This window comes from Centruroides vittatus, unplaced genomic scaffold (assembly GCF_030686945.1).
Source record: "Centruroides vittatus isolate TY-2023 unplaced genomic scaffold, ASM3068694v2 contig_742, whole genome shotgun sequence".
In the NCBI taxonomy this organism is placed as follows: domain Eukaryota; kingdom Metazoa; phylum Arthropoda; class Arachnida; order Scorpiones; family Buthidae; genus Centruroides; species Centruroides vittatus.
Window position 1 is genome coordinate 651302 of NW_027122478.1, and position 121896 is coordinate 773197.

The 121896-nt window shown below is 29.2% G+C and overlaps 4 protein-coding genes across 11 annotated transcripts; 3 read left to right on the plus strand and 1 right to left on the minus strand.

Moving 5' to 3' along the window:
* Nucleotides 1-18690: 18690 nt before the first annotated feature.
* LOC136981055 (visual pigment-like receptor peropsin) lies at nt 18691-27343 on the plus strand. Of its 3 annotated transcripts, XM_067277332.1 has the most exons (7): nt 18691-18867; nt 18988-19080; nt 19449-19611; nt 19691-19818; nt 19889-19985; nt 20051-20282; nt 26957-27343. In XM_067277332.1, the coding sequence occupies exons 1-7, from the start codon at nt 18852-18854 to the stop codon at nt 27317-27319; spliced, it is 1092 nt and encodes a 363-aa protein (XP_067133433.1). In that variant the 5' UTR covers nt 18691-18851; the 3' UTR covers nt 27320-27343. The 3 variants fall into 3 exon arrangements, with proteins under 3 accessions (XP_067133433.1, XP_067133432.1, XP_067133434.1); XM_067277331.1 differs by lacking the exon at nt 18691-18867 and having other exon boundaries at nt 18875-19080; XM_067277333.1 differs by lacking the exons at nt 18691-18867; nt 26957-27343 and adding an exon at nt 24087-24759 and having other exon boundaries at nt 18875-19080.
* A 1732-nt stretch (nt 27344-29075) lies between these two features.
* Nucleotides 29076-84985, plus strand: LOC136981058 (uncharacterized). The gene is made up of 10 exons (XM_067277336.1): nt 29076-29302; nt 35594-35639; nt 47206-47225; nt 60617-60650; nt 61564-61733; nt 71842-71909; nt 71987-72103; nt 73796-73934; nt 79004-79090; nt 84598-84985. The coding sequence occupies exons 1-9, from the start codon at nt 29262-29264 to the stop codon at nt 79080-79082; spliced, it is 714 nt and encodes a 237-aa protein (XP_067133437.1). The 5' UTR covers nt 29076-29261; the 3' UTR covers nt 79083-79090; nt 84598-84985.
* Nucleotides 84577-88615, minus strand: LOC136981057 (SPARC-like). 2 transcript variants are annotated; one of them, XM_067277334.1, is made up of 8 exons: nt 88459-88615; nt 86906-87009; nt 86628-86796; nt 86434-86549; nt 86202-86340; nt 85921-86131; nt 85691-85839; nt 84577-85621 (listed from the first exon to the last, which is right to left on the minus strand). In XM_067277334.1, the coding sequence occupies exons 2-8, from the start codon at nt 86966-86968 to the stop codon at nt 85575-85577; spliced, it is 894 nt and encodes a 297-aa protein (XP_067133435.1). In that variant the 5' UTR covers nt 86969-87009; nt 88459-88615; the 3' UTR covers nt 84577-85574. The 2 variants fall into 2 exon arrangements, with proteins under 2 accessions (XP_067133435.1, XP_067133436.1); XM_067277335.1 differs by lacking the exon at nt 88459-88615 and having other exon boundaries at nt 86906-87042.
* Nucleotides 88616-88979: 364 nt separating this feature from the next.
* LOC136981046 (vinexin-like) lies at nt 88980-121075 on the plus strand. 5 transcript variants are annotated; one of them, XM_067277314.1, is made up of 27 exons: nt 88980-89380; nt 91693-91844; nt 92048-92100; nt 94007-94087; nt 96643-96711; nt 99052-99096; nt 99171-99280; nt 99359-99512; nt 103872-104059; nt 104132-104207; nt 105626-105679; nt 106514-106595; nt 107609-107726; nt 109547-109593; nt 111461-111624; nt 111951-112031; nt 113783-113868; nt 113946-114001; nt 115338-115448; nt 115523-115637; nt 115727-115837; nt 115909-116029; nt 116108-116144; nt 116219-116300; nt 116402-116493; nt 118201-118368; nt 120977-121075. In XM_067277314.1, coding segments are annotated over exons 1-27 (2553 nt in total). In that variant the 5' UTR covers nt 88980-89281; the 3' UTR covers nt 120978-121075. The 5 variants fall into 5 exon arrangements, with proteins under 5 accessions (XP_067133415.1, XP_067133416.1, XP_067133417.1 ...); XM_067277315.1 differs by lacking the exon at nt 88980-89380 and adding an exon at nt 90854-90880; XM_067277316.1 differs by lacking the exons at nt 88980-89380; nt 91693-91844 and having other exon boundaries at nt 91929-92100; nt 99158-99280.
* The last annotated feature ends 821 nt before the right edge of the window (nt 121076-121896 follow it).

A 121896-nucleotide genomic window follows, 5' to 3' on the forward strand; every position in this document is an offset into this window, starting at 1 on the left:
AAAAGTGTCCTTCGAGTTGGTATTGGTAGCGCGTTGAGAATGTTAATTTAGAAGAGGTTCTTGTACTGATTGATAAATGTTCTCGAGCTGCAGGTGGCTATAATTGATTATCGAGCAATTTCCTAACTTTATCTATAAGTCTCTTTTTGCACTCTTCCCAAGAGAGTATCTAGAGATGTATTTTTTCTAATCTGATATTTAACCCTTAAAATATTTATTTTTTTAAAAAAGAAAATACATAAAGTTGACATTAAATTTTGAAATCTACCGTTAAGGTAGTAAAATAGTATTTAAAAATGGAAAATAGTTTTTGAGTGCTTAAAAAAGAAAAAAAGAACGAACGAATTTCGACTGAAGTACAGAATAGATCGAAGTATTTAAAAATGTGTAAAATTAGAATTTTTTTTCTTTTCTTTCGTCGGTACAAAATTGCATTTTCTAGTGTTGGCCAATGAAACAATTGATTGTACTGTACATCATGAATTAGGCATTGTGAAGAATCCCGTTTTAATTTCCTAGTGACGATACATGAAAGATGCATGAGTATCAATCACGAATTAAACCGTGTTTTAAGCGCTGTTTAAGAGTTGCTACCAACTTGCTTTAAACCTTAAGAGGAATTCAAACGAATTTTTGCAACGACCATTTACATTCCACAACCGTAATTATCATATAAGTAAAAAAATACGGAAAAAAATTCCAATTTCCTAAAATGCATTTATTTTTTTTCATTCGAGTTTAATTATTTAATTGTTACACTTTTTTTTACTATTATCGTCATTATCATTATTATTATTTTTAAATCAAAGATCCGAATCAAATTTTTCCATCTTCTGGAGTTTGCTTATTTCTTATCGATAAGGAGCGGTTCATCTAAATTAATAACTTTAGCTTGGGATACAAGTGTTAGAAGATAGGCACATAGCCCGAAGATATCGGGGTTACAATTATCTTCTGGGAAGATGTTACAGCTATATACCTAAGGGTGGCCTCTCCAAGTTGGGAAAGATTACCAAAATTACAACCACGTGTGGCTTTTTAAAGAGCCAATATGGATCCGATATCAAGACTGTAAATATTTTTACTCGATAATAAAATATATAATATATATATATATATAAATTAATTAAGAGAGTGTAATATAATTCCTTGTTAACTTTAACTACGTATGGCTTATTGGGTTGATACAAAGAGAGGATTTAGGCATGTCCACTTGGGGTGAGGTTCTTATATCAATGTCAGCGCGAGTCGATAATGGCCATTGTGATCGAAACACCGAGTAATTGTTTGTCACATAAAACAAATCCAGTCAATTTGCTTTTATCTATTAAGCTCTATTATGAGTATATTTAGTGGGACAGTCGTTTAAGACCAGACCAAAGATATTTTGATTTTGTCGCAGGTATGCAGTCAGGGTGGTCGTTTGATGTATATATGGACCCTCCTTACCCCTATTTAAAGGTCAAATTCGTGTGTTGTATATACATGAGGTCAACTTTAAGAGTGAAATTTAAGAGGTCGTAGTTCGGCGCTTTGGCCACTCTCAGCACGATATCCATACACCGCTGGGAATTAATGGGTTAGATATTTGATTACCGAATGGATATTCTTGTTCCCTTTTTTCTTTTTTCGAGGTGACAAGACAACTTTACTTTTATTTTATGTCGCTATGTAAAATTATGGGTTATACACATTGATAAATGCTCCTCTTAAAAATCCATTGCCTCCGAAAGTTATTGTTACATTCGGAAATTTATGATTATATCATACAAGATAATTGCCTATTGAAAAAACGATAAAAAATTACCGTAATGTATGCTTTAATTATTTGTTAAGTACAATATCTAAATCCTAAATCTGTTACTTTAAAAATTTTTCTTCTGATCCTTTTAGCTAGTATATATATATTATCTCAGACTGGCGGCTTCTTAAGAAGATGAGTTGTTGAACATGTTTCTGTGGCTTGTCTACAGAGTCGGGAGGTGGTCTGCACCAAAAAAAACTCTAGAGAAAGCAGGGAGGGGGAGGGGATGTAAAAAACTGCCCGACCGACGGGAGAAGAGATAGAGAAGGCGATGGAATGCAGACATCTAGGTGAATGACCATAGCTGTGCCTCCGCCCTTAACTATAGCTACCTACCGTTGACCTTGGCTTGAACTATAATGTCCGTTCCCATGGTGCACTGCACTCCAATAGCTAATTGTGGCGCCAAACAAGGTGTCGGGAGGTGTCTACCTGGTGTACCCTCCCGTAGCTTATTGTTACGTAAGATAAATTCTCCATCACGTGATGCTAATAACATAAATATATACGACTCTACTGTTATAATAATAAGTTGCGATACGGAACGTTTTTCTTTCCCAGTTTGATTTTTATCTGATGTCAAAGATATCCATACTGTTGGCAACATAAGACAAATACAATCACTCAACTCGCTCCATTGGGAAATGGAGATGGAAGAAAGAAATTCAGAGTCGTTTTCTCTCCTTCTCACTGCTTCAACTTGCACCAAGCGAAAAGATGATTTCCAGTTGCTATGGTTACGGAACAATACTCTGTATTTGTATTATTCTGATGTTTTATCAACGAAACCTGCTCCAATTTGAGATTTCTTGCTTATTTCCTTTTAATATCAACCAGAGTCATTATTAACAAAGAAGATCGCAATCGGTTTATGAGGAACGGCAAATAGACGATGGTGAACCCGTTACGTGTTTAATTAATTGAAATTTTATTTATTATTGTTAATATAACATAAAGGTCCCTTTTGGGAGCTCGAAACGAATAAAATTGTTTATAAATTCTTTAAATAAATATCGTAAACAGAATTACTAGCCTGTTGCTCTCTCAACCCACAATATGAGAAGCTCAGATTGCACCACCTACAAATCATAGCAATTAATTGGTTTAAATGTCTTCTAGCATCCCACACCATAGTAGATAAGGCAAGAAAACCTAGACGGCGTTTGATTTTTGCAGTGGGAGACAGAAATCATTATACGCCGCATATCCCATTGTAGCAGTGGAGCAAAAAGGATATTTCTCCCAAATCATATCGTTTATCATTGACTGTGACACTTCATAGTTTCCCTGTCCCATCTTCCTTATGACATGCAAGTGACAGTGTGTGAGTGTGTGTGCGCGCGCGGGGGAGGGGGTAGATGGCTAACGCCGTTACTATAGCAACGCCACGGCGAAATCTGCAAATCGGTTACTCGCACGCGACTTACATCTATTAATAACCTCCAGGCAGAAACCGATTGAGCGAGTGCTAACCGTTTAGCTCCATCTACCGCCTAGAAATTCAACTAAGCGAAACCATTCGCCCAAAACTGCTCTGCCCACGTATCCAGACGTATTAATAAAAACCCACATAATCGTACTAGAAACGAATCCTTCGTTGACCTTAACTTTAACGATAGAAGATTCGCCATCGGTTATTTCTCTATTACCTGCACTTAATGAATTCGTTGATAAAAGTATTTACGGTACACTGTAGAATATCGATTTATCTCTTTCTATAAACAGTAGCCAAATAAATAATTTTCTCGTAGAAGACGTAAGTAACATTTTCTCTTCATCATCATCTTCTTCTTCTCGTTCCTCCTCCTCCTCCTCCTACTCCTGACTGATTACGTCGTGACATAAGCGAGCCAGATCGGACTACAGACCACACCCCCTGCCAACAATGGTGTCAAACTCGGATAGAGGGCAATGAACTCTGCCGAGGCGTCATACCTGAATCTGTAGAATGAACTATTTAATAGCGACCAACTTGTAATTGAGACAATTTCCAGTCGTCTCCGTTAAGAAATTATTTTTGAGAAAGATTAAATTTAACCCAGTTCATAAATTTCCTAATATTTTTCCATGTCAAATTCTTTTATTATTGTAATATACCATAGAGCCGAGTGATATTTTTCTGAGTGCGTTTTGATTGAAAATCGATCTCTTGTATTAGCATATTAGCATTTAAAGTTTTAAATCTCTATCTCGAGAAATATTTATGGAATTTTTTAAAATATATATTATAAACTTTATTATATTTCGGTTCAAGTGACGTATTACATAATAATTTAATTAATTTATAAAATATATATATATGTACTAGAATTTGAAGTTTTTTAGGTCTCTTAATGTGAATTTAGATAAGCTGATTTATCTCGAAGTCTTACGATTAGAGCAGTTTTTTTTTTTTCTTTAGAGTTTTCAGATAAATCTGGCGAAAGAAAAATGACATTCAACTTAAGTAGTAGAAATGTCTCGATTTGCTTTTTGGGCTCCTCTCTTGAAGAGGTTCCTTTAGGATACCACCTGAAGATCCAAACGGGAAAAAAAGGTTAGGTTAAAGGTCATTGTCGAGACGCGCGTAATTCGATCTGTCGGCGAGGAAGTGACCTCTAGAAACAAGCAATGCAACAAGGAGGACTTTGTTCCTTGGCCCCTCTCTCGGCCTGTCCATGACGTCATTAAATGATTTGTTTCCTGTGGGAGAACGCCTTCTTTTAGCAACTCCCATCTTAAATTCTTAAAATAGATAAAGATGTCCTACTGTATCTTAATAGTTAACAGATTTTTATCATCTTTCTACACGTTTTACAAAGATTTTTACTAATTTATTTTCTTGTCACACTTAGAAATGAAGTTTTTACTAAGACGGGAGGGAGGGGGAAAAATCTAATTAATTTAAAACATCTAAGAAAAGAATTAACTAAGTTTAATTGATAAAACTATTATTTTAATTAAATGCAATTCTTAATTCCCCATAGCTATTTTTAATTATCTTAAATTATTGTTTTTTAATTTACGTAATTTTATTCTGTTTTATTTTTTCGACTCGTTAATAAAATTAGCGGAATATTGTGACTCCATTCGATTTTATAATTGTTTATAAGCGTCATTTGATTAAAATAAACTTTGTTAAGGTCATTTAGAATATCTTCTTCTAAACATTTAAATAAAATTAAATCATAAACAATAAACGAATTACGATTTATATATTACACTTAGGTCATTACGGATGCGGTTTAAGAGTATTTATTATTAATGTAAAATTAATTAGTTAACTCAAGAAATATATTTGTAATCATCTCTGCCTCTCGTTAAATTTATTAATTTTAATACATACAGTATATACATTTTAATGTACGCGTATAAATAAATAAACTAGAGAATTACAGCGGAAATTACTTTTATAAATTGGAATATGAACTACAAAAATATAAATCGACAAGTGATGTGATCTTTCATCTTTTATTCAATAATTCTGACACTTCATCTCCTCTCGCAATGTACCAATTTGACATGTATTAGCATTTACAACATCGCTGATTTACAAACTCTGATTGTGACAGTTTCGACCTTATTTCCTTTAAAAACACAAGTTACAAATAACCTAAAATGAAAAAGAAACATTTGAAAGAAAGTAAAGGAAAAAAGAAAAAAAAAGACTGAATAAAGAGAATATTTTCATTAATTTATTCTCGTTATGAGCTAATTTTTAAATTATTCAACAAAACAAAGAGAAGAAAATTAAATGGTTCTAAATAGATAAATAATGATCCTAATGATAATCTAGTATGTAATAATAGAAAGTCATGTTTTATATTAGCATTTTAAATCACTTTTTATTAAGCTAAAACTTAAAAATAGCATATTCATTATCTTTTCACAATGAGTAATAATGAGCAAAACTTTAAACTATTTATCTTCGTTATAAATCAATATAAATGAATATTTTATGAAATTATTATAAAAAGTAACTTATTTTTTTTGCAAGTTTATTTATTTTTTCGGACGTTTTGGACAGTTATTAAATATACCTGTGTATATTTAATGACTGTGTATATGTACTGTACAGCACTGCATATTTAAAATTAAGCTACATGTTTCTTTATTGTTTTCAGCTATTGTATGTTAAATAAGTTTTGTATAAATTACATCGATAGAGTTAAAACTTATTATTTAAACGAAGGAATTATCAAAATATTAAAATATTGTATTCGGCTTCTATATTTATAAATAGGCCCTTCGAGAGGGAAGCTGGGGATTTTTCCCTGGGCCCAGAGAAAACTTAAGGGCCCGTAGTGGTTTCTATATCTATAAAATAAATTTTATTTTTAGTAACAGAAAATAAAATCTTTAAGAATGGTTTTTATTAATAAAAAGGGCCCGGGCTCCTTTGCCTCATACAAGATCTCCACACCCCTGTTTTTTAATTGATTAAACTTATTAATTACACTTATCGAAACGTTTTTAATCAAACAATTATATCTTTTTATTTTTAGAAATATTTTTAATATAATTTACATTATTATTTTCATAAATAGATCAATAAATAAAAGTAAAAGACGAGAAAATTCTGGAGAAAACGACATTTAATGCTTCTATTTTAATAATAATAATAATAGGTAATTTATTATTGAACAATATGGCCTCGAAATAGAAAGAAAATTTATATTAAACAATACTATTTTTATAATAATAGCAAGGTTATTATTATATGAATAGTATTTCAAATTTAAGAATATTTACCATTATTACAAAATTTCAAAAATACTAAAAATCTTTATAGGCCTATATATAATTACAGATTATATATTTACAATTATTTTTATGTAATAATAAATAAATTAAATGTTAATTTATTCAAAGAAACTAATATTTACATAAAAAGTTTTCTAAATCCAAGTCGAATTGGGACTTATCTTCTACATTGTGCAATATAGTATACTTGTAAGCAGAGCCTGTAAAGCTCAGTATGGGGCCTGGAGTAGAGTGGGGCCCCTTTTGCCTTTTTCTTTGAGCAAACGGAATTCTTAGAATGTTTCTTTATTAAAAATTTCTTAAAAATTTCATTTTTTTTCAGTAAAAATAATATTAATTTATACGTGTAAGAATCAGTAAGTTTTCTCCAGGCTAGAAAAAATTTCCAGTTTCCTCTTCTCATGTAAACTATTATAAACACTTATCCTATATGCTAATTGACCCTTAACACCAGGCCTGTACACAGGATTTTTAAAAGGATGAGGTTAAAAAACACATTATTTTTTACAACATAGTTTATTAATGTTTACAATATAGGTATTGTATATAGAGTAACATAATATAGCAGATTAAGGAGGAACTGAACGGGTGCAAAATAAATATGTAAACCTAAGTTATATACAATATACAGTTTTATTTTAATTTTTAAACCCCCAACCTCCTTTGTGCCTTTATTAACACTGAGATTTTATTAATTTTAAACATGTTACATTTATTAATTAAATAACAGTGTTTGGAATTTTTAAAAATTTTAGTTTCAGAGTTTCAAAGAACTTGATTCTATCAATATTGAACAATACTTTTAAGATTACAATAAAACTCCATTATCCGAATTGCCCTTCGACTTTCTTAACAATAAATATGTACTGTACTGTACAGTACTGTACTGTATGTATAGGCTATGTATTGTATATATACAAAAAAAGGATTTTTTTAAAAATATAAATATATAAAATAAAACTATATTCATTTGTATTGTGCAGTACAGTACGTCCAGATTTAATATTTTGTTTGCACATAATTAAGTACACACGTACAATACTGTACAGTACACAACGGGGGGTTTATTTGGATAGAAATGAAGGACTATTTTAAGCAAAATGGGATTATCTTAATTAATTCGGATAATTAGAGTTTCACCGTATTATAAAAAGTACAAGAAAATCCCTAACTACACTAAATATTCTACTCCTGCATTGTTTCTAGTTTAACAAAGAAATTCGCACCCAGTACTAGAATAATTTTAAAAGACATTTTTTAAAGGAAGGGGAGGGGGAGAAGAAACAGAAAATATCTTAGATCGATTTCGTATAATTCAAAAATTATTCAATTGAATTCTTTCCGTTTTTCAAAAAACCAAATAGTTTATAAACAGCGAGTAATAGAATAAAAATTACCGGTACGGTTTTAAATAAATTTGTTGTATAGTCGAAGGTATTCAAAATTGATTCCAGTGCGGTGAAATACTTTGTAAAATAATTGATAAGAAAATGAAAGTGCGGAACTTATTCTCTTTGATAAAATTTTAGAAACATCTGTCGTAAATCAATGTTTTCTTTCTGTCCGGAAGAAGCACTTACATCAGGAAGAAAACCATCATAAACTAGAGAAGGAATAAGAGGAGTTCGATAGACTGCGCATCTTGCAGACTGTCTACATCTGTTATGGGATGAAGCTGCGCCTATGAAGCTTGAAAAATGATGCCACTGCAAAGATGGGCTTGAAATATAGTCCGATACGATGCTGCGTGGTTATCTAAATATATATGAATCCGCCATATTTACACACCATCGACCATGTTTGATTCTTACTCGTCTAATACGCTCCAATGGATAAATGCCATTATTTAATTTCTATTTACTTAAATACCTACATTTTACACGCTCCGATGATTTTAAACGTTAATTAAACCACGATAAATCTACAGGATTTTACATTTATTATACAGTATTATACAATTAATTGTTATAATATTGCATCTTTAAATTAAAATATATTTTGTTTTTTTTTCTTTAAAAAAAGTTTTAATAAATGGAATAAATAATTTAAATACAATAAAAATACAATTAAAATTTATAATTAAAAATTTCGTGGCGCCATCTGTCGTATTAAATTTTATAAAATTTAAATTATTTTTAATAAAAATTTATCTAATAAAAAGAATTTTAATAATTAAAATCATTCTATATATATACATATAATTTTTATTTTATTTATATTATTTAAAATTTAGAAGAAAATGGGTTGTATTCAGCATCTGTCGGTCGAATGGTTGTCATTCTTTTCTGGAAATTCTTTGAACAGCAACGTAGACAATAATCCATTACTGGTATTAAATTATTAATATAAGCTGCACCCGACGTATTTTCTTTGCTTGGTATTACACAAAGTAAAGATTAATGTGCTGGTGTAACGCTAATATTATTATCCATTTGTCCGATCTTTGAAATATGTTTTTGTTTTCTTTTGTTTGATTTTTATTTGCAATATTTTCTCATGTGTTCTTGTCAGAAGTTAATAAACCTGGATTTTTTCTTGACGTTTGATATATTATTCTAAAAAGAAATACATATCTCTCTCTCTCTCTATCTGCCTCTCTCTCCCTCCATATCTCTCTTCTTATATATTGTGTGTATGTATGTATGTATACTGTATATACTTTTTGTAGTTGATTTTTACTTTATATTGAGTTACAAATTATATATATATATAAATATAATGAAACAAATTTTCGAATAAAAATTCTAACAATTCCTCGAATTACAGAAATACAAACATCTGCTTTTCTCTGCTTTATTTATATTTTATTCCTTGGAAGAAAATAGCTTAAATTATTAAATTATTCAGTGTTGTAACAGAAAGAAAAGAAAATCTATTCGGCATATAAATAATTTGATTGAAGCAAACTTCATTAACTTCAAATTTCTACTTTTTTTAAACGTGTTTTAAACATAAATATAAACAAAGAAACAAAACAAAACAAAAAAGAAAACATTCTCTCATCCCAATTTTATAAATATTTTATAAACAGAACCGGTTACGTTAATTATACTTTTATGATATTTAAAAAATGATCTTATATTATATTAAATTTAAAATAAAATAATAAATTAGACTGGAGCGGATAATTTATAAAATGATTTAATTTCTAATGACACGAACGTTACTAAATTCATTTAAATTATCTTCAACTTTGCTTTTACTTTACGGAATTTCTATTTTATTTTATTATTATTTTTTTAAAGTTAAAATTAATTGGTGGAGATATACTTTCATTTATATATATATATATATATATATATATATATTCTTTGCGTAAAAGGAAATGATTAGAGTAGAATATCTGGTTTGGAGATCGATTGGGATCATTTCCAAGATGCCATCACCCTTAATACTATTGAGAGATATCATCTCTCTCACGCAACTCGCTTCCATCTGCTTCCATGATTAGATGGGATGATGAGAAAGCCCTACACATCCATTTAGTCTCTTTATTATACAATATTTGTTCGATAAAATTGTCTTTTTCCAACGAAGATCGGTTCTCTCTGATTTTTTTCCTCCTCTGTTTCTTCTTCACCACTCCAAGCTTTGTTCTAGTTTTTTTTTTTACACACAAAAAGTCATCATCTTTAACCATTGGTGACGGGGATTCGAACCCGATTTAAATAATTCGATTAATTATAAATTAAAACAGAAGATGGTGGCTGGCGCTTAAATTAATTTCTCCAACTTTTAATTAAAATTTTAAATTAAATTTTATATACCTTTTTCTTATTTTCTTTTATAAAGTTAAGATTAAATGTTCGTATCTTATAACTTTATTCAGAATTAATTTAGGCAAAAATATTTAATTTCTTTTTATAATATTAATTAATTAACTTATTTAATAATTCTTTATAATTAGCACCTAATTAAATTAAACATATTTTAAACAGGGGACTTGTTTTTTTTTTTTTTTTTAATTTTCTAGGCGAATGTACTGTACTGTACGTGTCTATACTTAACTGTTTACAATCAATTAATTACAACGAAGGTTTTTATATATACATAAAAGCAGTAAATAAATCAAAATTTTATTTTTAAGTAATAATGGAAAAAGATAAGAGCAATCTATTGTGAAGGAAGCCATCATGTAAGATTCATATCTTGGGATACGTGATTTGTGATGTTCTAACACAAACACTATCCTTAATCTGTGAATTTGATACCGTACCTTTAAGATTTATCTCACGTTTTTAATGCTAAAAACTGTAATATCTAACAAAATTATTTTTAAAAAAATTGTTCAAAAATTTAAAATTTAATTTTCTTTGAGTATTTTTCGAGAATGTATTATATATTTTCGAGAGTATTCTTCCGAGAATTTTTCTTTGAATAGACTATTTATTATACACTGTTTGTGAAATATTTTAAAGGAATTTTTCCCCCCTCTCCGTACAAATTTTCACAAAGAAATTTTCAGAAAATTTTTACAAATATATATATATATATATTTTACTTTCTATTTTATGATTCTGAATGGTCACTTTTTAAGTGTTTTTGTTTAGAAAAAAACTCTTAAAATGACTCCAAAATTAATTTATTTAATTTTATTAATATTACATTATTTTATAAGAAAATTTAGGAAAAATAACATACGTATATTTTGTTAGTTTCGTGAGAATGCGAGACACCTTTCTGAGCTTTAATTTAAATCTATTTAGAGAGTGTTTTTCGGATAACTTTTTCTACAATATATTAAATATTCTAGAGAATATTTTGAATGAAATCTTCCTATTGTTTTTCCATACAAAAATTAAAAAAGAAAATATCATGAGATGATATTTTAGTTTTTTACAGCAGCCATTTCTTAAAATAATATTTTTGTGAATTTACTTCTTTTCCTACATTTCTCGGAAAATGTTTTATAGAAACTTTTCTTATATTTTATATTATTTTTGCGAGTTTTTGGTAGAATATTTTATTCTAAAAACTTTCAGGAAAATAAATTGTATCACATCTTTCCTCGAATATAGCTTATATATATATATATATATTTAACGAAAATAACAGCATCAATATATATATATTTAACTTGTTATAAACGATTAAACAATCGCCGAATAATATTTTTATCCTTTGAATGTATTTATAGATAAGGTAGAAAGAAGCAAAGAAGGCTAATGTCACTTCTCCATAACTTCTTCATCTTGATCAATAGACTTTTGCTTGCAGGCATATTCAACTTCCTTCATTCTCTTTGAGAGGTACATTCCTCGCTTTGACATTTCGAACTGCTGAGAACTGATAAAAATAATTTTTCTACACAAAATAAAATGCAACTTATTCCATTTCGGAAGAAATAGCACTTTCTTTTTCTTTCCTTCTTCACAGTTTTATTTTATTTTTTATTTTTTAATATCGAAAGACAAAATTCAATAATATCTTTCCTAGCTTTTTACACATTTATTAAAAAAATAGTTTTATTTTTCTCCTTTTATCTAAATTACAAATACAAAAATGTTCTCTAAATTACAATTTTTTTCTTCTCTTCCTTTTTAATTGAATTTGAATTTTAAGCTTGTTTAATCAGTTAATTAAATTCATTAAAAATATATAATTAACGAACATTATACTTTTTTATGGTATTTAAATATAATAAAAATATTTAGTGTATATATATATATATATGAGTTTACCCTTTAAATTGGATTATTTAAGGTGGAAAAATATCAAATATTCGTGTTTTAGGTTAGAAATATGCGTGAACACATGTATATAGCCTTATATTATCTATTTTTAACCTTTTTTGTATCATATTAAGCTATAAATACTCTTATTTTAGTTATAAAATAGCTTATATCCCACCGAACCAACCGAGAATAATTGAACCTCGTTTACGGTTCTACATACATGTTTTTATGCCAATATATATATATATATATATATATATATATATATATATTACACTATAAATAAAAAAATTAGCTTAAGAATATTTACCATAAATTAATTTACGTGATAAATTTAATATTTAGATTAAAATTCATATTCAATATCTCTTACTAAAAATGATTGTTGACTAATGTCTAACATATTTGGTTGCCCTATGCACTTTTAATGGTGATATTTCTTATATAAAATGTTATACAAACCCTTCTACTTCCTTTAATCTATCTAAAAATATGTATATTATAGTATTAAGTTACTAATAATCTGATAAAAAAACGAAAATTGAACATCCTTTAGGATAATTTGTACGTTATTCAGCGGCTTTATCGTGTAAAAAACACACACCGTTCGTCTACTTTAAGCTTGACTTTAAGTGCCTGTAATTGATACTGAAAATATCATTTTCTATTAATTATAACGTTTAAAATCTACGGAACTAACCAAAGATTATTAATTTGAAATTTAGCTTGAGATGCAATGTGCATCGATTCAGTAACGAAGGTTCGGAGCCTTCAAAGGTGAAACCGAGGAGGTAAAAGACGGCAAAGGTGGCAAAAGTTGTGGTATGGGACGAATATTAGCTGCATTGTTAGGAGGAAGATTGGTAGAGGGTGGAATTCGTGAATTAATGTTAACGATTGCATCCGTGTCGACGGGTGGCATATTGTTTCGCGGAACGGTAGAGAATGCAGGATAATGTACGTTGAAAGCGGGATTACTCTTCATCTGGCTGATAAGTTGTTCTTGTTTTCTCTTAATGATGAAACTCCATATCACTCCTGCGTAAAAACATAGAGATCCGGTGACTTCTAAGACATTCATTCTACCACCATGGAACAATGTTGAAAGTATTATTAAAAAGAAACCAATAGAGAGGAGCCAATCAGAATTGTCGAAAGTAAAATGCCAGCTGCCGGGTTTAAAGTTGTCATTGGCAAACCAAGATCCATACGACCCTGATGAGTCCATACCTGATTTAAAAAGAAGAAAGAATTTTGTTACGCATGCATATTTTTGTGATAAAAATCTTCGTGATAGAGTTATTTTTATGTTTTCGTGCTTCTTTCATACTAAAGAAAAGCATTTCCTGCTGGTAAAAAAAGAAAAAAAAATCTGATTTCGGTTTGAATAAGCCAATTTTTTACTGTCATAAAGGTTACTTAAATTTGGCATTCGTAAATCTTCTTAATCCCTTTAGACAAGCTATTACTCTATGTTAATCTCTTTCTCCTTCTCAAAAGATCAAGATTCTTTAGCTTTATCAACCTACCTCTTTTATTTTTTCCGAGTTTTAAAACATTCTTTTTTTTTTTAATGCTACAACAAGTAACAAAATCTATCTAAGTGCCCTTTCGGTGTACCAAAAGACAGGCAAAAAAATAAATAAAAAAAATGTAGTTTAACTCTAAATACCATTGATTTTAGTTCATATTCAAATTTTATCGATTTTAGTTTTCTTTATTGAAAAGGGAAAAGAGGGGGAAAACACATATACCACTTACATATAAATCGATTCATACTAAAATTTTAAGCTTGAAAAAATGTAAATTCAATTTAAAATAATAATAATAATAATAACTTTAAAAAATTCAAAATATAGTTTGGCAAAAAAATGTTAATAATAATCACGGTACACGATTCTTAATGGCCTAATCAATGGTATTAACGGGCAGTGATTTTAATTAAATTCGGGCTAACGGAAGTAATATACATTTAATTTTGATAATTAGTTAAATACGAACCGCATTTCGATAACCGAATGATTATTTATTTTAAGTTTTAACCTTTATTTAACTATATTTTTACATACGAAATTTGCTACGAGTTTTTTAAACGATATATATATATATTTTTAAAATAATAATAAAGAAAATTCTGTTTGAAAACGCTTAAATGTGTATTTTTAATGCGACTTACCATTTAATTTAATTACCGGTTATCATCGGAACTAAACAATTACGAATCTTCCTCAAGGTCCACAGGGTATTCCTGAAAATGACATCATAGAATCCCGTAACAAAAATCGATATCGATGTTTACTAAAGGAAAAATCGATTATCGACAGCGACTTATTTGTGCGTACTATACGATCTCTGTTATATAAATCAGGATTAAAATTTCAATAGATTTACCCTAATTAATATTAAAATTTTCATTAATTTTCTTAAGTAAAATTTAAATTTTTATTTTTATTTTTTTTCCTTCGTGTTCAAGAGAGTAACTTCGATCGGAATAAATAAACAAATAAATGTAAAAAAAAGGGGGTGCGTAAGTTTTATTTGCATTCGATCATTGTTCGCCAATGGAACGAATCAGTTGAAAGCAATCTTCTTTCCTAAACTCCCGGTGAATGTTTTCTTTCAACACTGCCAAATTATGTCCTCTAGGGAACAACAAAAAGACAAAACTTCACCTCCAAGTTGATCAGTTGAAAGTATTCCGGACTTAAGTGGTAATTCAATTTGGTTCGGATAAACACATTTTTTTTTCTTTCCTTTCTTGCCAAAATAAGACTACGTGGTGCCATCTGTTGGATTCTACTCGTTTAACCACTCCTCCTAACGAATCATTGTTATACTTGAAAAATGTATAATGTTATGAAGCGTGAGGAGCCTTATATATACTATTTAAAAATTCATCTGGGCGAAAACAATAAGGAAATTGATGACCTAACTCGAGCGTGACGTCGAGTGACTAAAGAATCGATTGTGACCAGCGAGTCACCTTCCTAATCTGGATCGATCACGAAGCCATCTATAAATCCTCCACGAACCATGTATGATATGCCATATTCTATAAACATATCCACGCATTTATCTGTGAAGAAAGTTTAATTTTTTTTTTCTTTTTTCCTTTCTTTCTCTCTTTCCTGTGACCTCTTTTTAATATATTTTTATAAGAGAAATACGCGTAACGAGCTTGTTTGTTTGTGTAACCATCTTTTGATCGTAACTTCTTAATTTAATTAATTTTTCACGCTCTTTTTAATAAGTACAGTAGGTAGCGAGAACCTAATAAAATCATTCTCGGCGCAATAGAAAGTAAAAGAAACACAATTACGCCACAAAAGATGAACTGCCTCCAACGTCTTTCTGCTACTCCCACTTAAAAGTAATCACTTCTACGCTTGTGTTGACCACGTGATCTGTGTGTTTCCTTTTCTTCTCCGCTTGCTGTCGTTCTTCGGGTGAGGTGAACAGTCTGACAATGAGAGTGGAAAACGGTGTCACTGACCTATTCATTGCCGGGTTTCGAGCACGGTAACCATGGAAACGTGATTCGTCCCACCTCTTGGGAGGGGTAGGATGGACAGGGAGGGAACGACAGCGTGGAAAAGCAAGAAGAAGAAGAAAAAATAAAAATAATAATAATAGTAAAAAAGACCATATTAACGAAACATTTCGTTCTGCTGTTTATTTTTAAATAAAGTTCTACTTAAATTATGGTGCAGTCCCATGTGTATAATTTGATAAATACTTAATAATTAATGTGTCGAGAATATTGAATGTCGTGAAAGAGTATTTATTTTCTCTATCGGAACTTTTTAGTTAACAATTGAGCACTGAGTAGTTTCGATTGTGTGAAAAATTTCTTCATTATTATTTACACAAAGAATTGATTCAATTATAGCTTTTCAATAATAATAATTTCTTCGTTTGTTTCTCTAAAAATACGTTTTCCAAGAACAATTTACTTATCTCAATTTCTCTCAAATATCTTATTATTATACTTAAAAATGTTCTAAATTTCTTCACTTTTCTTTCTCTTTTCTTTCACATTTCGGCTGAAAACATGTTAATTTTTTAATTCCATTAATGAAAAGAAATGTAAGATTAATTTAAAAAATGACGTTTTAAATTTATTTATTAACGCTTGTCTACATGCCGGGAAACATTTTTGGAGTTTAAACGTCTGTTCGAGGGTCGGGAAGATCGCTTTTCTATAAATCACGTGTCACGAAATCTGTTCTGTAGGAAAACGAAGCTTCCGTGTTGATTGTATACGAGGAGCGGAAAAACTGCTACGAATTTCGCGAAATGTAAACACTCAGTGAGAAAAATATATAGAATTATGGTTATTTTGTATGTCGTTGATACTTTGCTACTGTAACAAGCGTTGATACTTTATCAAAGAACAAAATGGATTATATCTCCAACTGCTTATTTCAAACAAAAAGCGAAATGAATCATCCTGATGTATACTAGCTTGTTTCAAAGCATTTTAAACATTATTCTACAAAAGAATAAGGATTATTCAAATATATTTGAGTAAAGAAAAACGTGTAATCACGAATTTAAAAGCCGTAGGAAATCAATTTTAATACTATTTTTAAAAAAAATAAAATCTCGATATCGGTAGAAAATACGGCATAACTTGAGAAAAAATGTAGACATAATACATTTTAAAATATATATATTTTAAAGAAAATCAATTTTAACGTCTAGCGAGAGTAGAAATTTAAATATTTTGGTGTGAAAAACAGCAATAGGCGAGCTCTAGAAAATCATTTTAGGGCGCTCTGTTAGAACATCGAACGATACAGTTAGGATAAATAAATTAGCGTCGATAAGTTGGAGTAGAAGATGGAGTCGGTTGATTAGAGAAAGAATTACTTCAAGTAGATGGTTAGGATTGATTTAGAAGTCCTTGGCTTCTTCACATAAGTTTATTTTTTCTAATCTGACTGAAGGTTTAACAAGTGTCTAGTATATTACCCTATTTTGTTATATTTATTCCATAAATACCGTTTAGAATTTAGTTCTGCGCGTATATTTAAGTGTAGAAACAAAATTTAAATTTAAAAAAAAATTAGAATTAGAGAAATTTTTAATTATAATCCACCGTTTTAGCTTATAGTTTATTCTTCCTCCATAAAAGAATTCAATTAAATTTTCATGCCAGATTTTATATATTCTACACCTATATCTATGTAATTAATGATTTAGAACGAGTGTCGAGTAGTACTTTTATATTATAGCTTCCTGATTTCGTGCCACCACGAAACTATGAACATAAATGCTTACAAAAGCTTAGATTCGCAGTACATTATGATTATCTGTACAGCCAATAAAATTCCCAAGTAACGGATATTTAATACGTATTAAACTATTTAATTTTCGCTCCAGTTGCAATGTAAACTATAAATGATGGCTTTTTTTTGAGTCGCTAGCGAAACTTATTTACCGTCTTAATGCCGTATTATAAGGATATTGTTATAGGAGTTCACCACCATGTAATTCTTTACGTTAATAAATATTAGTTTAATGAGAATAAAAGCCAACATTTCATAATTTTTTTTTAAAAACAATCACGTAATTGTTTATATGTATCATTTATAATTTTTTTTTTTAAATTGGTTATTGCGCAGTTTTAAGCCTCCGAAATCCATTAAATCCGTAAAGTCCATTAAGAATCATGTTTAACCATCTGCAAATAATCATTTTAAATTGAATAAATAAATACATATAAATATATATATAACTCATTTAGATATTAAAAAATAACATAAAAATATTATTTTAAATTAATATATATTTTTTTAAATATTAAGATAACAAAAGAGGATTCTGCCCTCTAGTGCTGGAAGAAAAAATTACATTATTCCTTTAAAAGATCGGGTTACCGATATTAAATATTAATTTATTTAAATATTAAAACTGTATATTTACGAATTATCTATTTTTAACAATAATAAAGAATAATTGCGTGTTATTAAATGCTAAACATTAAACAAAAATTTGTAACGACTTTGTGATGCCAATAGTTCGGGACATGTCTGACATCTGGCGGAATAAAAGGAAAACAATAAATTGAATTATTATTACAAATTCCTTCTCTATTTTTATAAAATAAAATATCTATTAATATTTTAAAAACACGTTAATAAAAATTATAATTTAAGCAGAATGATTAAATTTACATCTTATCGTTTTTTTTTTCGATTTTTAGTAACCAGAGGAGACAATTAAAGGATCGTATAGCTTGATTTTTTATGTTACAGATCCCGTTACCATCGATTTCAAAAAAAAAAATGTATAATCAATGATAATAATATAAAAATGTGCAGTTTAAATAAAAACGAAACGACTAAATTCATTTAAAATTTCGAAAATTTTAAATCAATTAAGTAGTGTATAAAGCGCCGGCATCGATTTTCTTTCAATAACGACGTCCTTTTGCAGACTTATTTAATGGCTAGGGGCAAAAGCAACCTAAGCTTGCGTGACGTTATCGCGACTGTGTAAAGCGACCCTATTGAAAGAATGAATATTATCTTTGGGGAAGTAAATCCCGTGACCAGAGAACAGTTACTCGATCCGACAATATTTTTCTCCTCGGGCTCTCCCGACTTTACAACAGATTACAGTGAATGAAATTTCAAACTGGTATACGATTGGTCTATTCTTATGTATTCATTGGTCGACAACTATCCCTGTCCGTTTTATAGCGTGCTAACAGTCTCTTTCTATTTAGAATTAACATGAATGACATTGACGTCATTTCAGATTATCCCAACGAGGATCAAAAAGATGTGATGGAATCGAACCCTTTCTTGCCCTGCACTCATTATATTATTGGAGTTTATTTACTCGTAATAGGTAAGAATAAGCTTTAGATTAAAAATATCAGCAATTTTGTAACATTTATATTTATTAAAGATTTCTTTAAGTGGAAGAATTAACGAAGAAAATTTTAAACTAGAAAAAAAAAATGTTATTAGTGTTTTATAATATACAAATGGTTCTGCTTCCTTCTTACTTTAAAGCATGTGAACCGATTTAAATTTGTCAAGAGGCTAATGAGTTCCCATAGCTGATCTGTCCTGTTTTGTTTCTCTCTTTTTTTTTCTAACTTAATTAGTTTTAATACGGAAGTTTGATTAATTCATTTCTTTAATCTCTCACTTGTTCATGTGTCTATTCACACGTATAATTTATTTATATTTCGATTTTATTTTACGTATTAGGAATTCTTGGAACATTTGGAAATGGGATTATAATAGCTACATTTTTTCGTTTTCGAATTCTTTTATCACCAACCACAACATTACTGATTAACTTAGCCATTGCAGATCTTGGAATATGTCTGTTTGGTTTTCCTTTTTCCTCCTCGTCCAGTTTTGCAAACAAGTAGGTTCATCTTACTTAATAACTGTCATTCATGAATTGCTTTTTTTATATATATATTTAAATTTATTTTATGGTATAGATGGTTATACGGTGATGGCGGATGCCAATGGTATGCGTTTATGGGCTTTTTATTCGGTTCTGCTCATATAGCCACTTTAGTTGCGCTTGGTTTGGATCGTTACTTCGTTCTACGTAACTTGAATACCAGTAAGTCAGTTTTGGAAGTTTTATTCCATAAATATATTTTAAAAAGTCTAATTTTTTTTGTTTTTTTTAGGAAGAAGATTAATTTTCCGTCGCTACTACTTAATGATAATTGTAATTTGGATTTATGCTTTATTCTGGTCGGTTATGCCTCTATTAGGTTGGGGAAGGTAATGATAATTTTATTGTAAAAATAAAATAATTTTTCTCGAATATAAACTGTGGATCGTTTCAGATATAATTTGGAACCGAGTTTAACCACCTGCACCATCGATTGGAGGCACAACGATACAAGTTATAAGTCTTTTTTATCGACCTACTTTATTTTTGGATACGTAATACCTTGTATTATCATCGCAACATCGTACTTTATCGCCACAAAACGTATTAAAAGCGATAAGATAACGATTACGGACATCAGTATACCAGTACGTGATAGATGGGATAATGAAAGGCATATGACACTGGTAACAATTTTCTGAAAATTTTTAATTTTACATAATTTAATAAAAATAATTTAATTCGTAATTCAAAATAATTGTTTATTTGAGCGAGAAAAAACTACAAAACTTTTAAGTACTTTTTTTGGAACAATATGAATAATGTTTTAACTGAAAATATTTTAAAAAATTATCATAAATGTTTTTAAAGTATTAATAAAATTTTAATATACAATAATTTACAAAAAATTCAATAATTTGACGGAAAATGATTGATTGTTCTAGACATAAATATGAATTATATGTAATTAGTCACAATGTAGGATTTTTTTTTCATGAAACTGCTCTTCGCGTTGATTGTTATTCCTGGAGAAAACAATAACAACACTAGCATAAAGTTCCTGACATCGATGTTTCATAATCATGTAGTTGTATTAAGTAGACTCAAGAAGGAAAAAAGAGTACATTCTCTGAATTTCTTAATCTATTTAATCTAAAAAATCACTTTAATTCGAGTATCAAGTAACTTTGTTCGAGTGAACAGATAAATTCTTATTAGATTTGCGTTATTTCATTATTGAGATTACAAATCTGACTACAACGGTTTTCACACAAAATAATCATGAAATGAGAAGAGAATTTTTATAAATCATATCTTACAAATTCTTGGAAAATTCTTGTATAAGCCTATTAGATATAAATATGATAAATCTTATTATACTGTTTTTTATTTCTTTGTTTGCCTTCTTTAAAATTTTTCTGAATTTACTTTTGATTACAAAAAATAATTCATATAATTCTTAAATAATGGAATTTAAATGGTAAAGTTTTGACTACTAATAATTAAAAATATTCGGTTTTCAGCAAACTATAAATAGGAATGAGCGATATAACGATGCATTATATGAATATATAGCTTATATATACAAAATACTGCATTATACACACACAAACACATTCATCGACTAAAAAGTTATTTACCAAAAAAGGCGCGTTGGAATCAAATAAAACTTTGTTAGTTGCGAATGTAATGACAGTGGTAGTAAGTGATTACAATTTCACAGCAAAGGGGCAATTTCCTACAGAACAATTTAAATAAACTTTCATACGTTATACGATCTCTTCTTGCCTGATTACATGAGGCGATACGATCGGGAATGTGGCACATAGGCACAGATTTGCTATCCTGAGATAGATTTGCTCACACACGTTTCAAGATCTTTCAAACTCGTAGATAGCTGAAGATGGCATCTCTTCTGGTTTCATAAATTATCAATGGGTAACAAATCTGGACACTGGTCAGCTAGGAAGTGTGGCAACGGGACAGATACATTTCTAAGAAACCAAGCTGTGTGCAGCAAAGCATTATCTTGTTAGAAAGTAGATGTTTGAATCCTCCCTCCATCAAAAGCACACACGAGAGCACAGGATTTCCTGAAAATATCGTTTTGCCATCAATATTTCTCTCACCAGACCAGAGGTCGTACGAGATGGTTCTCCAGACCAGTATGCCAGCAGTGGAGCAGTTTGCCGGTCAACTGTAAGGTGAGATTAGAGCTCACCGCGGTTCTCCACACTATAACATGGTAATTGTCTGTTTCCAAACAGAATAATGATTCCTCGCTAAGGACAATACGCTGGCCAGTCTGTAGCCATCCATGCTTCTCTGTCAAGGCTCAGTGCAAACAAAGCCTACGATTTTGAAGTGCTAATAACAGAACCATAGAGGTCGCCCATGCTTGCAAATTTGTCTCTGCTAATCTCCTGCAAAACGGAAGAGACAGGATTCTGACAGGACAAAGGTATCGTTGTAACTGCTCGTTGCAGTCACGTTGTCCTGATTATCTGTCTGGGTGTCCAGACCTTGCCTGCTGTATATGTTTCCTGACGTATTCACTACCCCAACACTTTCTCACAGCCAGATTAGAATGATCTAAATGGTAGCCAATTCTGCGAAACGGCCATCCTGCTTCCCTTAGTCCAATGATGCAACCTTTCAAACATCCGCATCTATACTTAATCATGCGCTTGCCTGACGTTCGAAAATATCCAAAAAATATATACTGGTACACTGAGTCTGCAAACCTTTTTTGCAAGATATTAAAATGTATTAACTGGCATTCAATCGGACCAAAATTGTAATCATTCACATACTTTTCTGAGAAATAGATGTATGCTGAGTTGCAGTAATTCATTCACTCTACATGTAATAGTCATTAATATTGCATAATTGCTTTTAAAAACAAGATAAAATTCATAAATCGATTATATAGATCCATTAAATCCCAACACATTAAAATCACGAGTTTCTATTGAATTGACGCATCAGCATATGGCAACAACAACAGGCGGGCCTAACTCTTAATGATACTGGCCAGCGTGGACAAAGAATAGACAATGGACTTATCTAGTTTATTATAAGGGTAAGGATTTCAAGCCTTACTCTCAGAGCCTCCCAGAGGAGAGCTGGAGATTTTTCTCTGGGTGCTGAGAAAACTTAGGGAACCGAAACTTTTCTACCCCTATAAATTAATGTTATTTTTACTAACAAACAAAAGAAAATCTTTAAGATTGCTATTTATCAATAAGCACTCTACTCAAATTACTGCTATTAGCACTTCAACAACATAAAATCGTAGGGTTTGTTTGCAAGTGAGCCTTGACAGAGAAGCATGGATGACTACAGTATTTCACTTGTTCAAAAAAAAAGGGGGCCCGCTCTATCCCGAGTTCCGTAGCAAGCTTTTGACGGCCCTTAATAAAGTATCAATATACAAGACTAGACTGAATTCGAACCCATCCCTCACGGCAATAAGCGTACAATTAGATGTTAAATTAAGAGAAAAATTATAAAAATTTGCGAAATTTAATTAATGAATGTAGTTGAGTCAAATTTTTTTGTTGTAATCTATAAAATTGTTTTCGATATAATAATTTCTATACTATAAAATGTTAGAATTATAGAATAACATTCTTTCTTTCTTTATTTATTATTAAATATTTTTACTGTTGAATAAAGTGTTATATTTAAATAATAACATTTTTAAGTTAAAATTTTAAAATAATATTACTCATATAATTGGTTACTAAATAGGCCTACGTTTAAAACTAATTTTTTACTTAAATTTTTTATGTAATTAAAACGATTTTTATAAAAAATTTCGATTTTAATTAATATTTATTTTTCGATTGTAAAACATTTACAAGTTTCTATAAACATATACAGTAATATTAATTTTAATTTTAAAAATTTGAATTAATTAGAAATTTCTCCAATAGATGGCAGAATCTTATTCCGAAAATAAATTTAGTGAACGAAATAAATTTTAAAAAAATTAATTTTATTAAACAAATATACTGTATATTTATATTTAAATTATTAAATATTTATCATATGCATATATATTGTATTAATAATAATAATAATAATAATACTGTATATGCATATATTTATATTTATATGGCATTATATCTTTTATTACTGTAAGAAAATAAAAAAGTGTCGCCATTTTAAATTATTTTCTAATAAATATATTTAATTAGAAAATGTATTAAAATGAATATAAATATACAATTGATAAATTATATTAAATTTAAAGTTTGTTCGATTGGTTGAGATGATGGTACGTTTTTACGTAAATTTGACGTCATTCTGTAGAAGTCCTCATTATAAAACTGAAAAGACGACGTCAAATTGACGTAAGAATATGCATCGTGTCAACCGAACGAACAGATTCAATAACTGTCAAGTCTTTTAACTTTTAATAAATAGAAATTTAAACCATTTTAAGAACTGAATTAATTCGAAAATAATTTTAATTTTAATTTCAGACCATCGTATTTATAATTATCGGATTTTTATTGGCTTGGACTCCGTACGCGGTTTTGTGTATGTGGACTGTTTTTGCGGATCGTTCGACTGTTCCTTCATTTTTGACATTGCTTCCACCACTTTTTGCTAAGGCTTCTACCGTTTTTAATCCGTTCATATACTTTTTTACTAATCCTCACATACGAATTGGAATGAAAGCTACTCTTCAATGCTGCAAAAATGTTCCGGACGAAACGTTCGAACTTTCAAATTCGCCGGAGTGTATTCGAGTCACTCAGGAAGAATAACATTATATTGATTGATCGACGTGAAATTATCATTAAAAAAATTCGAAATTAAATAACAGAAAATCGGAGAATAAGTTTTAAAAAGAAGAAAGTCATAAAAAAACGCAATTTAAGAAATTTATTATATATTTTTTTAACTATGTATTTTTAAATTTTATTTTATTTAGAAAATATTTTATAACTTTAGTATTAAAGAGCTTTTTTTTAATTCGATATTTGTTATAATATTTTATATTTTGCTATTTTATTTCCTCAATATATGTTATATGTAACACGATGCTCGTTGAAGAATGTAAAGGACAAAGATAAATACTGTATTACTTTTACGTAATTAAAATTGTAACTAAATATTAAGTAATAAAAATATTTTTTCATTTTTCTAAAATTTTACACATATTTAATCTAAGAAATTACATATCACAACGATAATAAAATATTGTGTAATCATATAACAAGGAAAAAATTAAAAAGAGAAATAGGCCTATAAAAATTACGTTTTAAATATGGTAGGCCCTCGATTTAACGCACTAATTGGGGGAAAGGCATGCCCACTCTTGTCAAAAAGACTGTTAAATCGAATGTAGTTTAAAAACAGATTTTAATCACGAATCTAAAAATGCGCGTTAACAGTAACCAGACTATTTACTTACAAATTAGTGAAGGGAAAGGATTGTCAAATATGTGACAAGGTCACTTTGCATTGCCAAAAAAGGAGATCTTGACCTTTTTTAAAACGTTAAGAGTCCCAACCGACAGTGGCGGATTACCCAATAAGCGCACTAGGGTCTCGTCATCTCGAGGGGCCTCAAACATTAGGCTATATAGTAAAAAGATAAAATGCCTGTAAAAATTTATTGAACGTTTAAACCACTTTTAAAAATTTGTTATTATTTAAAGAGTTTTATTGTCTTTTTAATATAAAAAATACTTCTACATGAAGAGCCTTGTAACAGAATTGCACCTAGGGCCTCAAAGGAACATAATACGTTACTGCCAATCGAGGAAGGCGCATTGCCGGCGCCAAGGTATATGAAACGATCTGTACAACGTACAGGATGTATAAATGTTACTATGTATAAGTATGAATAAAGTATTAATATAATGTATATCGAGTAATTTATAGTCATTGACTTATCGACCTATCCTTTTAGCCTGTTCTATTGGCGAATTAAAAAAAAATTATGTGTATTAGGCTAAATCCGAAATCTTGGTAAATCGGGGTCCGTTAAGACGAATGCCTACTGTATTTACGTTCTATGCAATTGTTCAAATCTTCCTATTAATTGAGATTTAGAATAGTAAAAACTAATTATTAAAATAAAATTTATAAATTAAATTATTTATTGATTGACATGCAATTGAAAGAAAATATTAAAATATAAATAATATTAATGTATTTTATCGAAGATAAAGCAAGTCTAGACTGTAGAGTCTAGACGTATTTATTAGTCTAGTAACAAAAACGTAGTAGTATAGAGTAGACACGATTGGAGCATGCGTTCTATCGATTCTGAACGTGTTACTCTTAACAACATGTTCGCTTTACTCGATCGAGAGAAAGCGATGGAATGGGATAAAGCGAAAGTAATCAAACTTATAGAAGAATTCAGAACTAGACCCGTATTATGGGATGTCACTTTGAAAGAGTATAAAGATAAGAACTTAAAAGTGAACGCATTAGAGAATTTGAGTGTATTGTTTCAATGCCCCATAGAAGAGATTGAAAGGAAACTTTTTAATCTCAGAACTCAATTTAATAGAGAACATACCAAGGTTAACAAGAGCAGAAAAATAGGAAATGCCATGGAAGTGTATAAACCTAAATGGTTTGGTTACGACATGTTGAAATTCCTGATAATGATGAAAGAGATACGTAAAAATCGTTACGGTCCTGTAGTTGTAAGTATTAAAAATCTGCTATTAAGTAACGATAAACGGATAAAGAAAATTTATAACAGTCAATAACGCGTCTTTTTTTTTAAGTTTTTATTTTATATCTTGTAGAAAATATTTAACATAATAGAATGAAATAGAATGTTAGAAACTTTTCTATTTATAATGTAGTACGAATATGTTTGTTATAACATGCAACGCTTTTAAGAGATAGGAAAATCTTATTTGTTTAAGTAACCTTTGTACTGTACGTTATAGATGTTAAACGACAGATGCATTTAGTTTAAATTGTGTTACTTAAAAGAGAAATTAGATCGGAAAGGAAAAGGTGTTTGTATACATTATCGCCCGCATTTCCGCTTTATAACCGAGTTTTATATCTCTAACACGCAATGTTATTGATGGAACGACAACTGTTTCCATACGTGACACTTCGCTTGAGTAAGCGCGACGTAACGTGATAAGCTTGAAGGTTATTGGTATTGGTGATATAAAGTTTATTTCATAAATATGCTTTTATCGTTTCTGTATACATTTTGTAATATTTAACTAACAACACAAAGAATAACGAATTCCGTATCCTTTCAATTAAATTAGACACGATTAAAACAACATAGCAATAAATAATTACTGTATAAATATATTAGTTTACAGTTTGGATTTTAATCTTGCTATTTTTAATTCTTTAGGTTTCAGAGAAAGTCGAGCATTTGAGAATTGAAAATGTGGAAGAGCATCCTTCTATTTCTTTCGTGCAACTTAAACAGGAAACTGAAGAGGAAACGGATAAGATAGAGGAGAGAGAAGAGTTGATAATACCACTCCAGAAAAGCAAAAAGAGGAAAGTAACAGAAAATTCAGAGAATAACGAAACCAATCAATTTTTCAAAAAAATTACAGATAAATCCATTGGCTATCAAGACGAACATACGATTTACGGACAATCAATTGCTAGCAGAATTAGAAATTTGGGAAATAAATATTGTCAAGCATTGGCTAGGAATAAAATCGACAATGCTATTTTCGAAATCGAAATGCTAATGTTTAAATAAAGATTTTTTTTTATAAACTAAAAATTTTCATATCTCTATTATAATTTTAAAAGTACATTCACTGAACAAAATCGAAACACATAAAATCTATAATTTTTTTATATATATATAAGAACATTTACCAAACTAAAAATTGTATAAACTTTAACAAAAAGTCTGATAAGACTTGCTGACGTTAGCAATTCAGCTGAGACTTTTTGTTTTATAAATAATTCTATTCAATTTGAACCATCCATGTATGAAGAAGTTATTTATTCTTTATAAAACTGTAAAAGAATACAAAGTTTATTGTAAAAAATTATAATTTAAAATATAAAAAAAATAAATATTTTAAATACATTTTTAGACACAACACACATTATTGTACAGGCACTGAATAAGTTCTTAGTTTTTTCTTAACTTACTTTTATTTTTTTTTAATTTTTATTAACCTTTATCGATATATTTTTTTCTTTATTTCATAGAAAATCGTTAAAATTTTAGAAAGTAATTTTTCTCAGCAATATTTGACACAAATACTTTAAAAATAGAAGACGGCGATTATTATTATTTATTTAAAATAAAACGACAGATGATACTATTATATACAGTCTTTATATAATAAATATAGAAAATATTTGAAAGAAAATACGTGCATTTTAATGATTATAAAAAAAAAACAAATTCGAAAATTTGATAAAATTATTCAAGCTTTAAAAATAAAATATAAATGGATAAACATAAAAAAATTCAGAATGTATAATTTTAAATGTATTTGAAAATTCTAAAGATTATTTATGACGTGAAATCTCAGGAGAAATTTGCTTGGTTGTAAATATTTAAAATACTTTTTAAAATATTTTAAAAAAATATTCAAAATCAATTATAAATAATCTAATATTTTTTTCTTTTATAAGAAAAGAACATCTTGTTGATATTTTTTCTATAAATTAATTTATTAATTTCTGGATAATTTGGCTATTCAGAAATTATCTATAAATTAGTAAATTAATTTATAGATAATTTAGTACAGGATGTAATTTAATCACGTATATATTAGAGACAAAAATATTTAACTGTTTAACGTAATTCAATTGGAAAATATATATATATATATATATAATGTGATTCGTACAGTGCGTATTTTATCTTAATATAATGATATTTTGAATAAAATCGATAGAAATATTTTAAAAATTTGTTTAAAATATTTGCTATTAAGTTTTTTGTGCGGAATATTTAAAAATATGTTGTAATAGGTTTATATGTAAGAGAATTATATTCATATCAAACTTGATAAATATTAAACATTTCAAATTCAACAGTAAATAAGTTCATATCAATATTAAAGCAAATTCCAGCGATCGCTAATGTAATGCTTCGTAGCAAGTCACTAGAGAATGAGCGAAAGCCGGCATTAAGTTAAGACGAAGATAAAATGTTTATACTTTAATATAATGCATAATTTCACATGAATAATTAGTTAGCCAGACATCTCTTTTGATAAATAAGTATGCCGACAAAAATTTAATACACGGACATTAAAAGCCGTCTCTATTACATCATAAAATATTTTTCGGTTAGTGTAAAAATATATTATCGTTTATAAACGTTTTCAAAATTCTAATATTATAATTAATACTTTTTACGTAATATAAGTAAAAAGTAAGACGTTTAAAATAATAAAAATTAAATATTTCGAATTTCGAATATGTAAGTTTTTTTTATTTCGAATTTAATTTATTAAAGCATAAAACTGCGCGAATATGACGTTAGGTGTCGTTGCACAGAATGACGTATGTAGTGGGAGGCTGTTTCCGTCGAGTGATGTAGTGTGTACGTCGTGTATCGTGATGCAGATTATCAGAAGCGATTTAGTTATTTGAATAATTTTTTTAGTGCATCTTTGGAATCTTTAAGTATCGCACGAGTGTAAAATTACTTTCCATGACGTGTTTGGAGTATGGGTGTGTGTTTCAGTTGTTGCCTGGGTGACGACCACAGGTATTTTTCCCATCTTTTATCATTATCCATAGTTTCTTATTGTTTATAAATTTTCAATTTCTAACAATTAATAATTGACAGATCGGTGTATAAACAATACAAACAGACCTACCATTCACTACTGAACAGTGCAACATTTAAAAACAATGTAATGATCCAGTTAAATTTTATGAAGCAGTAAACATGTGTCAAGTATATATTAAATATACATTTGATATTCAATTCATTTTTTCTTCCAGATCTACAGTTGATATTTAAGAAACAGATTTATTAAACATTTAAAAAACAATAATTAAATTCACATTTGATAATTAGTTAACTACATGTAAGTAAAACTCAACAATTATTTAAAAATTGATAAATTTACACGCATTTAATACTTTCCGGTGGCAGATTACCCAACAGGCGTGTGCCTCGGGCCTCGTCGTCACAAGGGGCCTTAAAAACTACATGGCGAAAAGATAATATGTCCCTAAGACTTCAGTAAACATTTAAAACATATATTATATTAAGAAAAACTTGTTACTATTTAAGGATTTTATTTGTTAATGAAATTGTGCCCGGGGCCTTAAAGGAATGTAATCCACAACTGCCTACCGGAGTAAAAAACGTGCGCACAGAATGCACAATGTAGGGCGTAGGGGCTTCATAATTGAATTGCGCCCGGGGCCTCGAGTGCTAAAATTCACCACCGATACTTTCATAAAAAATAGAAACTTAATCGTGACATACAGAACTTTACGTGTAAAGATTGACCCAAGTAGTTCAATATAATATAGATTTATTTATAGTTTTAGAAATCTATAATGGTAATAAGAATATTTTTTGTGATGAGTTTTTATAGATTTTCTTAATTTTTGCCATTATTTGAATTTATTGTTACAAAAATAAATGGGAAAATTTATTTTATTCTTATTTTAATTCTTTGGCAAACTGTAAACAAATTTAAGGTCATTAGAGTGTTGTATATTGTTTAAAATATGTCAAAGGCAGTGCCCTTTTTAAAGATTGATGATTGTTTACATATTAAATTATATTGAATATTTCATTAATGTAAATGGAAAATATTTTTAGTACTTTTACATGCGAAGCATATTTTAAATAAATAAATGTGTGTTATATCATTTGCTTTTGAAAGATGTAAGTAATCGTGTGTTGGAAAATTTAAGGTATTTTTATTATTAGAAATATAATAAATAATTTAGAATAAGCTACATAAAAATTCATTTTTTGATTGTCATATGTGATGTTTCATTTTGAGGGTTTAAAACATAAATCAATGAAATAAAATATTTTTAATTTCTACTGTATTTTGTCTAATAATAGCTATCATTCACCATTCCTAAGAAATTTAATGAGGAGATAATTTTTTGTTGTAATTTAATCAAGAATTTTTAATCTTTCTGTTAAATATAATTCATTTTTAAAATGTATCCAATCATTTTTATTTTAAGCTTTTTATAAATTCCAAAAACAAAAAACTAAAATTTTATAAATAACAACAACTCTGATTAGATAATTTAACACAGTAATTAATACAGAATTGTTTCAAAGTTCTAACATGTTGGCAAAGTCTGGAATAAAGTAATTTCGTGTAACTCATTACTTTGAATAAAGTCTATAATTGTTATTTTGTTTCATTGTATAAAGTACAGTTTAGATATAACTAGTAGAAGAAAATTACATACAAATCAATCTCTAAAATCTAAGATTATGCCTAAAATTTCTAATTTTCTTTGTTAGTTTCTATACAAAGTTTAATGAAATGTAAATATAAAAATAGATTTCTCTGCTTTTGAAAGTTAATGAAATAATTTTTTGTTTTTACATTTTTTTAAAATAATATTAAGTGATATGTGATTTAGTATTTTATATTTTTCATTAAGTTTTTTGGATTCTTTGTTAAAATTGAAATTTTTGGAAAATATAAATTTAACAAGCTAAAAATTTCTGCTTTATAGAAAATATATGACTATTGTAACATTTTTAAATGAGAAATGATTTTGTAATAAAAGAATTTTAATATATTTCTTTATATGAACTTTTTATTTGTGATTTTTTTTATGATGATGAGATGAAATATTTATAGAAAATGAAAAAATGAATATCAGAAAACCCTATTTTTTTAATATTATAATGTTTTTGTTATTGTTGTATAAATTTTTAAGAAAAAAATTTTTTAAAGAAATTGATACTTAATAAAAATTACATTTTAAATAAGTACTGTATTTTCCGGCGTATAAGACGACTTTTTAACCCAGAAAAATCTTCTCAAAAGTCGGGGGTTGTCTTATAGGGCGAGTATATCCCAAACTCTATATTTTAACTAAGAGTTGGGGGTCGTCTTATACGTTGGAAAGTACGGTAAAAAAATTTATCATATTGCAAAATATCCCACAATGTGATTTTATAGATAAAAGAATGAAAATCAGTTTTCTTCTTGTCAGATATATTGTATATTATACATTTTATATATATACGAAATTATTTTGAGACTATTCTTCCTCACATAAGTGCTGAAATATTGTCATAATGAATTTTATAAATAGAATGCCTTAGTTGCATATTTTCAGATCTTTAAACACACCTTTTAAAAATTATTAAAATACAAACCTACATTTTAATAATTTTTTAATAGTTAATATCTTTGAAGCAATAAATTTTTTGTCATAAACATTTATATGATGGTAATGTAATTTAATATTAAATTAAACTTGAAAAGTGTCACGTTTTCCCGATATTATATATAAAGTTAATTTTAGTATTTTTATTCCATTAAAAAAATTTTTACACCGCGATCACATTGGTTTTTATAAATTAATATATCATTTCATTTTCAAAGAAAAAGATAACAAATTCAAGCAGTTTTGTATTTAAAATTAAAATGTAAATTAAGGAAAGTATAAATTATATGTCAAATTAAAATTTTAAAAGAATTTAACTAGAATTTGAAACATTTTAATAATTTTTACTTTTGGATTCTGTACTCGAGTATTATAGAAGCTGTTTTTTGTTAAAAAAGATTTGTAAATTCATAAGTTAAAGAAAATTGAATTGTAAAACTTTTAAGTTTTTTCCAGTTTTATATGTATTTATATTCAACTTCAAAATGACTTTTTTGTATTTGTAAATTTTTAAGAACGATTCTTGATAATGATTTTTTAAAATACTTTCAAATTTTTTAAATATTTTTTTTATAATGTATAAATTGATATTGAATTTAAGTAATACATTATATATAGATTATTATTAATTATTAATGCAAATGAGATTTTAATTTAGAATATTTTAAATTTTATTTACTTCATTTCGGTAATTTTATTTATTTATTTATTTATTCAAAATAATAACCTAAGCTTGAAATTGAAAAATATTATTGAATATTAAAAATTAAAAATTTTTGTTAAATTAACATTTAAATAAAAATAATTGTTTTCTTAATATATTACAAATGTGTTATCCATTGGCATTTCATTATATATACAGTAGACATATGCAAACTTTAAATATGTTCTGTAATTTTGTTAATTAATTGTTATATTATATACTACTATAAATGTTCATATTATTTTGGGTTATAGAAAATCTCTAGAATGAGGATAATTTACTAAAAACCTTTTGTAAGAAATTAACCAGTTTAAATGTGAAGATTACAGAACAATTCAATCAAATAACAATTACAGTTTTTTCATATTTTCTTGTTATTTCTTAATATAAATGCTAGTTTTTATTCCAATGAAACCGTTTGTTTATTTCACTTTGCTTTCTATAGACACAATGTAGTGACACTTTTCAAACACTGGGCAGATTATTCATCTTTTATTTAGTTGGGCCAACTAAATAAAAGATGAATAATCTGCCCAGTGTTTGAAAAGTGTCACTACATTGTGTCTATAGAAAGCATAGATGTTAGTTTTTGGAATTGTCAGAAATAGATTGTAAACATTCAAAAAACCAATGTAACATCAAATAACACAATAAATGTCTTCTACTATTAACACTGTAGTGAGTAACACAAAGTCACAGACAAAAACCTTTTTACAGTGTTGTATACAAAAACGTTAATTGGTTCTCTGTCGTATACAACACTGTAAAAGGTTTTTGTCTGTGACTTTGTAACATCAAATTGACCATTTTGTAAATCAAAAGCTTTTCTTATTGCTCATTTAATCATACATTGATCTTTCCAATGACAGAAAGAAACTTATTTAGTCTGATCTGTATAAAACTTTTTTCAGTCAAAATTGATAGATCTGGTATAAATTATTGGAGGATCGTTGACATTTAATATCTTAAGAATATCATTTGTAAACTTTGATTTTGTAATTTTATTCTCATCGTTTCTGCATAAATAATACTGATAATCAGTCAATATCTTCTTGATATTTAAATGTTATCCATGTACGTTTCTAGAAAATTCAATGAATAGCCAAAAACATTCAAAATATTATGAAAATTTATGTCTAGATTGAAATTTTTAGAAAGTTTGTTAAAATAATTTAGTATAATTTAGCAGTAAAAAACAGTTTATATAAAATATAGTTCTGTTACTATTTTTGTAGATGTTTTCATAGATTTTTTTTCTTGTAGCATTGAAACCATGCATTCTTTGTTCAGAAGAAAATAGCAAACAACATTCCTGTTGAATTATATTACTCAATAAATCTTATTCCTTTGTGTGCAGACAGGTATATTTATTTAGAAATACTAACTTAGTACAGCCAAATGTATTTATCATTCAATTATCAGTGCTTTTGCTGCAGCAGCCTTGATCATTCTACAGTTTTATAGTATGATTAAGCTGCAACAAAGCATTAAAGGAAAATGATTTTGATGAATTAATTAATTCCCAAAAAAATTACATAAAAAGATGAGGCACCCATAATAATCAGAATAAATTAGATTTAACTTCTTAGTCATTGTAAACTTATTTAGATCAGTAGATAAATTGCTATGGAAAGTTATGATGCTTAGTATTGTTGTGATTTAACAAATATTTATTAATTTCAGAATAAAAAAGAAAGGTTTATTGCATTAGTTAACTTATGAATAAATGTAGTGTTACCACCCGTCCAGTTTTCACCTGGACAGTCCGGGAATTGACTCACTGTCCGGGTGAACTATTAATTTTGTCCGGGAATTTCGTAGAAATTGTGAAATTACGATGAAACAAATTTCTTGCAAATATTGTGATAAATTTACATCATTTGACCAACAAAAGACCTCACACTCACTGAAACTCATCTGCCATTTCGCTATGTTACTCTGTTTATGCTAACGTGTGACGCGCAACCTGACTCTCAACCTTTTTTTTTTTTTCTTCTTTTTTTTTGCTTGTATGTTACTCCTACGCAAGTCTCTAGTCTCTAACTGTAACTGATTTAGAACCAGCATGCACGTTATTCTTCACATTGTAAAATGACATTGCGTGTGCGTCAGGCTGGTCAGGTTTGTTCTGTTTGAACAAACCTGACCTGCTATCCGGGTCAGCGATTTTGTAAAGGTGGCAACACTAAATAAATGTCAGAATGAATTCTAGTCAAATTTTGATTAAAATTGTTTTTTTTCAATAAGAATTGATGTATGAAAATTATTGTACCAGTACTTAAGGCTAGGGATAAATGCAGTACTTCAAGTTAGGAAACTTTGAATGATTTAAGTTGATTAAGAAAACTCTCAAACATGAATCCAACTCAAATTCCTTTTTTTAAAAAATTTTGAAGATTCCTATTCTAAAAAAAGGCAATTTAGATTGGTTTAATTAATTTTTTTGCAAAAAAATTATTATAATGATCTTAAATGCCATAATTTCTAGTATTTAACTTGCAGCAGTGTTTAGCCTTCACAAAATTGCTAGAATAAAAATAAAAATGCTGCATAACTCACACTCACTTTCAAATAGACTTTTAAACTCATAATCTGAAAGAACTTATGATAACTTGTTAATAATACTAAGAGAAAAACAAAAAAACTTATTAACAAAATTTAGTGGCATAATTAGAAATTTTATTAAAATTATATAATAAAAAAATTTTTTATTTTATGTGGTAATTAGATAAATGTTAGATAACTTTTTTATATATTCTGTTACTATAGTGTTTTTTAATTAATGTAAAATTAAATTTAGGGAAATGTGAAAATAACATTATTTTTGAAAACTTTTATCAAAAGTAGAAATAATTACAAATAATGCGTTGATAATATTTAATATTTATTGTAATTTTGAAATTTAAATTTTTCTCATTTTTTAATTTGTATACATGTCTTTTTCTCGTTTTTTTTTTTTTTCAGGAAGTACAAGAGAACCAGGGTTTTTAGCACTGAAAGTCTTATTGAGGTAATCAATATTTTTCAGTTAACGAATAAATATATCGTTAATATAGACAAAGTGAAAAATTTTGATAGCTGTTTATTGATTGCTTAAATTTTTTACTAATTTTGTTGAATTGTTGTTGAAAGTTCAGTAGATTTCATATTATAAATTATATAAAGCTACATTGGTATTATTCACTTGCATAAAATGTTTGAGAACAGACTTTTACAGAATAGCAAAATAATGAGAATTTTCTCAGAAAAATTTGAAATCTAAAAAAGTGAAATATTTTGGATATTAAATAACATTTATATGGTTGATTATTAACTACATTTTCTCTATTTTTGAAATTGTTGATTATTATTACTTTGAAATTCACATTATTTGAAGTAGTGTTTTCTTTTCATTAATCATTGATTATTTTTAATACAATTTTTTGATATGTAGTTATTTAATATAAAGTATATATAATATATAATGCTAATATTATTTATAGAGAATTGTTAGCAATTACAGAAAATAGTATAATGCAAATAGAATTCTATTTGCATTATTTTACTATAATACTATTTTCTGTAATTTACAGTGACCCCGAGTCTTTGGATTTTGAAGGTTGAGCTTAGGTTTAATTATGATTCTTCCAGGACTGTGAATTGTATTAAATTATTTAAAAATTATTCATAATATAAATTATATAATGTTTCACTAAAACCTTTATATGAAACTTATTTTAAAAATGCATATTAATATTATTTAAATGAAATGTTCATACTTATTTAGTTAAACTGTGAAATCCCATGAGGTACAGTATAGTACATGCATAATGACAGCAGGTATCTTTAACAATGCATATTGACAGTAGCTAGCTTTAAATATGTAGTAAAACTTCTGTTAAATCAGGTCTCTGGAGCTATTTATCAAACTTCATTTTGACACGAATTGTCAAGAATTTTATGACTTTGTCAATAGATTTGAGCAACTACAAGTTGAACCTTAAGTGTGCAATAACTAATAACAAATATTCCTGGAAGATGTCTGAATATTCCTTAGTAATATTAATAAAAATATATTTTATGATTGTACATTTTTCTCATTAATCACAAAACAATTATTTTGACAACAGTTAGCTGTATGATACAAATAACATTTTTAGTTCCAATTTGTCTTGGAAACAGATTAGATTTTAAATGTGTATTTTTAATTAGTAGTTTTATTAAATATTTTTGAAACATTAATTCTAATTTTATATTAACTTGATAAAATACTACTAATACAGAATTGATACAATTATTTTCTTTTTACAATTTTTTAATAATTTATTTAAATCAATATGAAAATCTTTGACTAGAGTTCAATTGCTGAAAAACGAAAAGATACAACATTTTAATATATTTATTCTTGAGTATATGGTTTACATTATAAGACATTTTAAACACCATAATATTACAGTTGACTCTTGTAAGTCAAATTTCATGAACTTGAAAAAATAAAATTTGACTTAACTAAAATCTGACTTAATATTCCTGTTTTGTTCAATATATAGCCCAAAAATGCAATGTCTATAAGTAAATAGTTTTGATAGCATGTTTTCATAACTGGAAATTTAGAGTTTCAATTAATTTATTTTGTTTTATTTTCAAGGGGCCACATTAAAAGAAACTTGAAATAAAAATAAACATTAAGGCAAAGCACAACAAACATACCAAAACTATAAATTCTTTACTTAAACAAGTGTTTTCTTCCATATACAATAGATATTGTCAGTTTAAGAGAATGCAGAAATAGAACAGTAGATTGAAAACTAGAACAGAATACTTTAAATTAGAATTTAAATGTGATAGGGTTTGTTCATGACTATTGTGCTTCTAGTTTTAGCTGGTATCTCTGCATCTGACTTTAAAATAAACATTTGTGGGAAACGCCGGGAGGTAGGACGGAGTCGTACCTCCTTGTTGTTGGCGTTCAGGTCGGCAAGACCCACCCCACTGTCAAGGATGGCTAAATTTGTATGATATCCCGACTTGTCGGGATCGGTAATTGATTGTCAGGTCGAGTGGAGGAAGTGTGGGGTCGTCGATAAGAAAAAGGCAATATCCATAGTAGCAGGACAACACAGATAAGATTTATTAGAACATAGAATCGATTACATCGAAGCGACGCATTCCGTCCCTAATTGCGGGAGAGAGAGAGCTCACAATTGTTAGGGGATTCATACCTCTCGGTTATCGATTACGATCGAGAATATTCTTCGGCTCGGCTGACGGTTCTTCGGGCGTCTTTCCTGGCAGTGCGGCAGGTGGGTGGCAAGATCGGCTTGTAGGCGGAGGCTCCGGCTTCTTGGAATGGCCTTCGTACAAGACTCTGGTAAACGGGTCATTCCCCTTCCTCGGACCTCAGCCCTCTTCTTAGATATCTTCCCCCTTTATATACTCTGGGTCCCTTCCGTAACGATCACCAATCGCGATGGAGGGTGGTGACTTGAGTTCCATGACTCAGGTGGGATCCGGAGAAGGAGGGAAGCGGGTTTGACGGCGGAAGACTGTACATCCTTCGAAGCTTGATCGTTATCGCGGATCTCGATCGTTATCTCCCGAGGGGATTTGAAATAATGAAAAATTAAAATCGGACCAGCTCAATTCGGTCCTCACAATTTAATTTATATATACTTGAAGAAATATATGGAGTTACTTGACATAGTAGCACCTCTGAATCAGTGACACCAAAAATACAGAAAATTTAAGGGCATTTCACACCTAAAGTAACAACTTTATTTTTAAATGCAAATTAGACAATAAAATATTTATAACATTTTTGTTTTTTTAAAAAAATTTTCAAAGGTCCTTCTGGTAGTACATCGTGCATAAAACAAAATTTTTTGAGATAATTAAGCATTGTTCAGCAAGAAGCAATGAATTGCTAATGATACTTTCACACAAAAAATTTCTTTCACTAATAGTATGAATATTTAATGTTTTTATTTCTCTAGGTTTCATCAAAGTAATGGCAATTTATATAACTTGAAGTTTTGTTAATTCAAAAATTTCTTAACTGTGTATGATTATTTTTAATTAATCAATGCTGCCATGGTAAGACGCACGCAAAATTGAAAAGTTCCAAAAACATTCTAAAGTTTTATATGCACAACAGTTATTCGAATCTTGACTGTATAACCTGAAGACCAAGTAAGCGGTCGAAAACGTTTGTTTCAATTAAATATATTACTGGATAATCAAAGGTTGCTGTGAGTTGATTATATTAAGTTACCAGTACAAGAGGGATTAATCTTTATGCAAGGTATTTTTAATTAATGAGAAAAATTAAAAATTATTTTGCTATTATTATATGTATTATAATGTTACATTATATCATTATAGTGTATAATACATTATATTATTATAGTGTATAAAATTAGAAGCAATTGCAAAATATTTTAATTTTTGTTTGGGTCATATGATATAGTAAGGTGGCAACTCTAATAGCAAAATGATGTGAAATGCCAGAATTTGATCACTAAAAGCAGTTAGGAGTGAACTTCTAATGATTTTACATAGCTGTGGATGACAGTTATGGATAATTCCATCAAAATGTTCTGAAATAAATTTTTGTAACTTTAAGCTATGAATAAATGATTGTGACTTTTTGAACAACTTATAAAAATGAAATTGTCTTTTTTTTTGTTTTGGCAAAGTTTTGTTTAAAAAAATTTAAATTGAAAAAGACAATACAGTGAAACCTATTTATCTAGACATTGGCAGGACTGAGTCAGTTATGTTGACATAATCATTCTTTGATCAAATCATTTTCAACACCTTACATTAGAACATCTGATATAATTTTTTTATGTTTCGGTTATTCTTTAATTATATTGGAGAAGGTTTACAAAAATTTATTTTGAAAAGAAGAAAACACTAGATATAATCAAAACATAATTTTAGATACATTTTAAGTTATTAAGGTTGGTTAAAATAGAAATAAAAAATGACAGAAAGCATCTTTTAAACTGAACTATTGTGTGGAAATAATATAGAATATTCAATGTATACAGAATGTCCTTTGACAAATGAAAAAATTCTTTGTATTTTTATTTTAATTTTTTAAATTGTTCCTTTCAGTTGCATCTCCAACAAAGTCAATATGGTCAAGATTTAAGTTCATCTCCACTTGTCAATAAGATGTATTTTCTAATAATGTCAATGTTTAAAGCTTTCTTTACAGTAGGAGGTGTAATAAGTTCTTTGTTTTCTTCATCACTGATTGAGTGGATGTTGATTACAATACCTAAGATTTTTTTTGTTGGTGCAAAGTACAGAACAAGATATTTCATTTTTAACAACAGCTTCTTTCTTGAACTCTTTCTGTTGCAATAACCGAGTAGAAATCAGGATCATTATTAGGATTATTATGATTTATTTAAGCATTTGCATGGCATCTAAGAGGTTCAAGTTGTAATGCTTGGAAGCTTCAAGAAAATGTAACTTTTCCTCATGAGCATTTTGTGATAATAAAATTTGAGATTATGAATAATTCTTTGATACATAGAATGAATTAAATAGATCAAATTGGAGAAGAAAAATCAGTTTGACTGCTTCCATGCCTTGGACATATCAACAATTGCACTGTCATTCATAATTAAGGCTTTCTTATGACTCAGAATTTGATGAACAGACTGGTGCAGCCAGTGGTGATATTCAGTGGGTTCGCACAGGTTCTGCTGAACCCGTTGTTAAAATTTTCAGTTTCCTGAACCTGAACAGTGACCACCTCTCCAGGTTTGACTCAATATATTTACAACTGATATCTCTGTCAGAAGAGATAACATTCTTTATATAATCTACAGTACAGCTCACTCTCATGGATCTGAACCAAATATTGTTCATTTTCCATTAAATGTTCCTACTAAAAATAAATAATTCATGAATTAATTTTTTAAAATGTGTGGAATTTGTTCTGTAGTCCTTGTTTGCTTTCTTTATGTACAACTCCCCTAATCCAGATGATTTGATACAACAATTAATTTGGATTAGCAAGATCAGTGGCGTGCCGTGACATTTGATGATAGGGAAGCTGTGTTTCCGTAAGATGCCGACTTCCAGGGGCAATCAGTTAATTGCACGTCAGTGATGGCCTAGGGCAGGGATGGCAAACCTTTTTGAGTCCGCTTGCCATATTGTAAGCATACTTAGCTTTAAAGATGTTAATGTGTGCCAACGTCTTAGACTTCGAATAATGGTATTTAAAGAAATTAAACGAATACACTTTAATTCGAATAAATGTAAAAAATCTGATTGAAAAAAGATGATCAGGTGATAAACAGAAAGGATGATTGAAAAACACAGAAATCATATGATACATTATGTGCCAGATGATTTCTCTTACGTGCCACAGGTTTGCCATCCCTGGCCTAGAGTCCATTCGTACGTGCGTGGTGGTGGAAGAGACGTATCTGACAAAAACCGACAAAAAAGAAACATAAAATAAACATATACTATGTACAAAATAGTTTGCTTAAGGACAATCAGCCATTCGGACATCCTGGGCGTCGATGTGGTTTTTCGATGGTCGATCGAAGGTGGCCCCGGGACAGTGGCGTTGACAAGTCTGTAGGGCACGGGGAGACTTCATCTGTTGGCGTCGGGGACACGGTCTAAGTCCGAAGTGGCACAGGTTACAGGTTGGCACAATAGATGAGAAATTGTTGTTTTGCGCGTCGACACACTGCGTTTTGGTTATTTGGAACGTTAACCGAGTGCCAGGTGTCCTCGATTGGTCAGAGATTATATCAATCTCTGTTCCTTCTTTCGTCTATTTTGATTGGTCGTTCTTCCTCAATCACGCTTCCCGAGTGGTTGGTCCCTGGTTACTAAACGTAACGAGACTCTTACCTGGAGTGGGAGAAAAGTCAAAATCGAAGACGAATTCGATCTTCCACCGATCATAGGACGACTTCCTTCCGCGGTTTATGGTTTCTGCCTGGCAGTTTGATATAAACCATTGGTTCTCAAACTTTTTCGATCCACCACCCCCTTTGTTCCATAAAGTTATACTCAACACCCCCTAACCCATCGGATACCCCCAACTTTTGCCTTTGGTTACCGTTCAGTACCCTATCTCCAGCACCCCCTAGATTTACTCACCGCCCACAGGGGGGCGGTATCACCCACTTTGAGAACCCCTGATATAAACAATGGGTGTCCGACTACAAATGACTTTTACCTGTTTTTAAACTAATAAATTTTTCTCTAAATTAACTGTTTTTTCGCGTCTTTCATGTCGGGTCAGTCCTGTCCGGTACACGACGTTTCCATAAAACTTTTAAACAAATACTGGAAATGACAAAAATAAACAATTTATGTATTTTAATTCTAAAATACAAATAATACATACATAATACAAATTGATACGATACAAACAATGATAGAAAAACTTGTTTTTTTAATTTTTTATAAACTAATTCCATTTGGCGATTTTTTTTTTGCAAAGTCGTTAATTACTTTATCATAAAAGTCGCTGGTCGACGCCATCAACGTATTTAAAAGCTCTTTTTCTATCGAAAGTAACGCTAGCGACGACAATTTTTCCTTCCACCGAGTGTTCCTGGCCAATGTATGAATTTGCTTCGTGGTCAAAAAACTGCGCTCAACAGACCCGCTGGTAGATGGTACTATAAAAATTAATGATATTAAATCATATAATTCTTTTAGTACGTCTTTGTTCGGATCGACATTAATTATAATATGTTTTATGTCTAAGAGTTACTTGTCAATATAGTCCGGACACGAATATAAATATTGTGATTTGCTACATAATTTAGATAAATCAAAAAATTTCCCATAAAATTTACTTAATTTAAAGAATTAAAACACGCTTGGAAGAATTGTTTTTCATAATATTAAAATTATTAACATCTAAAAGTGATAAAAAATTCTAAAGATTTTCTGTCAATATAATTGCAGTATAATTAAAAGAAAATTATAATCAAATATAACTTTGCAAGAAAACGTACATAAAAATAACATTAAATACTCTTTACTTTTTAAATCTTAAACAATTCACTTAGTCAGATAGCTTCCTACCCAGTGGCTAAGAAATAGAATCGTTGGAAGCATTACACGTGTGTAGCTTCCACCAGCTAAACCGGGTAAGATTGGTGCTCTGTAAAGCGCATGCGCCAATGCCCTCTGGCTGCTTTACACCATTGAGTTATTCTCGCCGCGGAAGCTGTCTCGTAAGCGCTTCCATTCTGCCACTGATATTCGAATATACAATAGCAATCTTATCGTTTTTTTCACATGTAGTATAGAAATTTGTAATAAGATACATAATGCGGTTATAATAAAATATTAATTTTAATTAATTCAAAGTACTATACGTTAAAATATAAAAATTTATATTTTAGAAAATACAAGGGAAGGTCATTGGAAGGTGGAAGCGGCGCTTCCACAGCTTCCAACGACGGCACGCCACTGAGCAAGAGTGTTATACAACAGATCAATTTTGTGAAAAGAGAATGTCTGGAATAGAAAATAAATATTATTATGTTTTATCCAAAAACTGTAAAATTATTTTAACTAACAATGTATATTTCTTGAATTTATCAAAATGTTTTTGTAGATGAATGTTTTGCTGGATTTTTGATTCTTACATTACATTGGGCCCTATCTTTTGGCTGTCTTGGGTGACTCAATTCTAGTGTTTTGCATTGCTTCAATTCTCTTCATGTTTTTATTTAAATTTATAATAATTCTTTAGATAAAGAATATATTGTGGCTCAATTAAGCCCAGTTGTTTATTTTTCTTTTCTTTATTTTTTTTCTATCATCTTCCTGTGGTAAAACTATACTTCCAGCCTTTGTTCCCCTAACACTCTGTAATCAGTTAACCTGTATGGTCTGTTCTGTTATAGAACAAAAGGGGTGACACCTTATTAGTCAAGGGGTTACTGGCAGAGAAAGGAGGGAGATCTGAACAAAGGTAATACATTCTTTTTCAAGAAGAGACGAGAGCAGGATGGACGATACGCAAGGATGAGTACAGGAAGAAGACGATTACTAAGGAACAGATCTGAGGTTTCATTTATTTATCTCTGGTCACCCCTTTGAACCTTTCATTTCCTATAATTCCTATATAATTATATGATTCTTTTTATCTTCCACTTAACTTTTGGGCCTGATATTAGTGTAATTTAGTTAAATTAAACATAAGTTAGAGTAAGCTCCTTTATTTGTTGGCAAATTGGGAACCCGTCAGTTGTATTGTTATGACCGGTCCCAGAGAAAATGTATATCATAGTTAGTAAGTGCGAATGATTGTATGTCCAGAATTTGGATTAATTTTGAGATCATTAAATTTAATCAACGCCGAGTGATTCTCTGGATTCAGTTATTTAATACTTGGTGACAATATGTTGATTAAATAGCTATAGAACTGTAAAACAGAAAATGTAGTTTAAAAGAACACTAATCAAATTAATTATAATAAACATTGTTAGAAACAGGCAGATGGTACTTAAATTAATTGAATGAATATTAGACATTAAGAATTGAACTTTAATGCCTTGCAGAGCCTATAATACCTCATTTTTTGAGATTGTTTTATTCTGTTTTTCTGTAAGAAGTTGAATAAAGCAAACATTTTTTTCTTGTTATTGAATTACCAATGTAGTGAGGCCAATGTAACTTTAATATTATATATTAATTAGTACAGTTAAAATTAAAACCTTGATTTAGTACACTTCAGATTTAACAAATAAAATTTCCAGTCCCTATATTATATTTGAAAATTAACACCCTGTTAATTTTAAAATGCTTTTTTAAATGTAATTAAAGTAACAGATTATTTTTTTTTTTTCAAATCCAAGAGTCACTGCTCTTAACTTCATGTCACAATGGGAGTATCTTGATATATTATCATTTAAAGATGAATAAATAGGAACATATTTTGTGTTTATATCTAATTTAAATTTTGTTTTCTTTTTAAGAACATTATTTATTTGTTTAGTTAAAAACAATTAAATTTTATTTTCCAAAAAATGTTTGTTTATTTTGATTAGATCATATATTTGTTTATTACAATGGTGAGTGCATAAACAATAATACATATAGAAACTTTGTATTACTGCATATGCAGTGAGAAATTAAGCTTCTCATACATATTTAATTTTAATTACACAAAGATATTAACATAAATAAAATCAGATAAACTAACTAATTTGTCAATTTTTTAACAAATGCATTCAGAAAATCTACTTTATTATATAATTGACTTTTGGCTTTAACAGACATTTCCTTGCCCAAATTAGTCCATTAAATTGAGGTTTTACTGTATTAGATACTAGATAGTCTTAATTTTTATATCCTAGCTATGTGCATTTCTAATAATAATTATGAAATTTTAATTTTATGGAAAATTTTATTATATATTATATTAGTCTTAGGAAAGTAATTTGAATTTAATATACAGGCTTATTTAAGCTATTAATTACTTCTGTTAAGACCCTAAGGTTAGACCGAGGTCTACTGGTCTACAAAAAAAAGAGAAAGAAGTCGGCTTACGAAAAAAACGTGTTTATTTGTAATTAACACCAACTGGTGAACAAAAAAAAAACTTATATACAAATTCCCTTCCAACCTCACGTGTCTAGATACAATTAGCATGCGTACCGACAATTTTCCCGCGTGGAGAAAAAAATAATTGTTCAAGATGATACCTTGGACTGTCCTACGTCTGTACTGGTTCACTTTAGTTCATTAATCTTTCATACGGTTCCGATGGAGTTCGATTGTTGAAACACTCCTCCTTTGTTCTCCGGGGCTCCCCGATCCTCACTCATGTGCTCATCACTGGTCCCACTCAAACGGACGACGTTCGGCCTCCAAAGATCCGGAAAAAAAAAGGTGCCCTTACACGCCTGGACCCTCTATATATACCGTTCGCTGCTGCCGTCTCCCACGTGATCCTTCGGCAACCAATCCAAGGGCCCCTTTTGCACGCGTCCCCCAAAGGTGGAACGAAAAGGGAACACGTGTCGTCTAAGAATGACGAAACAAAGAAAAAGAAAACCCGTTACAAAAAAAACGCGATAAAAATAATACCCGATACAACAATAACGCGATAATAACCCGATACAGTAATAACGCGATAATAACCCGATACAGAAACGCGATGTTATGTCTAATGATATACAATATATAAAAATACAAAAAAAACGAACAAATAGTGGCGGAGCACTACACTTCTTAGCTATTAATTAAGCTATTAATTAATAGCTTAAATAAGCCTGTGTATATAGAGGTGTATATATATATATACACACACAGCCTGTGTATATAGAGGTATGTGTATATAAGGTAGCCTCAAAAAGTTTGCAGAAAAGTTGTTTATTTTCTTAGTGAATGGAACTACACACATTTAGATGACATTACCCTCAAAGTATTGGCTGAAAGTATTGGCCTTCTGCAGTAACACATTTCATACAGCGGTTGTACAATGATTGGAACATGTTCTGGAACTCCTCATTTGCAACCGTATGCATAGCACTTTTTGCAGTGGCAATCACCTCGTTGGAACTGTTGAATTTTCTGCCTTTCATGAGTGTTTTTATCTTAGGAAAGAGGTGAAAATCACAGGGGGCAAAGTCTGGTGATTAGGGAGGATGAGGGAGGCATTTAACAGTGTGTTTACACATGTACTGTTGCACATGGATTAACCAATGAGCTGGCACATTGTCATGAAGCAAAAACCAATTTCCCGAAGCCCACAGATTGGGTTGTTTTTGTCTAATTGCCTCATGCCATTGCTGTAGGATATCCCAGTACTGTTCCTTATTGACTGTTGTTGCCTCTAGAATGAACTTGTAATGCACGATTCTGCGGCTGTCAAAAAACACTTCCAACATCACTTTTCCCTTCGATTGATCCAACTTGAACTGCTTCTGCCTAGGAGACACTGACACATTTCCAATCTGATGACGGGCATTTTGTCTAGGGGTCATACAGGAAATACCATGTTTCATCACAAGTGATTATCCTGTCTCACAAAAGGCAGAAAATTCAACAGTTCCAATGAGGTGATTGCTGCTATGAAAAGTGCTGTGTGCATGGTCGCAAATGAGGGGTTCCAGAACATGTTGCAATCATTGTAAAAATGCTGTATGAAATGTGTTACTGCAGAAGGCTAATACTTTGAGGGTAATGTCATCTAAATGTGTGTAATTCCATTCACTAAGAAAATAAATGACTTTCCCATAAACTTTTTGAAGCTACCTTGTATACATATATACTGTTATGTTATATATATTGTAATATATATACATGCTGTATATATAACCATATAATGATACTAAACTGTATTATTAAAATTTTATTATATAAATGTTAATTTTGTTTTTTATTTAATGAATCATCCAACACCTAATGCTGAGAACTGTTTATTTAACAGACGTTAACATTTTCAACCCAATATGATGGGCCATCTTATTGGGTTGAAAATGTTAACATCTGTTAAATAAACAGTTCTCAGCATTAAGTGTTGGATGATTCATTAAGTATTTGAAAGAGCTGAATTTGATATTTGGTTTGTTTTTTATTTTCAGACAGAGACTCAACCAAAAAGGTAAGTTTACAAACACTTAACTTTTTTAATTTAAAAGTTTTTTTATCAAATTTTGTTTTATTAATATAGTTTAAATCTTTTATGAAATTTTATATGTAAATAATACGTAATCTGTTGAAAAAGTTCCAGAACATTTCAAATAGCATGCCAATGCGATCTAGCAACAATGTATGGTCGGGCATGTTGGTAGCAGTGATCTTCCTTCATAACCTGTTGGTCATCATTTTATTCTGCTGCAATTAGTTTTAGTACTATGGATTTTTGTTTATTTGCATGTAGAGGGTGTCTGCTGATTGCAAGATGATGGACATGCAAGAGCAGCGGATCAACATCAAATTTTGTTGCAAACTTGAGAAAATGTTTATGGAGATCTATGAAATCTTGAAGCAGGTTTATGGCAATAATTGTCTTAGTTGTACTGTACATGGTGTTAGGAGTGGTTCAGGAAATTTAAGGATGGTTGACAGTTTACAGATGATGATCCATGGGAGGGGCAACCATCGATATTATCTGACAATGCTCACAATGCACAAATTTTTGAAGTTGTGTTCTAATTGTCACTTGACAGTTTGGGAAAATTTCTATTGATTCCTATTTGTTGTGGCATGATCTTGATAGGATCATGCCATAACATTCTCAAGGAAAAATTGCAGATGAATTGTATTAGTGCAAAGTTTGTGTCACAACTGATGAGACACTTGAGTTGCCATCTGTCAGATCTTTTGGATCATCCCATTGAGGATGAAACCTTCATGAAAAGAATCATTATCAGCAATGAAACTTGCATATATGGACACAATGTAAAATGAAAAGACAGTTGTTATAGCGAGTTGGGAAAATGTTGCCATGGCCAAAGAAAGTGTGATAGGTCAGGTTAAAGGTGAAAGTCATGCTAACATTTTTTGTTGTATGAAGTCATTGTGCATCTTGCATTCTTACCAGATGGACAAGTGGTGAATCAGAGCTAGTATCTGGAAGTGCTAAGGCATCTAAGAGAAAGAAAAGGCCTGAACTCTGGAAAAAGCATACGGATTTTGCATCATGACAATGTGCCAATGCATTCATCTCTGTTGATTTATGACTTCTTGGCTAAAACAGGAACACCTGTGCTTCCCCACTCATCTACTCAACTGACCTTAGTTCTGCAGACTTTTTCCTATTCCTTATGCTGAAATCAACTTTGAAAGGATGTTGATTTCAGATGCTTGAAGACATCAAGAAAATGAGCCCCTATGAATGAACTTTGAAAAATGCTTACCAGATGTGCTTCCAGAAATGGAAGCACCACTGGAAGCAGTGTATTGATAAAGGAGGAGAGTACTTTGAAGGAGACAATGACAACTAGGTTGTAGATATGTCCAAAAAATAAAGAAAATTAAGTTCTGAAACTTTTTGAACAGACCATCTATATCATATACAGCACATACACTTATATACTGCGTTTTCTCATAATTTATACTGGTACTTCACCTATCAAAATATTTTTAAAAAATTATTTTTTCATATTGAATGTTTATAGATGATAGAATTTAATTCATGTTTTATTTTTTCATGAATAAATTTTTCACATATTGTTCTTTAAATTAACAAAATTATTTGGCTAAACCAGTCCTGAACAACCTGCTCCTGCAAAGTCCTAATTCTATTTACTTGGTTTTTGTTCTTGTTCCATTATGTACCCTTAACTAAGCTGATATTTGTAACAAAGAACATTTAAATTATATCAGTGAAAAGAATAAACTGTATATTACTAGTCAGCATATTATTAGCATATATTATATTATTTCAGTACCTAGTTTACTGGAGGTTATGAAGTGTGTTGATACTCAGCAGGCTAAAAGCCTGCAACTCTAAGATAAACTGCATGTAGCCTGCTGGAAGTCTATGAAGTTAACTTGCAGGACTGCATTGAGAAAAGGTTGCTTATTACTGTGCTAAACAATGATTTAAACACAATAATTTAATTTAAAGCATAGAATTAATATTTATTTAAGTTATTATAATAATAAATAAATAATAATAATTATTATTATAATTATATTAAATAACAGTCTTCTAATCAAAAATACTGGAGTGAGAAATGAACTGTCACAAACAAAACCTTTTTTACTTTTTTAGTTCAATACTGGTAAAAAAGGTTTGTGACAATTTATAATTATATTACAAGTTGTTATAATGTTGTAATTAATTAACTTATAAATAAGTTATATTATCTAATTAATTTAATTAATTTTATAGATATGTTTAGAAATTTACTGTTTATCTCCAGTTGTATATTCTACATAATATTGAAATATTATGTTCATTTTTACAGAAACTAAATTTTTATAAAAGTATTACTGATTAACTTATTAAATAATTTGCATTATATATATATATATATTATCAAATTATATTATTTAATTCCCAACTTAATAACAGTTTATCATTTTGAAATTTTAAAACTTTTATTGATTTTAATATGTTTGTTATATAAAAATTTCTTTTGGATTTTCCTTGAAAATGCTATTTGTCAGATGCTGTGCATTTAAAATTTGTTTTAGAACACTATGATGATATTTATAAAGAATTCAATTATAATAGATCTCTTTTTTTTCATCCACATGTGGTACAAAACAGTTTATTATTATTACTTTTTAAATTTTACCATTTTACCTGTTGTTTACTATGTGTGGCTCAAACTAAAAATAGATATATTTCCATTATTTGTAACAAAAATTATTTAAGCAAAGCATGCAATACCGTAACATTGTAAATACCATTTTTCTCTAAATACATTTTATTGATGAATTGAATTCCAAATGCGATGTTTTCTGCTGCAAAAAAATTTTGTGGTGATATTGGCACTAAGTGGCTATATTTTGAAGTTGAATTTATGTGAAGCCATAATGTTTAAAATGCAAAAGTGCAAGTCACGTGACTTTTGGCACTTAAAACATTACAGCTTATATTTACATCATTTTGATATTTCAGAGAATTTGTAACTTAGTGAGTTTTTTACTATTTTATTGTAAAATTGAAATGAATACATTCACTAGAAAGTGTTTTTTTTACCTCTCCTGGAAAGTTTGTGTTTTGGCATTTACAATAATATGGCATTGCACGCTTCAAGTATATTTGTATGCAAAATTTTTTAAGCTATGTTTTAAGCTATAATATTTTAATAATGTTAGGTGATTTGGTCCTCATCTTTCAGCTAACCATTATGACAGAAAAATTAGATTTGGTTGTTGATTATGTTATCATTTATGTATTGTTTTATTTTTAATTAATATACAAACTTACGCGATAGGTGGGACTGAGCGATAACCGCATAAGTCGAATTCGCATAAGTCGGGCTATAATTTCGCATATAAATACATTCAAATTAATTTTAATTGGGGCTAGAGACTAAAGAAAACAATAATTTAGAAAAAAATGTTTAATAAAATCTTAGATAATACATACAGTATGTATAACAAATTATATTATTAAAATGTAAACCGAAGTTATTTTGATGTAGAAGGCTTCGTAAAATCTAACAAATTCGTCTGACAGCTCAAAGATTTTTTTCTCCTGCAAAATTTCCTCGTAGCATGCTAATAATTTTTTTATTTCTCGTTTTGTAGAAGAAATGCGCTCTTCGTTGGAGTCTATATTTTCTAAAATTTGTAACCCCTTTTCAATTGAACTGAGACCTTCTGTCAAGTTTTCACAGCTTCGAGAATTTTTTCTTTATCTTTATAATTGTTCTGACCGTCGATTCCGGTAGATCAAACTTCTTTGCCAATTCACAAATTTTCATTTTTGTATCGAAGTCTTTAATAATGTTAACTTTACATTCCAAAGATAAAGTTTTTCTTTTCTTGTTTGATGCAGAAGAATCAGTTCTACTTTGTTTGGAAGACATAGTAGAGTCTCTCAAGTGTCCATAGATATAACAAACACAGAAATAAATAACACAAAATAAATTGTAGCTATGCGTTGATTCCGCGTGACATGTCCGAACATGTAAGCTGAACAATTGTGTGTGGAGTGAGTAATCAAGAGTTGCGTGGTGCTCAAACAAAAGACGAATTGACGAGATTTGAAAATCGCGTAAGTTGGGGTAGCGTAAGTCGAGGTATTACTGTGTGTATATATATTTTTTAAATGGGTACCTAGTTAGTACAATTGTTTTTCTATACTAAAAAATAATGATAAATTTTATTTTTTTTAAAAATCAATATAAATGCATCTGTTACACTTCAAGTATACTTTTGTACATAATTTGTATCATCAAAAAAAGTGCTTGTGCTTCAGATATGCTAAACAATAATAGATGTATGTTATTTATGGCTATATACCAAAGACAAACTCCTAATATAAAAATGCAGCCAAGTTAAGCAACAATGAATTTTACTGTGGTGGTGATCCACTAGTGGAGCATGGGGGCTGATATGAAAGAAACAAATTGCCATCTGTGATACACAACATTGCAAACATGTTAATACAATGAAAGATCTTTAATTTAATAGTCTCAATATATTTTCCATAAATGTTCTCTACATACTAGTAATAGTGATAAATATTCATATACCATTTTCTGTAAGTAGTAGTAAATATTTGCCATTCTGTAAGATTCATAGGTTAATTACAAATCTACTAGAAGTATATCCAAGTACAATTATACTGATGTATAAAATTTTTTTGAAAGAACTGTTCTATAATAAAAATATATTGAAAATATATACATATATATATTTTTTCAATAGTAATGCAAATTAACTTACATCCACTTTTGGTATAAAATTAAAGAAGGAAGTTTATTAAAACTAAAATTAAGTAATTTAGGTGTAATTAAATAACATTTATGTAAAAAACTTAAGACCATTTATTTTAGAGAATGTTAAGTATCAATTATTTAGTTCATTCAGCATACATCAGTGAACAATTAGTCTTATAGCATAGAAACAGTTACAACATATTATAATATTAAAATGTGGTGTCACATGATCTTAATCACAGTCAGATATTTAAACAAAAGTTAGTTTTTAGAATTTTTGATTTTTGGATTGAAAGGGACTGTAACGTAACAGCATGAGTGAGAAAATGGTCACATATCTTGATGAGTGCATTTGGGATGAAGGATGACTCATTATTTTTAGAAAGACCATTTATTGAGAAAGAGACATTTTTACAGAATCTGATCATTTGAATAGTACAATTATGCACAAAAGTTCTTGGATACTTTTCCTGATCCTAGTGAAGTTCAAAAGGAGAGAGTACCAGTCATTTTTCTGAAGGAGAGAAAGCTTGAGGTATCAGAAGCAACAAATACTGAAGTATGGGGAGGGACTTGAAGACAGGCTGCCAAAAAATATACACATGTCTCTGATGAAGTTTGATGGCAAATGGAGAATACAGTGGACTGGACAGGAAAACTGAACAAAAGGGTTGTTTGCTTCCTGTAATTATGCAAAATGTTTTTGGGTTATAGGTTTTTATACATTGGGTCTTTTAAATACTTTTCAAATAGTTTCAAATACTTCTTTCATGACACTATTAGTTCAACTGTTTCTAGGTGGAATTAGAGACTGTAGTGAGTAGGTTACCGGTGAGGAATTTTAAGGGCCGTACAAGAATTGACACGGGAGTACTAGGAAGGAATTTACTAAAGTTTACAAATATATACAAAAGAAAACTTATAAAATTCAAAAACGCTAGTATATTAATTACAAATAACAAAAAAAAACACTTATTCTAACCGGATATATACAATCTGTAACACTGGTGAGTACATGCTGGACTGGCTTAAATACGTTGAATATCACTTGTATTGAACGAAAACCTTACAACAGATCGGCTTAATATACACACTAATATATTGGCCTCCTTATTGTAGTTCTTACAGTCCCCTTGGTTACGTTATCAGTTGGCTCGCTTTGTGGATGCACACGGATTATCTTTCTACTTCAGTCTAGCCACTATCCGTCTTTCCCCGCTTACCTTCTATGTCCCAGGAAGCAAACAAAAGTCCACCTACACGTTAGACCCACCCTTTTATACTCCTTCGCCATCCGGGGCTTTTGGTCAGTCACGTGAGGTTGCCACAAACGGGGGTACGCGACAACGGAAAATTTTTACAAAAATGACGTGACAATATATTTTACAAAAAAAATATAACGCGACAATGTACGGCTCCCAAGCCGGATCGGTCCCGATACGCGGAAAAAAAAAAAATAAAAAAATAAAAAAAAAGTACATAAAAAAAATAGTGGCAGAGCACTACATACCTCCCCTTATAAAATTAATACCCAGAATGTAATTTCTGGTAATCAACTCTCCTTCCACGTAAGTTGTAATGGTTCTTAACAGGGGTCACGTCACCTCCTCCCTCCTCTATGGGGCCTCTGGAAACCTCCTTTCTTACGTGCCTATCGATCATGCGCATGTCCCAACCATCATCTTCCTCTTCCGGGTCACCTTCAATTAACTTTCTAGCCCTTGGCTTCTTCCTCTTTTTCCTTCTAGGTTCCTCCCAACCATAGCAAGGTTTTAACCTGTCAACGTGAACAGTGTCACTGTCCTTCCTATTGCATCCTTCGATCCTGTAAGTGGTAGGATTCAACCTTTTAATTATGCGAAAGGGGCCCATATAATTTGGAGCAAATTTATTTTTCTTCACTCCCTTATGTCGCAACCACACCTTATCCCTTTCCTTAAAATTGTCTAATTTTCTTCCTTTATTTACATAATCACGATTTTTCCTTTGCCTGATCCTAGCTTGGTTTTCCGCCGACTCTCTAATTGCCTTCAATTTGGTGAGGATGAATGACTTCCGCTCGTCAATATTCCCCTGATGCGGAGTGTCATTACTACTAGGTGTACGTGGGTCAGTTCCAAACAGGAGAAAGGCAGGTGAGTCATTTACTGCGGAGTGGTACGAGTTGTTGTAAGAGAAACAAGCCACAGGTATTAAGTCATCCCACTCAACATTACTATCGTAGTAGGCTTTCGAGATAGTCTCTATTATAGACTTGTTAGCGCGTTCGCAAACACCATTTGCACATGGACGATACGCTGTCATTATGTTTCTATGTATTCCCAGCCACCTGCAACAGTCGGCAAACAGAGAGGATACAAAGTTGGTTCCCCGGTCCGATAACATGACCTCCGGCACCCCGTATCTACAAACGATCTCATCGAACACCACATTACTGACAGACCATGCGGTTTGATCCTTTAATGGGTGAGCCTCAATGAAACGGGTGCAAATATCAACAACCATGAGGATGAACTGATTACCTCTCTTAGAAGGGTTAATGGGGCCAATTATATCTACAGCTATTTTTTGGAACGGCACCTTAGACTCCTCATTAACCTGAATAGGAGCCTTCCCCCTATGAATGTTGTACCTCTGGCAAACCCCACAATTCTTTACCACCTCCTCAACTACACGCCTTACATCCCGTACAAAATACGTTCTCTCTACTCCTCTTAAAGTTTTAGCCACCCCCCAGTGCCCAGACAAAGCATCCTCATGAATCGCTTGCACTAATTCTCTTGCTATGGACTCCCCTACACACAACCTATTAATCTGGTCATTATGGGCCTTCCAGTAGAAGGTTTTGTATAAGTAACCGCTGACTATTGTGTACCCACTAAAGTTTCCCATAGATTCCCTCCCTGAATCAGGTCTCTTTTTATGGGTCCGAAAACAGTGTCCTTATCCTGCGAGTCTACTAAGTCCTCCCTACTAGGTATCCCCTTTTTGGAAGACCCAATTTTAAAGTGATTAACCCCCACCTCACTTCTAGAAATGTAATCAGCCACCTTGTTATCGGTTCCCTTAATGTGTTTCACCTCGACATCATAATCGGCCAGCTCCATGACCCACCTAGTCAGGCGCCGGCTGCCATTCTGTATATTACTCATAAAGATTAAGGGCTTGTGGTCGGAAAATATCACGGTCTTCTTACCTAGGATAAGGTGTTTAAAATGCCTTAATGCGAGCAGGATGGCTAGACATTCCTTCTCAATCGTGGAATAATTCCGCTCGGCACCTTGAAACTTTTTGCTAAAAAAAACCGATTGGGACTAGACCATCATCTTCCTCTTGCTCCAACACAGCAGCTGCAGCCTGGTCAGAAGCATCAGCGTGCAGATAAAAATCTTTACAAAAGTCAGGGTGCGCTAATACTGGTGGCTTCGATATGGCCGATTTTAACTTCATAAAACTTGTTTGGCAATGGTTATTCCAATGGAATCTCCTTCCCTTTTTTGTCAGTTCAGTAAGGGGAGACGCTATCTCAGAAAATTCGGGAATGAAATTTCTAAAAAACCCCACCATCCCCAAAAAGCTCCTAACTTCCTTAACATTCCGAGGAGACTTGATACCCTCTATTGCACAAATGTTACTAGGGTCGGGAGTTATTCCTCTACTATTAATGATATGGCCTAAGTACTTCAGTTCGGGGGCTAGGATTTGGCACTTACTAGGGTTTAGTTTCAGCCCTTCATCTCCCAAAATTTTTATGACCTGCTCCAAAAGATGCAGATGCTCGTCCAGGGTTTTCGAAAACAAGACAATATCGTCTTGAAAGACGTAGCAGCTATTACCTATGTAACGAGCTAGAATTTTAGTCATGATGTACTGAAAGAACCGCCCACTGTTCTTACCCCCTTGGGGCATCCTACGCAATTGGAACTTTCCCCAAGGAGTAGTAAAGGCGAAAATATGCCTTACCGACGGGTCTAAAGGGACTTGAAAATACCCAGCCTTTAAATCCAAAACTGAAAAAAACCTATTCCCTTCAAGCTGGGCCAAAATGTCATCGATATGCGCCATAGGAAAGCTCTGGGACTCGGTGATTTCATTAATTTTCCTTAAGTCTAAAGTTAGCCGAATCTCCCCTGATTCTTTCGGGACAACGTGTAAAGGAGAGTTCCAAGCCGACGAACTCTCCTCACATATTCCCGCTTCAATGAGCTCACCCAACTTCTTCTTTAAAGCCGGTAGGTAGCTATACGGTATGCGGTATTGTTTTGTGTTAAGAGGCTGGTCCGACGTCAGTCTTACACAATGTATGTAATTCCTCATCCCAAAGATGTCTAAGATAGACTTCGCTATAACTTCCGAATGTCTATCAAGGATGGTGAATACCTTTTCTCTAATTTCTTTGTTTAAGTGGTCAACTTTCCAAATGGTGTCCGTAGTTGTGATACTCTCATTAATGCTAATGTTAAAATCTTTGTTTCTCCCCCCTTTTTTAAATTCGACGATAGGTTTCACTAAGGTCAGAACATGGGGGTTTTGACTGATGATGTCCATCCCTATTATTAGGTCATACGAGCCACTGATGTTTGCGGGAATTTTTACACTAGGAACCTCAATTTGTTCCTTCTGAGGGTCCAACTTTACACTAACAGATTCTTTACTACGTATAATAGCACCCGACATGCCACTTATCAGTGATTCACGCTCCACGATGCAATTTTGTTGGTTCGATTTGATCCACTCCACCAATTCCCTTTTTAACACAGTCCTCTCTGCCCCTGTATCAATCAGACCTTCTAATTTTCGCCCCATAATTTCCACAATAATAATTGGCAACCCCCGCCTTGTAAGGTTAAGACTTCCGGTCAGTGTTAGCATAACATAACGGTCGCTGGCCTGACCCTTCTCACGACCGTTACCTAGTTTAAATTTCTCTTATCACAATATCTTGCCAAATGACCCTCAGCCCCACACGAATAGCACTTTCTTCTCTCCATCCTACTCCCCTTCTCCCTTCTACACTCATTAACTATTTCACACATGGATTTCACTGACTCACTCAATTTCTTAATTTGGAGTTCCAGTTCATCCATCCTCGGGTCTTTCCTAGGTTGGTAACCCTCCTGATCGACATTTATAAAAACTTCACTAACCTGGGCCTTTCTCCCACAGGCTGCTTCTATTTCCTCTTCCTTCTCGGATAATTCAATAGCTTCGTCCAACGTTTTCGGGCAATTTTGCATCACCGATCTCCTAATCTCAGGCACTAACCCCCTTACGAATGACTCCTTCACGGAATTGTCTTTCAGCATTCTCAAATTCGGATTCCGAGTTACTGCCTTTGAGAACAACGATTTTACTCGGATCCCATATTCACAGACACGCTCCCCATGTTTCTGAGCTACCTTTAGTATGAGGTTAAAGAAGTCTTGCTCGCACTCCTTCCGGCTAAAACACTTCACCAGAGCTTCTTTTAGATCCGCATAACTATCAACCCCTTGTTCTCTGAGGTAAAAAAAAACAGACAATGGCTCACCTTTAAGTCTCGCCTGTACTACAGTCACTCTCACCGATTCTTCCCAGTTAGCCAGGTTCGATACGTTTTCCACGGTCTTGAAAAATCTGCTTACATCTAATACGTCACCAGGGGTATTCGAGAAACATGGGATCATCCCCATGAATCCCGTTACAATTGGCACACTTGTGGTTTCTACCCCTCCATTTTGTATGGAGCCACTTATCACTTGCTCCTCCATTATAAAAGGATAACACTTAACTAAACCAACAACTGTAACCACTTCCTTCAGAGTTAACACAAACCAAAACTATATTCTTAGACCCTTTACACAAATATTCCTCCCCCTGGATTGGAAAACCCAATCCTGTCGCGGACGCCAATGTAGTGAGTAGGTTACCGGTGAGGAACGGTCTCACAATGGGTGAGGAATTTTAAGGGGTGTACAAGAATTGACACGTGAGTACTAGGAAGGAATTTACTAAAGTTTACAAATATATACAAAAGAAAACTTATAAAATTCAAAAACGCTAGTATATTAATTACAAATAACAAAAAAAAAACGCTTATTCTAACCGGATATATACAATCTGTAACACTGGTGAGTACATGCTGGACTGGCTTAAATACGTTGAATATCACTTGTATTGAACGAAAACCTTACAACAGATCGGCTTAATATACACACTAATATATTGGCCTCCTTATTGTAGTTCTTACAGTCCCCTTGGTTACGTTATCAGTTGGCTCGCTTTGTGGATGCACACGGATTATCTTTCTACTTCAGTCTAGCCACTATCCGTCTTTCCCCGCTTACCTTCTATGTCCCAGGAAGCAAACAAAAGTCCACCTACACGTTAGACCCACCCTTTTATACTCCTTCGCCATCCGGGGCTTTTGGTCAGTCACGTGAGGTTGCCACAAACGGGGGTACGCGACAACGGAAAATTTTTACAAAAATGACGTGACAATATATTTTACAAAAAAAATATAACGCGACAATGTACGGCTCTCAAGCCGGATCGGTCCCGATACGCGGAAAAAAAAAAAATAAAAAAATAAAAAAAAAGTACATAAAAAAAATAGTGGCAGAGCACTACAAGACCTTCTCAGACTGTGGGAAAAGGCTGATGTTGACAATTAATTCAATGCTAAATTTGATCTGAATTGGAGTACAGTAGAGAGTCGTTAATCTGAACCCCTGTTATCCGAATCACCAGTTATCCGAACGATTTTCAGTCAGACTGTGTCATGCTGAATCGAACGTTTTTGATACTAGATTTACTTCTAAAGTATAATTTTCATGTTTTTATATTTTTCAATATATTTATTTTGTTTGTACAAAATAAAGAAATAATCTTTAACGATACAATAGCCTCAATTATTATTATAAAAATTTTTGTTAGGTTTAAAATCGACGAAAATTCAACATGAAGCGACACGCAACGGAGAAAAATTTGAACATCGGACAGGTTAATATATTTTTTCGTACATAATCGGTTATCCGAACAAATCACTAATCTGAACAACCCAGTCCCCAATTGATTTGGATTAACGACTCTCTACTGTAGTTTGTTGATCTTAGTAGAATCCTTATTGTTTTAAGTTAGATGATTTCTACTTCTCATTGACTGTTATTTGTTAAATTCAAATTCTTATACATTCTCTGTAGAGACTGTCACAGGAACAAACAATGTTCCTGTTATCATGATAGGTTATGAACAATTCAATTAAAAAATTACTTTATAAAATTAAAGGAGTGTTAAGGCTTGTCTGGACACTGAAGGACCTCACAGAAATGAGAACAGTACTAATAATTACGGTGTCTAATATAAAATAGTTTTATTAGCAATTTCTATGACACTGAAACAAATTTTATATTCAAATTACTTACCACTTTATTTTATTTCCTTGACATATTGATTTTGACAGTAATTATATATAATGTAATTTTATAATTTTAATAATGAAACTTTTAAATTTCCATTAAATATTAGAATATACTGTATTATTTTGAAAAATTTTTTTTTCGATCAAATTTTAGTATACCTATTATGTGAATAAAATTTATATGAAACATTTTCTTAATATTTGAAGTGCATTCTTCAGCAACTATTCAGATTATATTCACAAAGAACACATTTAGTGTTGCTTTATTAGAATATAACACAAAAATATAAATAAATTGAATTAGAATAAAAACATTTTGAATCCATTCTTGCCAATTTTTCAGTCATTCTTAAGGAAATTTTTGAAAACACCTGAAAATATTTTGCATATAAAATCACTCATTTATATTAAATTCCAGTAAAGCCAATATTGTGATGCATCTTAGCTTATTTTTTCAAGATTATTCAATCATTTATTGCAATAAAAACAGAGAAAATTGATTTTTAAAAATTGTTTAACTTACAGTCAAACCTGTTTTTATGCGGTCTTTTTTTTTGTGCGGTATAGTTGGCGACTAGTCTCGTGGGATTTGTCATGTCTCACGTTGACTTATTATAGCTAAATAAACTTATTACAGCATAAATGAACTTATTATAGTGATATTATTGCATGAATATGTGAAAAATGAAATAATTTATTTTTTAAGTCAACAAAACACCACCTGGACAAAAATATGTAAAACAGACGATAGACGAGACGATGCAGTCAAGTGCTGACATCTGTTGTCAATAAATTCTATTTCGTACGGTTTTGAGTTATTTTCTATGTGAGACTTTTTCTATGCAGTCCCTATTGGCCGCATAAAAAAAATATATTTTTTTTAATTGTGTTGCGAAAACTATTTTTTATAGCCACTCGTGAAGTTCCGTGCGAATTTTTTTTTTTTTTTATGTGGTCCCTATCCACCGCATAAAAACAGGTTTGACTGTATATGTTGCTATAGTAATGTATAATTAAATTATAAATGAATTGTATTAGTAATTACTACTGTATAATAAATAGTCTTTTAACTTGTAGACTTGTAAGTTGACCTATTTAAATAATCTTCAATATTTTTGTTTAATATTTGTAACTTCAATAATTGGACTTTAATTTCTGTTTGTCTGATAACTACCTCAAATAAAGTATTTTTAAACATGTAAATATTTAAAATATTTTAGATAAAATAATTTAATAATATTTTATTAGTATTTCATGCTGGCTTGGTTTAAAAAAGACAATGGTAAGATTTTATTAATTATATACATATATATATAAGATTTGACTTTTAAAATCTAATAAGTTTGTGCAAATTAATTGGAGAGAAATCTTAAATTCAAGTTAAATCATATTTTAAATAGATATTTTCTATTAAAGTGTAAATGAGTATAGCTTAGGCTTTGTTTTTATGATTTAGTATTGAAGAAACAGATGAAGAATATTGTAAATTGATTGTTATGAAACTAAACTTTAAAATAATTTTTTATTAGTTGTATAATTCATTTTTTAAAATTCTACTTTAATTTTTAACTACTTTAATTAAAACTTATTTGATTATCATTTAAAACGTTGTTTGTTTGAGAATTTGTAAATATAAAGAATATTACAATGTGCATTTTTTGTTGTTGTATTTTAGTATTGCTTATAATTTTTAATATAACATTTCAGAGATTTTTTGTTAATGTTTATTTCAGTAAACATTAGAATTTTATGTTTAGTTAAGGAAGAGTAAATCCAGAAGTGTTTCACTGAAATATCATTATATTTTTATGATTTATGTTAGGCCATTACATCACACAATCATCTTAATTGTAAAATTTAGCCAAAATAACAAAAACAAATTTTTTATTTTCAAAATAAAGCATTTTTCTCGAATTATTTATCTAAAATTTATTTGCATTTTTAACATTATTTTAATATACATTCTTGCATTTTTGAACTTAAAACTGAAAATTAGTATGCACAATATTAGTTTGTTGTAGTTTATTAAATTTAATTTGCAATTTTATTAAAATATTAAGAATGATTTGCTTGTTTTGTTCATTATAAAAAAAAAAAATTATAAAGATATAAAATTTAATTTTAAATTTGATTATTTAAAATAAAATAGTTCTTAATTTCAGTTTTATTAATATTGACTACAAATGATTTATTAGAATCGTAATCAATGGGAAGCAATGGAAATGGAAAGACCAGCAGTAATAGAAACTCAAGCAGAAGCACTAAGAGTTGCCCAATCAGCACAAGCAAATGAAAACACAAATTCAGCTAAATTAGTTTTTTGGAATAATCATCTTTACTGGTTGAAAGATGCAGAAGATTGGAGGTTAGTAATTTGTTTCTAATAAATAAATTAATAATATAAGTTGAATAGTAAAAAGTTAAAGTAATAATATATTATTTATATAATAGAGAAAACTCCAATGTCTTAAATTAATAACTCAAAAATCAGCTTTATGTAAGCTCACTAACTTAGAAACTGTTATTTGTAAATTAGTGAATTCCTTTTATAAAACATATTTTTAAATTATGACTGTAATTTTGTATGGGTTATCTGTATTTAAAAGGCAATTTGAAAAAGCTTATATAGGTTATGTAATGTGGTAAGTTATATCAATTTTAAGTTGCAATTATGAACTCATCAAACAGCTTTTTCTTTGTCTAAAGTCACTAATTAGCCTTTGGAAAATGTGAAAAATTCTTCATTTGACAGACATATTTTTTTGCCATTGCAGTTTTTCCTAAAACCACCAAAGACATATAGTATATGTATATCTTACTTTTATCCTTTCCCATTCATTTTCTTCAAGTTTAATCTATGCTTTCTTTGATATTATTAGACACTTCTGTTTGAATTTTTATCTTGAAAGCTGGTAAATTTCTGGCAATTATCCCTTATCTATATAATGTCATTTCAGGGAACTTTGACAGTTTGAAGGCATTTGACATTATTATGTCATATGTTTTCAAACTGTCATTCTGATAAGCTACAAAGCTAATGTGTCATTCTAATAAGCTATAAATTCATTGTTCTTGTCATTGCCATAAAGTTAATTTTTATAACTAAAAATAATTATATGTATTCAAAATGGTAGCCTTAGCTTGGACTGCACAATGTTTTGTTTTGTTTTGTTTTGCACACAATAGTATTAATTTCATTTACTTTGTTAACAGAATTGAAAGTAAGGATGATAATATTAAAATTTTGATTTGTTTGCTCTTTTTTAAACTGTGTAATTAATATACAAGTATGACCAGTAATTGCTAGTATTTTGTTTATTTTTTATTTACTTTTATATCTTCTAATGATATATATATGTATAAGGTTAAAGTATCAGAAACTTGTAACTCAACTTTGGAAATGGGATATGATCTGGTAGAGGTGCCTCAGTAGGTGATATAGTTTTTATGGTTCTCTGTATTAAAATAGATTGAGAATCACTGGTCTCTGAACCTAGCTTAGAATTCTCTACATTGAATAAAAGCTGAGGGATTGACTCTTGAATTTGTGTCATTAGATATTATCCATATTAAAACGTTTTTGATCATAAATATGATCAAAAACATTAGTTTTAACTAAAATTTATTCTTACTGGGATAAAAAAAGGTTCTAATGTGTTGATTATTCTTCCCAGTGATTTTGTGAAGAAGTTGTTTTATTAAAATTATTTTTTGTTTTAATTTTTTGAATTTATTTTAACATTTATAATTATAATTATTATTAAATGATAAATAAAACAAATTAAATATGATGATAAAATGTTTCTCAATAGACCTTTGTATCATACACATGAAGTTTAGGAGGTTTCTCTCGGTATTCTATATTTTTGTTTTATACATTTTATAATTATATGAAGTGTAGAACAATTACAATGAAATTAAATAGAAAAGCAACAATTCAATGTTAGAAATGTATCTTCTAAACTACATATCAGTAATTGTCATGCTTTGGCTACTGCAGAAGTCTGAGATATACAATGGGGTGGGTTATGCATAGATTTTATTTCTGTTATAGCAATTTTCTGCAGGGTATATATGAAATTATAGCAAGTAAAAAATTAATTCTGTAGTCTTTAATGGCTGGATTTTGTTTTTTTTTTTTTGATTTCTCCTTCTCTTTTGAAACTAAATCTTTTAATCATATCCATTGTGAGTTTGGTCAAACCCATGACTGGTGGTGGTCAGGTAATGAGAGAGAGAGAGAGAGAGCCCAATATATCTGAGACAGAATGCCTCTGAAAAATTCCTAGGATTGCTTGCCCAGATTTGATCTCTGGTTTTTCAGAGTGGTAGGATGGTGTCTTCAATCTACTGCGCCAACCATCTGACTGGCTCTTAATTGCTGAATTATAAATACCGGGTATAAGTAAAAAAATCTTTTATTTATCAAATAATTTTCTGAAACATTTTGGTTTGTAAGATTATTAATACATTAAATGTTATATTTTTATTTTTATATAGTGTATATGTGTATATATATATAATATATATATATATTTTACATAAAAATATAAGTTTATTAATAATCCATAATGCAGATATGTGCAAAAAATGTATTTTGATACTGTTTACATATTTAAAATCAATAATCTATTAATAATGATAAAATGTTGAAAAGAATATCATTTATTTTATTTTGATAAAACATTGTCATTTCTAGATTGATTTTACACAGCTTAAAAAGAAATTTTAAAATGTTTTATTGATGCTTTTAGAAAATGGATGACAAAAAGGTCATTTTATTAGAGAAAAAAGTAAATAATTTGTAATTTTTAAAATTTTGAGTTATTTACACTGAAAATGTTCTCAGTTTTACGTAATACTTAATTGACATATAATTTGTCTCAAGTATTACATTGTGGATCCTTGAATAGAAATAAGTAATCTGAAAAATGAACAAGAAAAATGTTTGGTTAATTAATAATTTGAAACATCTTATATACAAAACTTAATTATGAACTTAAACTTCAGTCTTTTAAGACCATGGTAGTGATCTTGACCTTAAATGACTAAAAGACAAAGGAAACTGAAATAGTTTCCTAGTTGCCAAATATAGAATGCAAGTCACCAGATTTTATAACAATTGTACTGATGACCTTGAATCATTTTATGATAGATTCAATTGCCAAGTTTTCAGCTGTTTGAACTAATGCCAAATTTTCAGTCATGAAGTCTCTGTACCAAATGTATTAAATACCCTGATGACTTCAATATATTGAAGTTTTTTTGAAAAGTGATTGTGAATTAAAATTTTTTATACTAGTGTTATTTAATATTATTGTTTTTTCTGGTAATAATTAAAAAATTTTTAAATTAATTTATTAATCTTTAAAAATTTTTTAGTTAGTTTTCAACAATTGATAAATTTATGTAATTAAAAAAGATTTTTACAAGAAAAATCCTTCTCAAGCTAAACTATTCAATCTGTACCAACTTCTAAGGACTAGAAAATTTTAAGATCATAGTATTTAACATACTTTTCACTGAAGAGGCTTCAATGTGTTTTAAGGCAAAATGCATTTTGAAATTGCATTTTAAAGTTTTAATCTGAATAAAAATTTGTTGTTGAGAATTTTAATATCATTTTAATCCTCGGAATTTGGTAGAGATTGAGTAATTAGCTTGAAGGATTTTTCTCATAAAAAAAATCTTTTTTAATTATATACAGTATATAGAACAACCAACCCTGTTGAAAAAACTTTTATTAATATTACTAATTGATGAATATTATTAATATAACTCAATTCTTAACATGTTTTTTAACCTAATTTTCATCTATTGTAATTTCTAACTTAATCTTTGCTGTTGTTTATTATCAAACTACCTTGTTTAAAAAATAGGAATCAATAAAAACCAATAGAACATTCAAATAAGTTGCTTTTTACTGGGATGTAAAGAATCAATTAAAACCAATAAATGGAATGTTTAAACTAATAGAAACTAATAACAATTTTTATTGAGTTTCTTTGGTTTTTATTAGAATGATCAAACTAATACACCATTAAAGAATTTTACTGATATATATGATATTTATTTATGAAAGCCAATAGAATATTATAAATAACTTTTATTGGAATGATATATAAATGTATTTTAATTGTTATAATTTGTAGATTAGCAATACAAAAGTAGAATGCCTTATTTGACAACATGTATGTTATTAGATAGAACTTGTAATTGCCTTTCATTGATTATATATGTTTCAATGTTTTCATCCACAATCACATGTCTATATAATGAAAACTTAGTTTGGAGCAGTCTTCTAAGATTGATGCTATTGTCTTGACAAAATCATTGTTAATTACTCTAGATCAGCGATGTCCAGCCCGCGGTCCACTTGATGTTTTTGTGCGGCCCTTTTAAAACAGTAATTACCGTATATAGATTTTTATTACAATGAAATATCACATATATAGTTAAATACATTACTATGATGTATAACACCTTATCATGTACAATCAGAAATTAAAACAGTATTAAATACTTTTTAACAAAGCTTCAAATGTATTACATATAATATAATATAATATAATATAATATATATATATATATATACAGATTAAATACATACATATATATATGTATTTAATCAGTATGTTTACAACAACAAATATTTTTAAATTGGTGTTTTGGTATAATGAAATTATTTTTCCTTAAATTTACCCTATATGTGTAATAAATGCCAAACAATAGACACATTTTTAAGTTACAATGGTCTTCTGTGTTTCCAATAAATGATCAGAAATTTTATTGTTTTTTTTTAAATTCTTTGGAAATAAGCCTAATAAAATTTCAATTAGAATTACACATTTACATGTGCATATAGATTTAAAATTTTAAATCATTCCATGTTTAGATTGTTATCAGGTTTAATTATGTTCTAATGTGCAAGTTATTTGATTATAGTCAGCCACCAAGGGGCGCTTCATGTAACGGTTATGTTCTGTAGGTCATTTCAAAATTGGATGACCATTAGTTACTGGTTTTCTTTTGTTTGACCTGGCTGCCATTTTTAATAAAGTTATTCAGTTAAGCTATCTCTGCTAATTAAGTGGTAGAAAATGTTTAAAAAAATTTTGGAAATTGAGAGAAGAAATTTGAATTTTTATAAATGAAAAGGACTAGAATGTTCCTAAATTATATGATGGACAGTGGTTTTTGATTTATGTTTCCTTACTAATATCACAATGAAATTAAACAAACTTAATAAGCAGCTTCAAGGTGAAAACAAATTGATCTCAGACTGTTATCAAAATATAGAACTATTCATAGAAAAACTCAAACTTTATGAAAGTCAATTAAAATCAAAAACTACAATTCATCGTCCAAAATTACATAAATTTAATAGTGACAAAAAACATTTTTCTAAATATGCTCAAGAAATTACTAATTTACTAAGAGAATTTCAAAAAAGATTTTCATATTTAAAAATTTGAGAATATATTTAATATTTTCTTATGTCCATTTGACATTGTTGTGGAACAAGCTCCAACAAATTTGCAGATAGATTTAATAGACCTCCATACATCTGAATTGAAATATATGTTTGAGGCCAGTAAAAAAGTTCAGTTTTATACAAAATACATCTGTAATGATTAGGGAATGTAATGGTACAGTACATTCCCTAATGCAAAAAAATGTGATGAGCATTACAGCTGCAATGGGAATCACCTATCTTTGTGAATTTTTTTTTTCTCAAAATTGAAGATTGTTAAATGTAAAAGTTGTAATAGATTGACCAATAAAAATTTAAAAAAACCAGTTATGTTGTACGATATCAAAAATACCTCTTGACATTAAAAAATTAAGTGAAAAAATTGAAAAGCAAGTTTCACATTAAAATACATACAAAATACTGTGTAATTGTATATGTTTTGTTGTAAATAAATATTTGTGGCCCAGAGTGTATTTTTATTTTTGGTTTTGGCCCAGTAAACAATTTCAGTTGGACAACACTGCTCTAGATAAAAACCATCTTTTAAAATAGATTAGAATTATTAATGTATTATAGCTTCATATACTATATTTTTGTTTTCATAACTCATATAATGGCACATACCTCACATAAAACTGCTAGAATGAAAATAAAATCTTTGCATAACCTTTGCACCCACCATATACCACATGACTATGGAGCAACAATTATTTCATAAATTCAAGCTTATGATTGCAATTTCATATTTACATATTTACATGCAATTCACATTTACATATAACTCATTTCATTGCATAATTTGTATCCCTTTTTGAGGAGTTTTTTTAATACAAATTATCTGCTGCTTATATGCATAAAAATACAGTATTTTATTTTTATATAAATAATAATTTATTAATAATTAAATTGCTATCATTTTAAAGTAATGTATAAATAATAAAATTTAACAGAAAAGTTTCTAAGATTAGAAACTTAGTTTAAGTTAACTACAATGTTAAGAGAATACAAAAGAGAAGTGAGAAAATAGCTAATATTAAAACTTTAAACAGAAAATAATAAATGTAAATAACAATTTTGATAATAAACATGATGTACTTGTGATGTACAGATTATTTTTCGTCAAATCAAATCAAATTTATTAGTATAGGCCTCAGCCTGTTACAAGGGGAGTTAATCTACTTACAAGTAGCATAATGAATATTACAAGAACAATTAAGTATCAAAAAACTTTATAACATATCTATTTATTTGCAATTTATATAACTAAGTTGCCTGATGAAGTATTTTATACATCGCTTCTACCGAATCACATTCATTTAATCCGATAAGATTGTATTTTTGCCTTAACTCTAGGCGTTTTTCACATTTACAAATCAAATGAAATTTGGAAAAAGACATACATCATCTTGGACATGAATTATTCTCATAAGTGTACAATTTATTATCAATCATTAGAAACTTAGAATTAAGTCAGAGTTGAATAAAAAGTCTCTTCATTCTAAAAGGCAAATTCGAGAATATATAACTATTATTACTTGGAAATAATAATATCGGACTATAACTGTTTTGAGATATTCTTAAACAAGTATCTTCTATGTCTCGTGAATGAGAGATATCAAGAACATTTCAAATAAGTTGTTGATGTACTTCTTCAAGATCCGACGAGAGTATAAATGGTTCAATCGAGCAGCCAAAACCGTTTAACATTTTTGAAATTAGCGAAACCCAGTTATTTTTTGATGGTTTCTGTATAGAATTCTTATATAATTGATATAAAAGACTGAATGTAATACCACCACTGTCTCTTAGCTTAATTATCAACTTTAGACATCTTTTTATGACGAGCGCCATAGGACTATATCTACTTGTCTCCAATCTTAACACACTTCCCAGAGTTTTGTAATCCAACCAAAACAGGATTATTTTTTGTCCAGTACATTTATAAATTAATTCACTATACAAACATCTATTCCTATTAAAAATAACTTCAAAAAACAATGTTATCTGCATCAGTTCTGTATTTTTAATAAAAAAAAAAAAATTTAACACTTAAGGACATTAAAGTTTTCATATTTAAAAGTAAATTTTAATGTTAATTTATTAAAAATTAATAATAATGAATTAGATAGATGATATTTAAGTTTAACTTATTTTTGTGATCCAATAGACATTGATTTTACATGGAAATTTAGATTCAATAGTCTACTGAACCAATAAAGCTTAATGTGTTTAAGTTTCTGTATAAAACCAATAGAAAAGTTTTTAACATGGATTGTAGCAGTTTTTATATAATATAAAGTAAAATAACAAGTGCAAATAATGTGTACATTATGTATATCTGTGTTGTCAGTGTTATGAGATTTGGATTCTAGTCTTCACAGTTTTAAATTGGAAAAGTTTAATCATTTTAAGTTTTGAAGATAAATGAGAAATTTCTGTCTGTTACTGACTTCTCTGGTCATAAATTTTAAGCGAGTTCTATAAGAAAACACTAGCAGTTAAGTGAATTTTTAATGAAATTCTGTATTAAAAGTTTACTGTGTCTAAAATTTAGTCCTTAATTATTATTAGACTATTTATATTAAAACAATTTCTTTTTGCTTTGGATAAAGCCAATATAATAATCTGTTGCATAAAAATACAAAATGGTCATTGTATAACAGATCTAATCAAATACTAAATACAAATAAATATGAAAAAATTTTCACGCACACTTAAAAATTGGAATAAAATGTCTTTTGAATTTGCCAAAATAAATCTTGTTGTAAATCTGTATTAATTAGTTTTAAAATTTATAAAATAAATATACAGCAACGTCATTGATGGGTTCTTGGAAACTGTGACATTAAGTGAAATAGTGTATAATGAACCAATTTTACCGTAGGCTAAATCATATAAGCAAGATATAATTTAGTTAATTATAATCTAATTAGACCATGTTTGCAGCCTCTGGCATTAATTATCCATCTTGTAGAATAAATTTTATTGTTTATAAAAGAAAATTCAGCAACAATAATTGTAAATGATATTATGTATTATGTCTCAATAATGCTATAACAAAACAATGTTAACTGAGGACTTGCTGTGGATCTTTGATGTATTTGACGTGGCTAAAATTTATTTTCTTTTTTTAATAATCCAATCAAATAAAATTCTTAATTTTTACCTTAATTTTTAATATGTTTTTGTAACTTTTTTATTTGATATACAGTTATATATAATATATATGTGATAATCTTTTATATTATACTAGCTGTTATTCGTGGCTTCACTCGTGCGGATTTTGCAAGCAAATCGTATTTACATTCAATATTTCAACAACCATAGTAATTGTTATTTAACACCTACCGCTGAGAATCAAACAAACTGTTTTTAATTTGATAAATTTTCTGGAACGTTTCCGATCATTCTATAATCAAACCAATATGCAATAACAAATTTGAATTTAAAACGATTCGAACATTTGGTTAAAAAATTGAAATACAGTTGACTCCGCATAAGTTGACACCCCAAGGGGAGTGGAAATGTGTCGAGTTATCTGATGTGACGACTAAAGCGAAGTTGGAAATAAAACCACAAAACTACAATTAGGAAAATACAGTAGTGTATTATACAGTAGTATAGGTTTACAATACATTGTGTCCTCCATTTACAATTACTCTGTAGATGAAAAACTGAAAAATTCGTTTAGTGTTGTTTGTTTTGAGCACTTAACTGTCTCAACTTTCTTTTTCAACGATCATGAATGCCTTGAAAACATCATCTTCGCAATTGTCAGTCATTGGCAAGTAATGTCTAAGGATTCCTAATGCCTCTAATGCGAGAAAATGCAAAATTGGATTCTGGTTTGACGTTGATGTAGACTGTATATTTTCTTTTTGTTTATCTGTTATTATTTTATACATAAAAATACATAAAATGTTAAGGCATTTTTATTAATATGTATATATATTAATAATAATAATAATGTATTATTATATTATTAAATATATTAATTATATATTAATAAATAAATTGACTCCCCCCTGAAAAAAAAAATGAGTTCTCACCACATGTGCAGAGTGAATTTATTTTTTCAGGAGGGGGGTGATGACTTATCAGAGTGTGGGACAGCAAAAGTATGTCGACTTAACCAGTGGTGACGAGTTAAACGGTGTCGAGTAAACTGGAGTTTTTTTAACATTAATGCCTATGTAAGTCAGCCGGGACCACAGAAACTGACTACTTAACCGATGGTGTTGAGTTAGCTGGGTGTCAACTTATGCGGACTCCACTGTATATAAAAAATATTTATAACAATGTCTGAAATGTTATCAATTTAATATCCCTAAGTACTCAATCAAGACTAAACATAATTAAAAACAAAAAATCGCATCTAAAATAGTACAGTAGAAGCCGTTCTTCAGGTTAAGACTTAATGCTCTCTGTCTCCCCTCGTGGGGGAATTTCGAAAAATCTCTTCTTAGTGTGCGTTTTCATGACGTACCCTAACTATGTACCAAATTTCACCTTTAGGTTCTGGAACTTTCTAGAAAAAACTGGAACATTCTCATTGAAGCGTTACACATTTTCGAAGTCAACCACTTTTAACCCCCATATCTCCCACACCCTTATAGCTATCAAGACGCAACCACCATAGTGCACAATGGGAGACTTGAGGCTACTACCACACATAAGCACCATTTATGTATGATGTGTAGTTTTGGCTGCAGAGTGAAATATAGGCACAAACATGTCCATTTTTATATATAGATATAGATTTTAAATGTGTATCTTAGATATTTTAAATATTAATGAATGTGCCAATATTAAAAAATATTACTAAATAAAAAATGCTAGACTGTTAAATATCTAATTTTATTTATTGAATATGATGATGCATATTTTTAATTGAGATGAATTGGACTCCATATCAATATCCTGTTTAAATTATTAAGAACAATAAATGATTTATAATTATAATAGAATGTTTGATTAAAGTAAGTTTAATTTATTTTAGAAATAGAAGTCAATTTAGTTCTCATGGAGAAGCATCTCAAATGGAAGCAGCAGTACCACTTCTCACATGTGAGTTGTTAAAAATGAAAATATATGGTATTGATTTAATTTAAATTATTTTTGTATAAATTTGTAATTTATATTAGGTGATAGTTCTGTAGGAGATAGTAGTAGTATTACTGGAAGTCAAAAGTGGGAAAAACTTCCTGCTGGAAATGGAACACCTGGTTCTTCTCTTGATTTGGAATGGGAAAATGAAGCTGGTAAGAATTTAATTTGCATAATTTTTAGGTATGTTTAAGTTTTTGCATTGCTCTATGAAACTTAATAAGTATTAAACATTATTTTAGATATTTAAAATATTTGATCTAGTTTTCCTATAATAACACTTGTACTCTTCAGCTAAATTAAAGTAACTTGTTTAATTAAAAGACCAGAGTAGGAAATGTTCTCAGCTTTCATATTTTGGTACTCCAATAAAGAAAACCGTATAACAAATAACCAACTTGGATATGTATAAAGCACTTTCATATGAACTTAAAATTAAACTGACAAAATCAGATATGTTTAATGCAACTTTACTATCAGAAATAATACATATAGACATACTAGAATGTAAAGTCATCCCATATAATGCAAACATTTATGCTAGAAAATAATGGAAAAAACTGCTGAATGTTATACATGAACTTTTATGCAAACATTCCTCATTAATGGGTTTAAAACTGATTTAAGAAATAGGCTTAAAATGTATTAGTTTTAAACCCATTCTTAAACCAGGTTAAATCTTAGGCAAAATTTTACCTTTTCCAGAAATGAATTAATTTAACTATAAAAATAAACTTGAGATAATTTTTGAGCATTTTTCAATATAATTTTAATGTAGAAATCTAAAAAAGTATGTCATTCATCTTTCATATCATTCCTCATTAGAAATCATTGTGATCTGTCTTTAAGTCCAAAGTATAATTTTTTATTACATTTGTAAAAGGCTTTTAATTTTTGCACTGTAAGAGCCTAAATGAAGGAAAACCTAGCAAAGTTTTGAGTGAATTCCCAAGAATGATTAATATGACACTAAACAGAAATATAAATAACAATAAAATATGAAAAACTATAAATTCAAAATAAACACAAGATTGAATACATATATAGTCAAAGGTAAAGTATAGATTATAATAACTATGGCAGAAAATAGGAAGTAGAATGTCACTTTTAATCTTCAAATGACTTGAAATAATTTTAGTAGGATTCAGCTGATTTAAAATATCAAAAGTTCCAATAATCCATTTAATTTTGGTTAGATCAATAATAATTACTAATAATATTCAAGCATCTCTTTTGGACATTGTCCAGGCTTTTTAGGATTAACCTGCTTAATATGCTTCAAGGTAGATGTTAAAATATTAAGAAAAATTATAAAAACATACTTCAAACTGAATGATACATAAGTCTTGTGAATGTAGTCATATTTATCATGAGATATCTCAAAACAAAAATTTTCTGTGAAAACCATTTTTCTTAAAATTTTTTATAATGAATTACATTCTTTTATCTTCAGTATACAAAGTATATCAATACATCATATTACTTATCAATATCCTTAGCACATTTAAAATGTTTTTAAAACAATTAAATAAAACTGAATTAACATTCATTGATTAATACTTTTGATAAGCTCATCTTACTGTATCTTAATTAATACCGTCAAACATTGCATCTTGCTGTATCTTAATTAATACTGTCAAATATTGCATCTTACTGTATCTTAATTAATATCATCAAATATTGCATTGTGAAAAATATTAAGAGAGAACCATAACATTTTTTGGATATTTTAAATATTTAAAAATTTTTAATTTCTACTCTTTTATAATCTTGAAATATTATTTAAACTAAAACTGTATATAATCAGCGTATTGAAACAACTATTGCATATTTACATGAATTTGCAGGGCTTACGCCACCACCTCATTATCTTATTCCCACAACTGATGATCTCACTTGGTTTGTATTGAGTGAAAATAGTAGTAATCATTCTCATCCATCTACTCCAGTCTCCAATGGAAATGATTTAGAATGGGATTTTACAAGGTAATTCTCTCTAATCTAAGTAAATTCACTTAGAAAATTTATAAACTTAAATTAATGTAATAATATATAATTTAATTTCTTTATCATAAATAAATTTAAATTGTCCATTTTCAGTATGTTACAAATTCAAATACAGTTATGATCAGTTAATTTATAAAAGTTATAGATACAATTATTGATTCATTATTATTTTTGTTTATTAATTAATTATTTCTCTAAAAACAACGATTAAATTGAACTTTACATGATAGTTCAGATTAATATTAATGATTACAATATAATTAGAAACTTGCTAAAGTCTTACTCTCAATGAATTCATTATCACTTAATATATTTAATGATGTATTGAATTCTTGTCTTAGAAAAAAAAGATTCTATAACACCAAAGCCCTGTGAGTCAGGAATCTACAGATATATAAAAAACAAAAGTTTTTGTGCAGTTTTTTTGGATTGGATTTTACTTTTCTGATAGAAAACAATATTTTCACTTAGGCTAGGTCTATGTTGATTTGTATTTCTGTTTTCAGGAAATAGGTAGATACAAATTGGGATCTCTCGTCTTGTTTTTGGATCTGTTTTGAAAAAAGCACATATAATAATAATATGTAGTAATTAAAATTTATAACTAAATTAATTGTAGAATGCCTTGATTGAATTAAATGGTCTTCTAATCAAGTTTTTAGTCAGAGGTTTGAATTTGTTATTTTCAAGGAATATGTAGAAATGCATAAAGAATTATGAATGTATTATTTTTTGCTTTAGTCTTATATTACTGTAATTAAAAACAGATTATACCAAAGAATACAAACTTGTATCCAAAATAATAAAAAATGTAAACTTTTTATGAAAATTTTTGTTTTTTAAACTGATATGTAATGCTTTATAAGTATAGGCCTGAGGACCACTTTTTGAAGTCCTATCTTTACAAATATTCTTTATTATTAAAATTAAAACATTTCGATTCTTAATACAGTGAATTTGCAGTAATACAAATCTCTGAGGGAACAGTAGTTAGTTTGTTTTATCAAAAGGTGTTATTAATGAATTTTAGGGCCAAGGTTCATATAATTTAAGGCATTAAAGGGGTGGACATCCTTAAACTTTAACCCCTATTTTCTGAGTACAGTAGAATGGTCCACTAACACCAGATGTTTGAATTGCTTTACAATTAGATGTCAAACTTGTCTTTGTTTACTATGAGGAAAAAATCTATTAAGATAATGTTCCAACTCCATATGTTTATCAACAAAGATTTAAAATTAAAATGGGAAAGAATAGCTGATCTAAAGTGTTTATGATGATTAAAATTTATATTTATACTGTATCAATTTATTTGTACATTATGGGTCTAATGATTCAATTTTATTACATTATTTTAAATATTTATAGCAGAAAGTAATCAGATATTACATAAAATTATTTTTTATTTGTTAAACGTTTTGAATCCTAATTGTAAATACAAGCAGAAGACATACTTGGAAAACACGGGGTGTGTCAGAATTATTCATCTCGTTAGAAAAATTCCTAAAAAATAAACTAGGTATGAGATAAAAAGAAAATGATTGTTGAAGCTTATAGACAACTTAAAAAAATTTTAATTTTCACATTAAGTTCGAAACACCTGAACATGGGTACCATTAGTGGTGTGAACCATGTCCAGTTTGTACTCACACTACATGTTAACTGTGATGGTTGACAGGATCTGCATAATCTATGTTTTAAGTTCTTCCATGATGGACATCGTCTTTGTGTTCACATACTATTCTTGGTGTATTCCCACAGGAAAACATCCAGGAGCATCAGATATGGTGAATTAGGAGACCAAGTGACTGGACCCTTCTAGGCTTATCTATTGATTAGGGAAAGTTGCATGAAGATAACTCCAGACATCAATTGTGCCCCATCTTGCTGAAAAATGACAACTGGCTGCATTTTTATCAATTTCAGAACACAAAACAGTTTCAACATTCTAGGTAGTTGGAATCTGTCACCATGTCGTTGTGTTTTTAGTGAAGAAAAGGGGCAAATAACCCTATTTCACAGTCAATGCATGCCATACATTGACTTCAAGGATATCATGTTTGTGTTCCTGGAAGGTATGTGAGTTCTCTGAACTCCAGATGCAGAAATTGTGTCAGTTAACTTTACCCAATACATGTCAAGTGGCTTCATCACTATAAACCAGTTTATCTCTGATGTGGTTGTCCTCTTCTGTGATGGACAGCATGGTGGCAGAAAGTGCTATTTACATCAGCTTTTCATCTGGCAGGAGCTCCTGAACAAACTTCAGTTTGTACACATGCAGCTTCAGCCTCTTATGTATCCTGAGATGGATCATAGATCTTGGAATATGTAGTTCCAGACTTTGGTGATGGACCGATTTTTGAAAACTGCTGAAACGTCTGAATGCTTTGGACCTTTTTAATTGGAGTTTTTGGTCTATCTCATCTGCTTAGTGAAGTACTGTTCCTGTTTACACTTCAAAAATGTATTAAAAAATTCCAAAAAAAGACAATACATTAAAAATGTCTTTAAAAATGTCTGAATGCTTTGGACCTTTTTAATTGGAGTTTTTGATCTATCTCATCTGCTTAGTGAAGTACTGTTCCTGTTTACACTTCAAAAATGTATTAAAAAATTCCAAAAAAAGACAATACATTAAAAATGTCTTTACATCTTGTCCTTTCTACATACCTCAGGAAATAACTCTCACAGTAGTATAAACCTTTCTTTAGCGGCTTCTCATCAGCTTCAATATGGAAAATGTTAAACTGTAAAATATGAAATGGTTTCTGTTGTTTGAAATTGCTGTTGCTGTAATTTTGGTGGTTGTTTTCTTGAAAGTTTCTCATTAAATTTATGCCTAAAATACCTCATTATAGTCATTGAACTCATGGTTTTCCATAACCAAATCATGCACATTGCATTTTTTTTTCTTGTTTTGTTATTTTTTTCACAATAAATGCCATTCATTTTTCACAGTATTGCCATTCTGGAAAAAAAAATGCTTTGAGTTGTTCTATAAGCTTTAGCAATTTGTTTCTTTTTATCTCTGCTGGTTTTTATAAACTTTTGTAATGTGATAAATAATTCTTGGGCACCTTTGCATTTAAAAAAAAATTTATCAGGTCAGTCCATAAATTCATGCATATTTTTATCTACAAAAAAGCAGCAAAAAATTTTAATTAAATTTTATTTCAATCTATAATGTATTCACCATTATTTTGTACAATTTCTTGCCATCTTGATGGTAGCTTTTTAATCCTGTCTTCGTAAAATGATTTCAGTTTTGAATCAAAATATTCAGAAATAGCCTTTTTTACATTGTTCTCATCCTCAAAAGTTTTCCCTTTTAAAAAATTCTGCAAACTGCAAAAAAGATGATAATCACTGGGAGCAATATCTGGCGAATATGGTGGATGAGGTAAAATTTCCCAGCTTTCAAGTTGGGAAATTTTACCTCATTTACCATATTGGATGTACAAGTTAGCTTTCAAGTTTCTGTACAGTTATTTTTGCAGCGTGTGGTCTGGCATTGTTATGCTGCAAGAGAACCTGCTTTCTGTTCACTAACGATGGTTGATTTTTTTCAATTTTTCATTTAAACGCTCTAATTGCTCACAATACATTTTAGCTGTAATTGTTTGATTAGGTTCTAACAGCTCAAAGTGAATTACACCTGACATATCCCACCAAACAGACAAAAGAATTTTTTTTGGATGCAACCCACTTTTTGCAGTCGGTTTTGGCTGCTTGTCGCGATCCATCCATTGTCTTTTTCTCGTCACGTTATTATAGACGATCCATTTTTCGTCTCCAGTAACCAGCCTACCAAGAATAGGTTCTAAAGCAATATGGGATAAAAGAGACGTGCAAATGTTTACACGTTATTGTCAGTTAGCTATTGACAGTACATGTGGTATCCATTTTCCTAGCTTTGAAACTTTTCCGATTTGTTGTAGGTGTCTATGAACAGTTCCATGGGATGAATTTAAACGTTCCACAATTTTATAAACTGTTAAAGATGGTTCTGCTTCAACTAGTACAGAGAGAGCATCATCATCAAAGTCAACGGGTCTTCCAGTACGAGCCTTATCCTCCACACTAAAATCATTGTTTCTAAATCTTTCAAACCACTTCTGCGCGGTCCTTGCACTAATTACAATTTGATTATGTACAGTATTTATTTTTTTGGCTGCATTTGCAGCATTCACACCACTTAAAAATAAAAAGTATAAAATATGTCTTGTATTTGTCCCTTACTTGCATTTTAACGAAAATAAACAACTGAAATGTTCACAACTCTGAACAGTATTATATGAATGAGATCCAATTTAACACTTCAGTGTAAAAATTATCACATTAGACTGACATTTTTAACAGCAAAACAAGATTTTTCTCAAGGTCATAAAAATGTGCATGGACTTATGGACTGACCTGATAAATTAAATGAATTTATGACTCTCTCTTTAAATCATCAGTTCCATCAATGTTAAATTCAAACCATCACTATAAAAACTTATGGAGTCAACCTATTTATTTCTAAATTAAATGTGTTTTGAGACTGTTTTGTTTTGTCATCAGATCAAACTTAAAAACCCATAAACAACATCAAAATCAAATGCAGAACAGCCTAAAAAGTTTTTCAATGACATGTATTCAGACAATAATGTTTTAATCTGTACATGTTATAAAAATAATTTTAGCTTATTTTGCAACAAAAGTCTCAACACATGATTAATCAGAAATAAATAGGTCAGTTCCTTAAAATTCTATAGTGATTTGTTTGAAAGTTAACATAATGAATTACTGAAAAAGATATTGTTTAAAATATAGACTTTACAGAAAATTCAATTTATCAGAAGCTCTTCCGAATATTTGTAGAAGTAATCTGTATTTGAACAAAATATTTTTAATGATTTTAGAATAACAAAAGAAAAAAACAGAATAGTTTATAAATATTTAAAAAATTTTAAATCAGTTATTTTTTACTTATTTTTTTATCATTAAATAAATATAAAATATATATATTAATTTTCTAAAAAGTAATCAAAATGATAACTTTTCAGTGTTCAAGTAACTGAAGACAGTAAAGAACAAGTAATAAATACTGATTTTATAGAAAATGGTAATAGCATAGAAAGATGATCTTACAGGTAAGACAAATAATTTAAAAAATTATATATGTGATTCATCAGTTAATTCTATTGATTTTATAAATATTTATAGTGTAATCCTAATTTACAAGTACAGTTGAACCTTGCTTAATGAGCATAATTTGTTCCAGAATCTTACTAGTAATGCAAAACACTTGTTAAGTGAAACACTTTTTTTCCATATAAATTAATGTAAAATACGATAATGCGTTCCATGCCAAAAAAAAATACTCAGATATTTTATGTATAATGTTTATTTATAGAAAATTATACAATATATGCATTGTTAAGGAGCATGAATCATCATCATCATCTCTTCTAGCACAGAAACCAACCTGAAATGAGAATTCAATTTGCAGAAAATAAAAAGAATTACAGATAATATGTCTGATAAACATGCCAAACGATATGCCAAATTCTTGGGCTATTTAAAGGCTATAATTATATATTAGAAATGAAATAATTTGACTAGAGGTAGGCAGTTATGCTGCCATCTTGTATTAAATTTAATAATTATAAATAATTAATTTTTAATTTAGACATTTCTGGAATTGGTCATTAAATTTATCACGATGGTAGCATAACTGCCTACCTCTAGTCAAATAAATTAATTTCTAATATTTAATTATAGCCTTCACATAGCCCAAGAATTTGGCATATTGTTTGGCATGTTTATTATATAATGGGCTATGGTTGTTGATATTTATATGTAATGTGTGTGAACACAAGTTTGGAAAAATGTGTGATCACAAGCAACACTAATATGCTAGCGGAATGAGTGCTAAACACACGCTGATGGAGTATGCGCACAATCCAGAACATCCCTTCTCGTCACTTGTTATGTGAAATGTTGCTTGCTAAGCTAATCATTTTTTACAAATTTGTTTTGCTTGTTATGTGAATTACTCGTTATTTGAGGTGCTTATTATGTGAGGTTCCACTGTATATCTCATTCCTAAAAAAAACCTCATAAATTGAAATCTCATAAATAGGGACAACTTTTTATTATTATTTCTGTAAGATTAGTCACTTTATTCATATTTCACAAATAATATTAATACTAAAGCAAACCACTTATTTACCTATCAACCAATGATTTCTAAATAAAATAAAGTAAGTAAAATGAAATTGTGGATTGGGAGTCACTGACATAAAAGAAATTAATATAAAATGAGAAGAGTGAGAAGGACATAATACAACCAAATATGTAAATTATCAGACATTTCTTTATTTCATGGCTAGAAAACAAGGTTAGTTAAGACAATAAGTAAGCAGGAAACAAGTAAAATAAAATAGAATTATTTTTCAATTAATAAAATTGTAAGCATTGATAGAAGAATCTAATGTAGATATGAGGTTTACTAATTGCCGAACTGTGTCAAAATGAATTACACTATTTCTAATGAACAAATACACAGTATGAATGAAATGGAGACTGGAATCTAAGAATCATTTAATTGGAGTGAATGAGAATTTCATTCTTGTCACTTTTATGTCTAATTTGTCTTTGTCACTGTATGATTAGAATATTTTATTCTCGTAAATAGTAATTGGCAATTTTTGTTTCAAATGCTTTCTTACAAATGAAAAAGAAGGATAAAATAAAGCAGTTTGTATTAAATTCTATTCTCATATATCAAGTACTTGTAAATTGAGACTTACAGTATATCAGTATATATATATATCAGTTCTCTCTTTTACTTATTATTAAATATCTTGTCTTTGATTTATATTGATTGTTTAATTTTATTAAATTAATGGATATACTTAAATCTATCAGCAAAAAATGTATAAAATTTAAATTACCCAAATTCTTTCATGCTCAAATGCTCGTCTTTGAGAGTTTGACAAATTTAATTTTTGCTTTATAGAATTTTTAAAATGAGCATTTGATCTATTTAAATTTTTTTCTGTTTTTAAATTGATAAAGTATATCTGTCTATTATTATCCAAGGATTCTCTTGATGATGATCATATCATCTTACCAACAGTTCTGAAGCAACTGTTTGTTTAGAAACCAGCAATATCCAGTTCAGAGAAATTAAATATTTATCAACATGCTACACATTGAATATAAAATTCAAATAGCACTATTGGTCTGATATAATTTGACTTTTTTTCTTTACTAATGTTTTGTATTCAATTTGCTAATAATTAAATCACAATTATTACTAATTATTTACATATTAATATTGTTATATACATAATTTTTGTATTTTTAACTTAGTTTAGTAACAACTGTCCTGAGTTAATTAAATGAAGAAAAATAGTGATTAATGATACACAGTCAGACCTTGGGTTTTGAACACAAATCAATCAAGACCAACATGTATTTTATCCACACTTTCTGAAATATATTTCAATTGATTTGATTTCAATTTTAACTTAAATTAATTTTAATTTTATTTTTAATTTTAGTTTGAGTTTCAGTGTAAAGGCCAGTTTTAATTATTATTTTATTATTATTAGTTTTAATTAACTCACTGCCTAGTATTAATAAATATTAACATTACAATATTATATTAATAAATTTTTGTCATTTAATTTAACTTAAGCATATTTAAACAAATATTCTTGGATGTTATTTATATTATATAAATGCCAATTAATGTGGTTTTTATTAATTAATTTGATTTAAATTCAAGTGTGGCGCATACCAAAAACTGGAAATAGTATCTTTCCCGCATGTATATTAAAATGTAATTTAAATAGCAACATCATAGATGATTTGTATTGTGATTCGAGCTGATTTCAGTATCACTAACTTCTGAATCGGTAGTCCTGTTGTTGATTGATTGGGCCATTAACTTTCTTTAACATAGGAAGTTGATCATTGGTGGCCAGTTCTGACAAGTAGTTTATTTGGCAACTCAGTTATTGTATGGCAACTGGGGCAAAAAAAAAAAAAAGTTCAAAATTTTGTTCATAAACTGAATTGTTTGAAAAGCAAGGCATTTGAAACCCAAGGTTTGACTGTAATTTAAACAATTGATCATTATTAAGGCCAAATGATTGCTAAATTATATTGGGCTATATTGTTATTACTGTTGTTAATTAAATGTTACATAATTTGGTACTAGAGGCAGACATTAGAGATTGCACCTTACACCTGCCTCTGGTGCCAAATTACTTTGCATTTAATTAATAATAGTAGTAGTAGTAATATAGCCCAATATAATTCAGCAATTGTTTTGCTTTGATATATAACTATTGAGTTTGGATGTTTATATTTGTCAAGATCTTTACACATGCAGTCTATATAAATTTTTATGAGAGACTTAATAATGCCTATTTATTTTGTTATTTTGCTGCAATTTGAAAAAATTGTAGACCTATAAATTCCTGTCATCCATCTGTCTGTCTTTCCTTACTCTTGAGAATGGAATTAGATAGATGAAATCCAAGAACAGATATGAAAACCTTAGGGGCAGGAGGACCCGATCAACTATATACGAACTTCCGATGCAAACCAGAAGTCACATTATTTCAATTAAAAAATTTCTCCTTGAAAGATGACTGACATGACTCTATTGTTAGAGGAAAAGTATGATATACAGGGGCAAGCCATTACTAATTTGAGGTGGAGAGCATATATTTTAAATTAAATTAATTAAAAATATGATTAAAAATTGCAGCTTGGCATTGTGACCACATCACAATAAATAGTTGCTCACGATGAATGTACTTTTTCCACCAAATTTAAATTCTAAATTTATGCAAATTTTTGTTTGGTTTTGTTTTTAAAAAAGTATGGTACTGTAATTTTGTGCAGATTTTATTGGTTATATTTTAAAAAGCAATTTGAGAGGGTGAGAGTTATGTAATGGCACAGCTTTTGCATTTTCTAAAGTCACAAAGGTTGTCTTTAGAAAACATGAAAAATCTTGTGTGCTTGAGACATTCATCTGCCATTGCATTTTTTCCTGAAAGCACCAAAGACACGTCTATACACACCTTTAGGTTTCACCCATTCTTTTTAAATCATTAACTGCTGGATTATTTAGACTATATTTTGGTTAACAATAAAAAATAAATTATAAGATAGGCAGTTATATTGTAACCTGTAATAATTAAATTTAATAATTATTAATAGCAGTACAAGGTAACAGTCTATTTTTTAATCTTTATTACAAGTTAATTTATATTATTAATAGTTAACCAAAATATAGTCCAAATATCTAGTATTTATTTATTAAACAATTGGATCTGAATATTCTATATCTACAATAACTTGCTAATGGAAGTAAAACAGAAAAAGTTTTCATGAGATTGTACCTTCTAAAACTGCATAGCAATAAGTGTCATGCTTTTATAACAGCTCTGGAAGCAGAGAGTATATGATGGTGTGAGTTTTTGGCTGTTTTCATTCTAGAAATTTTCTGCAGGATACTCAAAATTGACTAACTCAAAATTTACACAAAGAAATATATTCTTGTTTCAACATAATGTCCCTTTGACATCTTTATTAGGATTTGGAATTTGCCAGAGAAATGAATGAAAAATCTGAATCTAAGTTTGATAAGCTTATAGCTCGTAAGAATTGATGAAACATCTCTCTGCATCTTTTTCCAAAATATTTCACATTTCATGCAGAAGCTATAGTGACATTTCAATCATAAGCCTAGGTTTGCATTAGTATATGAACTGCTACAAGTAGATATGAATTACCAGTTTGTTTCCTTTTGCCAAAAACTGTTTGACCATTTTGCCAGGAGTTGAAAATGTCTCGACTTTTGCCAAACTTTGGTTTATTTGACCAATTGACTTTTTCTTAAATTGACAATTGTAAACAAAACCTTTTTGGCCAATTACATTCTAATTCAATCTGTGTCACGTAGCATGATGTGAACATTTTGCTTTGATTATTGTTTGTTTCATTCATTCATTCATTCATATAATAGTGTGGTAGTTTTAGATAAAAATAAGTTTTAAAAAAATCTTTACACAGATAATACATATTCTTTTTGTTTGATAAAAACAAATTAATCCAATTAAAGACTTTTTAAATTTAGAAATTAGGAAAATTTCTTTGTGAAGTTTGAATTTTTTGTAAAATATGACAAAATATTTCTACTGAATTTTAAATCTAAAACAATCTTGAATTAGTGAACTTCTTTCAGGAAAAATTTTTTTTGAAGTTTTATTTAATAGTAATAAGTTAATAAACAATTGGAGTTTTTTATGTCATTTTTATATTTTTGAGTGTAGTCACTCCAAAGTTATAGTTTTCAAATTAATATTTATTTAATAGCAAGTTAGTAGTGATGATGCTGATTCACTCATTAACGCAGTTTAATTTTGATGCAAGAATGACTTAACAGTAGTCTCTTGAACACCTATGATTTATAGAATTTTTAATTTCAATGACTTTGTTGGTTTAATTCACTTAATAATTATTAATCATGTTCTGTTACCATGTATAATATATTTGTATGCAGTTTTAAGAATAATTTATAAATATTATTTAATTCTAATTACAAATTAAAATTTATTAATTTATTTTTCAGTTCACGACCCCTTTTACTCTCTACTTGTCTACAAAAACTATCTGTAGATATCGAGACTGTTACAACAGTACGACCAAGAAATTTGATTGGCCGACCAAGCTTTTCTGTGAATTTTTTTGTTTTTGGATTTTTATAGTGATAAACGTTTTTTCGGAATAACAAATTAAACATCTTTACGACAGAATGCTGCTGTTTTCGATGTGGTCGTCGCAATCCAGGAGAACCAAATCAACAAAGTCTTTCAGTAATCAGGGTAATGGGCCTTAACCCAAAGGAAATGCAACCGATACGTGGTAATGTAATCTTCCAGCAAAATCAAACAAAGAAATATTTACTACATTTTTCAAATGTAAAACAAAAAAAAAATTAAAAATTTGATGCCTAACAATTGTATCATAAAAACCAAAATATGTAAATTGACGGAAAAAAACATTTTAATTAATATTAATTAACTGATATGGTTGACGATATCGTTTAGTTTTGTATTTTAACTTCAGTGTTAAATGGAATAATGCCTTTTTTTTGTCGATTGTAGTGATCCTATGTAGTCCTTTAATTCAGTTATTACAAAATCATTTTAATAGTAAAACTTCTATGTCAAAATTACAATATCTATATATACATATAGGTAAATATAATGATTTTGTTGTGTATGTGTGTTTCTCTGTAATTTAATTTAATGGATGATTATGAAATATTCATTTTATTAAATACAGATAACATTAAATAACAATTGGCAGTGATAATTATATTAAGTAAATATATATAATATATATATCAAAATTTTTTTTGTCCATGAGTAGTGAGTAATAAGACAATAACCATATACATAATTTTAGCTGCCAGTTACATTGTTTTAGGATGAAGATTGATTTTGATTTTTTACATCTAGAAGTTATACCGATATTTCCAGAGATATGCAAGCTAAGCTTTCTGTGGCTCTGATTAGCACCATTTTTCCAGTTTGCTTTTGAACCTTATCCATGCTTCTTTCTTATCATGGAACACTTATCTTCGATTTCATCTGAAATTTAATTAATTTGTTTTATACAACAATTCTTTAAATATTTACAAAAAAAAAAGTAATAAATACCACTGTCAAGTCCCAGACATTGTCCCCATTCCAGGAGAGTGATTCTGTGGTCATTATTAGCATCACAGTTATCTAAGAATGGAGCTATACAGTGCTCCATAGACAGTAGGGTTGCCTTGATTGGGAACAGTTCATGGCGACTTACAACTCTAGAAAAACGTCAAAACACTTTAAAACCTTGTTTAAAAATTGCACTTCTGGTTGGAAATGAACTGGATAAAAATCGGTACCTGTCGTGCGGATGGACGTCCAAGTCGCAGAATTTCCAAATTACGGCATTCACCCATTTGCGAGACGACGCTTTTTCTGCTTCGTTCTCCAGTTGAATGTAGGGTTCTTTTAGTTCCGCTCTGCGAGCCAAATCTTGCATAACATTAAATAGCCACTCTCTCATTCTACGAGGGAAATCTTCGAGCTCTTCTTTTCTGCAAGGAGTAATTTCTGCATTTGGATATTAATAAGTTGTCAAAAATGCTTATAAAATTTGCTTTCTTTCTTTATATTAATTTACCTTTACATCCTCCATAGTAATTAATATGAACGTGTTTATATTTTCTGTGACGGCAGAGTGCGTCGTTTTCCATGCAGAGGCAACGCATCCTGTGCAAGTGACAGTCACTATCCCACGTTTCATTATGATTACTGCATACCTTGAAAAATTAAATCACATCATTCAGTATAGTAAGCTATCATTTTTTAACATTATAAATATTAATATTTGTTAAGCAAAGTTTTCTTCATACTCTTCTTCTCTCGTCCAATTCTCTCGGACAGGCCTTCACACACACACATTCCGGTTTCCCGTCGGCATCTATCTCGCAGTGCTTTCCGGCTCCACAGTGGTGACGACGGCAAGGATCTAGAATTAGAAATGCAAACTGTAATAACTTCTTTTTAGTTTATTTCGAGGATAAGATTTATCAAAATTGGATTAAACCTTCATCATATCCCCCATTGAGTATAATATCATCTAATTTCTCAAACTGTTTCAGTTTCTTCTTTTTCCTCTCTTCTTCGGCATCATCCTCCGCAATTAAATCCAGCATGTCCTTTTCTATTTCAGTTTTCCGAAAATGTTTCTTTTCATGATGATTTTTGTGATGATGCTGAATTAATTGGAAAAGTATAATCATTTTTTTTTTTTTAAATTAAGAAGATTAAGGCTTTTAGATTATGTATAATTCTTTCTATAATTTACTAAACAAATGAACTCACCTTCTTTGCAACAGATAATGCTATTACTAGACAAACTAGTAAAAAGATAAACAGCAGTCTCATTCTTCTGTTTATATCAATGATTTACCCGTCTAACTGGAATGCTATGGAATGTAAAAAAAGTAGGAGTCATCAATTAAGAACGATGATGCAAAAGTGCATTAATGTGACCAGGGAGAGGTCTATTTACCTTTATAAATAAATTTAGGAAAGGGATTTTAATGTGACAATGTGCTTATACACTCCTATATGCAATATCTAAGAGAGTGTGTATAGGAGTGTATTCACTTCATCCGCAACACTAGTGGCTGCATCTGTAGTGGTACAGGATAAATGTATGTTTTCACTTTCTACATTGGACCCCCTCAAACATATGTTCTAGTTGCGCCATAGCCAAAAATCCAGAAAACATAAAATAATTTTATCATCGCACAACATCAAAAAAGATAGAGTAGGTTTTAAGAGCGAGGTGAAAAGACAGTGGAAAATTACGTCATCAATCCGAACTGTATACAATGACATAATACACGAACTATTATAACTGGAATTTTCTACAGAATAAGAATTTGCCATTTACAAGTGATAACGTACCTGTACTTGTTTTAAAGCGTAGGTGGAATAATTCACCTACGTAACTCTTCCCGACTCTTATCAAAGTCCATGGTGGTGGCAATATATTTTATTACTGCCCAACGCATTATTATCTATTAAATTCTCTACCGATCTCGAAAAATTAGTCCATTCGCCCTTCATTTTTCTTGCAATTTATCAGTAAAAATGAGTAAAAATAATTTTCAACTTTCGGAATTAATTTGCTAAAGCGGAAACGAAAATGGCGGAAGTGCACACTTGGGGGGAAAAAAACAAAAATCTTTTAAATCGTGCTAATTTCTTCGATCTACTCGACTTTATTCGCGTCAACGACCTTTAAAACCTTCGCAAAAGAAGAAAAAAGAAAAAAAAATTATCGGATTGCTTAAGGGAAAATATTCAAACTGGAAGCGTCAACTAAGAGTAAATAAAATTATATATTTTGGGACATCGCGCGTTTAGCAAAATTTTAAAATCATCGATTTTTTGCAAGCGAGAAGAGAAAATCGATGATTTTTCACACAGTTGCGCGCACAGCTATTGTATTCAGTCGGAACCGATTGTTAAATGAATGTAGAGTTTTCTTTCGCGTGTACTCTTCCACAAAGTATAGACAAGTGAACACAATCGGGGGTGGTAATATAACTCATTCTTCACTTGTCCTTTAAGTCATTTAGCGATTTAAGACTTCTTCACACCACTTTGATATTCGTACTCGGTGTGTATCGAATGAGAACGGCATATAGGAGCCAAAACGAAGAGAAAATTTAACAGGTAGCCAACCACACCCTTTCGACTTCTAACCTACATCGTTACCGTCCAGGTGTGACCAAAAATGGCCACCGAGGCGTCCGAAAATCTCGTTTCGTCCATCGTCCTTCGTTCTCGTGGCTCGACCGATTGTCCGTTTTCTAATTATCATAATCGATCGAAACTTAATCGATGATAGAAAACACACTCACCTGTGCGACGCAAAGAGTTTGAGAAATGTCTGCTCTTTCTGTTCTCTATCCCCGAACGCCTTCATCCGATTGGCCCGTTCGTCTGACGTCATGACAGTTCGTTCAACCAGTTCGAAAATTCAAGTTTGGTTAATTTTTTTTTCTTTTGGAACTTTAATATTTAAAACGGTTGGAAAAAATCGTTATAGCTCGAAGACGTAATTTTCAACGGCTAGTGTGTGTTTATAAATCTAATCTAGCATCTTTAGTGCGCGTTTTTATTTCTATTAGAAGCTAAAAATGAAATCAGTTTAGTACGTTTTCATTCCACTAGATGGCGACACAGTATTTACCGCCGTGTCGAATTTATCATCCAAAAGAAATTTTACCGCGTAATCTACAAATAAAACTTAATTTGTAAAAAAATAAATAAATAAATTAGCAAATTTAATGAGAAAATTTCTATTTTAAATCGATTTTCGAACGCTTTAAAGCTCGTTTTCTCGTAATCATCTCCCACGGTAATCGGAGGGGGAGAGAATTCCTAGCCGAACTAATTACCCTTTCCGGGGATTGTATCCGGTTAACGCCCTAACGACTCGTCAGATGGCGACACCGTAGTAGGGTTAATGTTCACATCGGATGCGAAGATTTCGAGCTCGGTCCGTCAGCTGGAGACCGTACGGAAAAAAAACTCCGACTCCCACTACCAACGAGAATCGTCGTCGTGCAACACGCATGAGCGACGGTTCGTAACGTCGCGCAACAGGGTGGGGACCATCGTGTGCACGTGCCTTACCCGGGATAGCCGAGTTTGTCGCGCTCTCTACCAAAAACTAAAAACATGACCGGAGATTATGTAGTGACGTTAGTCGGTGGATCTCCTTGGGGCTTTCGTATCAGAGGTGGATCCGAAACCTCTCGACCCATTCACGTGTCCAGGGTAAGTGTGTCGTGCCTCGTACTTGCAACCATTAAAAAAAAGTGTCAGTGTCATTTTACTCGCTGACACTTCGCTTGACCAAAATTCGGTGGACGATTTTAGGATAGAAACTATCAGTAGTTTAGCTTTATAGACTTTTTTCCTACGTTGTCTAATTAACGCCACAACGTTTGACGTCATTCGTTTACCGTAAACGCGTGCGATATCTAATCTCGACATATTTGCCTCTTCCATCTATCATTTCCTATTTTGGTATTAAGATATCCATTAACATATTTCGGAAACCGAGATCTCCGGTTTCGGAAGATCCGCGCTCGTAAAGGGATTTCGCGTCGTTAAAACACGACGACGACGACGACGACGTTGAACGATATTGCTAAGAAAGGAACTTAGGTATTTCTTAAGAGGAAAAAACTTCCGAGATTGTTGCGTAACAGTCAACAGAGTTGCTATTGTGAGGCGCTAGCTACGTATACGCGCAATTATCAGATGACTGTTGTTTGTTGTTGTTACGAGAGAACGTTCGACCTCGTTTAAAAACTAACCTCAAAGGTCGCGACGCATAGATAACTCTAACCGTTTCTTCACCATTTCCTGGTAGAATTACGCCGCATAACTGTCGGGATTAACCTCGACCGCCCACTACGGATATTTGTGCGCCTCGATCGAATGCCTCTTATTAAATTTTCCGATGGGCGAAATGTAACGGAGGCGCTAAAAAAAGAACGGATTGTATTTCCCTTTAGTAAGGTTCCCTTAAGAGATTTCGGTATTTGCGTCCAAACGTTTTTTTTTCTTTTGAAACCATTTCGAAAACAAACGTGGAACTCGATTTTTTTTTTAATTTGCCATCGTTGGACGTCGGGAAAGTTGTACAAGGTCGCACTTTCGTAAACTGACCAAGGCCAAGGACATACGAATTATCGATGCATACAATTAGAAAAAAAACTTTCTTGCATGCCCTTCGATTTTATTTTATTCCCCGGCATCTTGTGCACCAGACGCACTTTTAGAACCTAATTTGCAAATTACGGCAAAGGACCGAAAAAAACTGGAATAACTAAATTCTCTCACGAAACTCTCTTTTATATTACGGCAAATAATTAAAAAAAATAATAACAACCTCACGTAAAGAAATCTTATAATTATCTACTTTTACACAGATTTTTATTATTAGTCACGACGGCGCACGAACTTAAAATTTCAAAAATAAACACGTGGTTAAATTACTTAATGGGCAACATCCTGCCGAATTTATTAATCAGGCTTCGAATCTCCGAATTAACGAAAACGAGTCGACGACACTACACGCCTACACCGTAGAATTATCGTAATTCTTTCTGATTCTTTAGTTGGAATGATGGCGATCAGATGGCGACACTATTTGGAGAGCGTTACGTCAGCGTTCTCGGAAATCCGATTTAGTAAATGAACGGGGGTTAAGCGGGGAAGGAGTTTTAGATGTTTCTTTAAATTTATATAATGTATATGCCGGAACGGGTTAAGTAAATTTTCTTTCTTTCTTTTTTTTTTTTTTTGTGTTTTGTTAAACGTTACCCCTGGCTGTAGCCTTAAAACGCACCCCATCCGATACCTTATAAGGGTAACCTTCGCGACAGGTCTGTATCTGTAGTTTGAAATGATGCATAATAGTACCGTAACACTTTGTACAGTTATTAGGGATAAAAAAATTGTATTTATTCCAGGTCTTTCGGCAGTGTTTTCGCGCTATTTTGATGACAAAATATATTTCCCCGGCGGCGTCCGTGATGGCGTCGCGTTTTTTTTTCAAACTTCCAATTTTTATATTAAAAGGAAAGAAAAAAATCTCGGAAATTTTGGTCGAGAGAAGGTTGAACGATCGTGGTTCCACCCAACAATGGTATTCGAGGCTCCACCTTACAGAACGTTACTGATAAGAGACCAAGCGTGATTATAGGATCTGCCGATATTTGATTTTAATAGGATAACAGGATGCTGGATGGCTTCAACGCTCCGATCCACTTATCCATTAAGGATATTTGATATTTAAATCATATTCGTATTGTGTGTAATGCTTAAGAGCCTTTTAAAAAATATCCAATTTTCTTCATCGAAGATTCCGTGAATCAAAGCAAGAGCAAATGGAAGCCAACGGTGTCGAAGGATCAAGATTTCTCGTTAAGGTCAATTTCCTTCTCGGAATTAATGCGGAGATGACTCGAAAAATTTATTTGAACTGTTAAATATTTATTTATATAAAATTCCAGTTTCCAAGCAACGTCAACGGTAATTTATACTGTATATATTTATTTTATTTATTTTTTTGGTAGATTAATGGAGGTGGCAAAGCGGGGAAGTACGGAATTCGTGAGGGAGATATTATCGAAGCCGTAAACGGACGCTGCCTGTCTGGATTGTCGCAAATCGAAGTCCAACAACTCATCAGGAATTCCGGTGACAATTTGACTCTTCGACTTCGCAGGTGCGCGCTTTAATACGGACCGAGGTCGATAATTTCCTAAAACTAAAATAGTCGTAGCTCATTTCTATATATAATTTAAATACGAGTACTTTAAAAATATCCGGTTCCGTTTATACCGAATTTCGTAACAACTTATCTAACTTTTCTTGAGGCACAACCGACCTGTTACGAGATGTTTGATCATGTGATTTACTTCGTTTCAGGGACAACGAGTTACTTTCTAGACCACTCCAAACTGTCGATAGTCGTCTAACGGGTAAGTTTATATTTAAATCCTTTTTATGATGCATTTTAAAGTTAACCAATGATATTTAAGGCGAGTTAATGGGATACGTTACTAAAGACATTCCTCTTGAGAATCCTTTAGTCTTTTATGGTGAGTTTATCGTCGAGTGAGCCGAAATTCATACATATTATCACTTCTTTCTAGAATTATTACCGAACGTTGAGTAAAAACTAGTGTTACTACCCCGATCCATTCTATTCTTAACAAACATTTTCTTATTTTCCTCCTGCACAATTTCAGTTTCCTAACAATTTCATAACGTGCACTTACAATATTTTCACAATATAGAATGACATTCGCATAATTTTTAATAGCTTTTTTTAAGGATTAAAATGCGAAAGAATACGAAAGAAAAATTCAAATATCGTTAACGTATTTAATTAATAATCAAAATACGAGTACGCGTAACAGCGAGTGGTCGATTTTATCTGATTTTAAGACGTATTTAATTATATTTTACTAGCCGTTTACGTGTTCAAAACGAGCACCGTATAAATAATTAGATTATTGAACTGTTTGGGCGAAAGTCGAACGAGTTGTAACACTAACTCTAACCTAATTTACGTAACAATGACGCAATTCTGCTATTTTAGTCAACCTAACAACAGATACACGTCGAAGCCGCATTGATTCCATGAGACGAAACTTAATTTCGATTTGTTAAATAGGAATTCACAAAAGTTACTCTTATTCTTATTGGATAATGAGATCCTAAATTAGTCAATTCGAAATTCGAATTGACTAATTTAAATTTTTAATCGCGGGTGATGAGTGTTCAAATTAGTCCAAATTACAATCAATTCTAATTGATATTAAAACATAGAGTTAATTTGATTTTATGTATCGGTACGAGCGTGAGTTTAATCGTAATTAATCCATTCAAATTAAAGTTTTCTATTTTTCTTCCTTAAGAGCGAAAAACTAGAATAAACCTTTTAAAAATAAAATTTAGGACGACGGCGGATAAAAATCACAGGTTATTTATTATTGAAAGACTGTATATAATATACAATCTTCTAGTTACTGTAATGGCATCGTTAAATGACACGAAGGTGAGACCTAGAACGAGGGGGGGGGAGAAAATATCTTATGATTCCAAGTGATTATAGGTTTATATTTCACTTGTAAATGCTGATTAATGTTCGTACGTGATCAAAATTTCGATTTTTTTACTTAAGAAACGTTCAAAATTGAATCCACCTTCCACATTTAAAGTTGGGTTATCTTAAACTGTTAATTCTAAGATTAAAAAAAAAAAAAAATTAGGTCTGTAAGTGTGTAATAACCGCACAATTTACGCTGACATAATTAAAACTTTAAAATATAATTTCGTAATTTTTCTTGGTTTTATAAGCTTATTAGGCAACTCTGTTATATAACTGGTTAAGAAATATTAAAGTTGTTAAATTTTATGGTTCTGGTTATATAAAACATAAAAAAAGAATCTATTTTTCTACAATTTTCCTCCTCCAAAATATGTTTGATTTTTAAATAAAATCGTTTTATTATGAAAAAGTTTTGTAGAAGGGGTTAAACAATTCTAAGAAGTAAGCGGTTTTTTTACAAAAGTCAAAGTTCGAAGGTCAAGCAAGGTGTATCTTGTCAAATGACTCTTATCCAGTTTAGAATGAAGTATTGGTTGTGGTGTTTCTTAGGAACCTCTTGAACGCCCCACTGTGAAAGGCAGACATGCAGAGATCAAAGGTTGCAGGATGGGCAAATACAAAATATTTTGTTTGTTAGATGGAACCTTTTTCCTTTCCTATTTATTTATTCTCAAGATTGGACTTAATTGAAAAAATATATATATACATACCAAAATAAATTATTTAAATATATTATTATCTTTTAATTCTTATTTTTCTCCAAAATTCAGATCAGCCATCCCCAGTTAAAGAAAAATCAGAAATTATGTCTGTACAGATGTATATCAATAACAATAAAGAAAATAAAAGTGGTAAGTAACTTATATTTAAAATTTTGTTTTTTTAGTCTGTTTTAAAAGAGCTAATTATTTATCACAATCTTAGATAATTAAACTCTTTTTATTTATTTATGAATAGAATTAACCTATAAATCTAAATCAGATTATCATTGTTAATGTTTGAAAAAACTTCAAAATAAATGATTCGTTCCTTCTTAGAAATCATAATTCTCATTTATTTAATGCATGCTGAGTTCATTAATAGTAATTAAATTTATCATTAAATAAGATCTCTCTACATGTGGTAGCATAATTTTTTTTTTTAAAACTTATATGCAATTAATTACACATTCGATGCTAATAATAAGTTTATTTTTAACTCATTCATCATCATTTCTGGATTTGTCAATAAAAAAGCACTTGGAAATTTTATTATTCAAACTATATTTAAGTTTAATTTATGGTATGCTTTATTGCCTATTAGCCATAAATGATGTATCAAAACATAAACTAAGCTTTTATAAATAATAAAACAGGAAAATTCATTAAAATAACAATACAATATATTCTAATTATCTGGCATATTATTTATGATGTAATATAGTTTATACGCTCCAACATTATATATATATATTCTTTTTGTTTTCGTTGAAATTCATTTAAGAAAATAATAAAACCAATCGGTAATAAAGTTACACAATCTGTAGGCTAAAAAGAAAATTTAATCATCACATTAATGTTTGGAGGTTCTACTGTATAATGCTTCTCAATCTAATTTAATTAGCTTAGTCGGAGAACTGAGGACCACATTGTCCAGGAATGTGATTTCTGTGGATCTTGATCCATAGAAATTTGTGTAATGAGTTGAGGAATATTTATAATTCAGAAATTATATTTCCAAAAGATTAAACAAGCTAAAAATTTTTAATTTTGTAAACCTATTTAGTTAGAAGATACAATATTTATTACATTTACAAAATTAACTTTGGGAGGTATACAATTAAACTTCATTCTGTCAATGATATTCAATTTTGTGTATATCTCATAGAATAAATGCAGTCAGTTTGCAATACAGTAGTGTGATTTTACTCTTTTACTATTTATGGATATTAAAAATGCAAATAAAATATGATAAAAACGCTACTGTTACTGTTAAATAAAAGTTTGAATATTGATATCAATTCATTTTTCTAATTGAGATATGGCTGTTTAAGATAGGTTTAAGCTTTTTGTGATTTGAATAGTATAAGAAATAGTTACACACATTTCCAATAGTTCCAGTTTGTTTTCAAACTCTTGAACTAATTGACAAAGATACATTTCTTTGGCTTTGATACTCAGATGTAAAAAATTTCACACGATTATGTCCCTGTAGAAATGAATGTAAACTATAATTATATACCTTAGAAATGTGATCTGCTTGTATGTAATGCGTTTTATGTAAACTATAAGGAAGAAATAGCAATTATTTCTCTTCTTATTTTCGTTTTACATTAAAATAAAACCAAAATAAGAGAGGACAGTTTTATGTTTGATGTATTTTATAACAAAATATAAAAAGCATTACTTGTATATAGGACTGTCCAGAGCTCGTACTGGGCCCGGGGTAGAGCGGACTTCTTTCCTCTTTTGTTTTTAAACAAATGAAATGTATAGAATGTTTCTTTATTAATAAAAAGCTTGATAAAAAATTAGAATTATTAAATAAATTAATAAAAGTAGCATTTAATTTATAAGGAAATAGAAACTACAGGGATTTTTCCCCCTATGGATTCGGGGAAAAATCCCTATCTTTCTCTCTCGGCGGCCCTACTTGCATATAGACCGCATCTCTAAGGTTATATAATTACAGTTTACATTAACTTCTACGCCGATTAGAAGTTCATAACTAAGATTGATAATTTTCTTCACATCAAAAAGGAAATGAACCTTAAATAAACATTTAAAAATACATTTTTACGCCAATTAACATTGGAAAAAAACGGAATATCCCTAACAAAACAAACATCCTCTAATCATTAAACTAAGTTCTTACCTCTTTTTTTCAAACTTATTCCGACCAATTTTGAGAATTTTAAGGAGAAATCATCCAGATGTCTTTCTAGCATTAAAAGAACTGCATAAAATAACTTCAATGACACCAATCTCTCTTTTTTCTTTTCATTTACAAAACGCGGAAGAACTCCTTTAATCGCCTTAATCGGTTTTAACTTGACAACGTCACACTTCGTCGTCGACATTAATATTTTTTGATTATATAAAACAAATAAAGTCTGTTCGAGTAATATTAAAATTGCTACATTTCTACTTTATATTAATAATCTCGCCGGCATTTATTGAATTAAAAAGATTGCGATAGCGGCATTCAGGACGCCGTTACAGTTCTAAAACGGTAGTTTGATTAATTTTTCCACACGCGGTTTCCATTCACTGATTTATTTTTATATTATTAAGCTTAAATTTTTACGTTACAGAAAGTTTAAATGCGTTAAAATGAATTGTAGCTTGAAAATTTTAGTATTAGATTAATATGTCCTTCTTTTAGGATAAGAAATGCCAAGGTCGTTAATTTTATTTCACTTCCTCAGATGACGTCATTGGCGAGTCGACATCTGAAGAAGCACGCCCAATCAGCATCACCATCTCGACATCGACAAGTGAGTAATAAAGATATAACTAAATATATCCACAGGAAACAGGGATATATATTTTTTTTCCTCATTGTATTAATATCCCTAGTAAGAAGAAACGCGCAGAGGGAAAAAAATAAGCAAAACGCTAGACGGAATTTTAAAGAACTGTGCTCTACCAAATGGTAGTACTTAAGCTCTGTTAGGGAGAAAAATAATTCGGATAATTCGGGTTTTTTTATTATTATTATTATTCTGAGAAAAAGATTCGAAGATAAATTTAGTTTCTACATTAACAGAGGAAATGACGTCACTCGACGAAGGCGTCTGTAATAACGGAAGTGGATAACGTTGGTAGTTTGTCTTCAGTTCATTCTGTATCGTCTTCATGTCGTAGCCTTTCGTGACACGCTGCACCTGTATTGTACGGGGTGTCACGAAAGTCGCGTGACGTCACGAGTTTTGGAGATGTTCCAGCGCTAGTTATCTGCTGCTGGGCGATACTTGACTCTCGCAGGCTAGTCCACCCTCTCTAGTCGCTTAAACTTTCTACAGCTGCACAAATTTTGTTCGCTCTCTTCCGATTTTTTTTTGTCTTTTTTTCTTTTTAAGAATGGCAGTGATTCAAAGTCGTTCGATCGGGGTTCAGACCCAGAATATGTTTATATCTAGCGACAACTCGACTCAGACCACCAGTTTGAACGCCATGTACAGTTTTGCAGAAAGTTTAAGCGATTGGGTGATATCTGAAGCATTTCGATATGGAAGGGATGTCGAAAAATTCGCTGCCTGCATCGCTGATTTCATCTTGCTTCAAGTGTTTATGGAGAAATCGATGAATAACTTAACATCATACGTAGAAGACTGTATGAGAGCCGATCGTCCATACTGTTGCTTGAGAGCTGAACATTTGGAGAAAACATCGTCTAATGCTCTGAAGAATCTAAATCAAGTGTTTTCTAAATATAATACCTCTAAAACAGATCATCATCCTTCATGCATCTTCAAACATTTTGAAGATTATTCGGAAGATTGGAATTACTACGATGACGAAGATGGTAATCAGGAGATTGTTTCAGCCATTTCTAGCCCAGATCCTCTTCAAATTTTAGAAGATGACATCATCAAATGCCTGCAAATTTTAACGGACGACGAAGAGGAATTATTTTCTGAAATTTCTTATCCTTCTCATCAGCATTTAAACCAAAGTTCCGAACTGGATTCTGGATTTCTTTCCTCCGAAGACAATTTTTCTATTGATCATAAAATTATCAATAACAAGAAATCTTATTTGCCCAGTTTAAGTGAAAGTTTAGAAGAGAGTACGAACTTTTCTTGGCCCGAGTTTCATATTCCGCGACGAGAAGAAAATAAAAAGAAGGGCGATAGCGATAGGCAACAGTTTTTAAGGACTTTATTAGTTCAGGAACTTAAAGAAAACATAGAAGAAAGAAAAAAGAGAAACGAAGTTGTAGAAATTTCTAATGGTAAGTAAGCAAGATTATTATTATTATTCTCGTTTCGTACGTGTGGAAGATTTCAACCAGTTAAATACTTTACAAAATACTTTCGGTGTAAGTAAATAAAAGGGCTGGATATCGTGTTGAATAATGGTGTGTATTTTATTTTATCCTTGACCGAGTATTCCTAAATACATAGGCCTACTTGGAAAACCTGTAAGATATAAATTATTACAAATTAAGTTTATAACATTTAGATAATTGCTCAATTTATTAAAACAAATGAGAACTTTCTCACAATGAACGTAACGATAAAAATTATACTAAAACTTTGTTTAATAAGAATTGTAAATTAAAACTTTGACGTCATTTTTTCATACTTGTTTTTATATTCTGTATCGACAATTTTATAATAAAAATTTATTTATTTATTTATCATCGAATTGTGTTTGTTTCGTAGTGTGACGTGAATTTTGATTTCGATTCGAAATCGTCATATGATTATTTAGTAATCAGCGCATGCGCTTTTACTATATTTGTTTACTAACATTACCTTTCAACGCACGCGCATTTTCGTGCCACTTTTTGAATGGACACGTGTCATCTATTTCCTTACGAAAATTAAGTTTCCTTTTTTTTTCTTTATTTTTAACAAATTCGGGAATGAAAACGTAAACAAATTTATTATTTTATTTTACGTAACTGCCACATTGAGAATTTTTATATTTATATTTAATTATTCTAATAAAATAATTAGTTCCAGTTATTTTGTATAAAGTAATTAATATACCTAATAATATTCGCACTTAGGTTTATATAATTATACAGCTACATACATTTAACTGGTTTAAACAGTTGAATTAATATTATAAAGTTTAAAAATTAAAACACATGCATTTTACTTTAGCTGCACCTGTTGGGCCTATGTTCAAAGCACAAGCCACAAAAGCAAGTAGGTATTGAAATTTTATAAATATTACTTATATAATATATGAATTTTAATTAATTTTAAGCAATTAAATGTAGTATGGATGCCCGGTCAATCTGCTTCTGTTAGAGAGAGTGAAAATTTGTCTAGTCCTGTTAAATCTGAAAATAACTGTATATTTGCTCAAAATGAGAATGATGTCTGTCAGGTAAAAATATTTAAGAAATTCATTTAAAAAAATTTAGTAAAGAAAATTCATTAATATATGTTTATAAACTACTTTCAGAATGTTTCTGTTTATGAAAATAGTGAAAATTTTAACTCGAAAAGATATAATGGTTTATCAAATATGTCCGATGTAGGCGATATGGAAAAGACCGGGAAAACATTTCCGTTTAATGTCGATCCTTCGAATGTTACTTACAATATTGAGTTAACTGGTAAGGATTATTATTATACTTAGAATAATAATAGTGTAGTTTTTAATTTAATGAAGAATACAATATTACTAGCAGTGGTTGTAACAAGGATGGAGCAGGTTGGGGTTCTTTCCCTAGGTGCAAAATTTGGGATTACCATTTTATGAGTAAAAAAAAAAAAGTAAAATAAAATCAGAATGTTGAGAAAAGTGTAATTTTTTTATTTTTTCTGAGTAAAAGCATACTCTTTTGGAAATGTTCCAGCATTTAGACATAATTTTAAAGAATATTGGTTTCTATTTTCCATTTTTTGATCTGTCCTTAGTGCCATCAACCATAGTTATATCTCAGATTACTTTGATTTACTACATTGTATTAATCTCAAATATTTTAACTAAATATAATACTAAATAAATTTGGAATTTAATGATGATATCCTATTTTTAAACAAGAAATGACAGTCAATAATAAATAAATCTGATTTTGAATAGGCCTAATTAAAGACATTAGATTAAATTGGTTCTATTCAATTTATAATGTTTTAAATTTGTTGTCAAAAATAAAATGATAACTAAAATTATCCATCAGTACAATTGGCCAGAATAATTTTGATGTTTAACAGTCAATTTTCTGTCAAGCAGCGTATTAAATAGCATTTAGTGATTATTAACAAATACAGTTTTTTATAATAACTAGAATTGGAATTTCTTGTCATATAACGTAATATAGCTCTCTGATTAACTGGTTGTTTAATATATCCCAGGTTTAAATCAAACCAAATAATTATTTCTTTTCAGTGTTAATAAAAGAATAATTATGGCTTCTCTTATCATTTTCTTTAAGTCATTTAAATGATAAATATGATTATATAAGTGGTTCTGACAACTATTTTCTTTGTTTGAAGGACTCATCTGCATATACTTCTTTTTGAAAGGTGCATTTCAGTTTTCTGAAACAAAGATTAAAAGATTTTTAACGTTGAAAAACTAATTTAGGAAAAATATGTAAAATAAATTTAATAAATCAAATAACCAACACTTGGTTATTTGATCATACAGTTCCAGTTTATAAGTGTGCTGTAAATTTAATAAAATAGTAATTATATATATTTGATATTACTTTATGTAATATCAATTTCACTTCAAACGTATAATCATATTTGTATTAATACTTTAAGGAAGAACTCAATGATATCTTAAGAAAAAAGCTCAAATGAATATACTGTACATCAAAAATATATAAAAAATGATGTATTTTTTTGTGTTAATTTTTAATTTTTAAAATAGCAAATTAATATAATCAAAACTGTATAAACATTAAAATGCTTTCACGATATTTAATAAGTTAATTTATTAAAACAATATATAATATATATTTAAAATTATTAGCGAGGTTGAGGTCGAAGTTTTAAATGCGAAAACGTGTACGTCGGATGTTCAGTGCCGCTTTCCTGTAAGCCTAAAAGTTTGACAATGGCCTTTGGAAAGTCAGTGGAATCATTCTCGATATTCCAAATGCCATTGCCAAACTTCTAGGCTTACAGGAAAGCGGCGCCGAATGCCCGACGTACACGTTTTCGCGTTTAAAACTTTGGTCTCAACATCGCTATTAACTGAGGTCTAAATACTTGTAATAATTTTAAGTTCAGTTACTAGCACTTTTTGGTAGGATTCATTTTAACAAGTCCTGCCAAAAAGTATTGATAACTGAGCATTAATTGGTTAGTTTTAATGATTTTAAGGACAAGAAGCTTAAATATGAATCTACATACTTAATGTTAGTTACAATAAAATTTTATTATATAAAATATCAGTTATACTGATTTTCCAATATTTATATCTGTCTGTTATGATTTCATTATAAATAAATAAAAACTTAAATTTCTTTTCAATTTTTATTTTAAATATATATAATATATATTTAAATGATCAAATGATCACCTTAAATACTCGGGCTATAAATCTGCTAATTTTAATAATTAATACCAAGTAATTTGCTACTGGAGGTAGACATTAGGTGCCATCTCTTATCTAAATTAATAATTATAATTTTAAATAATTTAGAATCATCTGAAAGAAAAGAACTGGCCCAGGGCTGGGCTTGAACCCGCGACCTCCACTTGCCGTGCGATGTGCTTGCAGTTGCGTCATCTGACCCCGAGCAAGCCCTCACTTCCAGATATAGCAAATTACTTAATGTTAATTATTAAAATTAGCAGATTTATAGCCCGAGTATTTAAGGCAATTGTTTTGTTATGTATGAAATTCTTAATTAAATATTTTTCATTTAATCAGTATTTTCTATTTTAACATTAGCAAAAGCAAGAATATTCTCACAGTGTAATTTACAATTTAACAATTTTTTCAAAATAGATTATTTGAGTTTTTAATAATAATTAATTGAATCAATTCCTTTTGCTAGTTTTAAAGAGTTTTGGCAGAGAAAATTATCACATTTAAATTTTTTAAAGACATCAATTAAAATTTTAATTAGAATACAAGAATTCATATTAAAGAAATGTATAAGGAGATCTTTTCATATCCCTAAGTGCAATTTATTTCATTGAAAATAAAGTTTTCAAGAGTTAAATTTTATTGAGAAGTATTAAGTATTAAAACTTTCTGAAGTTTGCAATTTTCATCAGAAATTTTCTAAGAAACAAATAGAACATAATACTAACATATACTATGCTTTGTATGAATATCTATAGAGCATATGATAAATAGTATCTAAAAAGAATTAAAAAAAAACCAAATATTTGTTTTTTAGATATGTTGTCTGGTTAATGTTTTATGTTGTGTGTGTGGCAGATGGGGCCGTTGGGAAGTTGGGAAATTTCCAGTGACACTGGTAGTACTGGATGACTCCCTCTCTTCACATTTATAGGTGCCAGCACTAGTCCATATGTTTCCTATGCTGATTAACTAGTTCCATCTGTCCCCAATTGTCTGCTGTTTAAATAACATTATTCTGATTTCAGATTAAAAAGTTAAGTACGTTTAGTAGCTTCTTACTTAAATTTAACAGATAATCCAAATATATATATTTTAAATTCATAATTGTATTTATTTATTATTGAATGATGATTTATTTGTGAAAGATATTTGAAGTATATATTATATAAGTAAATACTGAATATAATGCATTTAAATGGAACAGTGTGTACAGTAGAATCATCGTAATGTAATCACAGATATTATCATCAGCCATTTAATGTGATCAGATTAGCAAGTTAAAATACGCTTATAAAACTTTTATTTCTGTGATCGGGGTTTCAGTTATGTTAGTTATCATTATCTTCAGGTTTTTTAAATTGTATTGTGTGCTCTCAGCCTCACCATATAGTTCATAATTCACAATTATCAGTCTTAACCAGTGCATTAAATGTTAATTGTTTTAATTGTTATTTGCTTATAGTGCAATAATTTAATTTATTGGCATTTCTTACTTCAACATACACTATCTGTTGTTAAAGATAATATTGCAAAAAATGGTAGGTAAACATGGGATGAATTACTATTAATTAACAATAATAATTAATTGTAATTAATAAATATTCAGCTTTATATATATTAATATCTTTTAATATCTGAGTTAATAAAACCAGAATGTCTACTTATTTCAGTCTTGTTTACTTCACTCTTGATATTTTCAGTTGGTTAATATTATCAGTACAAGCAAGTTCCAAAAAATGATTACGATAAGTGGATTCTATCATACTTTAATAACTTTATTTTGAATTTCCTTATTAATCATTATTTATTCTGAATTTGCTTAAGAGAATAATTCTAAGTTCATTAAAGGTGATACTTCAATACTTTAATAAATAAGTTGTTTTAGTAATTAAATGTAGGTAATAGTTGTATGAAACAATAACAAACTTTCAATACATTATTAAAATTAATAATTAATATCTTGTTATCTTATAAATCTATTCTCCAAACAAGAACAACAAAAAAAAAACTGGTCAAACAACAGAGGAAAAAAATTCATCATAGATTAGAACTGAAAATAGTATTGATTTGTTAGTTTTTATCAATATATTACTTGATATACAATATAGTAACTTGAGTGGTTTAATGGAGATATTAAGAAATATTAATATCATATTTAATTTAATGGTAAGATGATATAAGTTTTTCTACAGAAGTAATTTTAAAAAAACAAAATTGATTATTGTGCATATACATTACTGATATTCTAACCAATATATTCATTAAAATGAGATATTGAATTTATTAAATTGATTTAACAATATTTTTAATGTATTATGGAGAATAAATTATTAACCAAATATGACTGAATTTTGGAATACATATTCCAAGATATTTATCATTTAATATCTTTGTAAATAATAATAAATTTTTATTTTTTATACAGATAAGCCACCTCCTAAAGAAGCTGTTATTGTTGATCAGAAAGTTACAATTAAAGATGGAAACATTCATCAAGATACATATTATGCAATGCCTTATGATAAAGTTACAAGTACAAAAACAATAATTAAAGCACCAACATATGAAGGAATTGGTCCCACTGAAGATGGAGTTCCTATTGGTTTACGGACGGTAAAGATTATTAGATTTAAAGTGACATTAATTAAGTTACTATCAAGAACTAACAATATGAATTTTAAATAGTCAATTAAGAAAGAGTATGGCAGTGATTGGTATAAGACAATGTTCAGATCTTTACACAAGTGTGATAGTAATGAAGGTAATTTTGCTTTTATGATATAATATTTAAATTTTAATATGTTAATAGCTGGTATAAATTCTTAAAAATATTTAATACATCTTAGATCATTAATCAATCAATTATTGTAAAGAGAAAATTAAATAATTAAATATAAACATTAATTTTTAATGTTTTTTCACAATTAATATTTTATAATTACTTTTGAAATTTTAAAATTAAAAACAATTCCAATTTAACAACTGCTAGTTACTGGATAATAACACAATAAACAGCTTAAATTCTTAGTAAATCCAGAATAAAAATGTAATTTAATATTAAAAACATTTTGACTAAAGTTTTCAATCAATACTGATTTTCATCAAGTAGTTAATCAATCATTTGGCAATTATGTAATGATATTAGTTTTAAATTTTGTAGCATGTTCTTTGGAGCATTCCATTACTATTGACACATTCCAATACTGATCTTCATCAGGTCATTAATCAATGTTTTGTAGAACTTTGATTAACAAAGTCAATAGTAATGTAATGTGCCAATGAATGCAGTACAAAATTTAAAATTAATACCGTATTTTACGGACTATAAGACGCACTTTTTTCTTCGAAAAATTACCTCCAAAATTTAGGTTTGTCTTATAGTCCGTAGCGTCTTATAGGTATTTTTTTTTAAAAAATTGCTTAAAAATTAAGGTGCGTCTTATAGTCCGTAAAATTATCATTACATAATTGCCAATGATTGATTACTACCTGATGAAGATCAGTATTGATTGAAAACGTCAAAATGTTTTCAATATTAAATTTTCATTCTGGATTTTCTAAGGTTTAAGATGTGTTTAAAAAACAATTTTTATATATTGTTTTTAATTTAATGATGAATTTTTAAATAAGAATAAATTAAAATTTACTATTCTAATTTATAAAAATAATTAAGTCTAGTTTAATAATAATAAAGTTCAATTCAAAATTAATTTAAAAAAATTTTTTTTAAAATATTTTTATCATTATAGAATATTATATTATACAAAATAAGTTTATTTTATATATACATTTGTAATTAATTTAGAACTTCTTTTTCTTAAGTCGAATACAAAATTAAAAATTTAAATTTATTAATAAACATTATCTATAAATAGGATGTTCTTAATAATAATTTCTAGAATTATTATTAAGAACATCCTTTTTGTAGATAACAAAGTTTGAAATTATTTCTTGTCAAATGTAATTTCTTAATTAAAATATTAAAAAAAGTTAAATGAATATTTAGTATTTTAAATATTTTACTCTATTATTTTTTAAAGTAAATTTTTAAATAGTTATTTCAAAATTGATAATTTCACACGCTGAAATGGTATATTCAGTAATTGTTTAAGGGGTTCAATTAAATTTAATTATTCAACCATTTGTAGCAGTACTTAAATAAATTATTAAAAATTCTAGGTTTGAAGTTTCAAAGTGATGGTTATATGTCTGATCCAGAATTGAACAGAAAAGGTAAAAAAATTTATTTAGTATTAAAACATATTAAATACGTAATCAATAATCATTGTTAATGGCAATAAAATATATTTCTAAATATTAGATACAGTAAATATTTATTGTATTTATGTAAGAAAAGTTACCTTAATACATAAAATTTTTTACATATTTACAATAAAAAATAATATTTTTAAAAATCCATTAAAAAATTATGAATTTAATCTCTTAACTAGTTTATTCATTGTTAATATATATTGAATTTGATCAATATTTATTAAATATTACAAACCATATCTTAGCAAAAAATATATTTTGTAATACTTTCAACTTTTCCTCTTTGTAAGAACTTAGTTTTAGAATTCAAAGAAGTTTCCTAATGAATTAATTTTTGTCATTATTCAGATTGTAAGTAAATTAAATATGTGGACTGTAAATAATATTTATTTAAATTAATAATAATAATAATAATAAAATATTTATTAAGTTGATATTATTATTATTATTCTAATAAATTGTTCAAATTCATTCTATTCCTGTTATTTGTAAACGTTGTTGAGTTGAAGACGTCAGATTATGATGGAAAATGTTTCATAAAGCAAAAGTAAAAATGAATAGACAGCTTAATTCATATGAATAATCACATGAATCAAGCTGTCTATTTATTGATTGTTTTTATCGTAATTGCTTTATGACTTTTATTGCCTATATTGATTTTTATACATTTTGTGAACAATTTATGTTCATAAAACATTTAATTTTGTTGTTTAAAATTTCAAACTATAACAACTTTTAATTTCTTTATTATTTTAAATGTTAATAAAATATATTTATCATCATTATTGTATTCAGATAAGTCTTCAAGCATAAAAAATAAAAGTAAAACTCTAATGACTAATAAAGCAAAAGAAAAATCTTTGAAAGAAGCAGAAAAGTAAGTAAAGAATATTTGTTGCTTAGTTTAATATTTTTTTTTATTGTTTTGTAGATGACAGAAGATAATATGAATTCTCAAAATAAAAGTGTTTTTAAATAAAATATATGCTGTATTTACTAACATATAGGACAAGGTGTGACTTTAAAGATCAAAATAAAGAAAATTAGATTTATTAATACAGTTCTAATTTTATTTCATTTAATCACAAGCAAAATATCAAATGGACGTAAATGCACACATTGTCCCGCAAAAATTACTGGCATTTTAAACTTTAAGGAAAAGTCTTGTAAAATCAACAACATAATTTGTTCACGTAAAGCTGGACAATTGGGAAACTTTTTTTGCCAATTATTAACAGTCAAATCCACTCTCCGTCGATTACACTTATGAGTTTCTCCAAATTTTGATTTCTGAATAATCATCTGTTTTCACATGAAAATGGATTTAAACTTATATTGGGCTCCCATGTGATTTTGGAATTTCAATCTGGAATTCAGTTCAAAAGCTTTGCTTTTCCTATTGCTGTTCATCTTTACTCCTGACAATATACAAGAGCAATTCAAACGACCCAGACAAAATACTTATGTTTCTAAATACAAGAGGGTAAGCATCTGGTAAAAAAATGCAAATACACGGGTCACAAAAATTATTTGCAAAAATGCAAAGAATCTTTCGCTTGCGTGTATAGGACGACCTAGGAATTTGAAACTGTGATAAATGAATAAAACCATGTCTTTTATGTGAGTAAATATGGTATTACAGTTAGAATTAAAATTTTGAGTAAAAAGCAATAATGATTATCAGATTTCTTTGTTAAACTTTTGAATTTGATATAAGAGATTTAATGTAATTATTCAAATTGCTGTAATATGAGATACAATATGATTTTTTTTAACTCGATAATAATAAATGAATAATAAATGCAACATCATTATTTGCAAATAAACCATAAAATTAATTTATAATAAATATAAATTTTAAACAGAAATATAATTTTTAAAATATTGCAGACCATCGTATTCCTTTCCTGCTGCCAAATCTTCTATTCAAACTTATAATCATAAACCATGGATTATATCAGATTATGAACCTGGTTACTCTTCTATAGCCAATAATGAAAATTCATATGTAAGTATACAGATAGCATCACTATATTGATATATTAGTTTATCTTAAATTATTTATTACTTAAAGATGTAATTTGGATTAATCCTTAGTCATTAATATTTTAAAGATAACTAAGTGAAATGTAATCATATCAATGGAATTATATAAATTTCATAAAGTGTTCTGCATAAAAATTGTTAATTGGAATTATTATTATTTAATGATAATGAAATTTGCATTTCTGTCATAGTTCTGTTATAATTTTACATACAATATACAGAACAAAATCTTATAAATCTGGGAAGTTGCTGCCTCTTGTTATAAAATTAAGAATGCTTTCTTTATATAAAAGCACTTTTTAGTAAGATAAAAATAAAAGATTATTGTGACATTGTCATAATGCCAGGCTGCAGTTTTTAATCATATTTTAATTTAAAAGTAAGTATAACTTTTGACACTAATCTAAAACTGTGATTACTTTTTCTCTAAGATGATGTTATTTTTCACATGATTTTTATCACAGAAAATGTGAGATCACATGAATATTGTACATGGTAGAGGGTCAAGTTATATATTATTGATCTTAGTAAGGATCAATTCTACACCAAATTTATTACTCTGTATAGCAAGGTAAAAATTTTGAATTGAAATCATGATACTTCTGGTCTAGACCAGAAGTTCATATATAGTTAATTGAGACTACCAGCCCCTAAGCCTTCTATTTCTGGTTTTGATTTTCATCTGTCTAATGAGATTAACAAAGGATGGATAAACAGATGACAGTAGGAATTTGTAGGTCTTCAATTTGAAAATTACAGCCCAATAAGTTAGTATTATCTATTGATGAAATTATAATTGAGATGTACTTCATTTATGCAAATGAATATCTAACCCTCTATTTTAAATATCTATACTTTTTGACTCAACAGCTAATTTAATTTATATTATTGAATGATAAATTTTCAGTAAGATTTATATATATATATATGTGGGGACCCCGGGAGGTCGGACGGTGTCGGACCTCCTTTCTTCGTTCACAGGTCGGTTAAGACCTGCCCACTGTCAAGGATGGCTTGTCCAGTCTGGAACTAAGTAATTGTCAGGTCGAGTGGAAGGAGGAAAGAGTGGGAGCGTTGATAAGACAGAGGCGAGATTCGAATAAATGATACCAAATACAAGAATAAACAGAATTTATTCACGAAACAATAACGAACAGTTACACCGAATAACATTGACAGAAAACTTACGTACTAACATAGGAAAGTTCGAACCCGAGAGAGAGTTTACAAATAAATGGCCGTCATACCTCAAGTAACAAGTATCGGCGTCAGATGGCACAGTCAATACACAATCCGTAGTGGCAGAGCGGCTTCGGCCGTCCGTTTTCGGCTTCGAGTCCGGTCGGACGAGGGAACTACGATGACGACGCGCTACGAGGGAGCTACGAATGACGACGACGCTACGAGGGAGCTACGAATGACGACGACGCTACGAGGGAGCTACGAATGACGACGACGCTACGAGGGAGTACGAATGACGACCCCTTGGTTCTTGTTCCCCTCCTTTTTATTTCGTCCCCTCGTTAATTTTCTCGCCAATAAGCGAATTTTGTCTTTAGTTCCGAGTGTGACTCAGATTCGCGTTTCGAGGGGAGGGGGAGGTACAGTCATTCCCCTAAGACGGGTCAGTTTTTGGTTTGGACTTTGGTTATTGATGTCAAGATAATGACTAATTTAAATCTGTAATTTGTCGGTCAATTCGAACTCTCACATCTATATATATAAAAGTTCTGAGTGTCAATGAAAATATAAGATTTTTAATATGTATTATTTAATTTTCAGATAAATCCAAGACATCTTCCACCTTTGATCACTCCACAACCAAAATAGTATGTACTAAGATATTCTGTACATTTTAAAAAATCACCAAATGATTGCCTAAATAATCTGGCTATAATTCTGCTAATTTAATTAATTAATATTAAGTAATTTGCTACTAGAGGTAGACGTTAGACACCATCTCTTAACTAAATTAATAATTATAATTTTAATAATTTTATAAATAATTTAGCCCAATTATTTAGGCAATCATTTGATGATGTTTCTATATACATATTGGGCTTCGTGATGTTTGTTATACATTTTTAAATGCTTAATCTAAACTTTTAGAATATATATTAAATATAAAATAAATTAAAGTAAATAATAGTAAGGTTTTTTGGCCTTTATAACAGGCCTTTATAAGATATATTAATAAAAACATACCTTTCTAAGTTTCCCTAGTACTTTCAGATCTTTTGAACCATCCTTAAAAAATAACTTAAATTTTAGTTTGAATGTTTTGAGAATTTGAAATCATTTAAAAAAGTTCCATCTAATTCAAATGTCTGTTTAAGTGCACTCTACTGGATTCTTTTATTTTTAATTATAAAAATATATAAATTCTTTTAAATTACAGATTTTTAAAATTTGCTCTTATTATTTGATTATACTATTTTCTTTTCTATAACCCATTTTTTTATTGATGCCAAAACTTTCCCATTTCACTTATAAATTTAGTAGTAGTACAGAGAAACACAAATAATATCTTTAGTGAAGGCATAAACATCAATTGTATAATCTGTTTGAAAACTTTTGCTGCATTTCACTTTACCTCAACCTCTTAGTACTTTTTCTGAGTGTTGTAGTAAAAATGAGAAAATTTATTAAAAGTTGTATGTAATCTTACAAGTCAAAAATATAATGCATTATCTGTACTTGGTACTTGTGTAGATAATTATCTATTAATATTTGGGATGTAGATGTAGAAGACTAGGATGTAGGCAAGCAAATGTTTAAGTTTTACAATTAGTTTACTTTCAGTTTTGTAGCATTTTCAAAAAGATTTTAGTAGTTATCATAAAATGAAACATTCATAGTAATGATAATTTTACTATTAATTATCAATATGAGAAAACAATGATTTATGGAAAGTGAAGTGCTTATTAGATTTTGAGAGACTTTTAAAGAAGACAATGAGTTTTGTGAACAATATCAAACAGAAAAATACATTATATTATTAGATCTACAACTTTTAATGATCATCTATATTTCTGATTTTGTATCAAAAGTCTCATCAAGAATAATTTCATAATTGAAAAATTTAATTAAGCTTCTATTTATTAGAGAAATATGTTACAATCATCTCATCCAACATGGTCTTCTTAAATAAATATTAGACATAAATAAAAATGCCTAAGAAAGAAAGAAAGCCTTTTCTGTTCTTCTTTTTGACTTGTTCATTTTCTTCTTTTAGAACAGGTTTTTGATTTGTTATGCTGCAACTAAGTTGTGATCCGACAGATTTTTTTATTCTGAAGAATAAATAATCTTCATAATATTAAAGTAGGATTGAATTCTTTTGAAAATCTGATGATGATAGAAACCAGTTTTTAAATATTTATTCTTGAATAAGCTTTTTTTTATGCTTTAAATGTTTGTGTATTTATCTGAAAAATTTGTTGATTTTAAAAGGAGAAACTGTATATTTCATAAAATTATATATTTTGTATTTGAAACAAATAATTAAAATAAACATTTTGATATTTTCCATATATTAATATGAAAATAATAATAAAATTTACTCATGTTATATGACAAATTTTGCAATAATATTTATATAAAATGAAATATATTAAATTTTGAATTCTGTAGTTTGTTCAAATAAAATTTTTGATGATGAAAATTTAACGTTGTATTTCTTTGACGTGCTTACAGTGTGTATAATGATGGATATGATTCAGATTCCACATTAGTTCGTAAAACAGGAAAACAACACACATTAGATCCTCAGCAACAAAAACAATGGTATCAGAATATTCAGAAAGGTGGAGAAATACCATTACCGGGTCTTTGCAAACCTGCTCCACAAAAGCCTCAAGGTAAAATAATTTTTTTTGGATTCATATCATTATATATATATATTGTGAGTATAACCATAATTTTCAGGAAAAGAGGGATCTGAAAATTTGCTATTTTATTTAATTATTTGGAATTTTACATCTCTGCTTAAGATCTCAAATAGAATGTGTTTAATGAAATAGGAATATTCTATTGTTGAAAAACTGCAAAATTTACAGTTATTTGCTTATGGTTTTATATCCACTATATATGTATATATTAAATTATTTGATATGTATACATTATTTGATGTATTAAATTATTTGATATGTATATATTAAATTATTTAAAAATATTTATTTTATAGAACCAGTTGTCGGTCCACCACCTCCAGTGCCTTCAAACTGGGATGCTGATAGTTATTACAGAATATATGCACCGAAACCAGGTTAATTAATTAATTTTAATTAAATTGTGATGATTATTTATGATCTTGAAACATTAAATCATATTATAAATGTTCAATTAAATTTATAAATTTAATTTTAACAAACTTAAAATCTCTGTATTGTCTGACATTTGCTTTTGTTTCAGATTCATTATTAAAAAAAATTAAAATAGTATATCATATTAGTATTTTTTAAACAAGATAACAAAATACAGTAAAATTTGCAAAAGCTAGAACTATATAGGACTCTGAAGCTTAGAAATGATTTTTCTTCAAGATTTGTTTTACCATGTTCTAGCCTGCCTATGATGGAAAACCTGCTTAAGCTAGAAAGTTTATATTCTAATTATAGTATTTGCAATATTTATTGAAACAACCTCAAAAAGGAAAAGGGAGCAAAAAAGAAAATGCACTTTCTTGTTTGGTTGAGAATATTTACATGAAAGAGTGTGTGTTCAAAGTAAAACTTCTCTAAAAATATGGACTCTAGATGCTATCTTGATTTTACTCTCAAGCTCTTTCCACATTTATTTTAGACATAATTAATGGTATTACTGAAAATACTGACTATTATATGTTATTTTTTAAAAATTATCAATGGTTTTAAATCAGCAGAGCAATCTTCCTGTTGATTTAAAACCAAAATGGACTTAAGCCAGAAACACGTGTGACATACATTATAGATACAGACAAACAGAAAACATTTCCTGATGTTTTTATCAAAATTGAACACAAATTCAAGTAGTACAATTTTCTTTTTTCATGATAAACAATTTTTTATTTGAAATGTAGCCAATAGGAGGTTGATCACAATGACATTCACTTTAATCACCAGGCCCCATCTAGATTAAAAAAAATGGCAGAAACTGTTCACCTGTCTATATAGAAACCAAAAGATATTTAAATCTAAATTTGTTGCAAGATTTGTTGTACATGTTCAAGATTATTTATTAGTTTATAAATTTTTAATAATTCTATTTTGACAAGAGTCAAATATCAAACAACAATCATATTAATTATATTTTATGTTTTAGCATGTTTATAGACATAAACCATTTATCTCATATTTTCAAAAATGTCAGGTATGGTAATGGATTTTAGGAAATTTTTTATTTGATAATATTTAATTAAACTAAATAAATGTTGATGGATTTGCCTTCATTCTTAATGTTTTTTCAGACTTTTCTATTCCATACCTGTTTAAATTCTATCTTTGACAGGTTATAACTGATATGAATTAATAACAGATGTTGAACATACATAGCTTTCTGTTTACTTTCTCACGGGTTCTGCCATTGATAGGTTGTTTTCTGGAAAAAATTTGATGATAATGCCAAAATAATTGCAGTTTTCTAGCTTTTATAAGTTTTTCTGTCTTAAGGAGGTTCCATCTCTTGCAGGTTTTATTTATAATAATTTAAATTTATAATATAAAGGCAGTAAAGTTTTTATGATACATTGATTTTAAACTGAAAATTAGGAACATGTTTTAAGTATTTTCATAGGAAAATGACCATCTTTTGTATTAATCTATAAATTTTTAATAAATATAATGAATTAATAGTATATAAAATTTTAACTACCATTTTTAAAACTTCCTAACTTGTCCAACAGCTATGCCATTTTTATGCATATAAAACTACAGTCAAGATGGTTAATATTCTTAATGTAAAATAACTAAATAACTTACAAATGAATGATTTTTCTTTTACTGTTAAATATGTGAAATAAAAGAAAATAAATTGTTACAGATGACTCTCAAAGATACACATCACCATTACATAGTCCAGTTCAAAATGTCAAAAGACCTGAAAGTAGTAAACAAAAATTGCAAGATGTAAATACTTTTATTGTTACTTGTATTGATATGTTAATGATACTTTTATTATAGAATTCTTTTAATACTGATTTTAGGATTTTCTTACCAAGTTGGATGATGTAATTTTAAATAAATGTGAAGATAATATAAGGTATAGAAAATTCTCACATTAGTATGCTTGAAAATAATCTAGTGATATTTTTAATTATGATTATATTAAAATCTAATTTTACTTAATTAATTATTAAATTAAATTAAATTAAATAATCATTCCATTTTAATTCATTATTAAGAATTTATTAAAATTAATTAATTACCTAGTGTCATAATTTCCTTAATGAGTTGGATGAATTTCTAATTAAAACTTAATTTAATTTGTAAATTGTTATTAGTTACTATTCTAGTATATTTTATAGACTTAAGTCAGTATATGACAATTATAATAACTTCCTGATTTTATTTTTTAAATAAATGAGCCACAAAGCACCAAAAAAATCACATTCTTGGAGTAATTTGAAAAATAAACTGACAATTTTAGAACCTGAAGAATTTAGAACCTGATTTTAGAATTTTAAACTGCTATTGTAGAGTTTTTTAAACTTTCACCAGTTGTATGTAGTTTTGAAAAAATTTTTGAGATTAGACAACAACATAACTGCATAATTATTGATGGTTTAAAAATTTGTTGTTTATTGCAACAAATTTCATCAAATGGCACCAGTGATTTGAAATTAATTTAGATTAATTCATCATCATCAGTTTGTGTTTGATGTAGAATGAGGCAAAGTCAAGTGGAGACTACTTGCACTGCTCAAAATATGCAGAAGCAATTTCAACAGGAAAAATAAAATTGCTTATTGAAATCAGACTTTTTTTTCCTGTTTCATTCATCTGATTGATATTTCTTGGTATTTTTCAGTCATCATTAATACACAGCAATTGGAAAATATTGATCTAGACATCTACTTATTCATTAGTGCATTAAAATATGTTTGATAAATTCATAGTGTTAATAAATCAAATACATTTTAAATAAGTATAGAATCAAAAAAGATTAATAAAATTTTATAAATTAGATTATGATAGAGTTGTTTAACATGACTAGATCAAATTCTTATCATAAAATATTATTTTTTGAATATACAGTAGATTACTACTTCATGAATGCTCATTGTAAGGCCTTCAGCTTTTATAATTAATATAAATTTTCTCTTATGATTGTATGAAATGTTTTCTTTATATTATGTAATACCATAGTAGAGTGGCCAATAAAAAAAAAAAAAAAAAAACAGTATTTTCAGAAACAGAACCTCAATACATTAAGTTTAAAGGAAATTAGAATCTGATTTATAATGGTGTCCAGAAATTAATTTGGTTGTAAAAGTGTAGTCTACTGTATATATTAAGCTTTTCTACTAGAATAATTTAGAGATTACTACTATTTCACCAATAGTAAACTTTCTTACCAGTTTTTAATAAATTTCTAGGCAGTCTTCGAGCAAATCACCAAATGGAAATAGTTCACTTTCATTACAAAATGTACCTGTTTCTCCAAATAAGGTTGTTATTTTATATGATTTTATTGCACAGTCATCAAGGTAATCATTTTTTATACCATTGATTATATTGGTATTGTAATACTAAAATATTTATTGTTTTTTTTTCTGTATAGAGAACTCTCTTTGAAGAAAGGTGATGTTGTTAATATTCAGAGGAGAATAGATAAAAACTGGTATGAAGGAAAAATTGATGGAAAAACTGGCATTTTTCCAGTCAGTTATGCTGAGGTATAAACAAATTATGTAGTACTGTCTATTTTTAAGGAGATGCATTGCCTTTTTTTACATACTTTCATGTTTTTTTCCCCCTCTTGTAGCCAGTTTCATCAAAATCTTCACAGAGGCTATCAAAAAAATACATCAAAGGATGGGCACGTGCAAAATTTGATTTCATTGCCAAAAATCCAGTTGAATTGACTTTGTATAAAGTAAGAGTTTTATTCAATACTTAAAACAAAAATATTCAAATTAAATTAACAAATATATATTGATTTTTCAGGATGATATGGTATCTTTAATAAGAGAGGTGGATAGCAATTGGTATGAAGGAAATTTGAATGGAAAGACCGGAATCTTTCCTATTTCTTATGTAGAAGTAGTTTCCGAATCTGAATATTCTGGTATTGTGTTACAATTTTCTTTATGAACTTTTTAATTTCATAATTATTTCAAAAATAATTTTTATTATTTTGTGATAGCAAAACCATCAAAACCATTAATGCCATCTTCTACATTGTAAGTATATAAATTATAAACTTAAAAATTTTACAATTTATTATATTAACAAAATTAAATCATTATATGCTCAGAAGTCCTGAAAGAAATGGGAGAAATGAAGTAGATATAAACAGAAATGATATTGAAGATGCAGAAATCATAAATAATGAAAAGGTTGTTTATTTAAATTTTTAAAAAGTATTAAAATACTGTTTAGTAATTTTCTATTTCTTCTGCTAGGTTATTATTAATAGAACTTTTTAATTTTTGACTAGGTATTTCCAGTTAATGAAGTACTTCCATCAAGGAATACTCTCACAAAATTTAACTTTATGGAATCTGAATATAACAACAACAGAGTTTCACCGTAAGTTGGTTAATTTAAAGTTATTTGAAGGATTTATAATAGAATTTTTAAAGGCCATAGCAGGATAAGCATGAAGTAGATAATGGGATGAAAATTGGCCCAAAAGTACATATCAGTGAATGATTAATTATTGAATATTGAACCAAAGTTTTCACAAGTTTTGAGATTATGCATGAAAGCAATATTTTGAAACTTCAAAAATCACATACATAAGATGTTAAAAAATTTTTTGGCTCAAAATTCGAATGAAAACTGAATAATGAGGCAATTTCAAAAATTTCTGTGAATCTTTATAGTACACTACATCTATCTATATTTGGTTTATGGATGTCACCTTCTGACCTCCAGGAACCCTTTCCATCTCTCTCTATCCATACATTATTCCTCTTTAATCTTATTTTCACTACATGCTAACTTTAATCTGTTTGTACCAAGTTTGCCTGGGTCTTCCTCTCTTTTTCTTTTTTTGTGGAATGGAATGGTGTTTTCTTTTTTCCTTTCTTTATTCCATTGACATTTTCAATTAATTTTTGATGTGAAATTCAAAACAAGTTAATTAACACATTCAAATATGATTTTATTGAGTGCAAACTAATTCACATCTCATTAGCAATATGCAATCAGTGCTGGAATTTGGAGACAAGTTTAAACTTGCATAAAATTGTCTGATAATGTATGTCTTGTATAATGTGATTCTTTATAATGTGGAACATATATCCACATCTAAATATATAAAATTACTTGTCCTGACTGACTGAGTCACTGATTGATTCATCATCACTTAACCTAAAGAGGTGAAATTTGGTACACAGTTAGGGTACGTCGTGAAAATGCACACTAAGAAGGAATTTTTCGAAATTCCCCCGTGGGGGGAGAGGGAGAGCATTAAGGCTTAACCTGAAGAATGGCTTCTACTGTACTGTTTTAGATGCAATTTTTTGTTTCTGATGGTAATAACTTAATTTCCAAACGTACAATATTTACGTATTATGATTTTTTAACCAAATGTTCAAACTGTCTTAAATTCGAATTTGTTACTACATATTTGTTCGATTATAGAACGACTGCAAACATTCTAGAAAATTGATCAAATTGAAAACACTCAATTACATTAGAAGATTCTCAGTAATAAGGGGTATGTGTATAAGTAATTTTCAAAACTACGGAATCCCATAATATTTGAAACTTGAATTTAGGTGCATTAGCAGTCCATAGTTTGAAACAAACAAAAATCAGTAATTTTACCAAATTAGCAACAACTAATGATTGAGAATCTTGTGAAGTACTGAATGAGGGCTATTTCTATCAAATTGGAAAATGCTTGTGGGCAAAAGCTAGTTGTTACATATCCACACGGGAGTCTGCTCTACTTAGTTATTACCAAAAGTAATGGTTACTCATTGTACGAAAAGTGTTACCAGGTTAGGAAATTTATTATATGCATTTTGTAATGATGTTTTTGTTCTTGGGGTTTATTTAATCTACAATAAACTACTCCTTTCTGAAAATTTTTAAATGAATTTTCATGTACCCAAGCATATAAGCATAGATTTATCTATATATATAGAAGTCTGAGTATTTCTGTATACATTTAAACCAGTTTCTAACTATATGTGTTTTGAAACATTGACAATTATTTTGAATACATAAAAATAATATGTAAAATAATAGAAAATTGAGTTATATAAAAATTAACTTATTTTTTAGTTATCAAGCCTTATATGCCTACAAGCCACAAAATGATGATGAACTGGAGTTAAAAGAGGGTGATGTAGTATATGTTGTAGAGAAGTGTGATGATGGATGGTTTGTGGGAACATCTATGCGTACTGGATTATTTGGAACTTTTCCTGGAAATTATATAGAAAAAATTTAGTAAGTAGTTTATGTATGTTTAAACTAATTTTTCTGTTATCTTAAAAAAAATGCTAATTTACAAAGGTTTATTAAAGGAAGATGACTACTAACTCAATGAAAATGAAAATTGATCTGTTATTTTAAAAAATTATAAAACATTACTATAACATTGAATTATTGTTGATTTTATTCTGTCTTTTCAATAATTATGATCATCTATTTGAAATTCTCAAGAATTTTTTTAGTTTTCAGCTATAGCAGTGGAATGAAACACATACACAAGATCCAGAGTCCATATGCTGGACTCTGGGAAAAACTATAGTTTAACACACAACATTCAACTTTGTAATATAAATTTTTCCTTATCTTCAATAGTTAATTTTTGGAAATCAAGCATTATTGGACATGACATCAATATTTACTATACAAACGTATTCCCATTTCTCCAAAATAACTCAAAATATGCTACTGGAAGGACAGGTTTTTTGTAGTGTAACATTTTAACAGAATATGAACATTTACAACTTCCTCTTGAGATTTGCATCAGGATTAAAGATACAAATTCTATAATGGAATGTATCAAACAGAATGTCTGCAAAATTCAAATTTATATCATTTAAATTTGAATAGACTAAATTTTAATTCAAATTCTGCAGAATTTTTTTTCATAAATTGATAAGTTCAAATAGGTTCAGGGGTCACTCTGCTAGTTTTATTTTTATTTTTCAAAGTGGTTGATTTAAAAAAAATTTTTTTTGCCACTTTACCAGCACCTGCATTAAATTTAGCCTTATCAGTTTAGAGTCTGGAAAGTAAAAGTAACATGTTAAGCTGTCACTTAGGAATTTTTGAATAATGTTATTTGTATTATTTGGAATTATTCATTTAAGCATTATAATCAAATTTTTTAACAGTATTTCACATGTTCTGTCATGTAAAAATTTTTATGCTTTAGTCTACTGAAAAAAGATCAAAGTGAAAAAATTTCACCCAAAAATTCCCCAGCCTGGAAATGCTGTATGCATTGCATAAAAACTGCCTTTGGTTCTCAATGTCACTTCATGCAGAAATTATGTGATGACATTGCTAGGTGTGTGGTGCATGGGATTCTGCCACACAGGATCTTGGTATTCTGCTATTTTTCCAGCATGACCCCCTGTAAGTTATAAATATGACTGAACCAACCAGGAAATCAAAGGTGGGAATAGGCAAGATTAGGGTGTTAAGTCGGATCAAAGTGTGCCTACCATGCTTACAAAATTTGAGTGTTGTCTTTAAAGCATGTCAGTTAGACAACTGTGTTAACCATAAAGATCTCCAAGGCCTCTAAATATCTGTCATCATCATTATGCTGGGTGTAACATATCAACTTTGTTGTCAGAGGTGTATATTATGTTAAATTACCAAAAATCCAAATTCTTTCAGTATTTTGGGATACAGACAAGTTTGCAGAGGATTTTCTCTTAAGAAACCTCATAAATTAATTTTTTGCGTAAACAAAATGTTATCATTCCTTTTAAAATGAAGGAAAGTGAGGTTAATCAAAAATCCTAAAAATTTTGATAAGCAAATCAAGTGTGCTCTATCAAATACTATCTCATATTTTCAACTTATGGTATTGGCTGTAAATGGGTTATCCATACCAAAAGTTGAAATTTTTAGACAGAACATGGTATTTTTTTATCTCCATTGACTGTAAAATGATGTTGAAAGTGTGATGAACATTCCTTCTTGACAAAACCTTATTATAAGCTACTACTATAAATATTCACCAGCTGAAAAATATTGTGACAATATCAACAGATATAAACATTTACATTTACAGTTACTGCCTATCAAAGGTGTCAGTGATTTATGTAGCCATGTCCTACAAAGTTCTTTTAGCAATGAATTCTTTTTCAAACAGAATAGATGCTTGCTTTGGTAAGAACAGTGCCAAATAGATTATGCCAGAAGAGTTTACATGAACAAAAAATACTATGTAGCAGTAGTAACTATTTCTGTTAGTTCAGTATCAATTAATTACATGATTATTGTGGCAACATTTTTTTGTTTTGCCTACATCTGTGGTATGTTACAAAATATTTTTCTCTCTGCAAGAAAATATTTTTAACAGTATCACAATTTCAAGATCATTTTATGATTAATGGAAATGTTTGAGACAAAATTGTCTTAAAAATAATTAATTTGGATTAAACTCAGTATTTTTTAAAAGTTCCATCAAAAAAATTCCAGAAATGGACTATCCAGGCCAAAAGTTGAAGTTTAAAATATCAACATTTGAAAGAGAGTACCTGATTTACTTAGCAACATTTTTAGGAATTTCAATGAAGCTTGCTTCCCTTCATTTGAAAAGGGTTGTTTGGGTAGTCTGTGTCACCCTGTTTACAATAGAATTTGTTATCACTAATTCTGATAATGATATGTTTTGGGACATATCTTTAGGTCAGTAAGTTTATAAGGTTAGATGTCTTTTCACATTACCAGCCACATGTTATCAGTTATCAATTACTTGTATTTCATGCTAGTTATTGTTAATCACCGTATTGCAAATAATATTGAATGAATTATTAATATTAAACCTTCAAATTATGTTAACTACATTTCAGTTTTTTTTTAATTGCAGGTATTTTATGAAAAAGCCTTGTATGTTTTTATGTCTCTCAAGAAAATGCTTTTTGTATAGTTTGTCTTTCAATGTAATAAATAATAAATTTTAATTGTTTTTACCTGTCTCAGTGGCATTCTAAATTATCAAAACCTTAAAAATGAACTGGGGAGAAAGTCAAGAAATTTTAACTCTTCAAGAGTCCTTATAATCTTGTAATTCACACTTCTTTTCAAAATAAACAGTATTAAATAGTCCAAACATACTAAAATCAGTAACAGTAATATTACACTAAATCCTTGATTTAATATAATATTACTGTTACTGATTTCAACTTCTTACTTTTAATGAAAAACTACCAATTTAGGAACTAATTTTCTGTAATTAATCGAATTTCAAAATTATTTATTTAGTCACATCAAAAGTCATGGTTATAGAGCCTCTTTCCTCCCACAATACTACAGAATAGAAATGAAAAATTAATATTTGCAAGCCCATCCATTCCATACTTAATATTATGAATTGCAAGGGTTTATAAAAAGCACGGTCTTATCCTCCCAATCAAGCCTCAGCCATCATTATACAGATTACTTTGTAATGACAGATGTTTTTTTCAACATTAGAGAAGTCAGGCATTTACAACAAACAAGCACAGACACAAGGCAATATATAGGTTCTACAAACAGAAAACTTTTATGTTGCTGATACAGATGAACATCAGAGGGTTAAAGAATCAAATGTTTTTGAAAACTGGACTTGGGTCTAGGGGCCTCCTAACATTCGAGACCTCAAAAACATGCAAAATTGAATAAAGCAACAAGTAATAAAATTATTATAAACAGTAAACAATCAAAAGAGATGTTTGATAAATTTTATTAAATATAAATATAACAATATGTTTAGCAGAGAAGGCTAATTGAAAAAATTTATGAACATTA

Bases quoted from the DNA above. Each gene is read 5' to 3' on its own strand.
- LOC136981046 (XM_067277313.1), top strand. From the start codon at position 97,298: ATGGCAGTGATTCAAAGTCGTTCGATCGGGGTTCAGACCCAGAATATG. The intron at 116,301-116,401 runs GTTGTTTATTTA...ATTTTTGACTAG, and splicing joins AAATCATAAATAATGAAAAG to GTATTTCCAGTTAATGAAGT. The intron at 116,494-118,200 runs GTAAGTTGGTTA...CTTATTTTTTAG, and splicing joins AACAACAACAGAGTTTCACC to TTATCAAGCCTTATATGCCT.
- LOC136981055 (XM_067277331.1), top strand. From the start codon at position 18,963: ATGAATGACATTGACGTCATTTCAGATTATCCCAACGAGGATCAAAAA. The intron at 19,612-19,690 runs GTAGGTTCATCT...TTTATGGTATAG, and splicing joins TCGTCCAGTTTTGCAAACAA to ATGGTTATACGGTGATGGCG. The intron at 19,986-20,050 runs GTAATGATAATT...GGATCGTTTCAG, and splicing joins CCTCTATTAGGTTGGGGAAG to ATATAATTTGGAACCGAGTT.
- LOC136981057 (XM_067277334.1), bottom strand. From the start codon at position 86,968: ATGAGACTGCTGTTTATCTTTTTACTAGTTTGTCTAGTAATAGCATTA. The intron at 86,797-86,905 runs GTGAGTTCATTT...CAATTAATTCAG, and splicing joins CATTATCTGTTGCAAAGAAG to CATCATCACAAAAATCATCA. The intron at 86,550-86,627 runs GTTTAATCCAAT...TTCTAATTCTAG, and splicing joins CAATGGGGGATATGATGAAG to ATCCTTGCCGTCGTCACCAC.
- LOC136981058 (XM_067277336.1), top strand. From the start codon at position 29,262: ATGGGTGTGTGTTTCAGTTGTTGCCTGGGTGACGACCACAG. The intron at 35,640-47,205 runs GTAATCAATATT...TTTTATTTTCAG, and splicing joins GCACTGAAAGTCTTATTGAG to ACAGAGACTCAACCAAAAAG. The intron at 73,935-79,003 runs GTAATTCTCTCT...ATAACTTTTCAG, and splicing joins TTAGAATGGGATTTTACAAG to TGTTCAAGTAACTGAAGACA.